The sequence below is a fragment of the Cyclopterus lumpus genome, chromosome 9, assembly GCF_009769545.1.
Source record: "Cyclopterus lumpus isolate fCycLum1 chromosome 9, fCycLum1.pri, whole genome shotgun sequence".
In the NCBI taxonomy this organism is placed as follows: domain Eukaryota; kingdom Metazoa; phylum Chordata; class Actinopteri; order Perciformes; family Cyclopteridae; genus Cyclopterus; species Cyclopterus lumpus.
This window is the reverse complement of record NC_046974.1, coordinates 13,045,471-13,160,155: the sequence shown is the minus strand read 5'-3', so window position 1 is coordinate 13,160,155 and position 114,685 is coordinate 13,045,471. Positions and strand designations below refer to the sequence as shown.

The 114,685-nt window shown below is 41.5% G+C and overlaps 5 protein-coding genes across 8 annotated transcripts; 3 read left to right on the top strand and 2 right to left on the bottom strand.

Annotated features, from left to right (window-relative positions):
• The first annotated feature begins 30,520 nt into the window (after positions 1 to 30,520).
• adrb3a (adrenoceptor beta 3a) lies at positions 30,521 to 39,921 on the top strand. 3 transcript variants are annotated; one of them, XR_004609956.1, is made up of 3 exons: positions 30,521 to 32,403; positions 38,245 to 38,480; positions 39,202 to 39,921. XR_004609956.1 is itself a non-coding variant. In XM_034541336.1 (3 exons), exons 2-3 carry the CDS (start codon positions 31,085 to 31,087, stop codon positions 38,246 to 38,248), a joined length of 1,323 nt encoding a protein of 440 aa, XP_034397227.1. In that variant the 5' UTR covers positions 30,521 to 30,960; positions 31,076 to 31,084; the 3' UTR covers positions 38,249 to 39,045. The 3 variants fall into 3 exon arrangements, 2 of the variants coding, with proteins under 2 accessions (XP_034397227.1, XP_034397226.1); XM_034541336.1 differs by lacking the exon at positions 39,202 to 39,921 and having other exon boundaries at positions 30,521 to 30,960; positions 31,076 to 32,403; positions 38,245 to 39,045; XM_034541335.1 differs by lacking the exon at positions 39,202 to 39,921 and having other exon boundaries at positions 38,245 to 39,045.
• A 4,783-nt stretch (positions 39,922 to 44,704) lies between these two features.
• Positions 44,705 to 49,085, top strand: got1l1 (glutamic-oxaloacetic transaminase 1 like 1). The gene is made up of 8 exons (XM_034540832.1): positions 44,705 to 44,879; positions 45,607 to 45,788; positions 46,065 to 46,188; positions 46,968 to 47,185; positions 47,292 to 47,442; positions 48,123 to 48,288; positions 48,537 to 48,679; positions 48,946 to 49,085. The coding sequence occupies exons 1-8, from the start codon at positions 44,705 to 44,707 to the stop codon at positions 49,083 to 49,085; spliced, it is 1,299 nt and encodes a 432-aa protein (XP_034396723.1).
• Positions 49,086 to 56,438: 7,353 nt separating this feature from the next.
• Positions 56,439 to 58,269, top strand: prlhr2a (prolactin releasing hormone receptor 2a). Its single transcript, XM_034542137.1, has 2 exons — positions 56,439 to 56,899; positions 57,633 to 58,269. The coding sequence occupies exons 1-2, from the start codon at positions 56,439 to 56,441 to the stop codon at positions 58,267 to 58,269; spliced, it is 1,098 nt and encodes a 365-aa protein (XP_034398028.1).
• An 883-nt stretch (positions 58,270 to 59,152) lies between these two features.
• On the bottom strand, positions 59,153 to 72,948 carry rab11fip1a (RAB11 family interacting protein 1 (class I) a). Of its 2 annotated transcripts, XM_034541222.1 has the most exons (6): positions 72,201 to 72,948; positions 66,533 to 66,969; positions 65,521 to 66,403; positions 62,384 to 64,156; positions 61,984 to 62,086; positions 59,153 to 61,692 (listed from the first exon to the last, which is right to left on the bottom strand). In XM_034541222.1, the coding sequence occupies exons 1-6, from the start codon at positions 72,548 to 72,550 to the stop codon at positions 61,498 to 61,500; spliced, it is 3,741 nt and encodes a 1,246-aa protein (XP_034397113.1). In that variant the 5' UTR covers positions 72,551 to 72,948; the 3' UTR covers positions 59,153 to 61,497. The 2 variants fall into 2 exon arrangements, with proteins under 2 accessions (XP_034397113.1, XP_034397114.1); XM_034541223.1 differs by lacking the exon at positions 62,384 to 64,156.
• Positions 72,949 to 74,489: 1,541 nt separating this feature from the next.
• Positions 74,490 to 108,480, bottom strand: adgra2 (adhesion G protein-coupled receptor A2). The gene is made up of 19 exons (XM_034541729.1): positions 108,179 to 108,480; positions 93,299 to 93,370; positions 83,431 to 83,502; positions 82,408 to 82,479; positions 82,245 to 82,316; positions 81,521 to 81,684; positions 80,917 to 81,130; positions 80,542 to 80,706; positions 80,268 to 80,463; positions 80,034 to 80,183; positions 79,772 to 79,933; positions 79,289 to 79,486; positions 78,955 to 79,144; positions 77,993 to 78,201; positions 77,771 to 77,898; positions 77,559 to 77,682; positions 77,325 to 77,473; positions 76,523 to 76,612; positions 74,490 to 76,381 (listed from the first exon to the last, which is right to left on the bottom strand). Exons 1-19 carry the CDS (start codon positions 108,478 to 108,480, stop codon positions 74,974 to 74,976), a joined length of 4,137 nt encoding a protein of 1,378 aa, XP_034397620.1. The 3' UTR covers positions 74,490 to 74,973.
• Positions 108,481 to 114,685: the final 6,205 nt, after the last annotated feature.

Sequence of the window (114,685 nt, the reverse complement as noted above, 5' to 3'; positions counted from 1 at the left end):
TCTCCTGTATCTGTCTTTGTGATAGCGGCGCTGAAGCAGTCTGTTGGAGAACATGCTCCTCTGTCCCTGCAGTAGGTGGTGGAAAGGGTGGTCAGCGTTATCCAATATGGACAATAATTTCTTCAGTGTCCTCCTCTCCACCACCTGTTCCGGATAGTCTTGTTAAAATAAACACTGACTGACTGACAGATGCACTGACTGACTGAGACAGTGACTAACTGACTGACTGACAGTTACTGACTGAGAGAGACAGTGACTGACTGACTTACAGTGACTGACTCACTGATAGACAATGACTGACAGTGACTGACTGACACTGACTGACTGACAGTTACTGACTGAGACAGTGGTGAACTGACTGACAGAGACTTGATGACGGTGACTGACTGACTGACAGACTGACAGGGATGGACTAACTGACTCAGACAGTGATTGACTTACAGAGACAGTGACTGACAGTTACTGAGAGAGAAAGAGACTGACTGACTGAGACGGTGGCTGACTGACAGAGACTGACTCACTGACAGTGACTGACTGACTGACTGAGACAGAGACTGACTCAGACTGTCTCTGTTAGTCAGTCACTGAGACTGACTGAGATGGTGACTGACTAACAGACCGCATGATACTGACTGACAGAGACAGTGACTGACTCACTTGAGTCCCCAAACTCTTCCAAGACTGCACTGACCTTTCCATATTCAAATCTCAAATAAAAACCCACCTCTTCAGAACTGCTTTTGTGTGCTCTATATTTTTATTGTATATCACTTTTAGGATGTTTTTAAAATGTTTGTAAAGTGTCTTTGAGTATTGTGAAAAGCGCTATATAAATCAAATTATTATTATTATTAAAGTATTATTATTATAACACTAATTCATCACGTTTCTGAAAACCATAATTGCAATAAAATCTCAATAATTTATGATCACCCAACGTCATAAGGTTGATTCTGTTTTAAACTGACTTCACTATCGTGCTACATGATTAAGGATAAATATGAACCGAGATTACCTCGGTTACAATTTGGATAGAAACCTGTCTTAACGCATGCACACACACACGGTTGAAGAAAAAGGAGAATACAGAAATGCAATAAAAACGGCGATGCAAAGAGAGGGGTTTTTCCACATCAATAAAAAGACAATGGAAAATATAATGAAAAATATGAGAATCATTTCAATGGGAAAGAGACTGATGCTGATGATTAAAGCGGTGGACCTGCCTATTAATTATAAAAAACAATGATTTCATCGTGGTACAGTAATAATATGACAATTACTATAAGTTGTTGTGTTATTATTGTAAATTAGAATTATTATTAAGTTATAGTAATATCAATGATTAATGGAGTATTAGGATGTGTAGCATTATAACAGTATTAGTACATATTACAGTCAAAAGTGACAGGTAGTTATAACAATGCTATGTGTGTGTTTAAATCGTGTTAATTTCCCTTAATTGTTATAATTTCTCGCGTGTGATTTGAAAACGATCCAGTAGGTGGAGGCTCTGCAGCATTTTACATTCAGTGCGCCATAAAAATCTACAGAAGAAATTTGCGATGTCTGCTGTCGTAAACAACGTCAAGATGTCGGAAGGACCAGCTCAGCGAATATACCAGGGGCGCCGAACGAGTGCCGCTGTCCTGACTCCTGACTGACGCCTGCCACAGACTTGCCAAATGCTTGCCACAGTCAGTAATCACACGCGCTGTCTCTCCTTTATTTGGCTGCATCCATACAGTGTGAGAGTGTGAGAACTTCTCCTGCAGGGGTCCTTGTTTCATCACTAAATATTATGATTCAGACCCTGTTTTTTTAAAATTTTCTAACAATAATACTACCGTTATTCGTTCCGTATCTTAATAGGAGAGTTGTATTTGTCTGTTTGTTTGTTTTATTTATTATTATTTTTAAAAACTTTAACTAAAGGCTTTCCTTGTTCCTTTATGAATCGTTGTGTTAATTGCTAGATGGGTCAGATTCCACAGCAGCCACTTTTCTTATTCATTCTCAAATTCCTGACCACCAGTGTCACCTGACGGGTTTGCAGCTCTGATTATTAATCAAACACTAAATGCATGTGTTTTACATTACTACTGTAAGTGATTTACAAACTTAATGTAACATTGAGCTGCTTAAGAAAAATGGCAGTTGATTAATGTTATGATCTCATATCCCTCTTTGACAATGTATTTTTGTTCGATTTTTTTGTTTTCAGAGGACAGGACATTCAGGCCTTGGAGTCAATGTAGCCACACTTTTAAAAATTAAATTAAATTAATTGACCATTAAGCTATTTGAGATGCAGAGTTGTTAGTGCTCTAGTAATACATGTTAAAGCTCTGATGCATTATTTCCTTTGTGTTCATCTTCTTGCTGTATTATTATTATTATTATTATTATTATTATTATTATTAACAATACAAGCGATCTCTGCTGACCCAAAAGCTAAAGGTAAACATACTTGTTCTTATTTTGTGTGGTCCCCTGAGAACCAAAACATCATTACAATTTGATGTTTAGAAGTTGGATCTGTCCCTTTTATAAAGGTCACACTAAATGTGATATTAAATCATCTGTGTGTATCTTAGTGGTCACATAAATAAGCCTCTGAGAACTGAAATATAAATATTAATAGCGATATCACCAAGATTTTTCGAGTATAACACTCCATGTAGGCTTGAAAGGAGGTGGCACACATCTCAGGAAAAGCTAGGGGACTGCAGTAAAGATTGTTCTCTTTTGTCAAGGTTGTAAAAGGTTTGCAGATCCTCATCATTTGAGGAAACCACTAGTGTGATGACAACTGGAGATTTTTCTTAATTTATTTTTGCTTCTAGGACTCAAATAAAGTTTGTTTGAGATGTTCTTTAAGTAAGGATACATGTATAAAAAATATATCAAGAAGAAACTCAAAGAACCTCGTTTTTAAAACAATTAAAATGTCTCATTGTCATGGCAAAGTCATGTTAGACCTAAAAACAAACTTCTTGACTCACTGACGTAGGTTTCTGGATATGTTTTGCTTATTAATATTTTTCATGTGTGAAATGATACTTTAAAAAGATTCAACACACAATAACAGTTTCGTCATTCTCGAGAGATCAAAGGGATATGAAAGTGGTATCAATGGTTTCGCTTCTTTGCCTCACGTTTCTTCTAAAGTAATTTTAAAAAAGCTAGAATGAAAATAAGGATTAATTTCACTCTTCTACCTCAAATTCATCGCAATACCTGACTAAAGATTGAGTTGATCTCCAAAGATTGAGCTCAACACCCTCATAAAGCTCCTGAGCAGACTAAAGAAAATGAAACTTACTTACCATTAATGACACAGCCTGACCTTTATCTTTCCTCAATTCAAGGTAGTTGTTCTAATCTAGATGGCCGTTTTCAGCTCATAATGACCTTTCACTATATCTCCATTGTTCTTAAGGTAAGGTCACACAGTGTATTCTCCATCGTCTATTGTCTGTCACAACTGGATGTTGCAGCTAATCTGTTAAAATGTATTAACTCTGGGATGGGGACTTTAGTAAATACCAGTGGGTCAGGCAAAACATACAAACATTTGTAATCCTACATGAAGAATTGCAATACAGAAGAAAAATATGTCCTTTCTGTCCCTTACTCCAAAAAAAGATGTCAGGTAGAGATGTCTTTGCATATTGAATCAAAGCAGCTGGATCTCAGTTCCTGATAGTTTGTCTTTGAAAACAAATCACAACCGATGGTTAGATTTCTTCTTCTGCTGTCTTATTTTGGCATCCACTAGTGTTTTAGAGTAGCTGAGTATTACATTACATTACATTACATGTCATTTAGCTTACGCTTTTATCCAAAACGACTTACAATAAGTGCATTAAACCATGAGTCCAAACTCAGAACAACAAGAATCAAGCAAGTACAATTTCTTCAATAACGTTAAACTACAGAGTACTATCCGTACGTGCCATTTAAGTGATACTAAAGTGCTAAACAACAAAGTGCTATCGGTAAGGGACATTTAAGTGCTACTACGGCTCTACCTTCCCTATTCAAGGTATAGTCGAAAAATATGTGTTTTTAGTTTGCGACGGAAGATGTAGAGACTTTCTGCTGTCCTGATGTCAATGGGGAGCTCGTTCCACCAATGAGGAGCCAGCACAGCAAACAGTCGTGATTTTGTTGAGTGTTTAGCTCGAAGTGAAGGAGCTACAAGCCAATGTTTTGAAGCGGATGCGGGCGGCCACCGGTAACCAGTGAAGGTCGCGGAGGAGCGGAGTAGTGTGGGTAAATTTCGGGAGGTTGAAGACCAGTCGAGCAGCTGCATTCTGGATGAGCTGTAGAGGTCGAATGGCATTAGCAGGTAGACCTGCCAGGAGGGAGTTGCAATAGTCTAGCCGTGAGATGACCAGAGCCTGGACTAAAACCTGTGCCGCCTTCTGAGTGAGAAGGGGTCGTATTCTTCTGATGTTGTACAGCATGTACCTACAGGAGCGTGTTATTGCGGTAATGTTGGCAGTCAGGGAGAGTTGACTGTCGAGCGTCACTCCGAGGTTTCTGGCAGTCAGAGTCGGAGCCAGCACTGAGTTGTTGAAGTTAATAGTTAGGTCGTCGGTGGGAGAGTCTTTTTCTGGAAGGAGAAGAAGTTCAGTCTTGTCCGGGTTAATTTTCAGGTGGTGAGCGGACATCCACTGAGAGATGTCGGTCAGACAGGCAGAGATTCGTGCTGCTACCTGTGTTTCGGATTGGGGAAACGAGAGGATCAGTTGGGTGTCGTCAGCATAGCTGTGGTAGGTGAAGCCATGCGAGCGAATGACAGAGCCAAGAGAGTTGGTGTACAGAGAGAAGAGAAAAGGACCAAGGACTGAACCCTGAGGGACCCCAGTAGTCAGAGGACAAGGCTCGGACACAGATCCTCTCCAGGTTACCCGGTAAGAGCGGTCAGTGAGGTAGGATGAGAAGAGTGAGAGCGCGGTGCCTGAGATACCCAGGTCCTGGAGGGAGGACATGAGGATCTGGTGGTTCACTGTGTCAAAGGCAGCGGAAAGGTCTAGAAGAATAAGGACAGAGGAGAGAGAGGCTGCTCTAGCAGTGTGAAGCTGCTCAGAGACAGCAAGGAGGGCAGTCTCTGTTGAGTGGCCTGCCTTGACTCCAGACTGGTGGGGGTCTAGAAGGTTGTTACTGTGAAGAAAGGAGGAGACTTGGTTAAAGATAGCTCGCTCTAGAGTTTTGGAAAGGAAGGGGAGGAGGGAGACAGGTCTGTAGTTATTGACTTCAGATGGGTCGAGAGTGGGTTTCTTCAGGAGAGGGTTGACTCTTGCCTCCTTCAGAGAGTTAGGGAAACAGCCGGTTGAGAGGGAGGTGTTAGACTTTGAGAGTGTGTGAGATAGTGCAAAACTACATTTTAAAAGAATAAGATGATCACTTCCTTTTAGAGTTAGACCATAGTCTGGTGCAGGTTATGGTTAATATTAAGGATGCACCAATCTGACTTTTTTAAGTCCCAATATTGATATCTGGGCTTTGGGTATTGGCCGATACTGAGCACAGATTGTGTTTAATTAATAAGCTTTTGGCTCACTGTGTGGAAGTGACAGGCATCATCCGGCTGTACAATTAATTGAAACAAATAAAAACATAGACATTAAATGTGCTGAATTGTTATTCATTCAAATAATGTCAGTATCGGACCGATATTGGATATCAGCATCTGTATATGCATATTGTATATTCATGTTTCGGTATATTCAATCCAGCATCATGGGGCTGGGCCTCTCACCTGTGTGAGTGTGAATACTTAGAGTTGCAGACACACTGTTAACACATATAATGCTAGTGCCAGTGAAGCATTCATTGGTTGTATTCATATTTCTGTTCTGAATTGTATGTGGCTGACTCTGTATCATGGCATGTCCTTGGTATTTGAAATCTTAATTAATGTGACTTCAAGATTTAGCAACTTTGATGGTCCAATTAAAAAAGTTTCCATGGCGGATATTTTATAAGCATTAGTTGTTTAAATGACAAATTTCCAAGCAACTTGTTATTGTCAGAGGAGTGTGCACGTGTTGGGTGGACAACAAACCAGTTTGAGTGCTTGTGTGAAGATCAGAGATATTGTTGTGCCAGAAACTGAATTAATTGGTGTAGTAAGAACAAATATACAGTGAAGGAAAATCAGCTCAATACTAGAAAACATGATTGTTGTTTAAAACCAATTCAATAGGTATGGTGGTACATTGTCAGTCCACATTATTGTAATCCTTCCACGACAAACTTGTTTACATGGGAGTCTTATGTTTTACTGTGAATGTGGCATTAGTATTTTCTAAAATCCTAGCTACCCTGCCTGACAAAGGGGTCAGCAGGCAGGAAAACACTGTTAAAATCAACACACATGATTTACTCATCAATCCCCTTGATATGCATGCAGGGAGAAAGCCATGCAGACATCAACACATAGCTGAGCCACCCTAATAACGACTGGGCTCTCAAAAAAAACTATGTATAATCTTAACACTGATTATGAAGAAAAAAAAATGTTTTTAGCATTTCTTTCAGAACTTGTGTGTTTGAACAAGTTTCATTAGACTAAAGTATAAGGGTCTCCTCTCCTCATTAGCATGTCTTATCAGCCCACCCGGCCAACAGTAATCAGGGAAGATCAGTCCAGGCAGGAAGAGTGAGGGATGAAGGGAAGAGGGGACGAGTAAACTTCCTGTGGAATGTGCCTCTTTTCTCCAGTAAAGGGTAGAGTGCGTACTACAGACAGAAGAGGGGAGCATTTTGCCCCATTTCTTTTTTTTTTTAATCATTTGTGATCACGGTCCACTAAACAAGAATACTTCTCTGTGTTAGTAAACAGACTGTTGTTTCGGGAGATAAGACTCTTTTTTTTTTCAGGAATGGGAAATGGCAAAGTCTTAAGTGAAGCAGAGTCCATTTAAATTGTTGTAAAAGAGTCCCAAATAGTCATGTGAATTTCAGTTTCAGGGGATTACTGAGCAAACACAGCGGGAAATGGCTGTTCGTCTCTGTGATAACAGATTCTCAGAGTTTATCGAAATGACCCTGAGATCACCATCCCGGTGGAGGAACTGTCAAAGCAAAGGCCATTTCAATCTCCATCAGATTTCTCATATATTAATACATATTCAATCGCTGCATAGATAAAGAATTCTACACAAAAAAATCAACCGATCAATACTTAATTATTCACAGTCTTTAGTTACACTGTAACTAATGTCAGCACATGCATATGTAATTGTTACAGATATCCTGACCACTTTCATCCTACAGTAACTCCTGGCTCAACAGACTGCATCCGCCTGGTGGGCTGTAGTACCATGGTAACTGTTACGGTTTGTCTCTGACCCCAAGCACACGACAACAGGAAGGTTCTAGTCTTAGCCGAACACACGGCATAGTTTATTTGAGCACAAACGAAACACAAACAAACTCCTCTTCTCCAAGGGAAGGGAAAAAAGGTAATCCACTTGATGGTCGAACAGAAAATAATCTATACAAAAAAATCCAAGAAAATACTCAGCAAAGACACGAGGGAAAACAGCAAAGACCCGAGGAGGGAAAGTCCACAGACATCATGGCACGAACTCGCAACGTCAGCACAGACAGTCCTGATCTTTATTCCCCGTAGACAACGAGCTGACGAGCTGCAGCTGTGGGACGAGCTGAGTGGCTTCAGGTGTGAGTTGGAGCGCACCTGGCTTGTCCCCGCCTCCAAGCCCGTAGCTCCCTGGCAGCGCGCTCTGAGGTACCGGGTGTCACTGTGTGAACGGGCTGAGGAGGGAGTCCGGCTGGCTGAGTCCTGACAATACCCCCCTCCCCTCTACGGGAGCCACCTGGCGACTTGGCAGGCTTCTCGGGATGGGCCTGATAAAAGTCAGTCAACAGTCCCGGGTCCATAATGAGCTGGCGGGACACCCAGCTTCGTTCCTCCGGACCATAGCCCACCCAGTCCACCAGAAACTGGTACCCACGTCCTCGTCGGCAAACATCCATCAGTCGGCGAACATTCCACTGAGGGTGCCCATCTACGATCTTAGGGGGAGGTGGAACTGGGGCAGGAGGCATCAGGGGACTGTGGGAGACAGGTTTAATTTGCGACACATGGAACACTGGATGGATCCTCATGGAAGTTGGAAGTCTCAGCCTCACTGCTGCAGGACTGAGCACCCTTGTGATCTCAAAGGGTCCAACCAACCGGGGGATCCAGCTTCTTGGCGGTCGACTGCAGGGGAAGATCCTTGGAGGACAGCCAAACCTTCTGCCCCAGTTGGTATGCGGGAGCTGGGTTCCGGCGACAGGTTGGCTCCCCGGCTGCCACGTTCAGCCGCTCGGAGTAAGGCGGCTCTGGTGACCTCCCAGATACGACGACACCTGTTCAGATGGGTCTGCCACTTCCGACTGCTGAGCAGGAAAGAGCGGCGGCTGGTAACCCAGAGACGCCTCAAAGGGGGAGAGGCCGGTGGCGGAGCTGACCAGGGAGTTGATGGCGTACTCGACCCAGGGGAGGAACCGACTCCAGGAGGATGGTCTCCTGGCAGCCACACAACGGAGCGCAGACTCCACGCTCTGGTTCATCCTCTCAGTCTGTCCGTTTGTCTGTGGGTGATAACCAGAGGAAAGACTGACAGAGGCGCCCAACCCCTTGTAAAATGCTTGCCATACCTGGGAGATGAACTGGGGTTATCTGTCCGAGACGACGTCCTGGGGGAGACCATGAAGCCGGAACACGTGGCTCGTCAGGAGGTCCGTCGTCTCCAACGCCGAAGGGAGTTTAGGGAGGGCCACCAGGTGCACCCCTTTACTGAAACGGTCCACTACCGTTAGTATCACCGTCTTACCCTGGGAGGGCGAAAGTCCAGACAAAGTCCAATGCCACGTGGGACCAAGGACGGCTAGGAACTGGAAGGGGCTGCAGTAGCCCTGCGGGGGCCCGGTGAGAGGCCTTGCTGCGGGCACAAACGGGGCAGGCCAGTACAAAGTCCCTTACCTCGTTCCTCATAGTAGGCCACCAGAAACGGCAAGCCAGAAAGGTGAAGGTGCGGTGGACGCCAGGATGGCAGGCAAACTGGCTAGCATATCCCCACTGAAGCACTCGGGACCTGACCGACTCCGGAACGAACAGACGGCGTGGGGGCACGCCACTCGGCGCAGGATGGGAGCGCAACGCCTGTCTCACGACTGTCTCGATGCCCCAGGCCACCATGCCAACCACCTTGCCCTTGGGGATATTGGGAATTGACTCCTCAGCAGTCAGGCTCCTCCCTTGGTGTAGTCGGGACAGGGCATCCGCCTTAATGTTGCGGGAACCGGGACGATAGGTCAGTGAAAAATCTAACCGACTGAGGAAGCCGGCCCACCGAGCCTGTCGACCATTGAGACGCTTGGTCGCCCGGATGAAAGTCAAGTTCTTATGATCCATCCAGATGGTGAACGGCTGCTCAGCCCCCTCCAGCTAATGGCGCCACTCCTCCAGAGCAGCTACCACTGCCAGCAACTCCCGGTTCCCGATGTCGTAGTTCTCCTCAGCAGGAAGGAACCGGCGAGAGAAGAACGCACAGGGATGAACCTTCTGATCCGCCACGGCTCGTTGGGAAAGAACCACCCCCAAGCCGGTGTCTGAGGAGTCCACCTCCACAATGAACTGCCTCTTAGGGTCGGGATGGAGTAGAACTGGGGCGCTGGTGAACCTCCTCTTGAGAGCCAGAAACGCGGCATTGGTAGCTGGGGACCAGATGAATGGCTGGGAGGGAGAGGTCAGCCTGGTGAGAGGTTTCGCCACGACACTGTAGTTCCGGATGAACCTCCTGTAGACGTTGGCAAACCCGAGGAAGCTCTGCAACTCCTTTCGCGACGTGGGGTTCGGCCAGTCCACCACAGCCTGGATCTTGCGGGGGTCGGCCCGAGTCTGACCCTTCTCCACAACGAAGCCCAAGTAGTCGACAGAGGTTGAGTGGAATCGGCACTTCTCAGCCTTGACGAAGAGCCGGTTAAGGAGGAGACGCTTGAGCACCCGGCGGACGTGCTGGACATGATCCTCGAGGGTCCTGGAGAAGACCAGGATGTCATCGAGGTAAACGACCACAAACTCGTCCAGCATGTCGCGGAGCACGTCGTTCATGAGCGCCTGGAATACCGCCGGGGCGTTGGTAAGGCATTACCCGGTACTCGTAGTGACCTCGGGGTGTCTTCAAGGCGGTCTTCCACTCCCCCCTTCCTGATTCGAACCAGGTGGTAGGCACTCCGGAGATCCAGCTTGGTGAAGATGGTAGCCTGGGTGAGGGGTTTAAGGGTGGAACTCATGAGGGGGAGGGGGTACTTGTTCTTGACCGTTATGTCGTTCAGTTGGCGATAGTCAATACAGGGTCAGAGGCCCCCATCCTTCTTCACAAAGAAGAAGCCCGCTGCCACCAGGGAGGACGACGGCCGAATGAGCCCTGCTGCCACTGACTTCGATATGTACTCGTCCATCGAAGCCTTCTCCGGAATAGACAGGCTGTACAGCCGACTGCTGGGAAGGGAAGCCCCAGGGCGGAGGTCAATTGCACAGTCGTACGTCCTATGTGGAGGGAGCGACTGAGCCCGGGTCTTGCTGAAAACCTCTCCCAGATCGTGGTACTCCGGCGGAATAGAGGAAACGTCCGGGGGAGGGGCACTGGGGATTGGTCGGGGTGACGGGCTGGGGGCTGCCTGTAGACACTGGGCGTGACAGGAGGAACTCCATTCCAGGATCATCCCAGAGGACCAGGCAATGTGTGGCTCATGCTGTACAAACCAGGGGTGTCCTAGGATCACAGGGGCCAGTGGGGACTGGATCAGGTAGAACTTGCGGTTCTCCACATGGTTTCCTGCCACGGTGAGGGAGATGGGACGGGTGCACTGGGTGATGCGGGCCAGATGGCGGTTGTCCAGTGCAAAGGCCTCTACGGGCTCCTCCAGTGCTTCTAGCGGGATGTTAGCCTGGGCAGCGAACTCCGAGTCCAGGAAACACTCATCCACCCCAGAATCGAGGAGGGCCCCCACTGTAATCCGCTGATCCACCCAGGCCAGGGTGACGCTAATCCGCCGGCTCGGTGGTGCAGGACTACGGGAACAGGAAAGGTGACTCACTAGGATCTCCCGAGGGCTGCCCGGCCGGCGAGCAGGTTAATCACATACGCGACTCGAGCGGTGTCAGAGGTGAACCTGCTAGGCTGGTGAGCGAAAACCAACTCACACTGCATGATGAAGGTGGCACCCTAACCCAAGCGCACGACAACAGGAAGGTTCTATTCTTAGCCGAACACGCGGCGTAGTTTATTTGAGCACAAACGAAACACAAACAAACTCCTCTTCTCCAAGGGAAGGGAAAAAAGGTAATCCACTTGATGGTCGAACAGAAAATAATCTATACAAAAAAATCCAAGAAAATACTCAGCAAAGACACAAGGGAAAACAGCAAAGACCCGAGGAGGGAAAGTCCACAGACATCATGGCACGAACTCGCAACATCAGCACAGACAGTCCTGATCTTTATTCCCCGTAGACAACGAGCTGACGAGCTGCAGCTGTGGGACGAGCTGAGTGGCTTCAGGTGTGAGTTGGAGCTCACCTGGCTTGTCCCCGCCTCCAAGCCCGTAGCTCCCTGGCAGCACGCTCTGAGGTACCGGGTGTCACTGTGTGAACGGGCTGAGGAGGGAGTCCGGCTGGCTGAGTCCTGACAGTAACGAGTCATCTGCGGAGTCCTTAGGCCTGACCTCGAGGTCCCTGGAGGCCTCTCCAAGAGCAATATATGATATGATATGAGGTACATGTACCTTCCTGCATAATGATGGTTCAGGTGATTGATAACAAAAGATATTATGCATACTGTTTAAGTTTCTATCAACATAAATACCAGTCTAGGTGTAAAAAAAAATTTTAAGTACATGTGTGTATGTCGTCAATAACGTTATGTTGATGATGGAATGAAAAAGGAGTGCAGTGACTTCAAAGAAGGCAAGCAGTCGGGTGCATTTTGGGATTTAATAAAATAATAATCAGCTTTGGAAGACCGAGAAGGCAGAGCAGCTGACAGCAGTGCCAACTTTTCTTTTTGTTGAATGAAGAATCAATTTAAAATTGGGAAAACGATTCTGAAGTGAGAATCCTGACACTGCAATGGCAGAGATCTAAATTAAAATTAAATTGGGAGATTCCCAAAGACTGTCATGTTATATACTGACTCAACAAAGCAGATATAATGTTAAGTAACTTATTAAAACCACAGCTTATTGGCGGATACTAGTGATAATGATAGTGGTTGATAAAAACGAGGCTACGAAGACTGTGGAGTGTGAATGCTGCTCTCGAAAAATAACATTTGAATTGTATGTGATACACTATATGCAGTGTTGGACAAGTTACTTGACAAATATAGCTAATTCATTGCCATAACACATTACTCTGAGGTTACGCAGCCGGCCTGCATTTGGAAGGTATTTACTGATCACCAACAGCTGTCTTAATGTCACCTTACTGCATGAAGCACTCCAGATGTCCATCCATCTATAAGTCTATACAGTTGGCTTACAACTGGCTTTCATTAGCAAGTCAGCTTAGAACACACAACATTTTAATGTGATGATTTTAGAGTTACTGAGTCCCCAACCGGTTCCAAACTGATATCAACAGTTAAACTTCTGGGAAGAAAGTGTTGTCTGGTATTGAATTTCAAATTCTAATCCCACACTACAACTAATAAATGTAATTGTAACCTTTCTATTATTTAGATATTTTATGAAGTAATTCTCCCCTTCATGAAAAAACCTTCAACGCATTCAACGGGAACAGCGTATATAACTGACCTGTTTTCAGTTTATCCCTCCCAACAAAAGTTAATCTCTTGATAATATTACGCAACAATATCAGCTCTCGATGGGTATCGGCCAATTAATCAGATTTTTCTTGCTGCAAACTATTGTTATTATATCAACTTTAAAATCCACTACTACTACTCTGTCATAAGGGCATCACATCAAAATATGATGCCGTCATGCTAATCTAAATGATGTATTTAAAATAAAAAAATCTACTAGTTGTGAAGGTCATGCAAGTCCATCGCTGATCCGTCATTGCGTACGTGCAGATCGGACTTGCTCTGAGAAGAGACTCAGTCAAAGCCTACTTCATGCTTGGCTGAGGGAAAAGGAGGACAAACATTAGACAAATGATCAGTCACTGTAAAATGAGATGGGTGGTGTGAATTGAAGCAGGCATTAAGGGGGTTGGCATACGCATCAGCAATGTTTCCTGACCATGACATCTCATCTATGGTCTCCAAAATAACACACGGGTTTCTGTCAGGCAAATAAAATAAACTGAGCAGCAGTAGAAGGATACGGCCTTCTCCTGCTTAGAGCCTGTTTTCAGAAACCCTTTATATGCCACTGCATGTTTGCATGACTACTGTTATACCTACAATTAATATTTGTACTCACTAACTCTATCTGGTAATGCAATCTAAAAATGGCACTGCTAGTTTTGCTGCTCGTCCTACGGGAATCCATTTCTCCCCAGATATCAACAATCAGTGAAATTTGGAAGTCAAATGTTTTTATAACCCATAGGATTGAGGATAACTACAAAAATAAGACATCCCGCCGTTTTTTGTTTTGTTTTTCTGAATAGGCTGCATGAAATTGTTTTGGAAATTAATAATGACCTAGAAAACATATTAATATAGCAAATTAAACAAAATGTGTTCTTGTACAACGGGCAACTAAGATTCTGGGTGTGAATGTCAAGTTTTATTTTCTTTAAATTCAAATCTGAAATATGCAAATCTGGTTGATTACAGATGTTGCTGTTGTTTGGCTAACAACATTTGAAAAATATTTAAAATGAGGATTGGTAACTGGTCCAAAGTATTTCTCTCATATGCCACTTAATGAAAGTGTAATAATTCTGGTTTCTAAACAAAATGGAAAATATTTGTCATTCTTCTTCTTCGAGCTGGATCATAACGTCCTTTCCTCAAAGTTGACTAATTGCTGATGCATTAATTTATGGTGTCACAGAAAGGTGATGCCAATCTGCACGTGTAGGGCCACTTAGTAATTGCTTACTTTACAGAAGCAATTGACTGTGTTCAAATAACAGAAACTTAGTGTTTGCTGTCGTGGGAAAGTTATAACTCAAAGCCCCTAGTTTGTCTCCGTGTTTTTAAGCCATTTTCATCAGCAGGTCAGATAAGATTGATCCAAAGTAAATATGTAAGAATATCACTGTGTTTTATAAAACAGTTTGGGGAATTGGAGGGAACTGGAGGGATATTGTTTCTGTCTCTGACCCAATTCAATAAATCACTGTCTCCAATTATAACTGCTGTTTGATGGAGGAATGTGTTTGTTTCCTGTAGAAGTCAACAGACTTAATCAAACTAAACCACATAGGAGCAATTTCCTTATGTTTTTCCTTGACTGTGGTTGGTTATAAATCATAATACCAGTTTGGTGGGTAAAGTGCTGACAATCTGAGATAACCTCTCGTTGGATAGATCATTGGTTGCAGGCTAGGAGAGGACTAACGATATATGAGATTGTGCAAAATGTCCTGAGCGAACAGAGTCACCACAGGAGGGGAAGCAGCAGAAAGTTCACTTTACCTCAAGAGACATAAGTTATTTCAACCCAATCTATCTGCTGGCTTTTGACTTGAGGGATCAACACAACACAGCCTCACATCATTAATGTACTTAGCAGGCCAAAAACCGAGAAACTGTCTGCATTAACATGTAATAAAATGGCTTTTTACGGTATCTCTTATGAAAAACGGGGTGTCAGAGGGAAGCACATGCCTCAGTTGGAGTCCTTAACACAAACAAACAGCAGTCAGTGTAATGGTTTAATGGTTTAATGGTCAAAACAGATATTACGAAAACAAAGCAAGATCATCTGAGTTGTGCAAGGCTGTTGTTATTTCTCATATTATGGCACAGGCTGAACAAGCAGTGAAAGTACACTGCTTTCTGTGTTGGTTTTGTGTATCATGGAGTAACATGTTCCTAAAAACTCAGTATGAGCTAAGGAAATGTGTGTAATAGTCAAAAGAAAAGTGGCCAGAACACAGATTCTAAGATAGCAAATAATCATCATAAATTGGTTTAATTAACTTTGTATCCAGCAGTCTGAGTAACAACATTATCGATTATGTGGTCCCTGATTCAGAGTTATCCAGGAAGCAGTTATTCCCAATAATTACCAATTAGGAGATAACAATATGTTGTCCCATATATGCTGCTGCACAAATAAGCAACCAATAAGTCTGTTTAATTTAAAATAAGTTTGACAAGATAATACTAACTCACTGCCCACTGAGCTTTTTTCCAAGCTTCTGGATGGAGTTTGCTTAGTTGTAATGGAGATGAATCAGTTGACATGCAACCTTATCAGTTATGATTTTAGCCATAGCACTTTTAGTGTACCTTTACATTCTTCACAGCAGACATTTGGATTTGTCATAGTAGCAAAAGCCATGAAATCATATTTAGCAAATTGAGCAAATGCCTGTGTTATCTTCTATACATTTATGAGCACTACAAGAACATTTTAAGCCTTTGGATTCATTTAGCAACTGTCTCTTAGTCCTCAACGCTGGTGTCGTAAGTCAGAAAACTTCAACTGGATTCAACTGTGGCAGGGACTGACAAAGGGATTGGACATGTGGAGCCCAGCGTGAGGGCCTAAGAACAAGACTGGAATGTAGATTTACCAACTCACAAGCAACAGTAAACTGCATTTCTGGGCCTAAAATAAACCATAGAGGCATTATAAATAAATATATAGATGTATGCAACTATCTCTTGTTTTCCTATCTAGAATGTATACCTTCTGTCTCAAGGGAACTGGCCTTTGAATAATATAATTGTACTGGGGATTCCCATTGGTCTGAGCAAAGTTCCCACAAATTCCCATTGGCCATGGCTCTCAATGTGTGTGTGTGTGTGTGTGTGTGTGTGTGTGTGTGTATGTGTGTTAGAGGTTAATCATGCTGGCATAAAGAAACCCAGACATGTCCAAGTTAACAATAGTCTCATGTACCCCCACCCTTCACTCCCACCATCACCACCCCAAGTCCTCATTTCCCGTTGTCTACTCCAGTAAAAACAGGTCTGTTATCTCCTCAATTGCTGATAATGCTACCCTCACAAACGCAACACTGTTTGTTCAGCCATTATGGACTGAATTCACCAGAAAAGCCTCTGTACTTTTCAGCTACTATCAGAGTGGAGCATATTACACAAGTCTAAAAACAGAGCTGTTCCCCTAGAAATCCAGCTGGGCCAGCTGTGCCCAGGCTACTCCTTGCACTGCTTAATCACGAGTTTCATCATATTTTTGAAGTTGCTCATTTATGTATTGATAAGGTACTGATGTCATGATCTCCAATCAGCTCACAGTTTCACTAATTTTGTTACTTCGAATCTGAAAACAAACATGCTGCAGGTGGATAAGAGGTTAAGGCCAGAAGTTGGAAGTTGAAATGCAGGTTTATCTGATCTGGAATGAAAGCCTTAAGAAATCTGATCATCTGAAGTGTGTCTGGAATTACAAATGGCGCCTAAAATGGCATACCATCCCACAAACCCAGGTCACTCCCTAAAGCCCTGAGATGATACAGAGAGAGCAAACATTATACAGTGCTGGGAGGAACAGGAGGGCTTGTACTGAGACCACACACTAACAACTACAGCTGTTTCATTTTTTAAATGTATTTACAACGCATGTTTGTCGCCTGATCAAAGACTTGCTATTTCTGCTCACTCAGACATGGAGGATAGAATGTCACCTTTTACTGTCGCTAAAGTTCACATTATATGTTGCTTGATAAGCTAACATCATGTAAGAGGTTTGCACAATGTATACAAGGCAGAGAGTCACGTTTGTTAAATCCATCCTCATAATGTACTTTTGTTATGATTTCCTGTTAAAGCATTCAGAGTTACCGGGAACTTGGATTCAAAGGCTGAAACAGATCGCTAGCCTCATCACTGTGAGCGACTGTGGCTCAGTGGTGAGCAGTGTTGTCCTTCAATCAGAGCAAGACACTTAACCCCAAAATTGCTCCCGTAGCTGTGCCTACGGTGTATGAATGTGTATCAACGTTAGTTAGTCCTGATGTGCAGGTGAAACCTTAGCCCCTGCCATCAGTGAATGAATGGGTGTGAATGGGTGAATTTACCTTCACTTATCTGATCTCATACCAGGATGGCCGAGAAAAAACTCAACCGCTTTCCTTTTATGTGGCTTTCATGCACAATGAAATACGTTTTCACCCTGCAGTTGAGAAGCTGTTGATTGGAAGGCTTTGGGGCCAAAGCGCGGTCAGTTGCAATCTTGCCATCTGGGCACTACTTCATCCACAGATGGAGGTCAAGTTTACACAGCACACACACGGCAACACCATGCATTCAACACGGCAACATGTGGCACTGGAAATTTCCTGTATGCCTCGAATCGCACAGGGTTAAGAAAAGCTCAGCATTTCTGAATAAAATGACTAAAAACACATCATATTTAAATTGTTTTCAAATGTAGAAAAGCTATGATGGTGATCAGATGGGGTTGGAGACAGTGTGCAATCTACAGTGAGATCAAATGTGTCCCTGTTGAAGAATGTGAAAAATGTCATATGGGTGCATTTTGCCTCCTCTGTTCAAGGTGACATCACAATCTTATGCAGTCAGACAATAGAACATGTGTCAATAAACTACCAAAAATACAAAAACACCAAACAGATGTCCCCTGTTTTACTCACTTTAGCTTACCTCTAAAGCATCAAATTATCTCTGGACTAATGCTGGGCTGCCCTACTAGCATCAGGGATTCATCATCGTGGGGGAGGAATAGGGGAATGCTGGAGACAACCAAACAGGCAGCAACCCAGAAAGCTCTAACTAAAGAAGCATGACTAAATCAAGCATGATTTCAATCTCAAATAAAGTTGGAATTCAATTAGAAGACACTGTTTGAGGACATCTGAAAAGAGTGAGAACACAAACAGAGACAAGAGAGGAATGGAATGAAAATGCTTGATTGCTATGTGAAATCTACCTCAGGCATCAAGTAAAACATTGTCCATACAAATTATACAGTTAACTTGCAGACTTAAAGACCAGACTGAGGTAACTCAAATCCAATCCAACTCAGAGAATCTGAAAGAGAAAGAAAAGCTCTCTTGAGTTCCCATGGCTCACTGTTGAGGCCTGCATTAATGCTGACCATGCAAGAAGAAGAGTGGGTGTTCCAAACATGCATGAGAAATCACTGAAGCATATTTAAAGAACTTGTACTGGTCGGTAACTCCAGCCGAACTCATCTCTCTCAGTGCACTTTCACAAAAACAGGCTTTATCATCCCCCCTATTACAGCTAAGTGGGTCATGACAATAGACAGGATAATCAGATAACTTCATTTGATTTAAACGTCAGACTCTTGGCAGTATACCTCTGTCCTTTGGTGGGAAGGTCTTCTTTCCAAAAACAAACAATTTCAAGATGAGTTACTGAGCATAAACTGGAAAAGGGGTTATGAAAGAAATCTTTAATTTTAGCTGCTTGCATCCTTAATTTTGTAGCCCCTACTGACCGTGTGGTCACAGTGGGGGAAAACCATCACGACAAAATGGTTTGTGTAGTTGGCTTTTTGCGCATCAGACACATACAAAGCTGTGCAAAGATTAGTGCAAACACACAGTGCAGAAAATAATGGGCAGAAACTGTGCATAGATGTTCATATGATCATTGTCTGATGTTTAGCTTAATATTTGACCAGAGGCTGCTAGTGTAAGATAAGCCTGCACACCAAGGAATCTATTCTGAGATGAATAGTAATTAATAGTAAACTTAAAACAATATGATTATTTATTTATTAATATTCCAAACTAAAGTGAATAACACAGCTGTATGAAAGCAATTAATAAAATGTCTCCAGATCCAAGTAGCGATTCATCTTAACTCTAGGTATTGTTCAAACACTTTACACATTTCATTAGTGACACTAATTAGGTTAATTGAACCTGTGTCTGTCCTTAGAGGCCATTCTATAACAAAAACATTTTCCCATGGCAGGCAACAAAAACAACAATAACAGTCAGTCGAGGAAAACCGGACAAGGCTTGAATCACAAGAATGGAGAACCTGCTAGAGGCGTAAACATAGAATACACGTTTTTTCTTTCCTTACTTCAGTCCAATATGTGTAGCCCAAGAGAAATGCATTGTTTAAATATGATACTGTTGACAGAGCTTATAAGCATACAATAAGATGCATATATGGAGTCCCAAGAAGAGAAGGCAATTGCTTCCATATCTCAGCAAACTTACCCTTGGCTATTAAGTCCCCATTTGGCCTGGCGCTGCTATTTAGTGTCATTAAAATAAGTTCATAAAGGGACAATTCTTCCGCTAACTCCAGGTCTAATCTGCCAACATCAGGCTGCAACATCAATGGGAATTGGATATTTCTGGAGCTGACTGAGTGAGGTACAGGGAAACACATTCATAAAGGATTGAAAGTTGTTGGTTGGGTGGAAACTCACAAACAACTGCTCTTGTGCCTTAATTTCTAATTTCTTACTGCATACTATAACATGAGCCAGAAAGGTCAAATTACAAAAGCACTCTGCATTAACAAGCATCAACGTCCTCATGTGTCTCATGCTAAGTCTTTTGGGACAAATAAAGTGTGATGATACAGAGATAGCCAATAAGTCATTTTTTATCAACTTACTATGTGCATGTGAAAGGGGATGTACATAGTGAACACACCTATATAAACACCCATGGCTCTACATCTTTAAACTTATTGTTTTGGTTTTGCAGCTCAGAAATGTACCGTTCCAGAGTCTTCACAATGCAAAATATGTGTGCAGTCAAGTCCAAATAAAGACTCAAATAAAGTCCTCATTTGTGTGACTGCAGTCTAATAAAATCTCAAGTCCAGAGCTCTTGGCACATTTATCAAATAGCTATGAGTTGCCATTTCACAAGTACATTTTGAAAGATCAGATTTCTATCTCTGTTTCACCCAGTATAATATGTAAATATCTGATGTGTTTCTCAACAGCCTGTTGCTGATAAGATAGTAATTACAGGACTAATCAAAGTCTCAACGACCTGCAATTGCATGAGAAATCTGCTGTCCTAAACTGTGTTATCGTGGTTCCATGTCCTCACTTCTCTACCTTTTGTCAGACCTTGTTGACACATCAAGCAAGCTTTTCTAACTGGACATAAGGTGACAACATGAGCTGCACAAACTCTTGAAAATGGATATCCACATTGATCAAATATAAAATGTGACTAACTATGTGTTACATTTTCTGGTTTTAGTGAGATGTCGAATGTGGTGGAGACTTTATGTAGTGCACAAAGCAAAGATTGAGCATTTCATGCCAATTTCTCTGAACAAAAAGCAGCATTAACTGCATTCTGGCTCGGTGGCAAGGCAGTATCTCTAATGACTTTGAGATAACAAGGCATGTTTCTCCAGCAGTGTTGTCGCCCCCACCCCTCATAATGTGGATTGGTTTCCCCTCAGCAATGAGATGTCCTGTTTGCATTTTTGGGCTGGTACTTAACTGGCCTTAGCGCAGAGGAAGAACCAAACACAGGACAGACTGTTCTATTTTAAAAGTCAGAGGAACAGGTCTGAGCTCGTCAACTGCCTACATATCATTAGCAATGCCAGCAATGTTCCAAAGCAAAAGGAAGCTGACTGAAGAGATGCTATCGCACAGCCCACTCTCATGTTTTCATGCCATTTGTGTCCTTCAGCTGTCTTAATCTCAAGACTAAAATCTTCTCCTCCCCTCACACATTCTGACATTCACATTTATCTGTCTGCTTGCTCCATCGCCCCAGCGCAATTCAAGCATAAACTGGCCGTTCAAGATTCTTGGAAACACACAAGCTATCAGGCCATGTGGTATGAGAAAGCAATGTTGAGGTGTGCCCTTCTAATCTTAGTCTGCCTGGCATTGAGGAGGTGAGCATGTCAAGGGACTTGCGTGCAGGACAGGAATTTACGAACAAAGGAAGGCAGATGCCGCCTTCCCCCCCACTAACCTCTTGTCCTTTTATCTTTAAAGCCCAGTGGGATCAACAATTAGAGATACGGTCATGAAACTATCCCAAAGTAATAACACAGACCATCATTTTATTTCAAGAAGCATAATCCCAAAAAATAAAGTCATAATATTACTGCATGTTGTCCTTCTCAATGAGGGATCATTCAGTCGTAGGTTACACAACCAAGTTCCCCTTCCTCTACATTTCCTTTTTCTCGGCTTTATCTTCAATCAGCATGTTGTGCCTTATTACAATATGCTTTACTTGGCGCCAGGGGTTGAGCCCTCTCGCAAAGTCTTAAAGATGCAGTCACTCTGGGCACCAATTGAAATCGGCTTCATCAAAAACTTGTTGCACAAGTATTTTAGTCCATTGAGTACAGGTAGAGTTCCTGTTATAGTTTGCAAGACAGATGGTCGTGTTGAACCATGTAGTTAGCATAAACTGAATTTTTAGTGCTCCCCCCACTAATGATATAATTTGAATGCTGCATATGACAATAATGTGGATGAGAGCAGTGAGACTAAACCAAAATAGTTAAGTAAAGGGTTGGAAAACCTAAACAATTTGCAAAAGAATGCACTCAATAGAGTCTCTGTGGGGCCATCAGTACCAGCCCTTTCACATAACAGTAGTCATGTATGCCAGTGTTCACACACAAATATTCTAGCATTAACACTTCTCTGTGTTTAATGTATGTGTGCTTGTGTCAAGAGCTCAATACATGAACATGGAAGTGGCAGTGATCATTATGATGGAATACATTAACACATTCCTGAAAGCTTTAGATTCTACAGATTTTACAGTTTTCTTACTGTTTATTATTTACATTACTTGTTTTTTTTATTTGCACTCTTTGCTGCTTTGCTGCTCTAATCCTGTAAATGTCCCCACAGGACTAATAAAGGAATATCTTATTCTGAAGATGTTTGTTTTTTAAACAAAATGCATGCTCAATACGTAAATGTTGACATCTACTCAATATCAGGAGAAAAGCATGTGCACAGAGGTCAGTTGGTCTTTTATCATTTATCACCAGCACAGAAATGGTATTCCAAGACTCCTGATAATTATACATGTTGTGAGATAAGAGCCCTTGCAGCTCCTCCAAATACCCTATGGATTGACAATTTAGCATCAGAATATGCTGAACAATTTGGACACAGTATCAATATGAATAAAATACCATTGATACAAAAATAAATACAAAATACTTCTTCTTTATGTTTAATATTTCAGTCTACCGTCCCTTTTAGGGATGAAACTATACCTAAAAAAACTTGAGTAACTCAGTTGCTAAAAATGTTGTTAAAATATGTTGTTAAGTGTCTATTTAAAGTGTAGAACCCAATTGTACAACAGTGTTTCACAACACAGATCACATTATGGCAGTAGTTACAGTATTTATACCTGTAAGTTACAAAACCACCGTAGTAAAATCCTTCAATACTATAAAATGAAACCCAGATTTCTATTGATCATGGTGAATCTTCACCTTCTGCACCTTTACCTATTCATAGCAATAGGTTCTTTTTTATTGCTCGGTATTACATGGATTATGTTTGGGCATTAAGTCTGTCTTGCCTTTCTCTAATGTTGCCTGACTGAAGCCTCTCAGTTCTTGGCACAGAACACAGACCTTATCAACCTGGTAGTTTTCGCACAGCCTTGTTCATTATTCCCCAGAACACGGTCACCTGCAACTCATCAGAAATGCGATGTGATCAGTTGCAGGCCACAGTAATGTTGGTTCGTTTCCATTGATTTATTCATTAGATAAAGTAGAAGCTCGGGTGAAACTCCTAAAAGGAGGGGTGTGTCTGTTTCTTACTCACAGGTTGGCTTCACTGTCTAACGCTACAGGTAGGTTTTTTTCCACAAAATAAACATGTTTCTTAAATTAAATTGACCTAATTTAGAACATTAAATTAAATTAATGTGAAGTTAATACATTATGAAATCATCACAAAATATATGATTTGTCTTATTTTTTAAATTTGTATTGTTAAATTAAAAGACATTTGGATTCAACTCAATGTGGGGTTTCAATTAAAATGTCTGCAATGTAAATAATGTCATCTTTGCCTTGATGATGTCCTCACTTCCCACTCTCTATACGCACACCTCAGATTATCTGCTACTTTCCATGGAGGTTATTTTTCATCTTTACCAGCAGGTTTTCCACCATGTGAGAGTTTTTGTGTAAATGTATGCACGTGCTTATGCACTTGTAATATTGGAGGAATGTAGTAGATAGGGGACTGGGTTAGCTTAAGCTTAACTTAATATGAAAGTTTAGGCTAAGGTTGGATCTTAAGGGCTGAATAAAAGTCAAGTCACATTTTTTTACATACAAGTATGTGTGAGTAATAGTGATAGTGAGTGCAGCATATGTGGTAGTGTGCTTCTTTTATCCACAGATTAATAGTAAAGAAGTCTTGGTTAGATACACTACAGCTGCATTAAATAGCATTTTCCAAGAACTATTCAGAGATCTTTCCTTCTGACCTTTAAAATACAATAAATTACTTGGTCTATAATGAGGCCACTTAATGTGGGTGGTGTGGCGCAAAGCAAGCTACAACGACCTGCCTTGAAGCACTGTGCTTGCAAACGTACATGACAAGTCTGTGGAAACCTTTGGTTACTGCAGTATGACCCCTGAGGATACAGGCCAGTCAAAAGGGGTTCTGTGAGCCCAAGTATGGACTGTTTTTTTATCCTTATTACAAAAAACAACAACATCTTAAGGCTGACTGACGGGCTTCTCGTGTCTTAATTATTATACGGTGGACTTCATGCAGCCAGAGAAGATGGGTGGTACACCTTGTTTATTAAGCAAGGCCTAAACTGCTCTCTCACTGTGCTGGGCTTTGACATTAGTCTGGACTATGTGTGAATAAGACACACTGTGTAGTCTGCACAGTGTGTCTTTTTAAACTCATGTTTAGAATATCTGAGCCGGACGGTGAGAGTTTGCTGATTAAAATGACACAAAAGCATTTGCTTTGAACAATTTAAACACTCCTAAATACAAATGGGTGAATAGACAGTAAACTTAACTCTAGTCAATTCCACATGGTGCCACAACATGAAATCTCTCGTATCTTCAGTTTTCGATACATCGTTACATTTGTGGTGCATTTTCTCTGAGCGTCTTTAAATGACACACATGTTTTTCACATTGCAATGCCAAGAAAGCCCGGCTGCATCTCATACTGACGCTGGAGGGCGCCTAATTCGTCGGTAGCAATGAGAAACGGTTGAAATACAAGAAAGGAATATGGCTGTAGAATCAATCCCTGAATTGTATTTATGAGGAAATGCTGCCTAATGCAAAGTGTGGCAAAAGAGAGCAATGTGGCAATTACAGAGAAGAAGAAGTTCATAATTATGAAAGCTCTGCTGGTTTAAGAAAAAGCTTTGCAAATGTTTAATGAGATAGGAAATGCATTTCAACATGTCTATTGGGCTTTACGAGTACACACAATATTACCCATGTTTGCTCTGTGCTGTTCTTGAGCCCCTATTTTACTTACACGCTCCATTAACAGTCCGGTGTTTTGCCTCACATTCTTCTCGTGTACTGATCATCAAGACTTCACATGCAGCTAATCCTTATCTGGCATGCTTATCTTACAGAACATTTCACCTACTGGTGGATCTCACCTGGATCGCCATCGATGTTACAGTCAGATCACAGGTGGTAATGAACAATTACGTTGATGAATGTCAACTAAACTCCCACTCGCCGCAGAGGGCCAACATGCTGCTGACACAAGCAGCAGTCATTGATCCCCACGGGACCCAAAGAGAGCTGAACCAGAGCCCTTCTCTCTCCGTCTATGTGTTTCTGTCTCTGGCGCCAGCAGCCTGCACTCCCGCCTTCCTAATGCTGACACTGATGCAGAATATGATCAGGAGCAAAGCCTTCTTTTATTAAGATATAAAGCCAGTGTCAACCGCTGACTCTAATTTATTGTTTGCTTTTAAGCTATAATGGCAGACCTTGTGGCTGTATGGATTTGTAATAGCATGTTGTAATGGCAATCGACAACAGTCTTGCCGATTTACAACCTGCACGACCTGCTCCTACTGAACAAGAGCTTGATGTGCAAGCAGCAGGACAAAGCAGGCCACATTTACTTTTGTTGCATTGTTTACGCCAGCATGGATATCATTCATAGTGTGTCGTGACAAAAACTAGCCGAACAACATATTTCAAGTGTCCTGCTGCTTGGCATGTTTTGCACATAAGGTAACTATTGATCATTAGGTAGTGTCATGGACAAGTACAAGCGAAGAGGGACGTGTTAAAGGATCGACATTTAATTAAAATTCAATTAATTTTTTTAAATTCTTAACTGTTGAGACACAAAGTGCTTTATTCATACCGTTGAGAAGTGCAGAGTTATCATCCATTGTTTTTAAGTTTATTTATTTTTTTTTCATTATTGTGTATTTTATTGTTGTACTTCCTTATTCATCTGTGTGTCATCATATTTTGTGATGCGTACATATCTAATTTCACTGGTGTTCCACATAAGCAAGCAATACATTGCTGATGGAGAAGCCACTGCAGCTAATTAAGAAGGCCCTGAACAGGTTTTAAAAAATAAATCAGAATTCAGAAAGTTTAGTTTTTATCAATTAGTAAACTGACCAATTAAAAAAAAATCTCTTTTAAATAATGAATTCTGATGCATTAAAAAAAATGATTGATATATTTTTTGTGCAAAGGGAAAATAATACACATTTTAAATATAACTTTTTACAATTCTATTTACTAACATGTTTGCTTGTCATAATCTGCCTAAATGCTGTCAATATTGGTCGGATTGGCCAGCTGCTTCGTCGGTCAACCAGAACTCCTCATTATTAAACATGATGAAAGTCTATAAAAGGCTAAAGATTATTAAAAATAATAGTTATTAAAGGAATAATGCAATTAAACATCTGGGCAAATAAGCTTTGCTAGATGAGAAGAGGTCACTAATATTTTAGGAACAATCTTCTCTTTTTCTTCACCACCAAAAAGCTAATAAGCATTTCCCAAAATGTCAAACCTAACGATGATGATCTAATGAGCATTGTATCACTGAAGGTGTAAAATATAATACAGGTGGTTGTACATGTTGCTATTATATGTCATCACAAAGTAAAGCAGAGAAGCAGGAGACATTGTGTTTTGGGCTGTCACTACTGCGAAGGGATCCAAAAATGTAAATTCCTTGTACAAACTTGAGCTTGAGACTTGAAGCATTTGTATGTGTGGTCTTCAGAATTTTACTTAGGATGGTCCCAAAAATAGCCTAACATTGTGCTCCAATGTCTATCCTGAGAGTGTACGGAGGGAAGTCGGCTCCTCAGTATTCCCTGTATATAGGCCCCAAAAGAGACTTGTTAGATCATTAAATCTCAGCATGTGGTTCCACTCAGACCATAATGACTACGATTTACCCACGACATGATAGTTGCGGAAGACTGAACAGCTTGGCCTCTAAACCGCTCTCCTCTCACCTCAACACATGATCTCATACCATATATCTGCTGGCCGGGGAACTGCTCTTGGGCTTTGATTCTCACAGGATGCATTCACAAAGAGGAAATGTTCACTGGTCAAATTTAATTTCCGGGCTTCATTATCCTCAGATTCTTGACATATGTCACAATAATACACGTTATGCATATTATTATAGGACATATTTTTAACTAGATAAAATAGAGCCCTCCTTAGTGTTCTGCATTTGCAACCACTCTGTCCTTATAGCTTCTATAATGTAGAATTTCCTGTGCAAAAGATGAGCATGTTTTCCAAACAAACAAAGATCCGATGTACAGAAAAATCTCGACAATCCAAACTGCGGGGAGGGGGTGGAATATAAACAAAAAATATAATTAGATTTAATCTGAATACCGATGAAACATGTAGGATCATGAACATAAAACAGATTGTACATTCAGATAAAAAATTTAAATAAATCTAATAGCTTGACCCCTTTTATATTGCATGTTCACACTCTTACCACTGGCTCCTGTTCTACTTTTATTTGACAGGATGAAGACATTAAATGTCTCAACGAGACTTAAAAAAGCAAAGGTCGGCAATTCGGAAAATCTAACAACATCTTGAAGAGCCACTCAATTCACCCTCTTCTCCACTGACAATGAGTGGGAGAGTGACTGCATGGACCTTTCCAAGCATGGAGTGTTGGCACTGACCAGATGGATTGCGTTGTGAATTGAAATGTAAGCTTGTAAAGACCAGATGGCTGCCACGGATTAGGCCTTCCCTGAATGCTGTTAGTCTTGACAGAGTATTACCAGAAGTGTTTTGAAGATAAAGATAAAGAGGTTTTTATACAACAACATTTTGTTTGAATACGAGCTGATTGGAAGACATCGCCTTTGAGGTTTTCCATGGAGAGGGGGAAACATTCCCACTGTGCGGTATACGTAAGGAGTGAGCGTGTGATAAACAGGCCTTCTAACGCCTTATGACTGCTTTGATGATTTACATCCTTCAATCATGATGTGAGCAAACCCAACACTGAAAATCGTTTTTGTTTTTCCAAGGAAGTATACTTATGCGGACAAATCTTTTATAAAACATGATAAAAAGGTTCTCTAGGGTGCCCTTACAGTAGATACCATGTATTAAAGTGTCCTCAAGGGTGCTTTTACAATAGATAACACATAAGAAATGTTCTCTAGGGTGCCCTTCCACTAGGGAGACTGTGGATCAGTGGTGTGCAGGGTTGTCCTTCAATCAGAGGATCGGCAGTGGGAGAGTGACTACATAAATGTGTAAATGTGTGTGAATGTTAGTTAGTCCCGATGGGCCGGTGGAACCCTAGTTCCTGCCATCAGTGTATGAATGGGTGTAAATGATGTCATGTAGTGTTAAAGCGCACCATTTAGATACAACGTAATAAATTGTCCTATAGGGTGCCTTTCCAGTAGATACAACTTAATAAAAAGTGCTTTTTATGGTGCCCGCCTATAGATAAGACATGATAAAATTTGATCTAGGGTGCCCCTCTAGTAAAGTAAACATGATGCAGTGCAATATAAGCTACCCTACATGCTAGAAAACACCGGAGACCATTTTTATTTCCAGTTCCCCTGTACATCAGACAGTCTGAGTCCACTACAGTAAGGATAACTGCATTAACCTGAAGAATTAGCAAATGATAAAAACAGATCAGACATTACACATTTGGACAATTTCTCGCAATGGTCTTGTTGTTTAACCACTGCGTGCACAGTACAATAATCTTACCATCACAAGTTTTTCTGTGATGGTGAAAAGCTGTCACGGGTGAGTCCACTATCAACAACTCTTCTCCTGCCATTTGCCATGCTTGACTTACTGTAGGACCTGGTCCAGGTCCAATGGTATCTTCTCACGCAAATGCAAATCAGCATCTATCAAGCTGTCAGCTTCACAGTGGTGACCTTCATCTACAGACATGCCATCAGATTGGGCCTCTCAGTCATCAAGTTTAAAAAGGAGCCAGTGTTTTGCTTTTGCTCACTTTTCTCTTTTGTGAATGCACTTACAATTCCACAACTTCCTGCCAGATGAGTGACAAAGTGCCCCTGACTAAAATCTATTTAAACCTATATTGGGAAAACGGGAAGGAGACCTTGTTTATGTGTTGGCAAAGAAAAGCATGCTATAACACAAGTTGATTAAACGTCTATTAGATTCTCTCTCTGGACCGTTTGTCTTAAGAGTGACGTTTATTGGCAATAAATAAGTACAGATGCAGACAGCTTTCTACCTGTCTGTCACAATACATTTACTAACCCAAATATGATGCTTTATCTAGTGCAAACAAAATGTCACTTTGTTCAATATGAAGCTGGAGAGAGCAGATGGTTAGCTTACTTTGGCATAAACACTGGAAACCAATAGCCTTGCTCTATCCTGAAGTAACAAATCCACCTAGTAGCACCTCGATATTTACAGATGAAGACGTTAAATCTTGTTTGTTTACTCTTTTGTGATATTTAGATTTAGATGTAGGCCTAATGGTAGTTGAAGTTTGTTAGCTATGGACAGAGGCATGCTGGCTGTTTCTCCCTGTTAGTTTTTTTATTTACATATTTAGGAGTTACATTACAACATGAACATTTATTTAGTCATGTATCGGACATTAGTGAATACAAGTCTAATATTTACTACCTTGATTTTCTTTTTCTGGTCTTCAGAGGAAAATCCTTATCTGCAGTACACAGTTTTGTGTTTGACAGCTAAACTAAGAGCTACATCTAGCTATAATGCTACATACAGCTTTGTGAGCTGCATATTTAGGTGATGATTCTCCTTTTCCATGTTGTCTTTATCTTGTCTCTTCATACATTAATTAATATCCAAATATTGCTAACTTCTTTAAAGGAGAAAAGTTAGAATATGAATAAATCAAAGATTATTGCAACATTAAGGGCAAACATCATCATGAAAGCTATGTAGAAAGGTATGAAAAGTATTCTCTTGTTACTCTTCTCATTAAGTAGAAGTAAAATGCAAGGTGGGAATAAACGCAGAGCAATCACAGCTGCAGTGCGATCAGACCAAAGAAGGAACTGCTTGTGACATGACAGCCCTGCAGCAGAGAACTGGATATCTGAAGTGAATCGCATGGAAGGCATTTCCCTGATCGTTCTTCTTAAATGCACTGGCTTGAGTATAACCGAGATATCGATCTATAATTTTTTTTTACTGCTTAAGTCAAATGGAGGCCATTCATTTCCTGGTCTCTATAGTTGGGGGTGCCTATAATGGCTTGTGGTGTGCAAAGTTGACCACAAAATGCATTACAAATAATCCATTAAAGACCTTCAGGGGAGATACGCAAGTTATAATCACAATTAAAAAGCTGATTTTGCAAATGAAGTTCATTATTTTAATGTTTATTGAAAAGCCATGCTCAGATTAATGACAACACATTGAGTTGAACCTTGGAAGTGTTTGTTCGACATACTCCAGCATCATTTGACAATCAGAACAGAAGCCAGCAGTGGAAAAGCCTGTCACATTGTTGACACAGTCAAGTGACGGATACAGTTAATGAGTTAACAGGCTTAGTGCAGCTGCTTCATTCAACACAACATTATTATAAAATAATAAGCTGATGGTCATCACATACTTTTAAAGTAAAAAATGTGCGTGTTCTAAAGATAATTTTGCCATTTTTGCCAAACCTTACACAAGCTTTAATGCAGGATTAGTTATTTTCCTATGGTTAAGTACGTGTGTCTATGTGTGTGTAATTGTTTGCATGTGTGTTTGGCTCTATTAGGGTACTGAGCCCTGTATGGCTTCAGCACACAGGCACACTTTTCAACTCCTCCCCTCTGCCTTCAGCCATGGTGTGATTAGAGCCAATACAATCTTGTGCAACCTGCACCGAGAGAGTGAGAGAGATAGAGATAGAGAGAGAGACAGCTAAAGAAAGAATGGGCAGCCACTCTGGTGCACTCTGGTGGTTCTTGCAGCGGTGTCACTGCTGCTTGACAGTCCGACTGTGGCATTGTGGCTCATGTGGGATTCAGCGGAAACACTGCAAACTACTCTATTCCCAGTGGACGTATGTAAATGGGAACGGACGGATTTTCTTCTCCAAAAACTTGTTCCACTTTATGTTGATGTTTCCCGGATCAGAAAGAGTTGCAACTCCGTGAACTAATACAACTTTGTGAAGAGTTTGGATACATCTTTTTTGAAGAACATGCTGCTGTTGCCTCCACCAGAAGAACTTCCACTAACAATCACGTCTTGTTTATCCCGTACGGAAGCCACTACTGCCTTTTGAACACTGCCAAACAAGACTTCTCAAGTTCTGAAATGTAAGCTGTGACTGCAAAGTAAATAAAACCTGTTATTTAGTGAGCAGATGTATGATGTTTGTAAGAAGCATAGAATCTTTCGTTTTGTTAACTTTGACTTAAAAAACATCTTTAGCTGATTATAATGGATGGAAACCTGAGCACTTCAGCATCCTACGTGATCAACAGAACAGAGCCCTATCACGTGGCGGCGGGACCCTGGAGCCTCATCGTACTGGTCATCATAATACTGACTATAGTGGTGGGAAACCTGCTGGTGATCATCGCTGTAGCTCGCACTTCACAGCTACAAACAACGACAAACATTTTCATTATGTCCCTGGCATGCGCAGACCTCATCATGGGGGTCCTCGTGGTGCCTCTGGGGGCCACTATTGTGGTGACTGGTAATTGGCAGCTCAGTGTCACATTCTGTGAGTTCTGGACTTCTGTGGACGTCCTGTGTGTGACGGCGAGCATCGAGACACTCTGCGTCATAGCAGTGGATCGGTATATAGCCATCACCAGGCCGCTCCGACACAAGGTTCTACTCAATAAGTGGCGTGCAAGGTCAATAGTCTGCTTAGTGTGGGTTGTGTCCGCTTTAATTTCCTTTGTACCAATTATGAAAGGGTATTGGCATGATAATGACGATGAAGCAGCGAAGCATTGCTACAAGACCCAGACATGCTGTGACTTTGTGACCAACAGGGCCTTTGCTATTGTATCTTCGATAGTGTCTTTTTACATTCCACTGCTCATAATGATATTTGTGTATGCTAAAGTCTTTCTAATAGCCACACGGCAGGTAAAGCTCATAGATAAGAATCGCATGCGTTTTCAGAATGAGTGTCCAATCGGGCAGGTGCAAGTTGACCCTCACATGAATAATATCCTGTCAACGGCGTGTGCCGGTTCCACCAGCTGCAGCAGCGCGATGCGGAGAAAGAGTGTCAAACGGAGGCCGTCACGGCTAATGCTCGTCAAAGAGCACAAGGCCCTGAAGACTTTGGGGATCATCATGGGGACCTTCACTGTGTGCTGGCTGCCGTTCTTTGTCGCCAACATCATCAATGCATTTGAAAGAGACATTCCCTCAGAAAGGATCTTCCGACTGTTGAACTGGCTGGGTTACATCAACTCCGGCCTCAATCCTATCATCTACTGCAGGAGTCCTGAGTTTCGTACTGCGTTCAAGAACCTGCTGGGCTGTCCGTGGTGGTCCAGCCTGTGGCTCAATACTTTCTACAAAGAGCTGCGGACTAGCTGCTCCTGCTTTCTATGGCAGGCTGAGTCGGGCACTGCAGCAGGGTCTTTCCAAAAGCCTCCAACTGGTAGGACTGAGGTCAGTGAGAGTCTGGCCAGTACTCATGGAAGCAGCAAAAGTGAAGAGGCTTTCCCTGATCCTCTGCAGTCCAACGGCAGCACACAAATCAGTGACTTATCAGAGCCAGAAACCAAATTGTAAGTTCCCTTTCCTTCCCATTTTCTTTTTAAAAGTATGATGGATATTTAAAAAACATCCACCACCTCAAGTACAACAGTGACACCATAGTTTAAAATAAAATTATAACATTGACGGGTATGTACACCTGGACATCATGCATAAAACCATGATGGTAACATCAAGATCAATGCAGCATTGGGGTAGGGTTTGTTTAACAGTGTTTTAAGTTTTTTTAAATATTTTAATTAATTAGACAATACAAAATATATATATATATATATATATATATATATATATATATATATATATATATATATATATATATATGTATATAATACAACATCAAAAAATCCCATTGCATCTTATTTGAGAGGAACTCAGAGAAGACAGGAAGCTCAGGGTGTGTGAGACTTTTTTTCTTATTCGCCTGTTTTCTTATTATTAATAGTGCTAATTGTTAACAATTTGCATTAATCCATTTGTAAATATCAACAACAGTCAAAGACAGTGCATTTCCTAAATGTAGAAATCCAGATTTGGACATTTTAAAAGTTTGCTGCTACCCATTAAAACAATAGTTTGGAGCAGAACAGTGAAGAAAAAGAAATAATTTATGGAGGATTGGGTGCAGCTGGGGTAGCCAAACTACAAATGAAATGTAATATTTAGATTTTTATGCATGCCTCAAAAAACATTTTATGACTGTATTAGTTACTGCACTATAATACCTGTAATCAATCAACCCAACTGATGTTAATATAGTACTGCTGGTAGTGTGTGAATGTTTTTCAGCACACTCCTTAATAATAGTTAAAAATGTCATTAATTAATCAATTTCTATTTCATAGAAACCCTAATATTTGTGAATTTCATTATGTGGTATCTAAAAACAGCATCCCTTCATGAAAAAGATGACTGTAAAAAGGCTCTGTAAAACCACGATGAGATGTAACATTTCAAAATATTAGTGTGGCTCACTGCCTGTCAGTGTGCCCTGCCCATGACAGCCTGCAGCAGATAAATCTTTATCACTTACACACAAGACTTCCCCCATAACTCGAGAGGTTGTTTACAAGACTGACAGCCAATGAGAACACCTGGTTAACGCTGGTTGGATGAGGTTGGTGGAAAGTGCCACTACATGATGACATCAGGCCTGTCACAGAATACAGAATATTATATACATGTAGTTACTAGAAAATTTCGTAAGAAATTTAGATGGTGTGGCTACTACCGAGAGGTGTTTCTATACATGTATATTATATACACAAACACACATATATATATATATATATATTATTTTATTTTATTTATTACATTACCGGGAGTGAGATGTGTTAATGAGGGGCGTTGGAGAAACACAGAGAGAGCACAGGGTGGAGGGGGGGGGGGGGGGGGGGACTTCCTTCCTTCCTTCCTTGCCTCCTTGCCTGGCTTCCTTCCTTTCCTTCTTTCCTTTCCTTCCTTCTTTCCTTTCCCTCCTTCCTTCCTTCCTTCATTGCTTCCTTTGCTGGCTTCTTTCCTTCCTTTCCTTGTTTTATTTCCTTCCTTCCTTGACTCCTTGACTGGCTTCCTTCCTTCCTTGCCTCTTCGATTGGCTTCCTTCCTTCCTTTCCTTCTTTCCTTTCCTTCATTCCTTCCTTCATTGCCTCCTTTATGAGCCTGGCTGCTTCGCATAGCCACACCGAATAATTAGGAGTCTATGTACACACACACACACACACACACACACACACACACACACACACACACACACACACACACACACACACACACACACACACACACACACACACATATATTTTTTCTCTTTTCTTTACAACCGGAGTCATTTAAGAGCATATAAAAGTCTTCCTTAAAAGGAGCCTGGTGTGATCTGTCGTGAATAAGCCCAGGGGAAAGGCTCAGCGGACTCACTCTGCGCTTTGAGCAGGATTACAAGCGTAAGTGAGACCAGCCGTTTGGGACTCTGGCGGGGCCGTGGTGTAGAGACAGGTTTAATGAGGGAATATGACACACGGTTCCAGGTAGAGTCTGCACCGCTAAAGTGGTTTTTTGAGTGCCAATAACGCCATGCCAGGCCGCAGTCATCCCTGTCAACCTTCTATAGCTCTGTAACTAGCCACACATAAGAGCAATTGTGCATGTTTTCTTTTAACCCTGGGACAACATGCAACAGCAGGTTTATTATTACCAGTTACTTTGTTTTCATAGGACTACATGCAGGCATATCACTGCTGCTCTTATCAACATCCACAGCAGCCTTTCCCTTCTGTCACGTATACACCAGGTGATATATGACAAGTGAAATTTCTCACAGTAATGTTTTTAGCCATCAAAGTGGTCAGTGCAATAGCAAAGAAATAATGTTACTACATATACGTTGAATGACAAAGTTTTTTTTTTGCATTTGGTTAGTGCAAGTGACGTCGTCGTGTATCAAACGACCGGTTTTAAAAGTTACGTGATATAATGAGAATATTTACGGGTATCTACAGATGTGACGGGTGGGTGGATGGGTCAAACAAACTAAGGACTTTCCCGCAGGAGACCATTTTACGCGTCATATCAGTCGTCAACGTTGACTTTACGCTGGCTACACAACATTACATAAGGCAGTTATCTATTTATGCTAGATACGGTTGATACGCAACTTTTTATATTATTTAAACACACCCTTAACTTTATTGTAATATAGCGTTAATCATGTGACATTGTGAATTTCTGCAAGCTTGATACAAGGTTGTTTTGAAAAGTATTTATAAAAAACATATTTTTGGTACAGAAACCTTGACATTCAATGTATGGTTTGTAGAAATGTACGATGACAACATTGTTTTCAGGCTCAGTTGTGTCAAGTCCACAGGACATTTTTCAATGTGAATTTAGCTCTAAAGTGAGAAAGGCTGCTTCTGCATTAGTTCTAATGTGTGTATTTGAGGTATTTAACAAAAGATCTTCATGTATTTGAAAGACATTGCGATGTGTTATGACCGGAAGGAGTTTATAAGCACAGTTTATCCATGAAGGAGAACACTTAAATTAAAATAACAGAGAGCGGAACATTTTATTTCAAAGAGCAGCAGCCAACTCGGTCGTGGCTAAACTGCAGAGTGGATGTGTAGAAGAAATTAAGAGTCTAATTGACCGGTTCAGAGCAATTACACAGGACTAATATTCCTGCAAAATTACAGTACAGGAGACACACATGCAGGTGAGATGCATACATGCACAACAATATCATAGTTGTTGCTTACTCTACACAAGCTGTGTCCTCCAGTTAAAGTATAAAAAGACACCTGTAAAGGAAGTGATTTGCCAACATGTTGCTGAGAAAAAGAATGATCGGCTTGCATGGCCATCACATGTGCACACTACAATACCTTCCACCTCATAAGGATCAACATTAACAAGATCTTCTGTGAAAAGCAGACGCTGATGGCTCAGGGACAAGAAATCACTGACATTGATCTGTTCAGGTGTCGCTCTCATGTGTTAGCAGTGCAAATACATTTGGTGGACTCTTTTGTCATCATCATTAGTTCACAAAAGAAAAATCTAATCATGACAACAAATAAATATGGTACATATTTGGATATATGTTGTTGGTCTCAGCTTGTGGGGAGCTAATGTCAGTTTGTTTTTTTCAAAGCACAAATAACTAGGCATGACACAAAGCACAGAGAGATGGAGGTGGAGAATGACATTTCCAGTATACTGACTCACTAAAGTCGCTATAAGTAGCTCATTACTCCAAATCCAGAGTAAATATTCATAGGGGCAAACTAAGAAGGATATTTTGTTTATAATGGTGGCATCTCTGGTTTATAAATGACCATGTTATACTGGAACAAACATAGCAGCTAAATACGCCAATATAATCATATTTACCACACAAGCAAGTATGAGTCCTCCCGGAGTGATCTGTGTTTTATTACTGGACACTTTGTGATCGAAGTATGAGTGTTTAAATATAGCATGCAGTAAACTTGGAAAACAATTAAAGTTATATCTATTTTTTATTAGACTAATCTGTACAGAATTTGGACTTTCAAAAAACATCTGCTGTGATTGACAAGCTTTCTTTTACTACACTGAGCTGCTAATGTGTGGCAGATTAAAGCTCTGTGTGATGTGAAGTGGCTCGAATGCTGGTGTAAAAAATTATAGCACTGCAGTGAGCATATCCGTCGGCACACATTAGGTTGTCCTGATGTTTTGATGGTGTTTTAGGAGGGACAAGCTGGCGGTAATGCTTTCTTTCCTGTGCTGTTAACCCCATAATTCCCGGCTTTTCTCTGCAACAGGCCCTCCAACCCAAACTCACACACCAACTTTCAGAATGTGCATTTAGTTAGCTTAGAGCGAGATCAAGCCTAGAGCGTGAAACAAGGAACAGGATAAAACAAAACATGGTGATCGTGACCGCTGAGAAACCTCAAACACTCCCTTTGAAGCTTGGCTGAATGAGGTCACTGCAGGTATCCAGGAGTTGAGCAAACACTTAAGAACAGTATAACTTCAAATAGTTAAGAATAAGGTTTGGACAGATACAAATAAGCAATAAAGCATAACAACAGCTACAATTAATAATGTATCATGTTACAGTATGAAAGTAAAAGCATACCAACACTCTAATGCTATAGATATTTAAAGATTAATGGATGATTTTAACCATTTAAGTAACTGAAAAAATATTAAAATATTAACAATATTATTAATTGAATACATCTGTTTAATGTTCGTCCCGACTTTATAAATCTTTTCATGAGAAAAACTAAATCAGTTGCCAGATTTGTAAGTACACCAAGCTTAATTTAATACATTTTAATGAATTTAGTTTGTGTTCTTGTTGAAATAGAGAGGTGCTCCTAATACTTAACAGAATTTCATAACTAAATTATTCCTAGTTTGACACGCAGACATATATTTAAAGACAGAAAATACACACGTCACAGATGATGGATGGATTTTCCTTAACTTTGATGCACTTAACTTGAATGGAGACTACTAAATATGTGCCAGCTATGACTGTGGTTTGTGATTTAAAATAATCCAACAACTCATGTGTGAATGTGAGATTCAACAGAATGTGTAACATAAAAGTTTTATTCCATGAAATCTTTCAAATGCAACATTTTAAAATCACTGAAATAGACCAAAGACTGCAATGATCACTTCTGCAGTGTAAAGGGTTGTATTTCATAAAACTTAGGGAATTCTGATGAAGTGTTTCCTGTAGGATTGTTTTCCAAAGCGTACAATTCTAGATAGTTTATTTCTTCCTGTGGAGACATGTAGTTGAGGCGATAGCATCAGAATTCCAATCTTGGGTTTTTCAAAGGTTTCAAAGAACCAAACAAGAGGAAAACCTTACAGTAACTTTCCGTAATTGACAAGACAAAAAGAGGATGAAAATGGAAGTAGACTGTAAGACAACAAATCGATGTTGTTGTTTTGGAACGTTCTTATCTGATAGAAACTGGAATGCCGTACAGGGTGTGAGCAGCGCAGGCCAACAAGTCATAATACACAGAAATAGTTCATTTGTTTGTAGCATCACATCTCACAGTGCTGCACACCATGTCAGAGATATAATAAGGTTTTTAATGGGAAAGCTGGGTGACCTTGGTATCAGGTGCTTTTCAGTTAAAACCCCTCCTCTTCCCCCATAAAATAGACCATTTGTTAAACATTGAATAGAGAAATTGGATTGAAAAAAAGCTAATTAATGAATGTAAACAATGTCTGCCTTTAGAATAGAGACTAATCAGCACACCTCATAACATTTATAAAAGTCACTAGGTAAATGTTGTCGCATTTGAGATTCACTCATGTCTTTTGGCCGTTCCTTTCAGCTGACCCCAAAGAGACTGTATGGACTGGAGAGAAAACAGCTGATTTGGTCTGTACAGGAGCAGAGAGATGGACTGCTGCAGCTCAGCACCTCACAGGCACTAAGTGACAACAAAGTATCCTGAATGAGACAATGCTGCAAGTTGTAAATGCATTCCAGTTAACCTTTGGTCACAGTGTATGTGGACTGTGGTTTAAAAAATGACAGAATGAACATGTGTGTACAGTATTTTATCTGGTAAGTTATCTATTTATGATACACTGAATCTTTAGGAAAAATACAAAAGTTGTCTAATTTTATACAAGGTCATGATTCTGGCAAGGCTGTCTCACTGTCAGTGTAATATGAGCTAAACCAAAGGGCTGTGCATTCTGATATTCAATTCTGGTGTCTGTTCTCTTTAGTTAGCCACGTTTAGTTCAGCTATGGAACATTTTCATTTCTGATTGCTGGCTGTTAACATCTTTTATCAGGACATCATGCACATAATGCCTGTCAACAGTTAACCCTCAGTATTCTATGTGTGAGGTACAGTATTAAGAACTGCAGGTCACCATAACAAACACTTCTGCTCCATGCTGTTTCCAGTAAACTCCTTACCTTTGGCAAGCGGCTATGGTATACGATCAATAACACACTCTCACATGTCCTAATATAGAAGAATAACAGTCTCGAGGGAGGAAACATCAACAACCTCAACGTCTTCCATTATTTGTGTTAAATCGGGACACCTTGTGCGTTATTACTCACTTCATAATCTGTTGCATTGAGAAATAAATTATAATAAAACTGTGGAACATTGGTCATGTGTGCCCTGTGTGCAAACTCAGCACTATGAAATAAAAAAAGGACGTAGGCCTAGTGATGTAAATCATAATTCTTAAAAACTGAGTCCACAATGTTGGAATGTAAAGGCCACCGAGTTTATAGCATTGCATTATTTTGCTTTGAACTATAGATGAGAGAGGACACGGAGAGCGACAGTTCGTTCTCAACAACAATGGCGATGCCTGGAGAGGTTAAAGTAAATATCCGACGCCATCCGGCTGGTTTCCCCGTCCCCAGCGAAGCTACTGCCGGCGCGCTCCGCTCCTCTGCCCCAGCTGCGCTGGCTCTGTGGCTTCACCATTGATTGCATCCTCCATGATTGCATGGTTCTGCAGTATTCCACCTCGCAGCTCCTCGGACTCAACAACTTCTCTGCTCCTCAGCCACCAAGGCACTCGGACTCCTGGTTATCTGAGGGAGATTGTAGTCCTCTTATAGAGGCAACCCCCCCTGATTTTACCCACCTTCATCAACCCCGGCTGTCAGGCAGAGGAGGGGGGGTTGCTATTATTCATAGAAAAGGTTTTAAATGCTCTCCCATCTCACATGGTAACTATACATCTTTTGAACATCTTGGTGTTATGGTTAACTCTAAAGACCCTGTCATAATTGTTATAATCTACAGACCGCCAAAGTCTAACAGTGTTTTTATCCAAGAGTTTGCCGAACTTTTTATCCCAACTTCCCACAACTCACAGTACACCTGCCCGTTGCCGGGTTTTTAATTCCATGTCTGCTAGCAAATTTTCAGAGCGTTTTACTGCTGCTTCTTTAACTGCTTTTAATCCACATTCTGATACTGAGGAGCTGGTCCCTCTTTTTAATCACACCTGTCAGACTGTCCTGGACTCTGTTGCCCCCTACAAGGTCAACAAGTTAAACAGAACACCACAGCCCTGGCTAAATGAATCCACCAAAGAACTTAAGAGAGACTGTAGGAGAAAGGAAAGAAAATGGAAAAAAACTGCCCTCCACATATTTTATAATATTTGGAAAGAGGCAATGAATAACTATCAAAAGGCAGTTAAAGAATCAAAAACCTTTTTCTTCTCCAATTTAATTCTAAACAATCATTCAAACCCCAGAGTCTTATTCAAGGTCATAGACAAGGTCATAAACCCCTCCCCCTGTCATTTTATTGATGCCTCACAAGAGATGTGTGAGAAGTTTTTACATTATTTTAATAATAAGGTAAATGAAATAAGACAACAAATTACCCCCCCCAACCCAAGTTTTAGATACCAGTAGGGACATTCAAAACTATTTTAGTCATTTTCAGCCTGTATCATTGCCCTTTTTATCCCAACTTATATTACACATGAAATCAGCCACATGCAGCCTTGATTTTATTCCTACTAAATTTCTCAAAGAGGTTATTGGCACTGTAGGGCCCAGTATTTTATTAATTATAAATAGCTCCTTAGCAAGTGGTACTTTCCCATCGATTTTTAAACATTCAATCGTACAACCTCTTTTAAAGAAACCTAAGCTTGATCCTTCTGTTGTTTCCAATTTTAGGTCAATTTCAAAACTTCCATTTTTATCAAAAGTTTTAGAAAAAGTGGTTTCAACACAACTCCTAGCTTTTATGAATCATAATAATATATTTGAGAAATTTCAGTCAGGTTTTAGAGCACTTCATAGCACAGAAACTGCACTCCTCAAGGTAACTAATGACCTCCTTTTAGCAGCAGACAGGGGGGAGAGCTCCGTTTTAATTCTTTTAGACCTTAGTGCAGCTTTTGATACTGTAGATCACGCTATTTTAATCGATCGCCTCAAAACCTGGGTTGGCATCAAGGACACTGCACTTGGTTGGTTTTATTCTTACCTTTTAGAAAGATCGTACTCGGTCACCATAGGTAATCACTCATCTACCACGACTCACATTACCTGTGGTGTACCACAAGGTTCAATTTTAGGTCCACTTTTATTTTCTATCTACATGCTTCCACTCGGCCAAATCCTCCAGCGACACAACGTATCTTTTCATTGCTATGCAGAAGACACACAGATATACCTTCCGCTGAGACCTGGTGACCCAGAGAGCCTGGCTGCTGTCTTAGATTGTCTCTCTGACGTTAACTGCTGGATGGCTCAAAATTTTCTTCAGCTCAATAACTCCAAATCAGAAGTCATATTATTCAGTTCCCCAAACAATAACACCAGTCGCATCAAGAGTCAACTTGGTCCCCTGGCTGCTTATTTAAAACCTGTTGCCAGACATTTGGGTGTAATGTTTGACTCTCAATAAAATTTTGAATCACAGATCAAAAAAATTGTCCAGTCCTGCTTCTTTCAATTAAGAATAATCTCAAAAATCAAACCCATATTGTCACGCTCAGATCTGGAAAAAGTCATTCATGCACTCATTTTTTCTCGACTCGACTACTGCAACTCCCTCCTTTCCAGCATAAATCAAAAATCCATCTCCCGCCTCCAACTAGTCCAGAATGCAGCAGCTCGGCTTCTGACTGGTTCTAACAGACGGCTTCACATGACTCCAGTCCTGGCCTCTAACAGACGGCTTCACATGACTCCAGTCCTGGCCTCTAACAGACGGCTTCACATTACTCCAGTCCTGGCCTCTCTCCACTGGCTCCCTGTTAGTTTTAGAATTGATTTTAAGATTTTGCTGATCACTTTTAAAGCACGCCTGGGTCTGGCCCCAAGCTACATCATTGAAATGTTAGCCCCATATGAGCCAGCTCGCAGCCTTAGATCCTCCGGTGGGGCCCTTCAAGGCCCTTCAAGGCCCTTCTGGCGGTTCCAAAGTCAAGGCTTAAATCAAAGGGTGACCGTGCTTTTGCCATCAGAGCCCCTCGACTTTGGAACAACCTACCTGAGGGGATAAGACTAGCAGAATCAGTAGCTTCTTTTAAATCACTTCTTAAAACCCATTTTTATAGAACTGCTTTTAAGTGATGTCGTCCTTTTATGCAGTTTCCCCTTGTTTCCCCTATTTTAGTTTGTCTGTTCTGCTTTATTTTGTATTTGTAATTTTCTATTCCTCTATTGTGTTCATTGCTTCATGTATTTTCTGAAATGTTTACTTGTATTGATATTATGTTTTTACCTTTCTTATATGTAGAGCACTTTGTAAACTCTGTTTTTAAAGGTGCTATATAAATAAATGTATTATTATTATTATTATTATTATTATTATTATAAAGTAGATGTTGCAAGATAATTAATAAATTAATAAATAATTAATAAAAGAACTGGCATGATTTTTTTCATTGAAAGAAGAGCAAAAAATGACACTGAAGGCTTTTCTCAGTGGAAAAGACATTTCTGCTCTTCTCCCAGACTGGCTTTGGCAAGCGTTTGATTGACCGATGGTTAATCCAATCAATTACCATCCATTGTATGTTCGGAAAGTGCATACCCTTTTCGAAATATCATACAAGGGGTGGAAACAATTATTCTGTCTGAGGTAAAGACACTCTTTTAAGTAAACTAATGTTTTACAATGTTTTTCAAGTTAAAATGTAATCCAAACTTTTAGGGAAAAGAAAATAGAAGCCGCCCCTGAAGGTACAACTGGGAGTATAAAATCAATATTAACCATCCGAAGACTTGGTTCATCATATTGATTGACTTAATAAGCAATCAAACATTCACCATTGGGCAAGTTAGGTGAAGGTAATGAATCATAGTAAAATGATATTCACCCTAAAAGAACAATAATTTAAAAGTGTTACATATTTATATATTTAAGTCAAGCTAGACATGTGAACATGTGTTTTTTGTTGATGGAGCAGCTCTTCTCAGATATCAATTATACATGACATACTAATATATTCCATGTTGCTTTACAGGATTTCTTTTTTTAATGCAAAGAAGGCACTGTGATTAAACACTGGTGTTTGATTACAAGTTGTTAATCTTGGATCTACTTAGAGGTGCGCAGTATGTTTCTCTCTCTTCCTTGATTGGACATGCAACAATTGCTAGACTTTAAACACATGGATTACGAAGATTCGATTTCCTTTGCCAACAACTAGTCCTGAGACTCTGTGTCACAGCTTTCTTATATTTTTAGAACACACAACACATCTGAGTCAGAAAAGAAGTCCTTTCACACCAAACTTAGACCTAAGAGCTCAGTTCACCCGTTAGGAGCCCTTGAATCTAATAAGTATACAGCATCTTAATTAGATCAACTTTTGTGTATTCATCCTATTTGATAGTGTGACATACCAATGGGTCTATCTTACAACCCTGCCATGGCACCCTCTTTCTCACTACTTTACAAGGCGGTAGATAAAGGAATATATGAGTCTTTGCCCTGGATAACCACAGCCCTGAAATCCACAGTAGCTTCGTTATAACACTTGTTGCTGTTATATCTGTACGTGTGTTTCTGGACTCATTGTGTTGTTTGACTGTAATGGACAACTGGGCAAACACAGATAACCTGACATGCCACAGATAATTCAACTGCAGACATAATGCAGTGTGATGGGAGGAAAACATATCCTGCAGTCGACAGAGTGAAAGGTATGTTTTGTTGTTACTGCTTTGGAGCAAAATAAAAAGCAGTTTTGTATACACTCATCATTCAGTACTGAAGTTTAACAACCACACACGGAAAGGGAAAGGTCCGTCACAGCAAATAATAAGACACTAAGGTCTCTGCTGACAGCCATCTCGATATATCTCTACACATAATATTGCTAATATAATTGCTATTATGCTTAAATAGCCTAACTCTGAAAGCTGTACTCTGAGAAGTAACACAGAGGATGGGGAAAGCTGAGGAATATATATTTTCTTAAATTAATTTTTCTTAAATTAATCTTTACTTAAATTGGCCAGCTAATTGACAGGACTAACTGCACGAATTGGCCAGCTACTGCCATCTAGTGCAGTAATTTGTGACTACCAGCTAGTGAAATACAGACCTCCTATCATTGTATCATCAAGATTCCTTTGATTCTGATTTGCAATATCTGGGAGAGTCTCTACTTCTTCATCCACATTAAATGGCTGTTCTTCAATTCTCTTCCCCAGAGGAACAGCTCTATTTCCCAGAAGCCCGATCAACACTGTGGTGTTTTGTTAAAACCTAAGGAGGATTATTATGCTGTCTGGTTGTATCTTTTCATTGGCATCTGAGTAAGGAAATGCAATTTAGTGCACATGCACATACAGAATAATCTCTGCACACATTTTGTATCATCAGAAGCTCATTTAAATTACAAAGGAAATATAATTCCACAATCTACAGACACGTTTGATCTCTAGGAAGTAAAAAAAAATACTCCATTAGTACAAAGATGTAGGCTAATGGATCAGGTCTTTTTTAGAACCACCAAATCAAACCTTAATGAGGAGCAGATGGAGCTCTCTGAGCTGATTTGTTGTCAGTGTTAAAGACTGAAGCCAATACATTTGGGACTGGACTTCACCAAGACTCATCCCTTCATGTTCTTACTGGCTATAGTCTATTTGATGATAGCTCACAGTGATGGTAAAAGTAAACTCACCAGACCCACAAATTAGGGAGTGATAAACTCATCCATCACCGTTGCCGGGGTGACAGTATCCAAGTACGTGCCGGAGCTTGGCAACAGTGCCCAAACAAAAGGATTGCCGCTTGCTGGCTGATTTGCCTGGCTGGGTTCAAGATGAGCGGACCCGGCAGCAGCCCTAATGAAAAGGTGGTCAAGCAAAATGAAGACCCAGGAGATCCATTCTCTGAGTTTACCAATGCCCACGTCCCCGCAGGGAGTCCTGAAACAAGGCTATTGTCCGCCTTCAAGAACGACACTCACACCAGGAAGGCTTATCTGGCCGGGAGAGGTAAGTCTGCTTGTACATTTCGAGAGTTTTAACCCTAAAATAAGAAAGGAAGAGGTTAAGTTTCAATTAATTGTGATTTGGTAATCTGTTGTTAGTTGGACTGCTGACTTATGCAGAAATATTGTGTAGTAAAATTACTTTCTTGGAAGCGTTTCTAAATGTATGCTAGCTATATTTTTCATGGTGCATGGTACAAGAGCAGAAGGAAAAGAGATATGCTATCTTCTCATCTTTAAAGTTAGCACATTTTAATATTTATAGACTCAATCTGGGGGTCCATAGACATGTTTATACTTGTTTTAACGTCCTGTTATTTGTTTGTTTACAATATTTTATTCATTTTCATATTTTCTATTTTTAAATTATGTCTTGTTGCTATGCACCATTCACAGAGCCATATTGCTTGTATGTGTAACGTATTTAGCAATAAACAAAAAACAAAAACCTAAATATTTAAACCCTAAGGAACTGGAGCAGCTCAGAGCTCTGTGTGGACCTGAGTGCTCTTGAAATACCTGCGAGCAAACTCAATACTAAAATCAATCTTTTACCTGATTTTTGCCACTTGTTTGTTTTATAGACATAAATCACACATTGAAACTGAAAAAGCATATATTTAAGAAATAGTCTGTTAAATTCCATTTGATGGTGTGAGTAAATGATTTTCCAGAGCTTGAGACACTGTCTTGTTGGATGAAACAACGTTTGCAATAACTGTCTTCTGCAGAGTATTACAGTGAGGAAGGGAAGACCTTTGAACTGCGTCTTGTTCGAAAAATAAAGCAACAGCGAAGCACTGATCCCACTTCTCGTCCGGAGTATCCATCCTCTCTTGGTTTGACAGAATTCACCAGGCGAGCCACGGAGGTAGCTTTGGGGAAGAGCTCTCGGGCCATCATGGAGGATCGGGTAATATCAGCTGTGCATGAGCACTGTAACTGATTGTAGCGTAGATATTTGTTCAAGCCTGAGTTTGAACAGCAGCGAACACAAACAGATTAAGTAGTAGCCTGTAATTAGTCATCCGATCAATCAGCGATGTGCAGAGAAATAGAATTATACAGTCATGGATTTATGTCCACCTTCATCCTCAGAACGAAATCAATACAAGATTAGTACTCAAATGTTTTCTCATTAGTCATATTAATAACTAAACACTTGATGTTTTTGGGACTTTTGTTGCAGGTGTTAGGTGTCCAAACTCCTGGCTTCACTGCTGCCGTGCGTCTTGGGGCTGAACTCCTGAGACACTGGTATGACGTCTGTGCTGTTTGGAGCGGGCCAGTCTACCTCTCCTCCCCCTGTGATGGTAAGCAACACCTCACCTCCTCTTCATGCTAGTGCACATTAGATTATGCTCTTGAAACATAAATGCCACACTACATGTGGCTAATAATCCCAGTGTGGTGACTGCAACTGCATGCACGACTCGTTTCATCCTGTACATATTATTATGAACAAGGCTAGAGGACTTATATTTTTGCAACAAGTCAATGAATGAATTGCTAACAAGGTTCCAGGTTCCAGGTTTTTTATTTGCCATTTGTGCCTAGACCAGCAGTCCAGACACATCGGAATTATTTTTGCAGGGTTCTCCGAGTCAACAGAGGTACAAAACAAACACACTATAATAATAATAATAATAGAAATATGAAGAATGAAAAATATATTTTAAAAAAAACACTGTACATAGTGGTAAAGTGTATGCAGTATTTAGTATTTACAGTATTAAGTACAGGAACAGGTTATCAAAAATAAACATAAGAAAGGAAAGGAGAGTGCAGAGATAATAAGTAGGTAAGTAGTACATCCGTAGCAGTAAATTGTAGGCTAGTGCTGGTGCTGTACCTAGCTTGTGATGGACATAAGCTGTGTCCATAGCATAAGCTGTGTCCATAGCAACATATACTATCACATAGGTACAAAAGACTATATGTAGCTCAGACTAGAAGTTAAAATGTTAAATAATTCAATTATTAAAGAAAAAAAGAACCATACCATAAGAAAATGTGTTTTCCCTCACGTTGGTGGCTCCATACTAAAATGACACACTGGAGTTTAAATGTTTTGTTTTGATCCTTCCTGCAGACTCATTGGCTGGTATCTTCCAGGCAGCAGGGATCCAAGATATCCGTGATTATTATTACTGGGATGACACACAGCGGAACGTTTGTTTGGAGAAGCTTCTGGAGGATCTTTCGAAGGCTCCACAGCAAAGTGTTGTTGTTCTGTCAGCATCTGCCCACTATCCTACCGGAGCAGACCTCTCTCAGAATCAATGGGCTGTGATTGCAAATGTCATCATGGTAACATATGTGTACAGTTACGCTCTCTAACAGGGGCTACACTTGTCAAACAAGTAGCTCCTCACTCCTACTTAGACAATTTGTTGTCTCGTCCCTCTTTCAACAGAGGCGGAGGCTTTTCCCCTTTTTCTTGCTGCCTCCTCAGGCGCTCTGCTATGGAGATTTAGAGCGGGGTTCCTGGCCTGTTCATTACTGTGCATCGCAGGGGATGGAGCTCCTCTGTGCTCAGTCCTTCTCCCACTGCTTTGGACTATATGGTGAGTAAGAGACGTTGGGAACACCACTCAATTCAACGATATATGTGTTTCAACCTATGAGCCCAACCACACATGGTCTGTGATGTTATATCTGTACAGCTCAGAGCTGTTTGAATGTTAAAAGAAAACACAGAACGTCAATTTGAATTCGTATGCCAGAAAATGTATGCTTAGTTTCTACGGAGTCACAGTTGCCTTTCAGTTTGGAGCTTTATTCAGAGACCTCTTAAAGTGATCACGTCTGGCTGGGTCAAACGATCACTAGTGATCACTATCATCCGTTTCTACTGGATTATCAACACATTGTCAGGCAGATTGTTATTTTTGGGACATATTATGGCTTTATTTAATTGTGATAGTGGAGAGAAACGGGAAATGTGGGGCAAGAAAGTAGGGGAATGACATGCAAACGGTCCTGCTAGCAAGCCGGCAATTGGACCGGAGACTCGGTGCTCAGGGCATTTGAGCCCTCACCACTCGTCCCATATTGTGAGTGACATTAGCTTGTTTCTGTAAGACTTGGGGAATATTCACTTGCCCAGAACCAAACTGCTCTATTTAATTTCCAACTTCATTTTTAATAGCGGATACATCAGAGAAAGGGAGTGTAACATTACACAACTACTGCTGCAACACAGCGTTTCTTCACATCAGATTCATCTTCTACTTCCTTTCGCAAGGTGAGGCTGTCGGGCACCTTCTGTGTGTCTTAAAGCAGAACTCCCTCCTGTTTTCCATGGAGTCTCAAGCTGTCAAAATAGTGAGGTCGCTCTGGGCGCAGCCATCCGTAGGAGGAGCACATGTTGTTGCTACAGTGCTCAGTAACCCAGGCCATCTTATTGAATGGTGAGTAACGCTCCATTTGCATGTATAATCTAGTATTTAAAGAATGTGGCTTGGGCAGTCACATTGCTACTGTTTCAGTAGATGTTCATAGCGATGGCTGGACTGTTTCAGGCCTTCCTACATGCGATTCCTAAAAAAGTTAAACTGGTGATGAAATCCTTCCTTTACACAATGCACCTTTTGCGAATCCTGAATTATTAACTTTATGTATAATTTCCCAATTGTTCTCTACTTTTTCTGTTTCCCAGGAAGGAAGAAGTCAAGTGCATTGTGGAGCGATGTATGCTGATCAGAGAACTTTTGAGAGAAAGGCTGAGGCTTCTGGGGACTCCGGGTTGCTGGGACCATCTGACTCAGCAAGGTGGACTCTACTGTTTTATAGGCTTGAATGGTGAGTAGCCCACCGCACCGCACTGTATAAATATAATTTGCAGTTATTGCAGTTAATTAATTTTTTTAATGTTTACACTATACTTGATTATATAACAATATAGATGACTGTTAATGACACTGATTAACATGGATTGCCGTAATGCTTTTTTTACATTAACATTTTGTTTAAATAATTATTTTTTTGTTACCATAAATCAAAAACAAAGGCCATGATATTTACAGATGTGCTTTCAAAATATTTCTTGTTTTTTTGTTTTGTTTTAGGCGAACAGTTAGAATTTTTGTCCAAGAAGAGACACGTGTATCTGTTCACCAGTGGCTGTTTAAACGTGAGTGCAATCAACAGTCGTAACTTGGACTATATCGTCGAGTCCATTCATCTGGCTGTGACCACTTCATTCTAACCATGTGGCTTTCGGTCAAGCACAATAAATCAGTCAAAGGGGCTTTTCAGTCAGAGAGACAGTCTCATTTAATTCAATAACTTTCATGTGTCACAGTTTCAATATTACTGTTACAAATGTAGGTTCAGCTTTGCAAAGTAAATCTGGTAAACATCCAGAAAACATGTCGACCAACATATGATTGCTTATTGAATTATCCCTGCCTTTTCATGACCGAGGTGCAACCTATCTCACTATAAGCGGATCACCTGATCTTCTTCATGCTTGGAGGGTGTTTTGTGCAATTTTCAACTTGCGACACGTTGCTGTTTTCAAGGCACCCTGTAGCGGCTCACCCCTGTTGAAGTTTTTAAGTGTTTTTGTATGGATTAATGGTTAAATGTGTACAATCTGGCCACATACTCTAAAGAAGTAGCGGGCAGCATTTCTCCTCTATACCTGGTTCCTTACAATCTAAAGTTACTGTCATCGGCTATTTATTAAAAAGCCTACTAACTTACAGCTTGGCAAGAATGTGCAAAACTCAATCAAACTGTTGAAACTCTGAGAGCCGGTCAAAATAACACTGCTGTCTTATAATGTGCACATGTGGCTTTGGCCTATAATTGATATTGGATTACATCCTAAGTGGCAGAGGCGAGAGAAGAACCAGCCCCCTCACCTGCTGGGTGCTGCAGTGACTCACTCTTGCCGCTCGATGTATAAGTGGTATTATAATTCATGCTTATTTCAGTGGATGTTTCATACATGTCTTTCACATAACGTTAATAATGTTATTTCTTTACATTCTGTTGATAATGCTAGTTCATTTTTTGTAATGTTTGAGAAATTTATTTTTATCTTTGTGTGGCTATATACTGTATTTCAGACCTCACCCACCAGATCTATTCAATATAAGGAGAATAAAGAGCTTATCAGTGCCCATGGGACATCTTCAGAGGGAAAGGCCTTGTACAAAAAGCATGTATTGGTGACTGAATTCAAAGAAGAGGATCAAATAAGGTTGATATAAATTGAAATGAGTACACAGCAGAGCTCAGCTGCCTTTATAATTCAACTGGGTTGAAGGCCATCCGGTACTCTGTGTTTCTAATGGACCCAGAAGCTCATTCAGGGAGCGACTAAGGACGCCTCAGTGCTCGGAAGGTCTTTTGTTCCAGCAGCAGTCAGATTTTTTATTCAACACTTTCAGAGGTGGTTTTTAGATTTAGCATCTTTCTGATGTAATACATGTCTCAAATGGCATTTCATGGTGTTATTTATCAGTTGTAATGTGTTTGCTGTCTGTTTGTGCATTGTGAAAACTATGTATATTGTATGAGTTGATTTGGTGGCAAATGAGTTTCCCCTCAACACTTTCTAATCTAGTCGACAACCTTGACCTGAACAATGTCACAAACATTTGCACATCTTGTGTGAAATAGATTTTAATTTTAATAATATCATTAAAAAAATGATATACTGCATTTCAGAGGTTGGGTCCTTCCCACAGACTAACGTTTCTTCTGAAAAGAGTTATATTTGTATTGGATTACATGTTTGTTTGTTTTTTCTGCAAAATAATATTATTATTATTATTTCCTTTCAACTGAGAAGCATTTTCAAATGATGTGAACATATTATAAAGCAAATCACTGCTCACGTGGAAACATCAATGAGTAATTCCCTCCTCTATCATGCACATCTGTGTGGAGACACCTTTTTGGAAAACATACTGCTTTTATCAAATTAACTTTATACCCTCTTTTCATTTGAGAGATATGCCACTATTGTACTGGATACTGTGTAGTTCTGAGAAACAGATTATCACAAGGTATTTAATGGAGGCAGTGTGCTCGCTCTTTTCATTTCAGTGATCCTGTAAACATCGAGGATAATCAATATCCACCATCATGCAGAGTCTGAGCCATTAGATGCTGTTTGGAGCCCTTTTATTTGGCCGCAGTGCGTTTACATGTAGACAGTGCTGCAGATACACGATCACAGTTTTCAAATTTGCGATAAGTTGCTTACATGCATCCTAAATCTTATCACAAAACTGGAGTTAGCCGGTCTACAACAATCTAAAGTAATGGGAGAAAGGTGTTGCTTGCCTTCCAGTTAATATCAGCATTACCTATAACTTATATTCATATAACGAACAAGACTGGGCCACTACTGAATTTAATACCCGAGTACACTGTGGATTCGTGCATTTTTTAAATCAGAAATAAACTTTAAATGCTTTTCTTAAAAACACTAGTTAGACAATAGTCCCCACAATTTGGATGTGACATTTTTTGATATACTTTCGAAAAAGTTTTAGTTAAGACTGAAACTGACATTCCCATCAGCCTCCACTGTACATTCTGAAAAGCAGTCTGTCTTCGACATAATAGGAGAAAATAACCTAGCACTGTTCTCTGTCATCTATTTATGATGTTACATGTGTTAACCTAACTCTGAAGGAGCAATCGCATGCCAGACAGCACTCTAAATGATGATGAAAGAAGTTCACTAAGGTCTCTAGATAGTCACAGCAAGATGCAGTAAATTAAGGAGACAAGGGTCCACTCAGTGGACACACGGCAGCCTTTCGATTGAAAGTAAATGCTGGCCTAGGCCTATAATCTAGTGCACTTGGACAAGGAGAAGAATGTGCTAATGGTCAGTGATCAATGATTAGCTATACTGACTAATATTGAGTAAACAAACACTATTCACTTGAAACAAAAATAATCTATATTACTTAATATTACTGTCAAATTATTCCCTGGACATAAACATTTCAAGTGAATTAACAATAATACATGAATTACTTGAACCATATAATCCTCTGTAATTACGTATAGTGCATGTTATTTGACTAACCTGTGAAATACTATTGCCAGGAAATGATTTTACTATCTTCAGAGATGCAGAGATGCATTATATTTGTCATCTCCCAGGCCCATTGACTGTCTAAAAGGCTGTAGTGGGCTCAGTTATTAAAAAGTAGAAAACTGAAGACCTCAGTCCTCAAATGAAAACGGGTTCGATGGGCACGAGTCTTCCCTGTACAGACATGGCCACTTTCTGGAATCCGATGAGTTCAGGGAAAAATCTATTTTTTTTGGCATGCTGTATAATTATTTTCCCCATTCTAAAATGGGTGTCTTTGATGAGCTATTGATGAGCTCATATTCATGTGTAATTATGTCAGTTTATATAGTAGCCATTTAACATCAAGAAATGCCCTATTGTGACCTCTATGATTATAACAGCCTCATTAGACTTCCTAACCATATACTAGAGACCGAGAGCATTCAGAGCATTGGTTCTGAGAATAATACGGTTTCTGAGGAATTTCCAGAAATCTGATTGACGAAAAATGCTAATATTGTAGAAATCTCCAAACATCAAATGTTTTTTATTACTTTTGGAGTGGTCAATTTTTTTAACATTTTGCACCAATATGTGTCACAAAAAGTATCACCCAATCATCAATGGATGGATGGATGGATGGATGGACTACTTTTGATACATAAGTTATATAAGTTTACTTGCATCATAATATTCTTAGAGGCTAACGCTTTAAACATTTGGATAAGCGCCAAACCAAATAACAATGTTATCACAGGACTAGAAATACTTGACACAGAGAGACACTTTTAAAATTGGTTTGTTATAAAAAACTATAATTGTATCATCTCGCCGCATTGTCAGAAGGGCACTGGTTGAGTTATATGATGCTGCCGATTGCGTGTCATGCATTTTTTATTCAGATGTGACCTGGCCTGCAGGTGCTTCAACACAAAACCCACATGTTTTGCATTCATTCGACAGATTACCGTTGTCTGTCTGTGTAGATGGAGACCTTATTTGGACGCTTTCACTCACATCTTGCATAAAGCAGTAACCGGGGAAAAGGGTACTCTCTAAAAACTAATACTATGATGTACTCAATTTTGTTTTTTGGTGAAACATTTTCAAACTTCAAAAAATATTGAGTAAATACACAATTTAAATTCACCTTTTGAATTAAGTAAATGTTAGTAAAAATATAAAGTAGATCAGAATAACTACATTTAGAACCATGACATATAAAATTCAGTAGCTATAATTCAAAGTCAAAAGTAACCCAAAGTCAAAACCACACAATAAGTTCATATAATTGAAATGCCAGGTAGGTGTAACTAAAAAAACAAGACTATGATTAAAACAAACATGTGCAACAGTTAATTAACACTAATACATGTACTTAATTATTTCTCTGTATTAACTTTACTCCTGGAGTAGAATATTGTTCTTAAGTTGAAATACTGTCAATTTAAATGCATGGTTACTTCAGTTAATGAACAAATAAGGTAAGTGAAATGTAGTCTGTACACAGTGTGTAAGAGCTTGAGAACATGCAAGAGGTCCTTGAGGGCCCTGACATCTGGAAGCACAGCCAGAGAGACTGGGAAACAACCGCAGTGATAGTGTGCCATGTGCCATTGTCAGATGCTTTAGTCACAATTACATGAATGAATGAACAAAAACATGCTTCTTCGTGTGCCGTAGCATATACAAGATGTCAACCTGAATGAAAACACAGTAAACTCTTCGATAAATATCTGACAGATGTCAGAGCCCGCTGGAAATGTTACCTCACGATTCCACTACACTGAAGCGCACCTTAAAAATCCGAAGACATGTCTTTTTTTTTTTAACAATAATAGAGCATGTACTTATCTTCATCTTCCCTTCTTTCCCATTTTCGCTGAGAAAGAAATTCCTTTTCTGCCACTAATATCATTCGCCCAAGTTTCTAAAAGAGGTCCTTGGTTATGAGGGAGATGAATAGTTTGTGCTGGTTCTTTCCAAATAAATCTACAATTTATAAATTGACAATTTATTTACACAAACATGTCGTCGTATTTTAGTCACAAAGTTGTGCGTGAACTGTAATTTACTTGTGATTGCAATTCTGCATTTTCAATCGCTCCGTGTTTTGACGTCTTCCAAGAAGCTTAAGAAAAAGTGCTGTCTTATTTCTGTTTTAACAGAGCACTGAGCAAAATGATTAGCTGCATGCCGGAGGAAGAGTGAGGAAAGTTAACCTCTCCTGATTACAACAACTCTTTTTTTAGCTTCAAATGAATGTGGCGAAGGCACAGACACACTGAGTACGACTTCCACTGTGGATGTCACATCAGGATCTCCTCCAACAGGCCTGGTCATTTGTCTTCACACAAGGCTATTGATCCACAATCATGCCAGCATATCACTGATGGTTGTGTCCTGACTTGTTTAGGAGGAACTGAGAGTCAGTTTGCACAAATTAAACCCCATGCCGACAGAGCTACAACTCTGATTGTCCTCCTCACAAAGGCCACTCAACATTCAGACATCACATCACGTCACCTCCTTATCAGTCTGCGCCTTGGCCTCTTTTACAAATATTTGTGACCGGTGAAGGATGATAGTTCAAACATTAGAGCCACTGTGGCAGTGAGCTCAGATAGCACTGTGACCCTTTGAGCAAGTGTGCCTTTATTAGCATCACTAATGACTGATATTAGAATAGTCACGATTCCTCTGTATTTCTCAGTATGACAAAAATAATAAAAATAATAATGTGTATCAGATTGTCAGACACTGTGCACTATTTCATACAGTCCCTAGTGAAGAATATATAGTCCATAAAATGCAGAAATGTAAAAACCTACAACCTAAAATAGCTTTCGTTTATAATCACTGGTGTGTACGTAGATGGTTTCCCGTTGATTCTATGGAGACTAAACATTTCTTCCACGGAGACGCGCGTCAGACTTCAGTCATCAGAGCTGTCAGTCTGTTTTAAAGGCAGATATAAAAGAGAGCCATCCCCGGCAGCCACCTGTTGATCGCCTGCAACACGCGATTAACGTCCGCAGACGCTCAGCACCGGGGCTGCACGCGCTTTATCTCTCCGGTATTCATATTCTGCATCTGAAAGCTGAGGACCAACACACGGTACGTGCGCTACTTTGTTCTCTCCAAATTCCAAACGCAAAATGCGCATGTTCTCCAGCCCACATTTAGCCTATAACTAAAAGTCAGAGCAGCAAATAAATGGAAAAGAGAAAGATGGAGATGAAGCAAACAAATGCGTCAATTAATTCTGTATAATTTCCTTTTCGAACGCTTTTCTTATTCGAGGATGATTGATTAGAGACTTTTTAGTTTATTATTGCATTCCAAGTCTGCTTGTCTTTTTGAAATAACCAAGATACAGTGAATATGTTTTAATGCCTCGATGGTTGTTCAACTAAACTGTTACAATTAAATTATTACTATCACTATTTACTCAGCTTGGCAGAAGCACTACGGTGTGTTGAAACCAATTCATTACATGTACTGTAAATCTTTTTTACCATATGTAATATTGTTTTCAGTATCATTATATTCTGTGAATTAAATGTGACAGTTTCCTCTGTCTGACTAGTTATGCTGTATACATGCATTGTATAAAGTATCAATGTCAGAAAATGTCGTGTCATTTGAGCATCTGATATAATGTCAAATCAGAGAGAGCTTATAGACAATAGTTTAGAAATAACATAAGAAATAGCCACAAAAACATCTTTACAAAACTGCACATGCGATCCTGAGTAGGTTGTTATCGTCGAAAAAGAAAAGAAAAAAACAGTAACAATTCAATTAATCTTCATTTTAATTATGATTGTAATATTTCTTTACCGGTAACTTCAGGAATGTTTATTAACCGCCATCTGGTGAATTGTGGAAGGTTTTTTTGTTTTTGCAAATGGTGTCACTGTTGAGTGAATTCATTATTCCTCTGCTCAACATTTATCCACTAATCTTATTTTTTTCATACAGTCAAGTTGCCACAATATGTTCTTTATTTGTCCTCAGCTGAGCTAAATATCATTGCATTGAATTGATGTCAATTGTAGACAATAACCTGTGACTGCAAATACAGATAATAGCCCAACGGAGCAGAATTTGCTTTAATATTTATTGTTTCTGTTTAACTTCTGAAAATCTGATGAAATAACTGAAAGGCATCTTCTATCTACCCTTCTCACTGTGAAAGACAATGTCTAATAATCATATTTATTTCGCCATGGGAGACTGTACAGTACAATGGTTTTCCCTTTAGAGCTATACAGGACAAAAACAAGAAGTATAAGCGGAAGAAATTGTTCACTAAACTGTAGATCTTATCAGCATTGAAGATAATTAATTGACTGCATAAACGTGTCAATACAGTATAATTTATACTCATCAGTCATTCAGGGTATTCTTGGCCTGGCAGCGAGATTTCCCCGCATGTGGTTAAATACCTGCATTGTATTTTATTGTATTCATGATTTCCCCCTCCAAGGTTGACATTAGCCCTTTGTGATGGAGGGCACAGGCAGCGGCTGGGCAGCGGAGCTCACCCCCCCGTGCGTGATGCACGAGGTAAAAGGGAACGACACCGGTCAGGTCTTTGAGGTGGCGCTGCAGAACGGCTCCTCCGGGCGCAGCCCCCAGTTTGTGGGTGTGGAGCTGTTGCAGTCCTTCCAGCTGCTCATCATTCCCTGCTACACTCTGGTGGCTCTAGTGGGCGTCTTTGGCAACTACCTGCTCCTCTATGTCATATGTCGCACTCGTAAGATGCACAATGTCACCAACTTTTTTATTGGAAACCTGGCCTTCTCTGACATGCTGATGTGTGCCACATGTGTCCCCTTCACACTGGCATACGCCTTCAACCCACGCGGCTGGGTGTTTGGCCGCTTCATGTGCTACCTGGTGTACCTCATCCAGCCTGTGACGGTCTACGTGTCGGTCTTCACTCTCACTGCTATTGGTATGGACAGGTGAGCCCTGTGGACAGACCACGGATATATCTCATACCTCCCTGTTATGAACCACACAAATATGAAGGAATAATAGGTTACACAATATCTCAATATGAATGTCATTATCTCTTATTGCACACAATTGCAGAGGCAGATCAAACAGGAAATAACCTGGATGCAGGGCATTTTTATGCCAGCTCTGAAAATGAGTTTATATACTTTGTATTTCTTCCTTGAATTATCTTATCTAAGGTCTGAGTTATTTGAAGGCCATATAGCACTAAAGTGCTCCGGCTTGGTTAATGGGGGCATTATTATTTACTTCTGGAAAAAGGGAACGGTATGTTTTAAACTAACTAAACTACAGATCCTCTCCAGCTTGATACCGATATTGTGTAATGACTTTAGATGATCTATCAGATGCTTTTCTCCATTGGGCTCCACGACACCAAGTAGGCCTAAGTTGTGTGCAAGAACCCCCAGATCCTGCTTTGTCTGTTCACCATACAGGGGAAGAGCTGAATTGGATTATAATTTTGTGAATAATTTTTGTTTTAACACTGTCAATTTGGGAATTTACTGCCTTCTGTGGCCGTCTTTGAGAATCTTATCTGTGGCACTAAACAGCCCAGCAAACAATATTCTTTACTTAACTCATGTTTGACTGTATTTTTCCCCAACAGCTGAAAAAGAGAATGGAATCTAACTCCGGTCAAATGAATTTAGCCCAATCTCTTCTGTTTCTTCATAGATACTATGCCACAGTCCATCCTCTGAAAAAGCGCATCTCAGTCTTGGCGTGCACATACCTTCTGTCTGGGATCTGGCTGCTGTCCTGTGGTCTGGTGGCTCCAGCTGTGGCTCACACATACCACGTGGAGTTCAAGAACGAGGGCTTCACCATCTGCGAGGAGTTCTGGATGGGCCAGGAGAGCGAGCGGCTGGCCTACGCGTACAGCACTCTCTTCATCACGTACGTCCTGCCTCTGTCGGCGCTCTGCATCTCGTACCTGTGCATCTCTGTCAAACTGCGGAACTATGTGGTTCCCGGCCACCAAACCCAGAGCCAAGCAGAGGCTCAGCGCGTGCGCAAACGCAAGACCTTCCGGCTGGTGAGCCTGGTGGTGGCAGCGTTCGGCATCTGCTGGATGCCTATCAGTGTGTTCAATGTGCTGCGCGAAATTGACATTGACCTGATTGATAAGCGCTACTTTCTGCTCATTCAGCTGCTCTGTCACCTGTGTGCAATGAGCTCGTCCTGCTGCAATCCTTTCCTCTACGCCTGGCTACACGACCGCTTCCGCGCTGAGCTCCGCAAAATGTTCACATGCCGCCGTCGCATTGGACTCTCGGCCAATAACTGTGCCACAGCCAGCGTGGTTTTGTGAAGCTCCTGTGTTTCGGCCGACTGTTGGATAATCATCGCTCCTTTGGACTGAAAGGCAACACAGAGTTGCAGAGTTACATAATGATCACGCTTCAAGCAAGGTAGCCACATTATGGACCATAATTCAGTAGCCCAGTGTTAAAACCTCTGTTTACCAATATACGCTAAGAAGACTCCACTGATTTAGCAGTGCACACTTATAACAGTGTCCGACTCACAATGGACAGTTTGAAATTATTATGATCAATGTATATTAGAGATATAGTAGATATTGTGTGAGGCTGGTGAACATGATCTATATTGTTATTTGTCAAGAGATACCATGAAAAGATCTAAACCATAAGCAAGTGTATCTGTCTTTTAATACTTTTCCAATGCACACAATGCTTGTTGAATCAGTTGGTTGCTTCCCCCCCCCCCTTTCATTTTTCATGGGATTTTTCATAGACTATAGCCAGACTTATTGTATTAAAGAATACGCAGTACTCTAGTTGTGTTTCTATCAGTCCGTCCCAATTAATTTTAATTGTAAGTTTTGAATTTTTTTACATACTTTATAATTCTTGATACATTTTACAATACACAAAGCTCCACAAACAGGCCCATTTGTTTTAATCACCATGCAAAAAGAACAAGCTCTCTTGGCCTGAAAAGCAGCTGAGCAATAAAACATCCATGGCTTCCATGGCAACATATTATTAATCTTGTTTGTGTTGGACCATATTATATATTATGTGAGAGCCATTGGTTTGCTTACTTGATATAGAATATGAAAATTGCAGTTTTAAAAGCATTATGTAGCTTGTTTGAGTGCTTATAAAATCACAATTATGTAGTGACAGTTATATTTATTTCCAATTGTAAGTAATCACAGATACAAAGAATGTATTGAAATAATGAATGTCTTTATTTAAAATAAAACATTTTCTCAGCGTCACATCCTTCAGAGGTTTTACATCGACTGTAGAATTACATACAGACGCTCGTACATCAGGCTGTACGTACATCTACAGACGCTCATACATCAGGCTGTACGTGCATCTACAGACGCTCATACATCATGTTGTACGTGCGCCTACAGACGCTCGTACATCAGGCGGTACGTGCATCTACAGACGCTCGTACATCAAGCTGTACATGCATCTACAGACGCTCGTACATCAGGCGGTACTTTCGCCTACAGACGCTCATACATCATGCTGTACGTGCATCTACAGACGCTCATACATCAGGCGGTACGTTTGCCTACATACGCTCATACATCAGGCTGTACGTGTATCTACAGACGCTCATACATCAGGCTGTACGTGCGCCTACAGACACTCATACATCAGGCTGTACGTGCATCTACAGACGCTCATACATCAGGCTGTACGTGCGCCTACAGACGCTCATACATCATGTTGTACGTGCGCCTACAGACGCTCATACATCAGGCGGTACGTTTGCCTACATACGCTCATACATCAGGCGGTACGTGCATCTACAGACGCTCATACATCAGGCTGTACGTGCGCCTACAGACGCTCATACATCATGTTGTACGTGCGCCTACAGACGCTCATACATCAGGCGGTACGTTTGCCTACATACGCTCATACATCAGGCGGTACGTGCATCTACAGACGCTCATACATCAGGCTGTACGTGCGCCTACAGACGCTCATACATCATGTTGTACGTGCGCCTACAGACGCTCATACATCAGGCGGTACGTTCGTCTACAGACGCTCGTACACCAAGCTGTACATGCATCTATCGCTCGTACATCAGGCGGTACGTTCGCCTATCCAGAAACACAACTCATTAAGACGTTTTGAAGGCACACGTACATTCTCAAGATTAATATTGCTATAATGACTGCAAAAAGATAAAATATCGTCATATAAAAAGGCATAGATGTTCATTTATTAGTGTAATTCAATTACAAAAACAAGGCTGGTTGGTTATTACTGATACTGAGTCAATTACAGTGTCTCTGAACATTTGTTTTTGATTATCTCTTGGTTTTCACTGAACAATCACAACACAAAGACCACAGTGATCAAACGCTCACATTATTATAGAAGAGTTTGATTCTCCACGATTACTTGCATAATATTTTAAACAATGTGCACAGGCTTCAAAACAGTCACATAAAAGAAAAACGATATACCTGCTGCCGTGCAATTCAATCTATGCACAACACATAGCAGCTGCTTGCTTTTATTTATTGCTGGTATTCTAAATAACACCTCTTGGAAGCAGAAATAGGCACATAATGTTTTTACAGCTGGACGACCAGCTGACATTCATCTGTGGTGAGTTAAACATTGCAGGAATGTTTTTAAATTATGTCAAAAGGTTCAACAAAGGAAACACAAAACAAGATTTCAGTGGTAAAAGTCAATGTGCCCGTTATACAAACAATCTTAATCTTGAATTAGGATGGTTGTTTAAGGTTATGTATATCATCATTCATTGCACATAAATAAGTTACACAAAGCCCAGTGTAAAGAGTCAAAAAGGCCAGATAATAATAATAATAATCTTTGGAAAAAAAAAAACACAAATTTGTATCTACATCATTAGTACATAAAATAAAGCTCCACTCAAGTAGAATAGATATTTAAAGCAAATCCCAGTACCATAGTGTCAAAACAAATACATTCATTTTCTCATATAAAGATGTGTTACTTGCTTGTTATTAAAGATGCAGCGATACAGATATCAGATATCGGTCCGATACCAACTCAAATAGCTGGATCTGGTATGTGTGACAGTGGGCCAATCTGCTACCGGGTACCATTATTTTAATAAATAACAATACACAACATTTTTATCTATGTATTCATTGGTTGCATTTTGTAACAAACACATAACAAAGTAAGGAAAGCCATGTTTAAGTCAAGCCTGATGTTTCCTTACACATAAACAAATGATCCCGGTCACCTCCTCACAGTGAGGCACACAGCTTATTAAGTTAACACTGGTATCCGACCGGTACTCGCTACCGGGCAATACCCAAAGCCCAGATATCGGTACTGAAAAAGTTTGATTTGTGCTTCCCAGCTAATTATTATGTGTTATTAAAATATCCAGCATTCTCAAAAAAATATGCCTGAAGCTAAGAAAGTGCATATGCTCTAAGATGAGACCGCATTACTGAGCACACAGTAACCACAGTACAAACACACAACAAACATAACGTCTCCTTAAGTGGGACTCTGGCCTGCCAGCAGCCGTTACCTTACGCTGGTTTATCAAATTGCAGGATGCCCGGCTGCTCGTCTATGACACGTACCAGCAGGTTGTCAATGTACTCCTCGAGCTCCACGATCTGAGAGTCCTTCTTGGACAGGTCGGCTTGCTGCCTCACCACCATTGTGATCAACTCTTCCTGTGTCAGCTGAGTGAAAGGACCACTATCCACCGAGTTGGCCACCTGGAGGGAATGAGGAAAAGTGAATTCAATACAAGCATTCTATGAAAACATATTGATCGATTTAATACATATTGAATTGTCAAGGGATGGTTAGACATGCCATTTGCACTGTGAAAACATATTTAACAACTGACAAATATAATTCATATCTCCTGGTCCGCTTTCTTTTCCGCTTTAAACCATATCTTATGGCCTTCCTTACTAGAGTTTTGCTTGGTTTTTGACACCTGAGCAAAACCTCCCTTGCTGAGTGAAAAAGGCAAGTGGACCTTGTGGTAAGAAGAACAGTACCTGAACCTTCCCTGGTGAGCTCTTGCGGACCTTTTTCTCTTTCACAGCAGTGGTGCTGATTGGATGCTGGCTCTCTGAGCTCATGGGCTTCACAGGATGAGGCCTGTAAAGAAAGCACATCAATTATTGTAACACCCTTAAAAGGATTACTGCAAATTAGCACAACTTAACATATTTTTCACATCATCCCATTTTGATCCAAGTGCAATATTCAGAATTAAACTCAAAAATGAAAAAGAGTTGCCTAAAAACCACAAGCTTTCAAAATAGTCTCACCCACGGCAAATCCCAACACCATCTATGCTTCCCCATCCAACAGCAGCAAGCCAGATGCCATATGCAAAGTCTAGATAACACAGTCCACAAATGCATTCTTTGTAAATTGCCTGTTCAATCTCACCTGCGTGGAGTTAAGGCTAGCCCACCTCCATTGCTATTCTGAGCACTGACAGGCTGAACATCAGAGGGTGAGACCAATGCCGGCAAAGATGCCTTTCCCACAGACAAACCTCCTGCCGGAGATGCTGGTTCCACTTCCTCCACATCTAGCTTGAGGGGTTCCGAGGACGTCAACGTTGACCTCAAAGGTTCAGCTCCAAATTGATCTTCGCGTCCATGAAATACCCTATGTGTTCTCGCATCATCTGAAGGCTTCTGTGTTATGGACCCATTCCTGACACTTTTTGCGGAGTAGACTTGATTAGCTGTGGTTATGGTTGTTTCTTCTTTATGTACAGGCTTTTGTTGAGACCTGGAAGTCTTATTATCCGAGTGAGTTGTGAACGGAATACTTTGTTTTTGTCTCTGTGAATTCCCTCCATGGAAAACAGGACTGACCTGATTTTGAGAATCTTTTTTCACGTACTCAGTGTGTTTGTTTGACTCGCTGCCATAAAAATCTGCAACAAAATCTGTCTGTTTCTCTTGACTAAAAATGTTATCAAGATCGTCTGGGGTCATTCCGCGATCTTCAACTGTCTGCTCTTTTTGTACACTGCCAGTGGAAAAGGGATCTACTTCTTGGTTTGGCTTCAGCTGTGCCCATGGGTCTTTTGAGAGAAGCTCAGTACTGGGGAATGGGTCAAGCTCTGCCTGCCTGCCTTTTGTGACCATGCTGCTCATACCTGAACTAGGTAATGTTTGGATGGTACTGTTCATATATTTGTCTGAGACCACTGGTGTCAGAGCAGAGTCTTCTTGCTGTACTGTCTCTTTGCCACGAGCCCTCTGTCTGGGTTGAGCTGTGGGTGCCTCTATATTTACAGTGGCTTGCACTTCTCTTTCATCGTCTGGTGTGGTTGTTTTCAAGTCCATTTGGCTAGCTGATCTGGGTGCATGTGTTGCTCCAGGTGATGGGCGTAGCGCCCTCCTTGCGCCAAACCTGGAAAACTCTGAGAGACTTTCTCTTCTTGTGTTTACAGGTTCTGAAACTGTGGGCAGATTAGGCCTCATGAGAGATTGGCTGGCAGTATTCTGGCTCTGTGTTTGACTGGAATCAGTTACTGATCGAGGGCCTGGAGGTGCTACTGGTTTAGGGGGAACTGGGGCTGCTGCTTTTTTTATTGACACGGGTTTGGTTTGCTGAGATTGTGTTTGGTAATGCTTCAGTAATTGCATAGCAGGACTCTCCTGTGGGAGTGAAAACGTGGGTTCATTCTCCTCTGGGTCATCCACACTCATCTCTGCAAAGTCCCTGTGTTTCTGATTGACCTCAGCAATTATATGGTCCCATCGGGTGTGGCCTTGCACTCCATGTCTCTTATCAGGAAATAGGGTGTTGTAATCAGGAAGCGGTAGAGACATTTTTCTGCCTGGTTCTGGGTTATCTTTCTCTACATATGCAGGGTTAGTGATCTCTCTGAAAGGAGCGGTATTTCCTCCAGTTTTGTCCCCATGTGTTATGTACAAGGGTGCCTCAGGAGCTCTTCTTTTCTTCTCCGCCATGAGTGAAGATTCCACAAATCCTGTGGACAAATCCTCTATGCTGCCACGAGGAGAACCAGACGGGCTTTGACTTATGTTTGGTAAAGCCAGAGATGAGCGGAAACTGGAGAAAGTATCAGGGGAGTCAAACGGCACACTAGGGAGGTTGGATTCAGAGGTTGCTGGGGAAGGACACAGCTGACTGGGGGTTTGGCACTCAGCAGGTTCAGACTCCAAAGATTGAGTATATCTGCCAAGGAGTGAAAACAAGGCCTGCAGGTCAGTATGACCGTCACATTATCTAAAGTCATTTCCACCAATGTACAACCCATCACCAACTTGACTAGCATCTCGCATGACAATAAAAACTATTAAATACCCATATATAACAACACATAGTTTAGCACTTGGACAGTTCAATATATAGTCTTAACTACTTTCCTAAACACTGCTATTAGTTAAGAAAAAAAAAGTATCTATAAAATGGTCCACTGTTCAATCTTGATGGCCAACCTACAGACGTCTTAACGTCACATGTCTTTCCGTTCCGGTTTTTCTTTCTACCTGCGACTTGCTCACATTGAGACATTTATTGACTGTCCAATAAGAAACAACTACAATGTGACATTTCTGCTTTAAGATTATTCTACTAAGGTTATACTAAGTATTCCAACATGGCATTAACAAAATATCACCAATAAACAACACAAGCAACTTTAAATGCCTTAGGGTATTTGCCATCTAGCGAACATTTTTTAAAACAAGGACTACTGTTATATCAATGACAATAGCAAGAACAAGCCCCTTACCATTAGACTCAAGAATAAAAGATCCCGTCCACAAACAATTATAAAGAAAATCTCATTTCCAATCACCGCAGACTTCTACAAGGAAAGTAACACTGCGGGCCAGACACTCCTTATGAGCTCTGGGGAGTCTACAACCTGTTCCACAAAAACCTGACAAAGACAAGCCACACCCAGATTCTCAAAACTGGTCAAACTGGCCCATCAACCGTTGGACTGAATTTAGAGTTTTGGTCACACAGTCACACTGTTGAGTCTGAACACACACACACACACACACACACACACACACACACACACACACACACACACACACACGTTTCAGTGTTAAAGTGACAATCTGATACAAGTGTGTTGGTTTTCTTAAAGAACATTTCTAATTGACATGTGCCCCTTCTTAGAGTATTGGTATATATTTTTTTTTTTACATTGACTTATACACATGCTGCTTTTGCCATTTAATGATTGTGACAGTGAATAAAGAGGAAGAAGTGCTGTTCCTGAATTTGTGAAAAGTGCAGTAAGTGACAGTACGGGCTCTATGGTAGCTGTGAGCTTGAAGGAATAGCAGCAGGGAGGCGGGGCTTGGCAAAGGGACTGTTAGTATTAGGCCTTTTTTGGTTATAGAAAATGCACACACCAACAAAAAGACAATAGTATGTGGAGTTGCCTATTGATGGTAGCATTCAAATTCTAGTCATGCAAGTCAAAGAATAGTGTCCCTACAAGCAACCAACAGCAAATGTTATGTCATAATAACGGTTTATTACAAACCATAAGTGCAGAGTAACTTGAGAAGAAGGCCTACCTGGGTTTGACTGCAGACACTTTAGCAGTACGGTTGAGGAAGAGCATGGCAGAGGGGGTTTGTGGGTTGCCGCTGGATTTCTGGTGATCCACTGGTCTTTCGTTGTCAATGCCAATATCAATGACCTCGAATGGATTGGCTGAGGGGTGGGAGCTCAGTTTATCAGGATCTCCTGAATTGCTGAAAGGAGCCGTTATGGGTAGCTCCTCTTTTTTCTCCTCCTTCTTTCTGATCATTCCAAACAGAGACGAGAGCCTGTCGCTCATGGAGGCCTCCTCCTGTCGTTTCAGATCGTCAGATCTGCGTCGCTCCTCCTCGAGCTTCTGGCATTCTGCCGCTTCCTCTTGCTTTCTCCTTTCTTCTTCCTCCTCCTCTCTCTGTTTCTTCCTCCTTGCCTCATCTTCAAGGAAGTGTCTCTTCCTCTCCTGTTCCTCTTGTTGTCCATGCTCCTCTTCCTCCTGCATCCTCTTGGCCTCTACCCTGTACTTCTCCTCCTCCACCCTCTTGGCCTCTGCTGTGTGCCTCTCTTCTGCCTGCCTTCTCTCCTCCTCCTCTTGATGACGCTGTTGCTCCAGTATAGCCTTATCTGTTGACTCATGCTTAAAGGAGGGAACTGGTACACTTATAAATGTATCTACGGAGACTTCTGAGGTGTGTTTGCGGATGTCCTCCACAGATCCTTGGCCTGAGCTGTTCAGACTGAGAGTCGAACCACTTTGGGGATCCGTTTCCTCTGCGTACACATGGCTGCCATTGATGCACAGGTTGTTCAGGTCACTGTTGCTCTGCTTGGAGCGACCCAGAAGAGAGAAAGCACCCAGAGAGTGCTTGCTGTCAGAGCTGCCTGTTCGCTTGTGTCCCAGGAATTTGAATTTCTTTTTAACTGTAGGAAAGAGACAAGGAAGCATGATTTCATTGTAGACAAAACATCACTATTTAACTGGCACTGTGCATCAGAGGTAAGACAGAACTGTGAACATACAGTACACACAGTACAGAAAGATTAAGTTACCATCAGGAGAGTCCACATTGAGGCCAGATGAGCGGCTGCCACTGATAGATGAATTCTTCTCTGGAAGAGTCCCCAGTGTAGACATGGACTGTGAGATGTTACGGTGCAAGTTTGATTTGGGAGCAAAGAGGCTTTTGAGTTTAGATTTCTTCTTCACTCCTTCGGACTGATTGAGGGACTGTGTGTCAACCTCTCCCTCGCTGTCTGTGAGGACCTTACTGACAGAGGGAACGATAGCTGAAGCAGAGTCAGAGAAGCCATCCCTTTTCTTCCCACGGACTTTGTCCTTCAGCTTGGAGATGCGGGAGCGCGGTTTGTCCTGCATTGAAAGGTCTAACATGCTAGCTGACATGTTGTTTCTCATAAATTGGATATCTAGCAGGAACTCGCCTCGCGCCTTGTCCTCTTTTCCACTCTTGTCCACCAGCTTGAACCAACTGCAAACAGAAAGAATGAATCAGATTATTGGGATATCCAGAGAACAGATAAGATTTTTACATTTTAAATGTTATAAATATCTTGTTGCTATTTAGACCATCTCACTGTTGTAAACTTAAACATTCCAAATGCATCCCAGTGTATTTCCCGTTGCAGTGCATGTGAACGACATACAACTTATCCCATCATCAATACGTGAGACAATACAAAAAAACATGGCAAAATGGGGATACATATGTCGGTGTCAGACAATGAGACAAAATAGGACATTTATCAAGATAAATAGTTCATGGTTCTAAAAACTGTATAAAACAAGGTGATTTGTACAGGAACTAGATGCAAATGAAAGAGTAGTAAAGAACAGTTTCTGATGCAGGTCTTCATTATGTAAAGTGAAACTTCTAATTAATAGTTTGTTTGAACAATGAATGGATACATGTTGAAACAAGCAGTCAATAAACTTAAGTGGCAACAATCCTGATAACTGTTTAATCCAAGTCATTTATCAAGCAAATATACTTTTGACTGCGCAACAGTATATCTTTGTAATTTAAATATCTTTGGGTATTGCTCTGTTGGTTGGACAAAAGAAGTAATTAGAAGAAGGCGCTGTGACCTTTGGAAACCGTCACAATTGTATTTAATTCCATAAACTAAATAATTTATTGATTAATCCAAAACAAATATTTACTGATGTCCGAGGCTTATGAATCTCATGTTCAACTGCCATGTGCTCCTTTACAGTTATTTGATTGGCCCTAAAAAATTGCCATGTAAACAATACACGTCAACATGTATTGACAAACGTCAAATTTCCACCTGTTAATTTATAGGACATGTAAAATGTCCATTATTGTTTTTATTTCATTACTTCCAATACCCTTCAAAAATGTTAACTTCTAACTATTATTACTATTCAAAGTTTTAACCTTATAATAGCCTATTACCTTATTGTTAAGGTTCAACTTCTCACAATCTTACCAAACTTCATGCATTAACACAGATACAATTAATGAAAAATAAAAAGCTAAAATATCCCTAGTGAGGCACAAGGGTTTAAACAAAACTTGATTAGAGTTGAAGAATCAAAAAAAGACATAATGTAAATAATGTACTGGTTCTTAATAGTTCTAACTTCAAATGCTTAAACCGTGTGTCTCGTTAGACATTAACGCGTGTACAGCTTGTTGCAGTTCCTGTCCAGAGCAACATGCCATTCAGATAAAGCCTGATGATTACAGCTTTGTCAGGCTCACCTCTGTTGCACAGGATCAGCACTCATTGGTGGCAAGTGAAAGGTAGGAGTGTTCTGGAGAACATTGCACTTCATGCTTGGGCAAATGATGCCTTGCCCTTGCCATTATTAGATGTACTAGTAATGTAGAAGCTTTTCCATTTTAAAACTCGGCTTCACAGCAGAACCCTCCAACTGTGTCACTTACAGTTTTTTTACAATTAGTAACACATATCTGTAGAGTAATTCACTTTTTTCAAAACAAGTTAAAACTCTTTACCGACATACTACAATTAATCTAACATCCAGAATGCGCCTGCTGCATTCTGGATGTTAGATTAATTGTTGTATATTAATATATATATATATATATAAAAATGATAGCTACAGCTTTGGGGCGACTGTGGCTCAGTGGTGAGCAGGGTCATTGTAGTGTTAAAGTGCTTTGAGTGGTCGGAAGTACAGGACCATTTACAAAATGAGAAATACAATTGTGCCAATCCACCCTATCTTCTGCATTTGGTCACAAGTTCTCATCCACATCACCTCTCCTTTGCACGGGCAATCCATCCCTGACAATATTCTGCAGTTATTTCCAGACATCCATCATTCACTCATTTGATCATTAGGCTGGTGGTCATAAACTTTCCACTTCCATGAGGAAAAGTATTCCCCTATCGGGTTGAGGAATGGAGAGTATGGACTGAAAACCACTCTGACTGGATAAAAATGAATAAGCATCACATCGTCCAATACAATTTACAGTTCTGTTCCTGCCTCACTTTCCACCTGTCCTCACCTGGCCCACCTTTCGGGTATTCAAGGAATTAAAATAGGAGTTCATGGATCTTCATTTTGTATTTCTTACATGTAGCAGAATGTTGCAAATCACAGTCTAATAAGTGGTAATATTGTGTTATTTTAGGTTTTGAATAGTATGCAAACATGTGCAAAATGGACTGTAAATACACATTTGGTAGTGGTTGAATTGTTATTAAACTCATTTTGAAATAAAAAAAGGTCACTGTTTTATTTCCTCTTTGATCATTCGGTAGAACATGATGTTGGGCCCTTCTAAAGTTCAATCTAACCTTGTATGAGATCATCTGAAGCATAGTGAAGAGAAACATTCAATTAAAAATACAAAACATGTTGCGGCATTAACCAGAAAGATATCTGAAGTTCATATGGAGTTTACCACTGCAACATCTATTTTAGTGTCATGCCCGGTAGCAGACAACCAGACAGAATCTTCAGTCAGGAAACAAGCATGAGAGTTAACCAACATGCCTCAAACACACAGGGAGGTGCAGTACATGATGTATTGAAAGTCACACAGAGCCTAATTCAAACATTTCTCATTTCCCACCCTAAACCAAGCATGCCAAGTCAAACAATGAGTAACTGGGTCCAACCACAAGGACAGAGAGATCACACTTTCTCAGGCCAATCAAGGTGCTTTTCTTGTCTTGCCTATATCTATTACAGAAGGGAGGGCCACACAGCTGGCTGTATGGAGACAATGCATTTTTAACAGACGGTCAGGGTGTACGTACATGTTCTGTTGTTTGCCTAGAAATGCAGAGCCATACCAAAGACACGTTCTACCCAGTCCTGCTGGACAGGTTCCTCAGTTAATTGTCAAGAGCACTTCTCTTTTCATGACTAATGATTAACAAGAGAGACTTGTATGTATTGTATGTGGACACCAGAGTGGATTCAGGCTATGAAATAAAGAGGTGGCAATACTGAGTAATAACGTAACAATAAATAAATAAAATCATCTATATAGACACTACAGGAAGACGTATAAGATCATATTGTTTGAATTCTCTAAAAAAGTGATTCTCATGTTTGGTTGATGACAAAAGTAAATCAGGATGGGAGATATTTTTTGTTCCACTGCTTTGCTCTTTGTTTACAGGTGGCTGAACAGAAATAATAACCTGACCCTTCTGCAACAATTATCCAATATGTAAGCAATCATTTTAAATCAATGTGTTGTTACATTCACTGGTGTAAGGCTCTAAATTGTAAGAATGTGTTGCTTTTTGTTAAGTAATTGTAAACTGAATATATTTGGGTTTTGGACCATGAGTTGGATAAAATAAGTCTTGTCAATTTGGGCTTGAAAACAAAATTGTGACTGAAATTGTATCGACCAAACAAATGATAGAGTGATTGATAAATAAGCCCTTGATTGATCAATGTTGTAATAAATAATTAGCTGCATCCATAAAAATCTGAATTTAATAATATGTCTGATGATTTGTGATAATAAATGACTCCTTTTCTCATACAAGCTCAAATATATGGCACTCTATAACCTATTTTCTTCTAGAATACACCGTGTCATGTTTGAGTCAACAGCAAAGCTCCCTTTCAGCAGGATAACAAAGTCCTCGATGTCACACCCAGGACAGGCAAGCAGGACAGTAATCCAACACCACTCGCTTCAAGGCGAAAACAGCAACATCCAGTACCCTGCATACTGGATCCTAAAGGACTGAGCCAAGCAGGGAGAGTGAAGGACTTCAGACATGGACAGGAAAGCTCATGGAATGAACGTTGCCATTAAAGTGTCTCAAGTGTCTTACTGAGCAAACACAAGATAACATTTCAGATACGACAGTACAATAACTAAGCGAATGAGGTCATACAAGTGCTGTATCAAAGCTGAGTGGAGTGATAACTGGCAACTAACAACCTCACTCAGTCTTTACAAAAGGTCACATTTGGAAGTCTACATTAAACCATGTCTATCTTTAAAAATACTCTTACATAAAAGGGTGTGTATATCCAAAATCAACACCAATTCAGTGTTTCATTTTGATTCTCGTCACACCCATACTACGTCAAACCACATGTCATCATGAAACATATCTGGGTGTGAGCTGACGCATTTGTTAGTTAGTAAAGCTAGTTAATATCCCTGAGGAATGTACAAGATTAACAGCAGTTATAACATTGGCATCAGACCAATTTATGAAGTAAAAGTCTCAGTCTCACCCACAATCTCCATCAATTTCAGTTTTTCTATTAAGACACTGATCAGAGAAAGAAGGGGAGGGAGGTTCCATCACATTAACGTTTAAGGTTAATTGTGTTTTTCATGACTTTAAGTGTATTTTGAGTAAAAGGTTCATTTGTGTCTCTACTTGTTTATAAAATTAGACTTGGCTTGATTAGATGGACTAAACGTCTGATGTTCAATTTAAACTCAAGGATGGATGAACGTACAATTCCAGCAATGCTCCTATAGGATTGACTAATTATCAACTCATTTTCAAATTTAAAGATATATTGTCCGTCTCAAATAATGAATACATAAAAGACTAAAACGTGCCCCCTGCTTACTATGAGGAACTTGTTGCGTTTTATATTTTGGATTACAATCGGTCTACAAATTATAAATCAGGAAAGTATTAGCCACAACAGCTACGTTAAAGTTTTATAAAGATTAAGGGTTAAAGTAAATTAGATACTCCAACATTTGTAAGATACATTTGCTAAATCATTCACAAAAACACTGAGGCAGGTTTAGCAGTACTTGTTTTGAGCCATCCTGCTTCTTCCGAGTCTAACCTATTGGGGCATAGAGCATGCTCAAACGAAGGCTACAATATCAATCTTAACATTTTAATTTCAAATCAATAAAACCCCAGGGATATGGTGGTGTCAGGGACCACCTTACAATTTATCTTTGCTTTAAGTTAACTCCAAGTCGTATGATTTTCATACATTTTAGTAAGTGGACTATTTTGGTTGAGTAAAGTGTCAGAGACGTTCTGGGTGATGCTGCACTGTTACCAAACTGGAATTAAGGTTGAAGCTGGAAGAAAGACAAAAACACCTGCTTCGTTTGCCTGTAGAAGTGGAGGACACCTCTGTGTAAATCATAACTACCACACATAATAAACTCAGGGAACTCACCAAATACCAAATGAGTTTCCAGGCTTTTGTGGAAGAGTGTTATGAGTGACAGTAGACACTTACTCGGTCTTTTTGCGAGGGGTGTTGTCGTGCAGATCCAGTAAGTTCACCACAGCTTGACCCAAGAACTTGTCGAGCCCCACCTGAGCCCGGTGCATTGCGGTGACGTACAGCGTGCAGCGGTCGCCGTTGCCCGGGTGGAAGAGCGGCAGGTCGAACGACGCCTCTTCTTTCCACACCGGATCGACACATTTCTCAGAGACGGAGGTCGAAAACTTGTCTTTGGCCACCTGGATGATGGCGTAGGCGTCGTTGGTGCCATGTTTCCCCTTGGCACGCAGGTTCCGAGCCTGATGGACCGTTACCTGGACACTCGTAGGGAACCACTGCTGGCTCTGGTCGGCCAGAGACATCTCCGAAGCACGTTAATTTTGACCAAAAGTTAATCCGAATCGTTTTTATTAAAGAGCTTACTACGGCGGGCTGGTGGCTAACCTTCTGCCGAACCCGTCTCCCTTCGCCGTCCTCTGCAGCTGTAGGTTTAGATTACCGAGCTTGACTTCGGTTCAGGAAGCTCAGGTTGAAGTCGTAGTCATTAATACTCTTCGTAACGCGTTATCGAAGATTCAAATAACACTTGAGTTGAGTTAACATCGAGTTAACCAACTCACCGCGAGCACCGACCGACCAGGAAACCACTGCGGTGCGACTAACTAATTCCTTTGGGTGGTTCTTTAATAGAAACTGTTCATTTGTTTTGCCTCCGCAATGGGAAAACACTTCACTTCCCTGATGTTAAGAGGTCCCACCCATACTCTGTATTGTGCCGCTTGATTGGCTAGTATTTCAGTCCATTTATTTTATAGTCCGTCAGTGATTGGACGGTGGAGGAGGAGGAGGAGGTTGAGACGTAGTTTATTCTCGCAATAATAGAAGACTTTAAAAGGACAACAATTGACACTGAACTGAGTTCAGTGATACCAATTCAGCACTTAAAGAATAGAGGACGTCCACACAGATTATTTGTATCACTTTATTTTGGGTCTAAAATTGTAAGTCATCCAGAACGAAGCAGGATGCAATTACTTAATCGTGTGTCTCTCACCGTCATAGTATCTATATCCTGATCTGTCCACCGGCTTGTGTAATATGAAAAGGTCTTCACCGACTCCATGTCATAGTAGAATAACATAGATAGATATACTATATACTAAAATCAGATGTGCACAGAAATAAGAGTAATGACTCCAGATGCATGAAGTACCTGAACATAATGACATCAACATGTATACTCAATCCTGGACAGGACAAGTCTATCTCAATTGTATCTTTGTAGAATGGCAATCAACATCCTTATCCTTATCTTATCCTCAATGTTTATACTTGTCAACGAGAAGTTCAATACAAGTTCCTGTCACATGGATTAGATGATAATTGTCATGTGTACATCCTGAATACATGGGGCTGATCAAAAAGCCTACACTGCACACAGAGTATATGCTCAGCAGACTGACAACACCTGACTCTAACAGCAAACAACATGTCCTTCTCTGGATTTCATTAAGACTTCCTCACAAAGAACAAAGGGAGAAAAAAAAGTGACAATGAGCTGCATTTAGAAACATTATTTCCTGTTAATGTAATTTCCTGAATTGCAAATGTATCAAACTGACATAAGCAGAAGTAGGGCCTAGGCATTTGTAAGTCTACTCTAATATGAAGGCAGCATTCTGATATACTTTATTCAAAAAGCTTATGATCTGCGTGCTGTTCTTTGGTCAGGCCTCTGATGCGTGAAAAGTATTTTGTGGATTGTCATTGAGAAATATTTATTACCAATATCTCTGAATAAATAATAGTGTTATGGCAGTAAGGGTTGGACACATTCTCTTTAAACAACCTGCAAGATTTGTCTGACTTGCAAAGTAACACATTTCAGATCCCTGACAATAACTGAAAAGTATCTCTGCCATCCAAGAGGGGGCAGTAATTCCTGCATTAGACCAGAAAATGACTTCTGCTGGAAGTGACAATGTAATCAAGTGACTGGGTAAAAAAATATATATATTTTTTCCCCCTGTTTTTTATTCCTTCTGAATGCATTAGTTAAGGGGAGCTGTGTCAGTGCTGATGGGAGCTTAGTAAAACAAAAACACTTTTAGCATATATTCAATAGTCAATATTCTCAATACTTTTTTTTAATTCACTCAGAGATTCTGTACAGCCGCAGTCATGCAATTGCTCTCCTACTGTCTATGCATGCATGCATACATACATACATACATACATACATACATACATACATACATACATACGCACGCACGCATGTACACACACGTACACACACACACACACACACACACACACACACATCATACAAAAGCATGTATGAACCCACACAAACAATTACTTGAAGCAAACAAAAGGATGAAAGATTGTCCACAGATTAAATGCATATAGCTGTACTTTGGATCTGGATCATCTTGCACTCCATTTCATGCTATAGTTGATATGCATAGAAAAAAACTAAAACAGTAAAGCTTTCATTAGACATCCAAAATCAACATCATATGCCCATTCCAGAGATATCCTTTAATTTGTGAAAATATTAAAAATAAATGAGTATCTTAAGTTTGAAAATGACAGTAAAAAACCTGCCTCATTTATTTTTTCTCTTTTAATGCTACAGAGGCAAAAAGTACCAGTTTAGGGTCCTGGATACCTTAATGATTTTACATCTTAAATTATATATTTATTATAATCAAGAGACCATTAAAACATAACCCAATCAATCTAGTCCATTAAGGTCATGCATAGGCGTTCACATAAGTATAGGTTACACTGTGGTTTCACTTTTCCACAAACCACTCTTCATTCCAACGGAGCTCTGGGATTGGTCTGTACCACTCATATCCTGTTCCAGCTCGAGCACAGACTTTTTGAGGGTGCCATTTGGGGCAGCGGCCCCAGGCACGGTGGTGGTGACACTGTTCAATGGATAGGAGCAGCGCTTAGTGTCTCTCTCTAATTTCAAATTGTCTCTGCTGGCGCATCGTCTCTGAGTGCCGTGCATGGCTGCTCTGCTGGCCATAGAAGGCAGCAGGGGGAAAGGTTTGCGACTCCCGCTGCTGCCCCCATCACTTCCCTCTGAGGGACTGGTCGGCACTGACTGTCCAAGGCGCTTCCCATTGGTAAGCGGGCTGGCCTGGTTCTCTGAAAGGCTAAGGTGGATGCTGCCATTCTCACTTGTGGCCTGTTTGTGAACAACATTTGAAGAACTGAGGTGCTCTAAACCAGTGGGTCCTAAAGTTCCCAGGCTGCCCCCACCACCAGCAGTCCTTAGAGCTTTGAGACGATAGTGACCTCTGCCCTCACTCCGATGGTGATACTGACTGCTTCCTTGTTTAGTTCTGCTAATCACTTTCCTTCTCTGGGGATGCACTGGGGCTGCAGAGTTAATGATGGGCAGAACATTGTTTGTTGGCTTGGTGTTGTTGTCGGTACTGGTGCTAGTGTTGTTGCCGGCAGGGGCACGTGAAGTGTTGTTCGGATTGTCTTGTGCCACCTGCAGCAGGTTGGTGAGCTTGCAGGGCCCGGGGCCCACACTGCTGATTCCACTTGGCGTGGATGATGACCGCGCTGATGAGGAGTTATGAGAGTCACCTGGTGGATGGCAGTTGATGAAAAGTTGTGATCCCTGCTCAGAGGTCTGCACTCCACTCCCAGTCGTACAGGTGTGCGTGTAAGTAGACATGGGATGTGAGCGGCGATAGCCTGGGCAACACACCATCCATGAGGCCTGCACATCCAGCCGTCGAAAGCAGTGGTGCACCACCAGAAACACCCCCAGAACTGTGGCAGCTATCCCATAAAGACAGCTAAACAACAAGCTAATGTGCCCTGTCAGCCACATTGCCATGGCTCCACAACACCACAGAACCACAAACAGGAAGTGGGTTGCCACCAGCACCAAGAACTGTGTCTTCAGTGAGTATTGGTCCTCCGGCACGACAACAGGGTTCATAGGTCCCACCACTGAGTCTGTGGAGAGGAGGCTAGTGCTTCCTGCCAGTGCAGGCTGGCTTTCAGTCACAGGAGTGGACAGGGTGGTTCCTGTGCATTCTTTGGCCACACGGTGCCTCAGGCGAAACACAGTGCACAGGAAATAGATCCAGGTCACCAACACCACTAGGCCAGCAGGGACAAAGAAAGACCCCAGACTGGGACGCCACACCAGCCAGCAGCTGCAAGAGGCAGAAAAGGAGTCAGTGCAAAACAAGGACACGTCTATGTGTTCTACATATCACACAGAATTATTCACTTCAGCACCAAAACAATAAAAAGTCTCGGGACAAATGGCTCAAGAAAAAAAGAGAAGCACTTACTAAAGGCTGTTGTCGCCGTAGTTGTTGACATTGACAGCTGCAGTGATCCCACAAATGATAAGAGGAACTCCACCGGCTATCAAATAGAACCTTGAATAATCGAGAAAAACATATCAAACACAAGTTCCCAGCTGCAGTTTGAGAAATAAAGAGCAGTTCTTGTTTGTGCCACAGGATGCTATGTGACCTTTGGCTGCTACGATGTATTTAAAGTGTGCATGTCTGTGTAAATTTCCTTTTTCTGTTTTTATGTCTCTCTGGCTGTCTATAATCTGAACAGAGCTGTGTGTTCCTTCACACTCATAGTGGGCAGAGTCTTACAAGGGTCAGTATAGGCTCCAGAAGCCTGTGATTTATTGCAGCCGGATCCTGTGTGACTGAGTGGGCAACAAAGGGGTAGTGGGAGGGTCAGCGAGGTCAGTGTATGATCGCAGTTTCAGGATCACAGGGGGAGGAGAAATAGAAGGCGATATTTGAAAAGACAGTGCACCCCCTGAATCATCCTGCTCAGATTTATGATGACCCATCTGCTTCTGTTATGTTGGTTTCATACATTCCTCCCCTCCTCCACTCAGAGTTCATGCATGCTTATAGCTTTTTTTTGCCTTACAGCAATACTCTCTTCTGTCCCTCAAAGGTTTCCTCAAAAACAGAGGGACTTTAGTTGTTGGACACAATGACCCACTTTGATGGTGCACAGTTTGGGTGGCCATGCAAAAGCACTCTTGCATCTGTATAAAACATAAACCATATTGACAGCAGACAACAATCTCATAGTACAGGAAGTGGCTGGCTCACTGACCTGAGCATAGGTCGCTGAGTAGGTGGAGCAGGAGACTCTCCCTCCGGCTGCCGTGGTATTCTCCACATAGCCTCTTTGTAAATGACCCTGGCGCTGACTCCAATCCACAGCAGGGTCGACAGCGAGGAGTAGTGCAGGGCAATGCCCACCTGTCACATTTCACAATCAGGTAAGACATCAAGCTTAAACACACCACAAACAAAAATGAGGGGACTGTTTAAATTCATTACTTACTGCTTGACAAACCACTGGGTAGCTGGTCAGACTTATGCCTCCTGCGTAAATGGCTGTCGTCATGGCAATGTGGAAGCAGGTATTAAGTAACGTATGCCAGCTTTTTCTTGATATGTGAATAGAACTGTAGGGGCACAGAGCAAAATAATCAGGAAAAGAAGCCAATAACAAATGGCAGCAAAAAGTCTGTTTCTGCACAAAAACTGCAGTACCTGTGGTGTAGTATGTGTGTGATGATGATGGTGAAGAGGCAAAGGAGCAGCACTGCAGTGCAGGCATAGACCACAGGGTGAAGCACCCTTACAGTGATGGGTGTGGAGTTAGGGAAGTCCGGCACCTCCTAGAAAAAAAATCACAAATAAGTCCAATGAAAGTCTGATTCAATCTTGTTGATCCTGGATGGATGGTACATTAAATACTCATGACTACCATACCTGCAGCACAGCATAGTTGCTAAGCAGAGAGCAGCGCATTGTGGAGGTGCTGCTGTCACTGTGGACCAGCTGACAGCCCTCCTGACTCCAGCTTCCTTGTTTCTCCAGAGCCCTGAGGCTCCACTGGGCTGCCACAGCATCAGTACCGGGAGACAAGTGGCGCAGCGACACCCATATGGGCTCTGAGTGGTTCCACCTGCTGCAGCCGTCTGTCAGAGGAGAGGAAGGGGAACAGTTTATATATTTTAGGTATTAGCCCATCTGAGATGCCCATTCTATATTCCCTTAGTCTCATTTACTTTCATATTGCTTGAAAAGTTTCTACAATTCTAAGAATGACTCTCAATGTCCCTCAGAGACTGTGATGAACTGTGCTTTTCATTAGTATGTGGAAAAAGCTAAAAGAATAGCAAAGACTGTCAAAGTGAAGAAAAAGTGAGTGGAAAGGGAACAGTGGTGTGGTTGGTCAGGCCGAGTAGCTCAGATTAGGTCAATTCCATCATCTGCAAAGCTAGCACTGCTGTTGGTTGGGAAAGTGGCTTCCCGCTTCCTCTTCAATAGATCAGTCTCTAAATTCAAATAGTTAAAAAAAAAAAAAAACATTTGACCCCAAGACATTATTATTGATGTTGAAGAATTAATCTACATAGTCGTAGCACAAAAAATATTCTAACATCAGAATCAGAACCTTTTATTGCCAAGTATGTTTTCACATACAAGGAATGTGTCATGGCGGGTGGTGCAACATTGGACAATAACATTAAACAATCACCAACAATCAACACAGTGCAAGAATTTAAAATATAAAATGTAAAGAAAAATATAAAATGTAAAATAACATGATGTCATATCTTACACGGCCATGTACAACAAGACTGAAAGAAGCATACAATTAAAGCATTTTTTAAACTGTATTTTTAAACAAAGGTGGTTTCAAAAAATAAGCTGAGAGGCTTTCTTACCTAGGCCAACAAATATGACAGGAGTGTTGACGCTACGTCGGCGAGAGTGGTCCCCAGTGTTGCTTGAGTTTCCAGAGAGTGGGAAAAACCTGCCGGTTCTGAAGGCTACAAACTGCAGCTTACAGTCCGCAGGAGCATCAGGAGGAAACAGAGTAGCTGGGAGAGTCACAGAGGCCAGTGCTACTGAATTCTGAAGAAACAAAACACATGCAAATGTTGTATTTCAATCCACCGGTAACCCTCAATAACTGTGAATGCAGATGCGGTTAATGATGGCACAGTTTGCAGGAATCGTAGCTACAAGTGGAGACAAGATCTGGTGTCCACACCTTACCTTTAGGGGGAAATTGTTGAGGGAAGTGTTATGGGATCCGGTGCTGCAGCGAAAACGCAGCTGCTCATGAGCGGATTCTGACGTGTCCATTCCCGGGCTGCCCAATAAGTCCTCGCGACGCTGATAAGCAGTGCAGGTTATGCCAGTGAAGTGGGCTGGTCGAATGAAGTGGGCCTCCATCACAATGTTTCTAGACACCTGCACATATCAAAATCAAATATAAATGATACACAATAGAATATGGCTTACATTTTGCTTCTAAATTTTCTGGACATCCCATTGTTTTTTCTGTATTACATGGCACATTACATGGCACAAACATGATGAAAATATAAGGTATTACTCCCAAATGTCATAAACTACACATACATTGTTACAATGATCCATACACATATTTAGTAAGATTCTCTAGAAGCTCTACATGCTCTGTTAAAAAAAAAAGTTTGTGAAAAAGGTTACACAATGTAGCATGGTCGTCCCTACCATGGAGAAGTCCTGAGCATGACTGTGTAGCTGAGGCCAGGCCAATGTCTCTAAAGAGTAGACGATGGAGCTGCAGGCTCTCTTTTCTCTCTGGGCTAGAGTAAGGATCTGGTCGTCCACCTGCATCACGTTGCTACCCATCTCGACCAACACCTCTGACAACTGGAACACACACATCGACATTTTACAATAAAAGGATAGTAATGTAATATACACATATTTGCATATAGCCATTTGAAATATGGAAGGGAAACTTTCTCACCTCTCGCAGCTGTTTGACATAATCCATAAACTTCTCCATCATTTGCGCCACATACAACACATCCACAGAGTCAGTGAAGCCTGCAGCCTCCAGGGTGTATGTGCGCACCTGATGAGCCAAGGTGACAGCATTGGATGCATTGATGGGCCTCTGTGAAGAGAGAGCAGCGAGGTTAAATACATAGCGTTTACTCAACAGGAAGCATGTCATGTAGTAAACCTAAGAACTACTGACCAGGATGAAGGTATGCAGGACACGGGTGATGCCATTAGTGTAGTGACAGTCTGAATAGTCAGCCTCCTGCCAGTTTCCAGAGTCACATTGTCTGGAGGCTTTTTTCTGTTCAATACCTCCCTCCATAGACATGGAGGGGTAACGCAGCTGCAGGCAGTACTGATGTGAGGTGATGCCTGCCAGAGTTCTGGGCCACCTGGGGATTAAAACCATAGGAGAGTAAGATTGCTGGATCTTTAAGCATGTACTAATAATTAGTGGAAGTGTAACTAACCTGAACTCCCCACGGTTGTTGACAACGTTATCCTCTGGACAGAAGGAGGCACTGTTCTCCAGCACCAATATTTCAACACTGCGAGATGTATTTCCCCGCCCAGTAGAAACCACACACTCCCACTCTCCCTTGGCCTCCACATGTACGTTGAATAGAATAAGCTCACTGGATAAAGAGGATAGAAACAGCTGAATTCAACACATTATCGCCACATGCCCCATTGTGTGTCCAAACTTGTTAAACATTCATCATTTTAAGTGTATCAGATCACTCAAATTTTCTTTGCACAATAATTAAACGTTATAAATGTTTAAATAGAGACCGCATAGAGGACAAAAGAGAGCAGTCTGAAATTAGTAAATTAAGTTCCTGTACCTGGTGATGAAGGTGCAGTCGTGCAGCACACTGTTCTCCAGCTGGACACCCATCTCTGGGTCAGAGGTCACCAGCTGACCATTGTGACGCCAGTGTAAAGTGGTGATCTTGTCCACCAAGGTGGCGGTGCAATGGAAGGGCAGCCGATCACCTTTGAAGACCACCTGGCGCTGGGACGGCAGTAGTAAGAGGGTGTGCAGCTCCAGAGGACCGCCTGAGCAACATAGTGGAAAAAGACGAAGATACGACCGTTACACATCATCACTCTGAATAATTTCTGCTGCTCTCTCATTACTCAACCTCAGCTAAATGTTTCCACAGAAGCCATTATGAGTCTGCTGTCCTGGAGCAGATTAGATGCAGACACAGCACCAATTCCCAAATGCAACCCTCAGGATTAGTTGTCAACGCGGTTCACTGATACACTGATGCTTCTGGGATTTATTTCTTTCAATCCCATTTGGTATAGTAATATTTAAAAATACTAAGAACGATCTTGAGCGCTGATATGAGTGTACTGTCATTGTTATTCACAAGCCAATGTTCTCTGAAACAAAGCGGTGAACCGTCTCATTCATATGCCTCGTTCTCGCCAGACTCTCACCACAGCTCAGCTGGCTTTCCCTTAGTCCTCGCAGGGGCTTCCCCTTCAGGCTCCTGGGATAGGCACACAGGGTTTCAACCCCCAGTCGGGCTGAACTGCTGCGAAAGAATCCCGGGACCCAACGCAACCCGCAGTCACATGACAGGTAGTCTGAGTTGAAGTTCCTGGAGAGAGAAGTGATGGTCATTTATCATTATTTTAACTCTACCTGGCTCAGATACACTGTTATCTCTTCATTATAGGATCAATATATCATACCGGTGCTTGACAAAGAAATACTTAATTATTTCGTTGCATATTTGTCAAATGACAACAAATGTTGAATTGCAGCCACCCCAACACTACTTCTGTTACACGTCACAGATTACTGGCAGTATAATCAAATCAAGCAAATGTGTGTTCAGATCTGAAATGTTTAAAGAGAGACTCATCTTCTACTTTATGGTTGTCTAGGAAATATGTTTTTTTCTTTTTCTACAGATAATACATTGAGGAAATTATCCAAACTACGTGTCAAAGTACGTGTCAAATAAATCAGCATTTCTAAATCCTCAGTTTTTCTTCAGACTTGAAACCGACTTGAAACCACCCTTGGTAAGATAAATATTAAGTTTAAATCCACTTTATTTTGTCAAGAATATTTATTGTTTTATTCTTATATGGAATGGTATGCCATGAGAGTGAATTTGTTGAGGTTACAATGCCGACATTGTCTAATACTCACACAAGCTTGAGGGACGGCAGCTCCTGAAACACTCCCGGGTCCATGGTCGATATGATGTTGCCAGAGAGGTTCCTAGCAGTACACACAAATATATAACTATATATAATATATATAGCTTCCCACAACGTAGAAAGTCAATATTTTCATTGGATCGGTCTCTTACAGTTTAGTGAGATTGGTTAACCCCTGGAACATGTCTGCAGTCAGGCAGCCAATGCGGTTGTTGGATAGGTCGCTAAAAGTGAGAAAAGACAAAGGAATGTGTAGATTATTTTTGAATCCGGAGGACTCGTCACAGTCACAGATTGTGATATCTTGACTCTTTCAATGCCCATGTTGTTTTTGTGATATCAGATCAAACGCCACATATCCGACATAGAAAGGTAAAACTGTGCAGGACCTCTTTCCTGGTCTTGTATATAATCAAATAAATAGAGATTTTCCACAGCTTGAAAGCTTCGAAAGTTAAACATAAGCATGCACACAGTCCCTGCCACTTTCTCTTATCTCTACTCCATGGGACCCAGTAAAGGTTTATCACTGATGGGGTAGAAGCAGGGCCCCTGTCCTGCAGTCCACCTCCAAGTGTGATGTATAGCCACAGCCACAAAGGGATCTGCTCTGTTGCACCTCTGACACTACCCAGTAGAGAGCTGTCCAGAGCATGTGTTTATCTCCCCCTGTTTGTTTTGAAAAGCCCCAGACCTTGCAGGGAAAACACAAGCAGGGGGAGGAGGGACGGGGAGTCACGCGGTGCAGCACAGACGACCAGCTCCGACCCACGCCACAACCAGACCTCTATGTCCAAAGGCACAGTGAGCGAGCAGCCTGTCACTTCTAATGACGTGTGAGGAGAAACGCCGTGGCCATGAGGTTTCCACCGTGGTGGACGCGAGACACCAGAGATGACATTGTAGCCCCCCGCAAGGATCGGCAGAAACACTTAGAGAAGAAGGCCTTTATTGTCACACTAGCACCAGGAGCATCTGCCATGAGCTGCCAAAACAGTGTATCATAAGAAATGAGTGGATATGTGGGCTTGTCTCTTTCAACAACTACTGAATAGTGAATAGTGCTTGTATGATTTAAAAAAAAAAACTACAATGTGCAATTTAAAAGCACGTGTTTATGATGTCTGTTAATATGTTTGCTGCACTGAACCAGAATCATGTTAATGTCTACTTACAGTTTCCGAAGCTCAGAAAGCCCCTGGAAGGCTCCAGGAATGATGGTGCTGATTAAGTTGTGCTTGAGGTCTCTGAGGAGGGAAAAGATATTAGGTTGATGAGAAAATGCATCTCGGGATGATGATGATACATCGAAATGAATAGTCCTACATTTTCAGAGATAGTACGTTTGCTTCCTCTTCCTACCAGCACCTCTAAGTTTACTAATTAACATATATTATTTTGTTTGTTTTATCCAATGAAAAACCGAAATGTAAAAATAATAATTTGCCATTTTGTTACCTTTGAACAGGGCCAGGTTTCCACTTGTTTCCAGTCTTACAGCTAAGCTAAGCTAACCCCCTGATGTCTGTCGCTTCAAATTTAACAGAGAGAGAGAGAGAGAGAGAGAGAGAGTGGTATCGATCTTCTCTTCTAAGTTATATACCGACATGTTTAACTATTTATTTAACACTGAGACTTCAGGTTTCTCTAAGTTTAAGGGGAGTGGACTGGAGACACATTTCCTAAACCTGGCTCCTCCAGTGTGACACAGCTTGCTATTTCTGCACACAGATAGGAAATCTTATCCCATCAGCCACCTGGGCTTGAGGCTAGCAAGATGCAGGTACTCAACAACATTAGATATTGGCCAGATCTGAAATTGGTGGTCATTATTCTTCTCGTTTGAAATGACTCTTCTTGTGATAACGTCGGCCATAGCCAACCATGAATATGAATTCCTTGGCCATCCTTTGAAGATTGAATTTAATACTATCTGCTGCACTTTTCTCCCGTCTTCCCATGCAGCACCCCCACCCATGTGTTTAACTATTCAGCGAGATGCCCCTCTCCATCAGCTAACCTGCATTAGATTTTGAATCCAAGATGTTTTTTCTTATTGGTCAGGAGGGAATAGCGAGGTTAAAACAGGTCAGGAGACGGATGCGTTTCGGCAGGACATAGGTTGGTTCAATGTTGGTTGGAATGCGATCCATGTTCCTACAGCATAAAAAAAGCCTGCTCCCATTGGACCGGTCACAGTAGAGGATTTCCTTCCAGGAGCTCAAAAGCATCAACGTTGTGGCTGCATTTTTGTCTAATTCACTTTTAACCAAGAAGCCACTGTGGTAGGCAAGACCTCATGGGACATTATGGTCCCATTTCCTACCAAAATGATCTGTCACTGCTGCTCTTGACCACGCTGCCTCACACCATGTAGAACCTCAGGCATCTCCTAACCATTTTCTTGTCCGCTTTCCATGAGATGAGCTATTTTGATTAAATTGAGGCAGGAACATTGTTTTAGAAAATGGTTTCCAGTAAATAATTAAAATGTGCAGCATTGCTGGGAGAGACTCAGAGATCAGAGAGATTGGGGGTTTTGCTGTTGGTCCACACACTTACTGAGCAATCGCTCATATATGCATTATAGATGCAGGTCATAATGATAGAGCAAAAGCTATCTGGCCTCAGACCAAAAGGCGGAGGTCTGTTGTGTTTGTCTCAAAGCAGAGAGCGATGGACAGCTCTGCCCAGCTCTTTGAGCGCATGCCAGCTCACTTTGCAACAACTTCACAGCTTTTAAAAAGGTGAATACATTTACACCTCTATGATTCGGACAGCAAAAATCAGCTTGGAACTATATGTATTTCACTAATCAAATGTGTGTGACAGAGGACAAGAATAATCTCCAATGTGTGTGTGTGTGTGTGTGTGTGCGTGTGTGTGTGTGTGTGCATGTGTGTGTCACAATGTATGTGGTCTTTGTGTGCCTATGCGTCCCACTCTAAATGTCCAATTTCTGGATGTCAGTAGCCGTATTGGATTTGTTGACCAGACAACAATACTGCAGTTTTACAGTCTGTCGCGGGGCTCATTAGTGCAGCGATGAAAGACGAGGCACTGCCCACTATTTCCGTCTCTCCCTCCCTGTTTGTCCTTTTCACACTCAAACACACACACACATGCTTTTCCTGTATAATACTGACTTTCATGTATACTGTGATGGGATTAAGACGAGTAAACAAGAACGCATGTACAACAAATCCTGATTAGGTTACTAGATAACAATCTCACTTTCCGACCTCATGTCTAAAAAGACTAAAAGGTGTTTATTGGAATTAAGCTTGTTTCTCTATTCACATTATCTATTGGTGATATCCTGTACAAACTGCTACATAACTTGATTTTTTTTTTTTTTACTGTCCATCTGGAATTCTGCTATGTTCAAATCAATCAGTACATGGATGATTGATGCAGGAATAACTGTAATTTGTTGTGCATCTAACCAGAAAGTACAAGCATACACAGGTGCATTGGTTTAGCTAATCTCAGGAGACATCCCATTGGGTTACATTCTTTGCCTGGACATTAATGGTAAGCTAATTCATACATGCATGATACTAAATGAGCCGCAGAGACTTTATTTCAATGAGAAGGACACATTGGTACACACCAGTGATAGTGTGTAGTTTATAAGCAACTCAAGCCTTCTGAAGTTAAACCTTTTTGCCCAGTGTGATAAAACCAGCCATTAATTAGCAATAAATAAAAGAGTATCACTTATTCAACATTTCAAATTCCTACAGTCTGCTCCTTTATACCCGACTTGAGAGGTTACAGTGCTGTGTGTGCTTTGGCCTGAAGAATATCAGCAGTCCACTTCTTCTGATACACTCTCTTATCACCAAGCTGGGGAATGTGGAGGAGCTCACCAGAGTCAACAGGACTTGAAGCACTCGCCAAGCACTCACCCCTACACCATAATCCAGGCTAAATCTCGCCTACACTCTCAGATGTATCTCCAGCTTGATTTCAAACGTACAGTACAGTAGCTCCGGCAGGCCTCCTACTCAGGCGATGACTTGTCTGTGTGGCCTGTGAAGTAGACAGCACCCTCCCTGACAACAACTTCACAGCTCAGTGGCCTCGACACTGATGACAACAGCTGTCACCAAGCAACAGGATAATAGCAGAGACAAGAAATACTTCAAAGCCTCACGCTTGCTGAGGATGAAAATATCAAAGTTGAAAAGGTTAGAAGTTGCAACTTGTAGCTATTACTTTTTCATTATCTTCAGTAGCAGCATTCTTCTTCAATAGGCTTCATGATACGTGTTGACACATTATTATTCCTCTTTGAGTTATGCTTTGTAACCTTGGAAGTGCAGTGCTTTATCCTCATCGCCACATGCGGCCTGTGGAATAGGGTTGCGACGGACTCGAGCTCACCCCAAGCCCAGAAGGGACCATTGTCTGCTGCCGCTGGGCCTAACACCAGTGGCAGCCATTAAGAATGTCTATTCCCCCCCATGAACTCCTCCTGATCAATGGGGCTGGTCCTCTGCCATTCTGAAGAGTCATTTCTCTGTGGGTATATGGGATGAGCACCTGGGCCCCATGCAGGCTGGAGAGGAGCGACGTACTTGTAGGGCAGCGGGAGGGTAATAATGAAGACATGGTCTGTAAAGCGCTCCAGACCTAGAGTGCTCCATTATCAGGAGCACAGCGACAGGCACTGGAGTGCTCACTGACATTGTTTAGGCCATGGACCCGGAGGGAGCTGGGAAAATGATTGAAGCCAGGGAATGGCCACTCATTATCGCCAGACTGGAATCAAGAACCTTCTGTTCCTGTAATTTTTAATTACATTACAGTGCCAATTTTTATACTTAAATCATATTTATATCTTGTTGCAAACATACGTAAGCAACTGCCTGAAGACAGAAATAACTATATATGTCGATAGAGGAATTAAAGGTTTGTTGGAAAAAAAATTAAAAGCAAGGGGGGGATAACTTGCACCGTGGTTCCTGACAGAGGTCAGTGGAGACCATTTTTGTGCAGCGTGTCATTTCCTGTCTGGTTGGCGTCTCTAGCAGAGGCCCTTGCTCGTTTATTTTTACAGTTTCCTTTTTCTCCTTTTTTTACTAGCTAGCTTTCCCCTGTAGGGAGGGGCAGGTGGGTTAGGGGTTTCAGTACTGAGCAAAATCGTCCCTGTGTATGGCCCCGCATACCCCACCTCCCTTCTCCTCAATACACTTGCTCACAATGGGGGCTCTGTAACACTGGCCCCAAACGTACTCCTGCCTTCCCCCCAAAACAGGAAACCGGGATCTGCCGAGCTCTTGTTTTTCTACTAATTTCCTGCTTTGCTGCCCCTTCCCCAGATTCTTTTTTTTCCTGGTTCCTCCCAGATGGGTTATACCTAAGCAACTTTCATCTGGAAACCAATTTCTTTGGTGCAGCCATGAAGGTAAAAGAGTAAAAACAGACTATTACATTCATAAAATTGCATTTGGATTACTATTGGACCCACACACTTTCCTGTCAAATCTGGACAATCACCACCTGGTCATCCACTGCCAATACTGTACCTATTCAAACGAATAAGGCTCTGCTCATGACTGACGGTAACATAAACTGTGGACCCAACTGCACCGAAATAGCAAGATACACTTTTCTAAATTGATTATATGTTTCTATAGTCTGCAGCAAGACGAGCTGGAGATTATTCTGCCAAGGAAAACTATGGAATCACGGACTGTTATTGACTTCAGTTCTGGCTTCTGGAGCGGCAGCGAGAAGGAGGCGATGCCCGTTTTGGCAGCTCTGTTGATTTTCTTGAAATCTACCAGCATGCACAGCAGTCAGAAACAAAGAAAGTGTATGTTTTAACGGGATGGTCAAAGTCAACGAAATGCCATTCCCGCTCTGTTGGTCCACTGATCTTAATCATATTTATGAAATAATATTAATTTTATTTGGTCAAAGTGAGTCATTTTATCTGAAAGGCCTAAAAGTTTCATAGATCATCTTTACCAATAAGTTACTAGACATATAATTGAAACATTGTACACATTATAACTGGGAAGGAAACAGGAACAAACACCTTTCATTCATATTATCAATGAAAAGGCAGACTCAAGTCTGTGAGTAAATTTTCAGCCAGTAGGTGGACTACAGCATGTAGAGAGTGGGAAGGGGGAGGAACAGCAAGAGACCCTGTGAGCTGGGAGAGGGGAGATGCAAAAATAAAGCAGAAAAGGAACACAAACGGAAGTGGGGGGAAGTAAGTCCAGGGAAAGCTCAAGTTCCTCTGGAGGAAAATGCCATTGAAACCATATCAAGTTTGCCAAGTGAGAGTGCGAGAGAGAGTTACTGGCGTATAAAGCGTACAATTTGGTAATGGACTTATGAGGGGGCTCACTCGCTGTTTCAATAAACCCCCAGAGCCATGACTGAGCTAGGCTTGCAATACAAACACACCCCGTTCCTTCAGTTTATCTGAAAGACACATCTGGAGTCTATCAACTCCAGCAGCACCCCCCTTTCTGTTTCCACTCTCCAGCACGCTTAACCCCTTACTCACCCGCTCCACCCCTTAATGTCATGCACTCTCATTAGTTGACTGTTGCCTAACTGGGGGCCACTCAATGGCGTGTGCAGGCAAACATACTAACGTAAATGTTCATTTTTCTGTGAGGGAGAAATGAGACTCCCATGAGCAACCTCCACAGCTCGCCTTAGCTCTCTTCAGAATGGTGGGCCGCCACAATCTGAACCTTGTCTTTCCCAGTCTGGTCTAGACAGGAGGGCTTCTTGCCATGTCCGCACATTTTGCACTGTTTTCACATCAGCCCACTTCTGCTTTGGTCCCACTCATGAAGGTAATTTGCTTAGCCTGTGTGGAAATAACCGTTAATCTCCCACTAAGAAAAACAACCCCAGATTTATATAAGACAAACTGCAGGAGTGTGCTTTCCTTCACTCCCTCCCTCCCTCCGTCTCCCTCTCTCTCCAGCCACCATACCATCTTTAGCCATCTTGGCTCCACTTCCCCTGTGTCAGATGGTAAAGTTGTTTAAGTTGGACAACTTCCTAACCCCAACTGCTCAGAATGGCAGAGGCGATTTCAAGGTCGGTTTCAGAGGGGCTTAGGCAAAGACTGAGTGGCCCGTCTCAACATTTTTATAACAGATACTATCAAGTGAAAATGTAGCATTCGCATTCGTAACCCTAATGTGATAATAGTGTATATATTTTCTGTCACGCAGACATACATATACAACATCTGCACAGTATCATACCCTGTGTGACTTGGTCACCAGTTTCAGTGTAAACTTCCTTTAATTGTTTTTGCTCTACAAGCATAAATCACAAAAAACCTCCTTATTTCCTGCTGTTGAATGAGGCTGTTATAAGTCAATAGGAGTTTTTTATATGGTATTTCCTGTGCATGCTCTTCTGTAGCGCAACAAAAGTACAGTCATGTCAGGTAGATTCATAATGAAGGGATCATTTCAGACTCTTTTGTTGACAAAGTCTATCATGCTGCCAACACCTTTGAGCCTCTAACCAGTCCTAACCACAAGCCTCACTCCTGCCTTTTAGTCCTCTTCACTGCAGGCGACCTGCTGCTCCATCATCCATCATCATCGCTGCCCTCTGCTCTTCCCTCTGCTCCCTCTCAACCAGTGGGGTGAGCAGACCTGGTAATGAGTGCCCCTTGTGCCCCTGCCTGCCTGTCCTGTGTCCCATGGTGCAGTGGGGCCCAGTTGGACAAGAGCCAGACTGCCTTGACCCTCTCTTTGCTCATTATTCTCATTACCTCGCCTCAAATCAGTGCAGGACAGGCTGCTGGGATCTGTCCACAACTCAGAAAGGTCCCGTCTCGTTAGAGAGGCGGCCAGCGTCAGCACCCATCAGGAAGGGCGTGCAAAGAGGAGGAGGTACTCAGGTACAGTATTGAAGGCTGGATGGTGTGTACGCATATCTATGTGACTTGTTTTACATATAGCGAGCACCGCCACAGAAGTCAGGTATGGTTCAACTGGTGTGTCATCTCAAAAGCTGGAAAAAATGAGGTATTCCAAGATCCAAATGTAGCTGTTGGATTGCAAGCCTATTTAAAAGAGCTACACAAACACAGTAGTCCAGTAAGAGGGCAAAAACAAACAAGGCTAAATTGCTCCTTTGCACTTGGGTGGTTTGGCAGGTTATGAAGGCAATAGTGGCGTATAGGAGGTTTGTCCCAATGAAAGGGCCAACTGTGTAGATTGCTGCACTGTCTGGCCCAGGCCTGGAGGAGGGTGGCCTGCTCACGAGCTGTATTCTCCAACTAACAACGGCAGATCAGACTGCATTCAACTCTGAATAGATGTCTGGTGTGAGTGTGTGGGTTTGAAAGTGCGTCTGCTGAGAGAGTTACCAGACCCATTTGAAACGACTGGACAAGACGCCAGGGTGCCCATACTAGGAAACACACTCTGAGTTTCAGTACACACTTGGAGTCACAACAGAGATGGATGGGCCAAGAGTGAGAGTGTTCATGTCCTTCAGGGAGCAGACAGTGTTTATCCTTGTCACGTAGGGGAAGAGATGCAGTGTCATTCCCTGATGTGTGTTTACTCAGGCCTAGTGGGCTGGACTTTGATTACAGCACTGACCACATAATATGAGTAACTGTTCACAACTGCTCCAAATGACAAGCACATGTAGACGCTAAACTGGAAACAATGAGGGGACCTGAAGAGCGATGGCGGGCTGAAGAGACCAAACCAAACTGAGATCTCACAGCATGGACAAAAAACGAAACCTTAAACTGACTTCTGTATTCATCCCTTTAAGCCCTACCACTGAAACTGTGAATTTAAATGTACATTTTTAACATAGGACAGCAATGTTAACCATGAGCTCAGATGTAATTATAAGCTGTGCAGTGCTCAATTAAAGGTTGAAGACATCAGAGTGAGTTAGCAGACCTCCACCGTTGTGTGTCAGAGAGCCAGCAGAGGTTGAGGCAGAGGAGTGAAATGAGGCCTGCATGATTTACGTGTTGTACTCTTCTCCTCACACCAGACACCTACACCTCCCTCTGTGGCGCACATGTGTGTGTGTGTGTGTGTGTGTGTGTGTGTGTGTGTGCTGTTTGTCTGCCTGTTCTGTGTCTTTCTCGCAGGTCTTTTAGCTATAAGCCTGCGGGACAGCTCCACCCTGTTGCCCCCTGCTAGTTTTATCACTGCTTCAGCTACAAGGGCCAGTTATTGGGTAAGCTCAGGTTACCCAAGCCACCTACCCTACGGCGCTTCAAGGAAACCTGTCCGCACTTACAAAAACAATCAACATCATCTCATTTTACATCAAACATTTCACGCTACAGATCTTCATTTATACTTTACTTTTACTATCAATGATTCTTCCACACACAGAGTCTCAGTGAAGTGTCTTCCTGTCAACAGCTTGATCAACGTCTTTGGCGCAAAACAGTTGAGTTGAGAGCCGAGAATTTGGCCTTGGAACTATTCACCCATGGCGTTCACATGCCAGACATAAAAATTTACGTTTTTAGCAAATTTGGCTTTTGTTCTCGACTGGCATGTCTGGTGTGAGCTCCAGTAGGTTGGTACTAACAAGCTAACAACTGCAGCAAATTACCATATTTGTCTTTCTTTCAACATTTTTGAGAGGCTTGTTAGCTTCATGGGTGGCAGCTCTGAGTGGCATGTGGAACTAATATCCCTTCAACATACCCACCCCCTCTCTAACAAAATAAGTATGTCTGCCAGACTACAGTATCCAGACTGAAGTGGCTCCACGTGTGTTGTTAGCCACCAGGACGCTATAAAGCTTTACTGGGATGCTCTTTAAAACAACACCTTGGTGGGAAACTCATACTATATGTAATTCACACATCCCAGTAGTATCCCAGGAGCCTGTAGCTGGTAAATGCCAGATCGTGATTACTGTACATTTGACTAAAAGACATATCATATCATACATACTCTATCCTTACCCGTCAGTGCACACTACCAACTGTGTCTCTGTCTTATCTCCTGTTGTTTGAATAGCACAAGCCAATGTCCCCAAGCTATTGTAGCAAATGTCCTAGTCTGGATGTGGTTTGAGATAAATGCTAACATCATCATGCTAAAATGCTCATATGGCAATGCTGCCATGCCGATGCATAAATGTGCCAGAACATGACATGTCACCATCATGACATGCAAACATTTGCCGATTAGCACAAAGATAGCTTGACATGTTGACCTGATGATGGCGCTAGATGAAGTTGGGAGATCACAAAATGAGTACAATTTATCTTGATTGTAAATTATCTTTTATCTTCATCTCTATCTAACCAAATAAATCCATCCAACATTTGTCAAACTACTTCACTGAAAACCCAAAATGTCAACGTCATAGTGGCTCAACGTCAGGGGATCAACAAAGTCATTAGGATTCATCATCTATGGATGAACAGTTGAGAACAATTTCAGGGCAATCCATCTCATATTTGTTGAGATATGTCAGTCTGGACCAAAGTGTAACCGGCCGACCGACCGACCGATCCACTTTGTGGCTAAAAAGGAGTGGGATGGTAAAGAGGTGCTCTGTACTCTCTACTAGGAGGCAACAGTACCCACTGTGGTTCTTTTTCTGTCACCAGAACTGCGATTAATTCCTTTTCCTCTATCACCTGTCCCATACCAAGATTAGGATCCTACTAAGGAGGGCTAGACTGTCTGTGAAGGTGCCAACACACACCTCCTCCCAAAGATCTCTCTTATCTTGACCTGAGGAGTTTACCTGATAATGAAAGCCTGAAGTGTAATTACATGAGCTTTTCAACATAACTCTATGATAGCCAGTCTGAGTGAATCATCCTCCCTGCTGGACAGAAGCCCATGATTGAATAGAAGTGCATGGAGCTTCTCAGATCTTACTGATACCCTGTCTGTATTTCTCCACAAAGGCACTGAGGCTCACTTAAATAACAGCTCAAACATGAATGCATAAAATATGTCATCTACACAATAAACATGACATTGTACAATCTGCAGAATTTAAATATGCATAACAGATGGCAAACAGTAGGCTACTCACAGTTTCTCCAAAGCGTAAAGTCCAAAGAAGGATCCATTTCTCAGAACTCTGATTTTGTTGTGGCTCAGTATCCTGTAAAAAAGAAACAATATTGTTTGAAATATTACCACTGAGAATAAACTGAAGCATATTCTCTGGTGCTGAGTTACTAATAATTTGAACATTGGCTTGACGGAGAGTTTAGGTTTAACCAAACACACAGTGAATGGGTCACAAAAGGAGGATAAGTGAAATGTCCCCTTGGTGCTGCAGTCACACGCCATTATCCTGACCACAGACATTAGCTTAAGATGTTTCCAATTAATGTTAAATACCGAATGGAACATCAAGATTAGGAGGGAAGCTGCAATCTTGATAATCATTTTGCATACATTTTTACATCAAAAGGATGTCTTTCCACATCAAACCAATGGCGGCACAGGCCATGTTAATTAGCCTTTTCCCTACTGGCGAATCACTTGGCTTATTGGGCTCTTATCAGACCTGCAGGCAGAAGACCACGGGACACACTGGAAGTAAGGTAGAGATTGCTTTGTCCGACTGGCGATCATGGGAAATGGATATTTACAGTAATCACTTAGCTCTGAGGGACTTGCCATTGTCAAAGTCAGTTAGGTTTGACCTTTGTATGGACTTTTTAAAGGAATGGTTTGACTTTTTGGGAGAGTTAGATGAGAAGGTCGATACCAACCTTATGTCATCAGGCTAAATAGGAAGCTTCAGCCAACAGGTGGGTAACAACTCCCCTGGCTTTGTCCATAAGTAAAACAAAATAACCAAATGATATATTAAAGAGTAACGTTAGAACACCTGACATTGTCTTTGACGATCTCCAGTGGTTTAACTTCCTTGCCTTGCTCCAGTAATGTCGAGGTGTTCTCCGGACCCTGTGACATCACTGTTGGGTTTGGTTGCTGCTTTTCAGCTTAATGTTAAGTTACTCTTGAACAACTTCTGCCGTGTCATTTCATGACTGTCCAAGACTCCGTTCTTATTACTGACATGAACAAAACAGCATCCATCCCTGTGTTTGAGTCCTTATGGACAGCTGTCATATTCTAAACCAGCCTCCTACCAAATATTGTGTACTGGACACTGATTTACTCTGCCAAATACTCTGAAGAAATCATAACTGCTGCCTGGAATACGTCCACTGGCAATTTTTTTATTTTTTTTTATTCAGGGGGTGTGACGTTCTTATAGTGCAACAGAAGTTGAAGGGAGGATGGTTGGGCCTACAGAGCACATGATGTTGGCACCAGAAATTGGGGTTTGCATTGTGCATCCCATGTGTTGTTCAATTCAGGCCACTAAAGTCCCTTTGCTCTGTATAAAAATATGATTTTCAGGAGGCAAGGTTCAATGTTTACACAACCATCCCTGTGGATCCACAGACCTGCCGCAGTCCGCAGAGCAAGAGCTCGGGGTGCAGCAGGAGTCCTGCGCTGGCGACAGTCCGCCATCATTAACACACCCTTCGGTTTCACATCATCTCCGCCTCTACCACATGGTGCTTATTGGGCTGTGTGCAACATTAAGTGTGTTCTTAATCGAGAGAGTGGAGCTGTGTGAGCGCCTTTAAAAGTGGGAGCGGACTGTGAACAGTCTGTGAGATTTACAGATTCAGCAGCAGCAGTCAGCACCCCCCACTCCTCGCTTCCTGCCACATCAATAAAAACACCGCCTTCAGCTCTGCACCTTCCAACTCACTTAATGACCAGATTTAATCATCCGGTCTTGGTATACAAGGACAAACTGGCCTGACTTACGTCTTCACTTCAGTAACTTTATTGACAGCCACAACTACCCGGACGATTTGAAGACAGAAAAGGAGCAAACAAATGGAAAGCCAACATGGAAAGAAAATCTTCTGCTCCTGGACACCTCAGTGAATATCTTGCTACAATTATCTTCTAAAATTAGAAACCATAGAAATGTATTCTTAAACGGGGAGGCAATCAAGAGACGAGAGCTGCTCCACTGATAATGACTATAATACTGAAACCGAGGCCATTCTTACTGTTTTACTTAGCATTTAAACCAAAATCATCTTTATTTTAGGATTTTCCTTGAAAATGTACAGCATCAATGAAATTACTATGACCCACAATTCCATACTCATTTATAAACTTGAAGCCTCAGAACTTGTCTTATTTCTAGCTTCAGAAACAAAATTAAAAACATGTTCACAAATCCACACTGAATTGTTGAAATAAATCACGGTTATTAAATCAAGACCTTTTTTAAAGTGGTTGTGGTTGTGGCGTATGTCTGTAATTGGGCCTTAAGGTCTCTCACTTGACTTTAGGCACAGTATCTCTCGTGCAAACTGGACGCAGCCCTGAGATGAAAGTTACAGACGATCCGGAAGTGCCAGAATAATTCAATACAGATAGGTGAGGAGAAAGTCACAAGCCATTAAATTCAACGCAGCCAGTTTAGACACAGATTTGTTGTGAATTAGCTTATTAAGCAGAAAATAACAGTGTGCATAATTCTGATAAGTGCTGATATCAATAAACAAAAAAATAAATCTAATTTTGAAGTGATTTGAAATGTTTCCTTCTTATAACCTTTACACATATGTGTTTATTTCTATCTTCTGTCTATGCACATTTGGGGAAATATATGTAATGTGGCATCTTATCATAAAGATCCACATTTGTGTCAAGTTACGACATTTCAACACACCATATTTCAATTTGCTTTCCACTCTGTACACCAGGACTTGAAAGCTGACTTTCACAAATAAACAAAGACCACAAAATGCGCTAACTGAAAGACTCCCACAGACAACAAAAGGCACAGATTTCCAGGAACGCAGGGGAGTTGCAGAGGCTGGGCACTACTGTATAATCCCTGAAGCCTGATGTTTGGAGCACAGTTGTAGTGAAGGACATTGTTCTTTCATAAACAATACAGAAAGTACAACTCTGAGGAAGAGAGAGAGAGAGGCAGAACTCTGTAAACAGACAGAAATAGTCAGCGTTCCCATCAGGCTAAACAGGAAACCCGGCCAATTAGCTGTTTATTCAGAACCCGGTTTCAGAGGTCAGGGGTTGGAGTGAGAGCACTTCCCGGGCAGCCATCAGACAGATGAAGCAGTGTCTGGCGGCAGGTGGTAGCTGAGGCATATACGAGTGCATCACTTCATCACTGGAGTATACAAAGGTTAACTGAGCTCCACAAGCAAAGAAGAGGAGTAGCTTCTTGATCATGGAGGTCCACTTCTTGGAGGCCTAGCGTCTGCTCTGTATTGCTACTGAGGCTTTACTGTAACCAATGGCTTTGTTTCCTTTTGCACAAGTGACAGATCAAATGGCAGATTGAATTAATCTGCTTTCAAGAGCAATAACGGGATGGTACATGGCACGACAGTGTGATAACTCAGTCCAGATTGAGGATGGCATCTCTCATTCACTTAACCCTTTCATACCACAAAGGCCTCTGAGAAATCAGACAGGCTAATTTAATCCATCTAATCTATGAAAAAAAAAAAAAAACATCCAGGGCCACATGTCAGGCTTCAAGATCCCATTCACTCATTTCATCTAATTAATTTACATGAAGTTCAAAAAGCAAGGAGGTCATAAAGAGTCAGGTCAAACAGAAGCACAGACAGCAGCCCTTCCCTTGTGTTAAACAGGGTCAGTAAAGCCACAGAAGACATGGAAAGCAAATTTATATCACGTCATGTGCTGCTGTGTTTTATATTGACGTGAAAAATGAATACATACAAAAGTCTCAAATTTCAGAATGCAAAATACATACAAAAGTTCAAACTATAAAATATCTATATCCATATGTGACATATATCCAAAGTGCCCTTATTCATCGATGGGAAATCCTCTGCGTCCCCTGAACCCAGATGTTACCAGAGATCTATCCAAACAAATATGGTGTTTTCAAAGTAAACTTCATCTGTTTGTGCAAACACATGCCTATGAGAAATGCAATATTTTGTGTGTTCATTTCAATAAATTATTTATTAAATCAAAAGTATGACTGCATTGACTATGCTTGATGTGTCCGTATAAAGTGCTTCAGTGTTAGCTTCTGTTTTTCCTTGGTGCACGAAGTGTGAAAAAGTAAAAACCATACAAAGAGTCTTGTCGTTAACCCCAGTGGCTCCTCCCTGCACCGTGCCACTCACTTTGTCGGTTCGCTCAATTTGCTTCCTAAACCCACAAAGCCTTTGAGGGCCACACAGGGGGCATGACAGCATGTCGCAAACCGTATTTTCTCACTGATTTACTTCCGCTCTTCCCACTGACTCCTAACTGGAAGCGAGGCAGTGTCGCTGTAGCATACTGCTTCAGGTCTGGGGGAAGGCCGGATGTGTTGTGTGTGTTTCTACACATCTGTACCTGTGTGTGTTATACACTCTGGCTGTCTGTGAAAGGCAGCTTGCTTCCTAGAGATGCTTTTGGTTTTGAGTCATTGACAACCAATAATTTCACCGAGGAATCATCTCTGTGGTGGAGCTGGGAAGGCTTGCTGTGCGGTGTGCGACAGACAGCAGCTAAACAGTCCTTATAAGCTTTCCAGATTGCAGCCTGGTGTAGAGGGACAGCCGGTCTGTCCTCACCACAGCTAGAATGCTGCAAACCCAAACTCGACAGGATGTCCCGTTTGCAGTCTCCAAAGGTTTTGTTTTAATATCTTTGCACCCTTCATCCCGTCTGCCTAAAAGACAACAATTAAATCTTGTGTGTTGTTCATAAGTGGGATGCATACAGGAAATGCTCCATCCTGGTTTGGCATTTAGTTCAGGACATGAATGTGATACATTTGAGTGAAAAGCGCTGATTCCACTTGGCCTCTGTTGCCCTCTAAGTATTCAGGCATGCTGGACTCAGACAGTGAGCTCTATGTAGCTGCAGGCTACACAGCAAACCACAAGTAGAATAGGAGTCTTAAGGATGGATTTATATTTAATAAGAATACATCTTCAGGCTAAACTGCCTGCGATTATTACCTATGCGTTATTCTTTTTTAATAATATCTACGTTTCATTTTCAATACAGAGCATTTCTGCTGCATCCGCAGCAAATCACCTGGAGCTTCTGCAGTGTGACTGGATGTTGGTCGTTGATGAAACAGTGTGCAGAGTGCTGATTAGACGCTTCAAGGCCAACAGAGACAGAAGGACGCAGGTTCAGCGTAATAAAGAGAGTCAAAACAACCCGATGTGCCACTGTGTAAACATCATTTCACTTTGGATAGGTCTCTTAACACTCGAGGACCACACGCAAGGTGAAAGACAAGAACCCTTGAAAGAGATTGGTCATGTGCCATAAATCCAGTCCCAAATCGTAGACCAATGGGAGCCAGATAATGAGAGTGCTTTTCAATGAAAGTCTTAGAGCGTCCTTATTGAATTAAGCCTGGTTTAATTAGCATGCTGACTTGATAATGCACAAGCTGGTGTGTACAGCAGTGCTTACGTTCATATAAATAAAAAAGCAAATAATTTAGCCTTGAGGGAATTTTCCTTAGAGGTAATTAAATTCTGCTGAAAGCAATACGATTATGTACTTTTACACTAACAGCAGAGCATTGTGTGGGAGCACTTTGATTTGTGAATGTTACAGCCGAGAACACTTTCATACAAAACCATCAGTGTTTTATTGCATTTTCCCTCTTCGCTTTCCATTCGAGCAGCTTTCTTCTCGCCAGAGTTGCATTTCAAGTATCCTGGCTGTTCACAGAGGAGCACTAAGTGGACATGGCAGCGTTTCTCTTTATATATACACATCACACACATTGCACTCGGAGTAATGAGGACAGACGTAGTGGATCAACAAAATATTGTGGTTGAACCAAATTGATGGATTAAAAACAGTATTATTTAATTTGGCTGTTACCAAGTTTTCCGAAGGCTGCTAACTCCAAATGCCAGGTCTAATAGATCAAAAGACATGTTGACACTGCACTGCAGTTCAGGCACAACAACACAGAGGTGGCCTAAATCAAAGAGCTCCATTTCAGAATGAGTTATAAGCTGAGGGTACAACTATCAGAACTGATATAATAATCATACCTGTGTTATGACTCTGGTCTCTTTAAGCATTGTTTGACTTAAAGAAATAGTTAGACATTTTGGTCAAATACATTTACTTTCAGTCAAGAGTTAGTTGAGTAGAACCACAGAATAAACAGTGACCTTAGTCCCAGCCAAGAAACAGACTCGCACATAACTTCCCATAAAACCACAAATAGTTTTTACAGTTGGGTTTTTGTTCAGATTAAACAAGTGATTTACGACGTGTTAACTAGAGAGCTTTACAGCTGCTGGTGGGAGGATTTAGTTACTATTTTGTTTCTCCATTTTCATCCCTATGCTAATGTATAAAATATAATGGTCAAAGATGTGATATGTGATATACAAATATTTGACCCAAGTCGAGTGGTAACCCAGCTTCAAAATGAACAAATTAATGCAGTCTGCAATATTAAGTGTATTCACATGGAGTTGAGATATAATTGTATGGAACTTTTTTATAAGTTTCAATGAGGGACAGTCGTCTAACACTTACACACAACCTCTCGCTGAGTCGGGGCTCCCATGGCGACAGGCTCACAGCAGCAATTAGTGTGGACCTTCATTAGTGGCTGAGAATTCTGGGTCATGACATGTCACAGGATGTGTGTGTATGTGTGTGTGTCACTGATACATTCACTTGGTCTGATGGTAATATGGCGAATACCTATTATTATAGAATTTCACAATCACTAATAAAAGACTTTCAACAAATGTGTACATTATGTACGTATTACAAACTATGTTTTCACTAGAGGTTAATACGTTTATCTGTTTAGCCGATTCATTAGCGGATTATTTAGCGGAAAAAAGAGGTTTTACAAACTAAATGTTGGGCATAAATGCACAACAGACTTTAAATGATGTTTTAGACATTTATCATTCATATTGTATGATATTTTTCAGGGAGGGATTCTCCACTATATATTATTATGGCCATATGGTTAGAATATGTGGGTGAAAACTTTGTGGCCCCAGAAAGCTAATTTTACAGAAAGCTGAGAAGTAATATCTGACCCATTTTTAGCTTATTATAAGCAAAGGTGTCCCCATAAACCATGTCAGTGTGACGGTGAGGCAGTATGCACAACACTGGGACCCTGAGATGATAAATTACATTTTATCAATTTAACGGCATTTCCAGTGATTTCTATTCGTGATTGTTGACAGTTTTTATGTCAGAAAAGCCTGCATCAGTTGAACCCAACCCTCGCCTCTCAGTCCCTCTCTTGCTAATGGACACTTTTGCACAGACAAGAAGAGGAAGGTTGAGGGAGGAGGAATGAAAGAGAGCATAAGCAGAGAGATCTCTCAGACTGGGAGGTGGCTGTGTCATCTTTGTTACAATAAGTACTTTATAAGAGTCCTCCAGACTGCGGCCTGCCTGATTCAGCGTTTGGGTCCGTCCAAATAGCTTAACCCTTTCGTTGTAACAAGATGGAGAGCCACCTAAGCCGGCGGTCCCGGGAGCCCCTTGCAGGCTGAGCCTGTCCTCAGAGAGTCACGGCACTGAGTGCAACAGAGAGACTAAATGTCCTCGAGCACAACAGGCACTTTAGCAGCAAATGCATGTCAAGATGTGAATGTGCCCATTGTGCCTGACCCTCCGGAGGGCTTGCAGCAGACACCAGGGAACGCTGCCAAGCTACAAGCACCATTTACCGCCTGTCATGGAAAGGAGCATCCATGTAATTGCATGCAAAATATTTATTTTCGTGAAATCATTCTTGTGAACCCTGATTGAGTAATTCAGTCATCGAACAAGGAGAGGAGGGCAAGATAAGCCACATTTAGGAGTGGAGGAGATTCTTGTCATACACGTTAAAGCGAAAAATAAATTAACTTGAGTAATAGAATGTGGAGAATCTCTCAATACTTTGGTTTATGATCATACTTTCCTGCCTTTAGGCTAGATAAGGGGAGTGACCTCCTGCATTTGATATGTGCAACCACTTATTATAGAGTATACTGCATTGTGCTTGGGTTACCAGGCTGGGCCAGGGAGTAAGGCTGTATGGTTTGTGGTCGTGTGTGTGTGTGTGTGTGTGTGCGTGCAGATTTGGATGCACAAGTGTGTGACCTAACAGATTTATTTATATGGAGAGTGTGCATGTTTAACTCAATGTGTGCATGTGTGTGTGTGCACAAGCAGTCCAAAAAGTACTGGTCTAAAATTAAAATCTTTTTTTTTTTTTTTAAATGTCTCTAATTAGAGAGAGGAGGACTGTAGCCTATTTTGAGAGCTGTGGCCATGCACGCCCTTCCCATATATGTGTGTGCACAGGCAAACAGACTCAGGGACTTTGAGACACACACACACATACACACACATACACACACACACACTCACCCACCCTGTTATTAGACACAATTCATTGAGTTCTGCTAACAGGAACTGTCCATGAAGTGTGTTTCTTGCGCCATCTATAAAGTTGGACAACCAGTGAACTTTAACGACGTATAGCTGCTATGAATATTAGCAAACAGAGAGCATGAGTTGAAATACCGCCGCCTCACTGTAAAGCTGTAATACATTATTGTAATATTTAGAGTCAAAGACAAGTCAAGACAAACCAAATTGGAAAGTTTATGGCTGCAGAGCAGGAACACAATAGTGTGTTTATTCACTGCCTAAAGTGTTTTTACACATTTAATGAGGCAATTTAGAGAATTTAGCCTTTTCAGACAGTGAGTGGAATGTGGTGTATGCTTGGCTAACATTGTCTCATTGTTCTGTCTCATAACCAGCCTCAGTCTTTTGCTCCTGAGCAAAGACTGCTGGGAAAATCTGACTGCTTTTACAAAAGCTGGCTTAAATCTTTCTCTCACGGTGTCTTTTAAAGCATCAGTTAAAGGGTGTTGTTTTTGTTAGTAGCTTATTTTCTTTCTATGTGATTGCAGTGTTTTGAGAATCCCAATCAGTGTTCACATCGACCCACTCCTCATTACTGCATTGGCAGCAGAGTTTAACAGAATGTATTAGACAATGAGTCACCTAATATAAAACTATGGTAAACCAACATGCTTTCCAAAGATTGACTTGATTTAGGCTAAAGGAATAATTCATACTATATCTTTAAACAGTAGTTTACTCCATCAGCACAGATTTTAATAAAAGCGTATTGCTTTATTTCACAACTGACTGTGTTCATTTGATTGGAGCTGTAAACCAACTCATTTTTACAAAAGGAACAATAGTTAACACTATAGTGACAGATCTTGTGGTTCTGTGACATTAATATCATAACCAAAATTAAAGGGTTTTGGAGTGATGATAGATAAATTACAAAAAACATTTGTTGTTGGTTGTTTTCCATGTTAGCCACAATGGATATTGGTAAACTAAAAACTAAAATTGGATATGCGAGTACCTTCGCTTTTATCTGACAGCCAATGTTAAACTGGTTGTTAAAAAGATCTGTGTGTGATTGACTTGAGCCTTTGTTTTATGATACAGCTAAAATAAGTTACTTTATACCAATATATGTCTAAAAAAACACTTAGCAATAAGCTTAGCATAACGACTGGAAACAGGGGGAAACCGCTCTGTTCAAAGACTTAATCCACCAGCAACTTTCAAATTGACTTAGTAACTTGTTGTATTTGTTTAATAAGACAATACACAAACCAAAATGTAAAAACAAGAAGTTGAGGTTGTATGTGGAGTTGCCTCAAAAAAAATCTAATGGGCTTGTTTACTCAATATTGACTTTAACAAAAAACATGTGCCATAAGCCTGAGATGTATGCGTGTTTGACATGAGCAGGTCGCTGTTAGCTCAGATATGTTAGCATCAGGACAGTGGAGACTTATTTTAAACAGCAGAGCTAACAGCTAAAAAGTTGGAAAAATTACGTATAGGTAACAATGGCTAAGTCCCCGCATTGCATCGCTGTTAATGACAGTTGCAGTTGTTTTGGTTGCTGACAAATTATTTGTAACTAAACCTTTAGTTTAAAAGTTTAAAGTTCCAATCGCAAATGCTGTTGGATTCCAAGTTGTCTTAATATATGGATAATCTCTGTGAACATGGTCCACTTTTTAAAGTCTTATTAAAGAAAAGCTGAAGAGTAATCACAAAGTAACTCAGGAGTACTCAGATTACAATAGTAAGCTCTTGAAATCCAGTAGATGACTGTACTATTATCATGTATTATATCAAGAGAAAGAATATCAGAAACACACACACACACACACACACACACACACTGAAGCCACAGGCATTCCCACAATAGACACCCATTATCTCCATCTGTATACATGTTTTGTCGACGAGCAGGAACTTTGGGGGCCGCTGTGGTCAGACGCAGGGAGAGGGAAGTTAGCGCTGGCAAAGAAAAGTCAAAGTCAGGCATTTTTGGAGTAAGATAAGAAGAAAGCGGTGTGGAAGGAAAAACTAAAATAACAAAAAGCCACTTGGGGGTATGAGATTACTATGACAACACAGCTTTCTGTTTTTGCTGTGTTTGGAAATATCGCAGCCTATAATCAACAAACACAACGAGGTGATAAGTGAAATTCATCATCCAAATGGACGGGCAGCTACAGTACGGCCCAGTAGGTGAGTGGAGATGTCCCACTCTACTCATATTCCCTTGACCTCCGAGGGCACAATAAAACCCAGGGCTTGTGTGGCATTGGCAGGTGCTGCAGCTGAGTATGAAGCCCAAAGTATCCCGTGTCAGGCCTTTGTTTGCTTTTTTTGATTTATTGCTGACCACTACCCCACCTAACATGTGCAGAGGAGAGCCCGCTCCCCCTCCTCTCAACACCTTTCCCCACATAAATAAACCCTATCGCTGCAGGAATGCCTGGTAAAATGCTCTATACCGCTATTGGAATTCTCTGGACGCTGATAAGATGACCGTTTAGGATGTTTCATCGACATACTCCCCTCTCAACACATACTCACAGAGCCAACATAAACCACCGACACATCTGCTGGCCCTTTGGTTTCCGTCTGCACATGGGCCACAAGTAAGAGACCGAAGATGTGACTCAGAAAATACAATAGTGAATAAAGGGAAAGCAGACTCATATTGTAGCCAATCGATTATATTGATGAGGTGTGTTACCTCACAGTGTGAACAGAGACACAGAAGACTCAAATTTAGTAAACAACAGGTTGTATGGGACGAAGAGATAACAGGAAACTGACAAATGTATGTTAAGTGTAAAGAAAAGGCTTTCCTCTCCACCAAAAGCTCCTATGAGGACGCCTTAAATAAACATGTACAACCTCAAAAAACGTTCCAGTGGCAGATTTGATCAACTTTGTTGTGTAGTAGATGAGGGCTCGGCCATAGTGTGATAATTTATTGTCTATCAATATAATCATATTGTGATTAAATCATATATAGCAATATTGAGATACCCAAATACATTATCTACAATTAGAATTACCAGTACAAGGAAACTCAAACTTCTCAGAAAATCTGATTATTTTGCATCTCATGAATCAATGTTGTCTGTTGACACAAATAACGTTATCACATTTACTGAAGGAATAGTCTGACAATTTGCTATCTTAAAGAGATTGAGATGAGAAGATTGATACAATTATTCTCATCTGAACCTAGGCCAGAAAGCAAATAACTGTATTAATTATTGCTTTTAAGAGCGAGCCTTTTCAGCAACAACCTCCCCGGTATACAACTTTTACAACTGTTCATTCATGACAGTGGCCCTTACTGATAATATATGACTGCCCTAGTTGGAATATTTTTATCTTGAACACCTGACAACCAGCCAGCAACACCCACATACTGGGATCAAGTGCAACTGTGGAGGAAGCAACTGTCTTGCATTGCAGCTGTTTTGGGTGAGGGGGCATCAGGCCAAGGACCGGCATGCTGACCCCCCCAGCCTGAGCATCTGTGCCCACTCATTCAGGCTGGCACCCACTGAGCCGAACCCATCAGTCACTAAAAATGATGACAACAAAATACGGCAAAGGAGGAGTATGATTTTGACTTGGGTAAAAACCACAAGCTATGAAACACCAGCATGTTCACACATAGACTGCCACTGTACATTCTCTATATGTGCCTGCTATCCATTAAAACACAGCTGCTGGCACACAGCGCTGAGAAAGGAATTATTGCTCTGTGTAGTTGGAGGCTTAAGGGCTAATGTTTATGATATATATGCATTTTTATCACCAAAATAACAACGGTTCCTCTTTCACACAGAAGACTAACAATAATAGACATGGAGCAATGCCTTGGAAGTGAAGCTATGCCGCAACACTGCCTCCTCCTCTTCCCTCTCACCCCAGTGTCGAAGATCTGTTATTCAGGGGCTGGGGAGTTTTCAGTCTCCAGGGGCACATCCCTCTGAACCGCCTGCCAAGCTTCTCTTCTCCCTCCTCCATCCTCTCTCTTGCTCTGCTCTCTTTCTTTGTTCCCCTCTTGGTTCCCTCTTCCTACTTCTCCTACTCCTCACGCTCAACTTTGTCCTTCACTTCGGCCTCCTTTCAACTTCCGTCATTTATTCCTGCTTGCCCCTCAACAACGGCACTTTTTCGCTTTCACACTCTTATCTATTTCCCCCTCTCTACCCTTCCGCTCCTCTTTCTCTCCCGGTGATCCAGCTCCTTTGCAGCCGTGCATAATTAGGCCTAAACACAAGCCTGCGCAGGCTCACATCTGGAAGGAGTTTGGACATGGCAGTTTCCTACCAAGACGACTAAATATTTAGGTTGAGAGTTACTGCGTGTGGATGAACTCATGATAGAGGGGGTGGGAAGGGGAGAGAAATTGGGAGCTGGAGATAAAGAAAGAGGGAAAGTGGGACAAGAAGAAGAAGAAAGCTGAACAAAAATAAGTGTGAGTTTATAGAAATGGTGCAGTAATCTGACATGTAATCAAAGTGCAGCAGGCATTGACGAGCCAAAGGAGGAGGTGATAATATTCGAGCGACTGGTTGCTCCTTCATGGCTGGCAAGAATAACAAACAGCTAACTAATAGTTTTAATAAATAAATCCCCGTTGGGATTTCCCATGAGGCTGAGGGCCTCAGCTGGAATGTTCATAGTGGCCAGCTGTTGTGCATTACACGTAGCAGCCGGCCCCGGAAGCCCTGGGCCTGGTATCCTCCAGCCCTGGCCTGCTCAGCATGGAGGAGAGCATTCCTCCAGGCTGCCCCAGGAGACAGGGCAGCGAGGGCTGGCTGTCAGGCCATCCGATGTGGGGAGGGACCGAGGTGGTGTAGGGTACGGGGAAAGCTCCCCTGCTGCACCTGGGATACTGTCCTCTGAACTGACTGAGGAATGTCAGGAATAACACGAATATCAACACAACTTCTCACATTCCACATCTGGAGCTAATGTCATCAGCAACAATGGGAGCATGGGCGCTTGAGGAACTCACCAAATCTTCAGAAAAATGTACTTTCCAGACTCCAGAGTTCCCGGGAAAGGTAAAGGTAAAATGGCGGATTGCGGGCGGAATTGATGGTACCTCGTTCATAGCCTCGTAAAAGTGAATCAGAATGCTAAACATCTGCATAAAAACAACTTAACCAAAATTAGTAGATGCAGGGATGGAAGATTATATTCAATCACCTCGACCACTGCCACCCCAGCCTGTTTTTTCCCCCTATGGTTTCCAGCAATGTGTTCCCCAGATGTTTATTCTTTCTTATTAAGGAAGAAACATAAGACCCTATAAATGGACTGCTGGCTGGCTTTGGCTTTCCTGGGGCATAAATACCTTACTTTACCTCATTTGCAGTAGGGCAGTTGAACATGCTTTTTTTATTTGACTGTGCCCATGTGCAGCTATAGCATTTCTCCCACTGGGTCATGAGTACAGAGATAGTAACACACTATGGGAACGAGAAACTACTTCAGAAAGTCTGAGCAGCTGTGAAGAAAGTGAACAAAAACACCACCAAAAAAGTGTTTCACTGATAGATTGGTAGTCCATCCATCATGAAAGATAGCGTGTTTTGGTCCATGATGTGGCACCTTTCAAGTCGTGTCCAAACACTAAGTAACAGTAATTAAAAAACATCACATTAAACTAGCCCAGAAACTTTGCTGTCCAGTTTTGTTCTCCTCGCTGTAACTGTATTAAAAGTAGGAGCCAACCCACCAGTACAGTACAGACATAAAATATTCAGAATGTGTCTTTGTTTATTCTAGTTTTGTAAGGCCATGACAGCTGGACCATGTGCATAGAGAGCTGAAGATGCTGGTCGGAGAAAGAGGGAGCTGAGATCCTCAGAGTCAAATGTAAAGTGACAGAGTTGTGTCAAGGAGGCAGGGCCGTATGATGGCTACAGTCAGCCTGCCCTCCCACTGATCTTCTTAATGTTTCACAGAGAGGTGATGCTCAGCCCTCCACCACAGAGTTAAACTAGATCAAGATGTAAACTTCTGACCTAACACGCCTTATTACTGCAGCAAGTCCTCAATACAGTTAAACCTAAGGTCATGGGTTCAGAGTCATGGCTGTGTGAGCCTGGTCGAAGTACTGTACCCTCACTTTGTTTATGCACTCATACAAAACACACCATCAAAACATTAAAAACATAAACATTAATCCAGTTAAATCCTTTGATACAGCATAGAAACCCTGTGGATCCTCAGCCAATTATAGTTCACACTAACCATATATATGGTAAAAGCTATGTCTGCTTAAAATTGACCGTGATTAATTCATATTCTTTCTTATAAAATCTTTAGGGGATATTATGGGATTACAGAGGACATATATGACACCATACCATGTGATCTCACGCAGCCTGCAGGAACCTTACAAGACACACCGGGCGGATCATAATACAGTGACACAACATTAGTTCAGTAAACCTGTCAGACGGTTCCAACTCACAGAGTGACGGTCCTGTTGGGCAGCAGCCCGGCATCCGGGGGTTCAGGCAGCTCCTCTTTGCTGCAGCTGACCCGTCTCCCAAGCGCCTGAACGCCGTGCGTTTTGGACCGCTCGTCCGTGCAGCTGCAGCCGCTGGTGGAGGCCAGCAACCCGGGACAAGCCTGGGAGAGCCTCGTCTCGGAGGCGGACAGCAGGAGCAGCATCAGTACCAGACGCCCCGGCAGCAGAGGGATGCCAACGCCGGGCGTAAACATTGTCCTTCGGCTGGATCTCACCTCAGCTGCACCGCCGCCTCCAGTCATCCCATAGCTCCACCATGAAGCCTTCGGAGGGTGTAAGGAGGGCAAGAGGAAACTAACTGAACTTGGATGAGGTATTGAATGAATGGTACACTTAGAGACCCTGCGCTGAACCGTGGACACGCGTCATCCGCTCATTTCAGAAATATTCAGCACCCTTGATTTTCCAAGAGTGTCCCGTTATGTCATGGCAGCCCAGGCGCGCAACTTTCCTTGGTCCAAATGGAAGCTAAATTCAAAGGTCCATCAAAACGTCTTCAACTCCCATAAACAAGCGCAGTATTCTGACGCTAAAACTTGGTAGTTGTGTTAATTACTTCTTCTTCTTCTTTTTTTACATCACTGTGGAAGATTATTGCTCCCACTCTTTAAATTAATCCGGCGGTTGGTGAGATTCTCAACTGTGCGTTCACCTCCAGATCATCTCCATGAAGAAGTACAGGAAAAACAGTAAATCCTCAAACTTTGGTCAGTTGTGCCGCTGCTTTTAAAAGCTCCCCTCAGTGTTTCCCCTGGATCCCCGCAGTTCCCGTGAAGACTTCTCTCAAGCGCAAATTTAAATAAATTAAAACTGGGGAAAAAAACTGTTCGTTTGGACAAAAAGTGAGCTGGTCTCGATTGGCTTCTGTGTAATTCCCAAAAACTAGCGGTTTTGCCTGCTTGCCTCTGTCACACTCAAACTCACTTAGTTACTACCCCAAGTGCGCCCGTTCCGTCTGCGCCCCGCGGTCCTAGCGCCGCCACACGGGTAGAGAGAGAGAGAGAGAGAGAGAGAGTTTTCACATGGCACTCGGGTAAACCCACCTATTTACCACTATGTACAGTGTCTCTTTTGTACAGTGTTTTTTTGTTGGTTTTTTTTTAAAATATATTTTTAATTTTTCATATTTCTATTATTATTATAGTGTGTTTGTTTTGTACCTCTGTTGACTCGGAGAACCCTGCAAAAATAATTCCGATGTGTCTGGACTGCTGGTCTAGGCACAGATGGCAAATAAAAAAACCTTGAACCTTGAACCTGAAGTCACTCCACACATCTTCATCAAACCTCATGACAATTTGCTCTCTGTCCTGATGCTTGTTTCACCTATGTGCATTTGTTTTTTATGTGTATGTTGTATTGTAGCTGGGTTTGTTCTGCCTGATGCATGCTGCAGCCCGTTATGTCTCTGGTCTATTGTTGTACCCTTCTTTTTGTTGTGTATTGGTTTTGTTTACATGTTGTTGTCAGTTTGTCTATGAATTGTATTTCCATTTTATTTTGAGATTTTGTTATTTTAGGCTGCCTTACAAACATCTGGCCAGGGACAGCAGATGGAAATTAGCCTCTAACTCTGGCTCACTTACAGTCCTACTGTTGATTAGTGTGCATTATCCCTGCAAAATAAATGAATAAAATAAAATGTTAGGTTTTGTTGTTGGCCTAAATTATATTGTAAACTGCACCCAAAAAAATAAATAAATAAAACTTGTATGTTGCAGCTTCAAAATCTTGAAGAGTAAACATAATTATTGTTTTATATTTTGCATCAGAGAATTAAGAATGATTTCTTTGTCATCATGATGTCTCTATAGGTTATTTTAAGAGAAAGACTGGCAGTTGCCTGTAAATGCAACAACATGCAAACCCTGACATGTCATAAAGAGAACACGTTTTGGAATAAAGAAGATGACTATAAATATTTTTATATGAAATATTGTGAGAGTTTATAGGATTTACATTGTTTTATTGCTGTATTGCTGTTGTTGGTTTGCTGATTTGACTAGATTTCAATGTGGACCTCCATGGGAGAGCAAATTAAAGTTATGAATGAATGCTGAGGCTCTCTGTGTGTTTCAACAGATCAAAGGCTTTTCATTCAATCAGCGGGAAGGAGGGGAAGTAAAGACGTTTATAGATATGCTTCACTATTTTCTATAATGTTGCAGAATTCAGAAAGTCACAGCAGCAGAGAACAGTTTGATCTTGAACATAAAATGAAACTGAGCTGTCATTACTGACCATATTGTAGATGGTAACATTTTGATTGATGATTTACATAGATCTTTTAAATATTTTACCTTAATTAGTTATAGTGTCCTATTTTTCCATCCCAGAAGCAGTTGTTTTCATGTCCACTTGGAGGTAATTGCCATCACAGCTACCTATAAAATGACCTTTGATAGATACTTTAATAGAAGTCTTCCTATTAAAGATGGCCAACAGTCAGGGAGCAATAAAAGCGGCCTTAACTCTGAATGCACATTAGTTTTTGCAGTTCTAACAAACTAAGTTGCTGAACCATAAAAATGACTCAAACCCAATTCTCAAATATTGTGTTGAAAGAATAATATATTTGTTTAATATTACATTTTCCCCACTGAAAGAATGCCGCTCAGTCCCAAAAAAATACAGAGGATCATATAAACATCCACAAGGTCTCCTTTTCACATTTTTGCCTGTGTGTATGGAAAGTTCCCAAAGTACCAGACTCCATGGATTTCTGTTTTAAAAATACTTTTTGGTATACGAGGGGCCCGGGAAGACGCAGGCTGTAGTGATTCAAATCTGGAGAACATTTCATAATATGGGAAAGTGAACCAGGAAAGCTTTTGAAAAGGGACTTTATGAAATTGGGCTTGACATGTGTTCACTGACATATCCCAACTGCAGGCACCTCAGTCATGCGAGCATGCTCGGCAGCATAATGGTCCACTGTGCTCTGACCCGCACAGTGGACCCCAGGTGTGTTATTCCTGTATATGATACTGTACACTGGAGTCAGCATGATTATTGAAAGAAAGCACAAGGAGTGGAGGGGCGCCTGCTCAGCAACGAAACAGAGGGCTGTTTATCCAAGCTGTTAAATAAGGCTTCAAGTACAACACCCCCCTCCAACTCCACAAAGCCCAAATCTCTCATCTGGAGAGCAAAGTTTCCATTTAAAATGTCACGTCCCGAACTGCACATTACATCAAATTGTACTTAATGGCATCCAGACAAACTTTTATGTCGTTCCAACATTTTCTCTCTATGCACCCCGCAGCCCCAACTCGCTCCTCATGGGCCAAGCAGGCAAACTCTCCTTCTCCCGGTTCCACATCTGGACCGCATTCCAGGTGGTGAATTGAGAAAGGGGAGAACGTCCGGAAGGAACGGTGGAACGCAGAGAGGCTCAACAAGTAGGACGGAGAACATTTATTTGGGGATATTATGCTGGGAGTTACGCAAGCTGTTGGGAGTGTGTGACGACAGACGAAACGTTTGCCGTCTGATGATCCCTCTTGGGAACCTTCCTGTTGTTCCTCCAAATGCCACGCTGCAGCAGAAACCTTCGAAGCGACAGGACAATCAGAGATGGGATGCAGCCAACGTGACGGCTGAGATTGAGGCACAGCTCAGGCGAGTGTTTCTATCCGTGGATACGCAAAAGAAAACTTGCAGCCAAAAGCAAACACCGGGCACTCTGTTTGTGAGTGTTTCTCGACCTCTAGTGGTGTGATCAGCAGCCACCAGCAGCTCACACGAGATCACACGAGCTCACACGAGATGACACGAGCCGCCCTCTGAGACGCTCCGTCAGTCCGACCAGTCAGTCCTGCGGTGGATGGTTCGGATTAAGGGTTTACTGGGACATTAAACCCACTTCCTCCACAGTTTACGAAATTATCAAACCATAAAGTGGTGCCATATTTCCTGCAATAAATACCTTTGTAGACCATTAATAATTATTATCAGCAGGTAACAGCAGCAGTGGCAACCCTAATGTCGGTAACAATTAATCCAGAATATATATTGCAGCATTGGCTCTATGACGATGTTTATACTCAAGTCAATGTTATCGACAGAGCCCAGTTGCCTCAGGCTTTACAATGTGTACAGCATACCTGCGTCCTATAGATCCTCGCAGCAGGCAAGGCCTATGGAAACACGTTATGCAGTCCAGTGTTTATATATGCAGAGCAATTACATACGTAATACACAATCCGTATCAAATGGACCACTCAATACTGTTATAACTGGAAAAAATCCCATTCACATTTAGACATATTGAAATAAAAGCATAGTTATTGACTGCATGTTTACCAACCAACTAATACATTACAATCTAATGCTATCATGTTTCTGCACAACAAAAATGTTTTTTTAATGTAAACATGAATTGTATTTTCGTCTATAAAATATTGTTACAGCCTTTACTAGAGGCGGGAAGAAAACGGGATCAATGCTGCCCTCTCTTGTCAGCAGAGTGAATTATATGAATATGGTTTAAAGTGATCTTTGTACAGTATGATTCTAGTTGGACTGCTGTTTGTTAGCATACCATTCAACATTTAGAGGTCCTAAAAGACAATACAAGTTATAACTCACCCTGCTCATGAGTTTCATAACTGCACTCCAACTGTCAAGTGACTTGTCAAACCTGCCGTCTAAGAACAGTTGATGCGGTAAACGTTCACCAGCAGTCATTCAGAGGTTAACAAGTATTTAGTTAACAGTCTCAATGACGAATCAGCTCATGAAAACAATAAAGTGGGAATCTGAACAGGAAGCAGATTGACGAACAACGTTGTGTGCAACTCCTGCTCAATAAAGAAAGTTTTGTCTCCGTTTGCTTTGCTGGCTGTTCGGTTCGCAGATTCTCAAACTTGAACATGCCTCCTTTTTGTTAAATTAAGCTGTGCTTAATGTCACACTGAAACGTGTGTCCATCCGTTCTCGAAATGCATCGGCAAAATACGGGGGGGTGGGGGATATTGTTTGTAATGTTTAACTTCTATGTGGGTATTTCAATCTCATTAAAATTGTTGCAAAGTTTTACATTCATAAATGTAAATTTGCTAAACCAACACCCAATTTTAATAAATGTAAGACGTTAATTGAGCTTCTTCCTAAGACAATATCTTAAAATTAAAATATAAATGGCCACTAACTTTTAATTAATTTATTCATCTTGATCCCTGGCATTTTTTTTTTGTGTGAAATTGTATGATTTTTGTACTTTAGATACCTTTATTTTGCCTTACATTTACTCATGTATTGGTTTAATTTGAATTATTGTTTATTTAGCCAATTTTATTGTTAAGCGATTAAAAGTGGGATGGGACAACAAAGGAGACCCAGACTCCATTTCATTGACTAAGCTGACTTTATATTAAGAAAGAAGATCCTGTTTAGTCTTTAAGGATTCAGAATGGATCACGTGTAAACATCAACAGCTAAGAGGCTTTTAAACACACTGGATGTAATGCGCGTCAGGCTGTGAACTATCATAATGGCCTAATGTTAGTCCTCCATGAGACAGACGTTTGTGTTGCAACAGTTACAGCTGTTGACAGTAGAGCCATCTTAAAACAGAAAGAGGCATTTGAGTTCAAGCACACATCTGCCGTAGCACGCACATCTGTCCGGGAAAGCACCAATTCATGGCAACGCTGTGTTGATGAGGCCTTAAGTCTTGCATTTAAACATCTGGAATACTCTTGCACCGCTGTGATGTACTGCATGTGTCCCTGCTGTTGGCTCATTCGCACGTGTTGCCAACTACAGTACGTCATCATTGCCCTTCCAAACTTGTGTTAACTCTCCTATATGGACAGCATACGTGATGAGTCCATGTAACAGTCATGTTTTTTTTTGACAGAACAGATGTAAAACATGGTCCATTTAGGACTGTGATCATATTTTAAACTTTTATTCTTAAAGTCCCTGAAGTGAAATTGTAAGAACTTCATTCTTACTCTCCAATTTATAACATTTGTTAAATACATGATATAACAAATGAAATGCTGATCCAGACAATTATAACGCAACACGATATAAATTAAAGCTGCAAGCAGCGATGTGCGGGTCCTAGGTCCTCCTCGCACGTCGTCGTGGGTACTGGCCGGACACCAGCTCAAGCGGCCTGGGTCTGCGACCGTCGGACTAAGTGTCTGAGTTAGCCGTTTCATCCTGCATGGAGCGATGCTGGGTATTATACTATACTGCAAACAGTCCATCACTTGCAGTATTCACTGTATGGCACGAGATAACATGCATCAACATAATACATTTGAAGTGGATCCGATAAATTCCCTTCATCAGGAGTTCAGTAACATATAGTGCCATGAAATACACAATTATTAATGGAAAAAACACACACACACACAAATCAAAATGGCTGACTTCCGGTACCATTTAGAGCATTTCTTTTCAGTTTACATATGCCTACCAAGTTTCATAAAT

Bases quoted from the DNA above. Each gene is read 5' to 3' on its own strand.
- adrb3a (XM_034541336.1), top strand. From the start codon at position 31,085: ATGGATGGAAACCTGAGCACTTCAGCATCCTACGTGATCAACAGAACA.
- got1l1 (XM_034540832.1), top strand. From the start codon at position 44,705: ATGAGCGGACCCGGCAGCAGCCCTAATGAAAAGGTGGTCAAGCAAAAT. The intron at 46,189-46,967 runs GTAAGCAACACC...TCCTTCCTGCAG, and splicing joins CCTCTCCTCCCCCTGTGATG to ACTCATTGGCTGGTATCTTC. The intron at 48,289-48,536 runs GTGAGTAACGCT...TCTGTTTCCCAG, and splicing joins CCAGGCCATCTTATTGAATG to GAAGGAAGAAGTCAAGTGCA.
- prlhr2a (XM_034542137.1), top strand. From the start codon at position 56,439: ATGGAGGGCACAGGCAGCGGCTGGGCAGCGGAGCTCACCCCCCCGTGC. The intron at 56,900-57,632 runs GTGAGCCCTGTG...GTTTCTTCATAG, and splicing joins ACTGCTATTGGTATGGACAG to ATACTATGCCACAGTCCATC.
- rab11fip1a (XM_034541222.1), bottom strand. From the start codon at position 72,550: ATGTCTCTGGCCGACCAGAGCCAGCAGTGGTTCCCTACGAGTGTCCAG. The intron at 66,404-66,532 runs GTAACTTAATCT...TCTTTCCTACAG, and splicing joins CAATGTGGACTCTCCTGATG to TTAAAAAGAAATTCAAATTC. The intron at 64,157-65,520 runs GTAGGCCTTCTT...ACTCCTTGGCAG, and splicing joins GTGTCTGCAGTCAAACCCAG to ATATACTCAATCTTTGGAGT.
- adgra2 (XM_034541729.1), bottom strand. From the start codon at position 108,480: ATGACTGGAGGCGGCGGTGCAGCTGAGGTGAGATCCAGCCGAAGGACA. The intron at 80,184-80,267 runs GTCAGTAGTTCT...CTCTCTTCACAG, and splicing joins TCCTGCATACCTTCATCCTG to AGGCCCATCAATGCATCCAA. The intron at 79,934-80,033 runs GTGAGAAAGTTT...TGTGTGTTCCAG, and splicing joins ATGTCAAACAGCTGCGAGAG to TTGTCAGAGGTGTTGGTCGA.